Genomic DNA, 144179 nt, shown 5'->3' on the forward strand with positions numbered 1-144179 from the left:
ATTTATTGATGTTTGCAAGAAGGACCAAAAGGGATGGTGGGACTTTGAAGGGGTGCCCCTGAAATACAAGAGGCTCAGCTGATCCTGGCCATTGTTTGACCTTTAAACAATTTTTTTACTCCCCTGAACCAATTACTTTGTTTGCTGTCTATGCATTTTACACAGTGGTACCCCCATGCTGACTGCAAGCTTTTTAATCTAGCAGAGCTTCCATCAGTAGAATGGGGAGGGGTGTGCTTTTTGTTATCCCCCCCCAGTCTCCAACGCCATCTCACGCACTGTTCTGAAGGGTTCCCCCAACCCTATGGAGTATGTTTTGGGGGACTTCAGGTTGGAAGGAGGAATTGCCAAAAATTGCCTCTCACCCCATTCTGCCACTGGAAGCCTTTGCTGGATCAAAGAGCTTTCTATCAGCGTATGGGAGAAATCATTGGATAATATTTTTCATCTTTAGCTACTACTGTATTTGAGGTCTGACATTACCACATGAATGACCTAATTACTTGGGTCATGCATGGCGTATAACACTTGTGCATCCTAGATTTGAATTTGCCTTTGGGCAACAGCATCACGTTGCTGATTTATGTTATATTTGTAATTTAATACAAAAGATCTTTCTCATCAGTAGCCCTGCCCAACAAGGTAGCTGCCATTTGGGGCTTTTGTTTCTTGTTCCATCTGTTTTGTATTTTTATGTTACTGGTTTCAATAAATTCATTGAAATCATTTTGAACTAAATTCTCATACGTTTTCCAGACCATTACCAGCCTCTTCCATTTCTATCATTTGGGGTGGGGTGGGGGGAGGCATTTTTTTTTTAAAAAAAATTATTTTGTAGACCAGAGGGGGAAATTGCATTTTTCACTTCTCCTTTAGCAGTTAAATGACAAGAAGCTGTGATTTGACCTGTCTTTGAAGTTCACTGAACAAATTACTGACTTTCTGCCTAACTTTCTACACATAGTGGTTTGCAAAGGTGAAATGAGAGATAAACTAGTCCAGGCTGGCCAGGCTTTATGGATAGAGCACTGAAGAAATCTTGGAATATCTACTATTGTTAAAGCTTGCACATGACAAAATAACTGCAAAACAAGCACTCAGTGTGACATCACAGGGAGTCTTTTAATTAAGTACAGCAGTGCTGATCACAGAGGTAAGGCATTGTGTTTATTTACAGTGTGGTTTATATATATATATAGTTGACAGCATCCCTTTAAATAAGGATAAAAAGCCCTGTACCGCATGGCAGTGTAGCACCTAAAACTAGTCTGTATTCAAGTGCTATTAAAAAGCCTCAATGGAATGACTTCTAACTTTTTGCATATTAAAGTTAAGTAAAAGAAAACAAGCATGTGAAGGATTGTTCTATCCTACCAGTGCACTGTGTGAACATTTGTACAATAGAAAATTCATGCTTTAAATAGTGACCTTATAAAAAAATTAACATTTTTTTATACAACATGCAGCAATATTAAAACCAGTTGTTCGTTCTTCCCCTACTTGACCTCAGAAGTTTAGTCACCCATATTGAGGTCTGCAGAGACAGCTCTCCTGGTCCAGGCTGTTCTTCAGCCAAGAAGACATACGAGGGCACATGGTCCTTTTTGTACTGTCTTGATTTCCAACAACTCCTTCCAGTAACACAATATTAAATACACTCATTTGGTAAATAGTTTTGTAATTAGCTTTGGTTTGCAATACTTTTACACAGTTTCAGGAAATGGCCAGATCCGTCCAAAGCAGCCACAAACTGTTTCTTACACATGCCCTTCCATACTGTGCGACCTTTCTGAATTGCAGTGCACAGAGGTTTACAGAAGAAATAAAAACACTGATGAATTGGCCAATACTGCAAAGTACCCAGCTAGCCAAGAAGAACAAGCTCCTCCTCTTTGGATGTGGATTCATAGCCGTTCTCTGGAAGACCTTGCATGGGATTTTCACTCTGCTCCCTGCACTACAGGTGAGGCTGGGCAGGAAATCCAGAAAAAAGCAATGGCTAAGGCACGAAGATATTGTGGACTTGAGCATCCTGTGCGGTTAGTTCTGTGTCACAATACTGTAAATGGGAGCTTCTTTTCACAAGCCTTAGGCAATTGAAAGGTTGAATATGATGTCAATGAGATTGCTGCTTGTGTAGCGTAGATCACAGACAGGTGTGTTGAAGGAAAGGATGTCTTGAAAGAGGTGCAGCACCATGTGAAGGAGGCAGTAGAAGTTTATTTTGTAAGGCGATTCTTCACATTGGTATTGTGTGCATCGCAAGGTATCTGTTTGGTTCAGTTGAGTGCTATTGTCTTGCTGTTCTGAGGCGCCATTCTGCTGTAGTAGAATGTGCTTTGTGATGCTGCAGACTTCCATGCTAGGTGTTTATGGCTGAATGCTTCACGCTTTCTGTGGGACATCAGCATGATGTCATCAAATTATTATCCTGTTTTTCCTTCTGTCTCTTCATACCATTTTTAAAAGAGAACAACAGTACGATCCCCATAGCTGTACTAATCTGTGCTTTTTGTGTGGATCTTATGTACATTCTGACATACTGAGCAGGTGAACCTGTTGGTAGTCATCTACTTCAGCACACCATCCCTATTAGTTTTTCCATTTGCACAATTTTGTAAGGAAGGCTTTTTAAAGCATCTTTTTATTTGTGCTAGAACACTTTTGCCTATTTATTAGAATTGAAATAATCACACAACTGTACTTAAATGAAAAACAATTTAACTCAAATTTTAAGAATTGAAATTGCTTTTAAAATTGTTGTTTTCTTACCATTATCTTCATTTTAAAAGTGCTGTCTTTTTTAAGAAGCCATAAAAATAAATCATATAATAGAACTTTTTAAAAGTGGTTTGTTGTAAATTAAAGAATTAATTTGGCTTGTTCAGAATGGTCCCTTTCCCACTTTCATGCCTATGTCATGTCTAGTAGTGCAGATTACACATAAAACAAGTACTATATCCTCAACTCTGAGAGTGGAAAGTTTTTCTGTATGGAAAAGACTTTCTGGAGAGTAATGATTGTGCACAACTAAGAGTTGCCAATTTGGAAGTACCTATATAAGTACCTGCCCTCCCCTTTCAACATATGTCTCACCACCTGCTTAAGCTGTATTAATTTACAGCACCGGTATAGTTAGAGCAAAGTTTCACTCAAGGGCCATAAACGTCATAGCAAACTATTGTTTTAAAGGCTTATTCACCTGCTTAACTAGTATTTTGAAGCATGATGCACCTTTGACAGCAGCTGCCATTTTCAGATTTGGTTGCAACAGGAAGCAGAAGTTATTTTGTTTTTTAAAAATAATAATAAATCCTCACATATAGGGACCGGTTTAGTTAAAATACGCTTTCCATCGCTGTAGATACAGTAGTGTAATTTGTTTTAAACCACCACCTTGCTTTGAGCCAAGTAAGATACATTTTAAGTGCCGTTTGGACTTTTGCTTCTACATTTCTTTTGTCAGTCTCATAACTAGACTCAAGATCTGGCCCCCAGCGCCTCTCACCAAAGTCAACTATCTGCTTCCTATGCCCAACCACTCAGCATTTGGTCTACTGGCAAAAGTAAAACTGAGGGGAATGTAAAGGGTTTTGAACTTGCTAGAATGAAAGATAAGAAGGTATGTGCAAGGAAACAAACAGTAAGCTCACTGGGCATTAAGGAAATTACTAATAATCATTTACAATCATACCTCGGGTCGAATGCGCTTCGGGTTCAGTGCGTTTGAGTTGTGCTCCGTGGCAACCCAGAAGTAACGGAGCGTGTTACTTCCGGGTTTCGCCGCTTGTGAATGTGCAAACGCTCAAAATGATGTCACGCGCATGCACAGAAGCGGCGAAAAGTGACGCATGTGTGCGACATGCCGTCGCTAGTTATTTTTGCTTCTAGATGCAAACGGGGCTCCGGAACAGATCCCGTTCGTATCTAGAGGTACCACTCTGTATAGGTAAATTATAACATTCAGTTGTTACTGTGGACATTCAGCAGTGTAGTGAGGATCTCTTGCTGGAATTGTGGCTGAGGGCTGGGCCCTCACTTTGTGGTATAAAGGGAGAACTACGGTTAAAACGAATGAAGGGTAGATATCTCACAACATAGTGCTTTGCTCATAACCCAGACTTTGTTTTGTATATATAGCTGTGGAGTCATCACCTGGGTGAAGCCTACCCACATGTGAACAAAGGTACCCTACCAGGCAGGCAGCATTTGCATCTTTTTTTAAGGAGGCAACATATTTGAGTGATACATTGCAATATTCTGGTCTGCCCTCAGGAAAGCGATGGTTAGGAACATAATGAGTATCTGGTGCTTGGTATGAAGCCTTTGGGCTGGGAAATGGTTGCTGCGTAGCTGGGCCTGCTGTGGTCCTGCCTTGTACCAGCTAGCCTGACCTTGCCCTAGATGAAAACCTGGCAGCCTCCTTTTTGGGGTCTGCCCTGTGCAGTAACAGGTGTGAGCATTCTAGCAGCAGCTTGATGGTCATGTATGATACTGCATACAGATCTGTTGTGACATGCAGAGAAAACCCAGACTGCATTCTGTACCATCACTGACGGACTTAGATCTGGCAATATCTTAATTTAAAGACAGACAAAGGCCATAGGTTCAGGCTACAAGGGGTAAGTTGCCCAGTTTCTTCCACCGTGGTAGACTTAGTCGTAGATTTGCAACCTTCACTTGTTAAACTTTGTCACTTTTTCAGATCAGCTCTGGGCAACATATTATTCAATATTATCAATTTATTCAAGACTGCCTGTTTATTAAACTGAATAAATTATTTGGTATATGAGGAGGCATGTGAGTCCTTCAAAGTGTTTTTGGAATTTGAAACAGAATTTAAATTGGTAATCCTTTCCATTTTTATAAGTTATGATTACTTTATTGCTTGTTGTAAATTTATTCATGACAATCTGATACACTCACAGATATTTATATATAAGAATATGGTTGGTTTTAATAGTGGGTGTTGAAATGCTATAGATTTATCTATATATCAAATTATAGATGTGTTTATATTTTTAATTTAATTAAGAAATGAGCAAAGTACTTATGAAAGGAGGAATGTACCCTGAAACAGAAAATTGATAGAAGTCACCCCAAACTTCTAGTCAATTAAAAATCCTTCATTTATGTACTTGCTTTTTATATTACTCCATGTTCTTTCCAAGCTGAGTGCCCACCCCATAAACAAGTCAGATTGCTTTACTTCTATTTCAAGTGCCTTTAAAATTGGTAAGACAGGGCAGAGAGAGAGAAGTGTTTAGGGAAAGGATGGCTTGGAGGTTACTGGTCTGACAATGGCTTCTTCGTGACCTGACTTTTTTTTTAAGTTTTAAGTTTTCATGTATATAATCAGGAGGAAAGGCAGTGGCTGCCATGCAGTGTGATGGAAGCTGTAAGTGAACCAATTTTTTTTCCACAGTAGGCAATAAGAGACAATATAGCAGAACCTGATCTGGATGATAGATATGTTAGGGATGAAATGGATGTGCATACCAAACATAATTCTGCTGCAGAGTGAGTCTTTCTTGGAAGAGGTCTGGAAGCTACTAAAGTTAGCTGTGCTTGCTGAGGAGGAGACTCCTGCGCCAGAGATTTGCTTTGTGGTGTGTGGGAGATTATCTGGCAATTTCATTTGTAATAGGGGAGGGGAATGTCCTGGGAAAACTGACTCCAGTTTCTTCTCCCTGGCTGTCACCAGAGCTCTCTGATAAAGTATCTGAGTCTCTTTAATGGAAATCTGTTTGTGTTTAGCTGCATCCCCACACATAAGGCTTATTCTGTTCACCACTGTTGTAAATGCAGGTCCATGGTACTGTTCAAGTTGAGATCACTAACATCTAAGAAATCAATGTTGAAGATGCTGGGCCCAGTGGTGGTGAGGGAACCGAAACCGTTGGCTGAGCTAGGCGGAGTGAGGTCCAGCCATTCCATTGTTTCCCAAGGAGACTCTGTGAAGCTCATGTGCAAACCAGTTCCTTCTCCAGAAGAGGGAGACAGCTGGGTCTCCATGGGCGACAGGGGAGTGGGCAGGATCTCGTGGGGTGTCAGCAGTTCATCGGCAGCTTTGTTGGAAAATCCTTCCATCACCCCTTCAAAGTGTGGTTCTTCACCCACTTTCATTAGGGTGATTTCACTCGACCGCCCCAGAGGGCTGTGGGAATTTAACAAAATTTCCAGATGACTGTCGTTGCTGCTAGGGCAGTGTTCAAAGGACAGCTGACCTGAGGGGCCTTGCTCAAATGAAGCAGATGTCTTCAGTAGCGAGGAAGTGCCGGAGGTCCCCGAAGACACTGTTATCTGAGGCACCTTCTGAAGGCAAGGGCGGTCCTCTTTGGCATTTGCAGGCATTTCTGTTTGCAAACAAAAAAGGCTCATCAAGAGCAGATCTACAACTTTACTATGCCGTGCACCCCAAGCCACCCTACAACTTGAAATGTTATAAAACATCTTGCACATCAGTGATTACTGCCTGTCAAGACGGCAGACTCCTTTGTCTACAGTATGAGATACCCAATGGAGCACATCGTAATTCGCTGCTGCTGTCAGAGAAGTGTGTCCTACTTTTCTTTTGGTTGGATATAGCTTTATGTGATGCTATGCTAGAGTAACTTGGCATACCAGGAATGTACTTTGTGGTTCTGTGAGCCTGTAAGGTGTAACTAGGAATGCCTGGGTGAGAAGAACAGAAAGATCGCAGAAGAGCCAACAGCAGATTGTGGTCAGGGAACACAGTAGGTGCTCCATCCAAGGACCACAGGAAGGAAATCAGTAGAAGAAATTATCACCAAGTACCGTATTTTTCGCTCTATAAGACGCACCAGACCACAAGACGCACCTAGTTTTTGGAGGAGGAAAACAAGAAAAAAAATATTCTGAATCCCAGAAGCCAGAACAGCAAACGGGATCGCTGCGCAGTGAAAGCAGCAATCCCTCTTGCTGTTCTGGCTTCTGGGATAGCTGCGCAGCCTGCATTCGCTCCATAAGACGCACACACATTTCCCCTTACTTTTTAGGAGGGAAAAAGTGAGTCTTATAGAGCAAAAAATACGGTATATGTGTGTTGGCAAGGACTTGTTAAGAGAGAAAAAGATGAGCGGATGAGTATGGGACGTCCTACAGCAACTAGAATCTTAATACTTCACCAAACCATTATTAGGCATTACAAGTATAAAACATCGATATATAAAATTTAAAATATATACAAATAAATAGACATGTAAACTATATAAAAATGGGATTTCTTTCATTGGGATTTCTTCCCACTAAATAGTGCCATTCACCACTCTAAGAGATACTGTTGACCAAAACTCAGCCACCCTTCCAGTTACTTCCAGGTTAATGTCAGACAGATACGATTCCTGTATGCTTATATCAGATTCTGATTGTTAAGACCACACAATCTATTTTAGTGCAAGGGTGGCTAAACTGTGGCCCTCCAGATTTTGGGCTTCATCTCCCATCATCGCTGACTGGGGTTGATGTGAGTTGGGGTCCAGTGACAGTCTGAGGGCCACATCTGGTTGCTTAAAATAAGCCCATCAAGAAAATGCACTTTGGGAGCGGCACTTTCTTTCATGGGCTATGACCATGGCTACATTTAGCAGTAGGCATTGGGCTCAAATTATGGCTTACTATGACTAGGGGGTAAGGACACAGGTGGTGCTGTGGGTTAAACCACAGAGCCTAGGACTTGCCAATCAGAAGGTCTGCAGTTCGAATCCCCTTGACAGGGTGAGCTCCCGTTGCTCGGTCCCTGCTCCTGCCCACCTAGCAGTTCGAAAGCACGTCAAAGTGCAAGTAAATAAATAGGTACCGCTCCAGCTGGAAGGTAAACGGCGTTTCCGTGCGCTGCTCTGGTTCGCCAGAAGCAGCTTAGTCATGCCAGCCACATGACCCGGAAGCTGTACGCCGGCTCCCTCGGCCAATAAAGCGAGACGAGCGCCGCAACCCCAGAGTCGGCCATGACTGGACCGAATGGTCGGGGTCCCTTTACCTTTACTTTATGACTAGGGGAAATTCTCTGAAATTGCCATTTTGGGTACCACCCTTCAGGCAATGAAAAGCATTGGGGCTAGGGGTTAGTGCAGACACAGTGATCACAGTGCACCCTCTTTGGGCAGCCAGAGACTTTGCTTTGACCAGAACTAACAGACTTGCCTTAGGGATATCACCTACCTCCAGTTTCAATAAGCACATCCAACAGTTCATCCATTTGCTGGCTTCGGGTCATCTGCTGCAGCAAGAAAAAAGCAAGGGATGTTAGGAAGTCGGTACTGGAGCAACACACTACTATACTAGAAAAATCAGCTTTGATGGATAGAGAGAGATGCTTTCAAAAGAAAGCTGAAGCCTCAGACATATAAGGATGATAGAATCTCCTTGACAGGCATGTTAAATAAACAATGATTCCTTAGTAACTAGTTGAAACAGGTCTCCTACAATACTTGAGCAGTTTTTTGTGCGTATAGTAGGCTGTTATGTATTACAATTAATACCGTTATAGTTCATAAAAGCCTCAGAGAAGCAAGATCAATAGCCCTCCCAAAGTGGAATGAAAACTCCCTCCTTCACTCAGATGTTCAACCTGTAACTAATGTTACTTAGAATAAAATCCCACCACATTCATTGGTACTTACTTCCTAGTAAGTATGCTTACGTTGGCTCCTGTTAACCCACACAAACTTTGTGTGACCTACCGCAATTACCTCTTTAGGGGCCATCCTGCAGTGCTCTTGTGTGTACTTTTTTGAACCAAGTGTTCAGCTGTAGCTTGCAAACTTAGTTCATTCAGAGATCATTCTGTTTCTTCTAAAAATTCAGATGGCCCTTCCAACAGAAGTCACCTGAATCACTTCAGCTGCTTATTCTGAACAAATAAGAGGTTGAATGAATTTGCATTTGCTTTTAATCCAATTGACTGTATATAACTCTTTCTACAACAATTAATTCAGTTTTCAAGGCTGTCGGTAGTCATCTGCTTTCACTCATAGGTCACACAACACTCTCAAATCTGCAATTGGCTTTGATGTACATAACAATCAAAGCAAGCTATCTGCAGCCAAGCATAGCCTACCAAGCACCAGACTGTTACCTGTTTCACAGCATCAGCGTAGGGTGGTGGCTGCTTTCCATCTGGGAGGGCAGCATTTGACTTGCAAAAGCCAGGAGACAGAATGGAATACTTCTGACTACCTTGTGCTGGCACCTGTGTGGAACCAAAATCAATCACAGGGATCAAGCCAAACTTGGGCCAAGACTGCTATTCAGCAGTTGCCTCCATAAATTTACCTCTTGCACATGGGAACAAATCAACAGTCAATGAGGTGATCTCATTGCAAATCCAGTGGAAGCATGAGAAAAAGTCAAGGCTCCGGAAGCCCATCTCCCTTGCTGTAATAACAGTTTTGCCATTGATAATGACACTTACAAAGTTCTGCAAAGGAATTTTGAAATAATATTGAATTCCCCCACCCACTAGCAGAAAACTGCAGTAAAGGCTGCCTGGTTTAGGGCAGGGGTGAGCCAACTTTTTCAGCAGGGGGCCGGTCCACTGTCCCTCAGACCTTGTGGGGGGCCGGACTATATTTTTTTTGGGGGGGGAATGAATGAATTTCTATGCCCCACAAATAACCCAGAGGTACATTTTAAATAAAAGCACACATTCTACTCATGTAAAAACACACTGTTTCCTGGACCATCCGTGGGCCAGATTTAGAAAGCGATTGGGCCGGATGCAGCCCCCGGGCCTTAGTTTGCCTAACCATGGCTTAGGTGATATACTTTCTTTTGAATGGGCAGGAGAGAGTTACAGGGACACCAAGGGTGGTAATTAAGCTGTATATGTGGAAGAGTGGGTAGTGTCCAGTTTCTTAATGACTTCTGAAAAAGTTGAACCTACTCTGCTTATGTGTATGCCACCATCCTTGAAATGCCGTTCTGCAACTTGAATGCAAACCAACAGATGTATATTTTAATCACTGGAAGATGGGCAATTAAACTCCTCCTTTCCTGTTTGGTATTTCATCAACTGAGAAGCAATAATAGCTACAGTAGGTAAACTGGGCCTGGACACATGGAACACAGCCTGCCAGTTTTGAAACATTGCACTGCCCCCCAGTCTGATTCTGGGCACAGTTCAAAGTGCCTTTGAAGCTCTGAGCAGTTTGGAATCTGGATAGAATGGGAGCTGCTTTAACACCCTCCCCTAACTCTGCACCCAATAATAACAACAACAACAACAACAACAACAACAACAACAAGTAGCTTTCTTACTGGAGCTGTGCGAAGATGGCTGTTGGGCTGTGGAGAGCTGCTGCGTCCTTCTCCCTGAGTGCTGGGGGACACAGAGAGGAGGTAATGGCTGTTTGGTGAGGGTGGAAGACTGATGTGTTGCGGACTCTTTGCTGCCTCTAGTGGAGAATGCTGGGGAGAGCACTGTGGGCTTAGGAATGTGGAGGACAGTATGCCGCTCTGTCCTGACGGTTCCATGCAATGGCTATTTACAAGATGGGGCAGCTGAGGTGTCCCACAGTTTCTCAGTGTGTCCGAGTTGCTAGCCTGGCCTTTCAAGGGAGCTTGCTTAGAGGCAAAGGGACAACTGGACGCTGGGTTTTCTTGCTTGATCGGAAAGCCGAAGAAGTGTGGAGAGGACTGCTTCTCGTCCAAGCCGTGGCTCCTTTTGCGCTTCTGCAGCTGCATCCTCAGCTCTTCCACTTGCCTCTGCTCTTGCTGCAGTTTCCAGGTCAGCTCATTGATGACCTTCTGCTTTTCCACCAGCATCTTGTCTTTCTCTGTGTCAACCCTTTCCACATCGAGCTGGATGCCAGCGCCGTTCATGCTTCCCATCAGGCTTTCTTCACACCCGCCTTGCACAGGGGAAGGGTGCAGGACAAAATGGGGGGAAGACATTGGTCCTTCGTTGAAACTGTCTGGCAAGGAGCCATTCACCGATAGGTCTGAGGAAGCTGGGGAGATGGGGGGAGTAGAGCTGGTGCTGCCAAAGTGGTAAAAGCCATTGGACAGCAGGCTGGCCGAAGACTGCGACTGGTAGCTGGAGAGAGAGTTGGTTGGTGTCACTGGGAAGGTGACGGTGGTTATCTCATTGAAGCTGGGCACAGAACCTCCGCTGCACTCCTGGAAGGGCCGCAGGCGTTCCATCAAGGCCGTTTTCGTACCTGATACAGGGAGGCCCCTTATTCGGAGCTGCTGCCTCAGCTCCGACACCTGGAATGAAAGCCGTTTAGTCAGTGGCAAGGTCGCTTTTCAGTTCAACTTTGTGGCAAAGTAGCAACCTGCTTACAGTGGACCCTGGCCCAAATCTAAACCAGAGATTATTTGCACGGACAAAGAGTTGGGCTGGGTAAAGTTTGGGCTCCAAAATGGCTGCTATTAATTGGACTGGATACGTCAGTTTGTCCCTGTGCTGCTTAGCACAACATTACTTGGACATCTCTAATTATTTCTATTGCCTTAGGTGCTATGCTGTCCAAATTAAAATTATGCAAGTTGTAATAAGCCTGGAGTGGGACTGAACGTCTGCACCCAGGGCTTATTTTTCAGCCGGAATTCAGTTTCAGCACCTCTCAGGTGAGCTCCGTTGCCATTCTAAGAGAACAAGGGAGACATTCATTGTTCTGGCACCTCTTTTTCTAGAAAAATAGCACTGCCTACACCTAATGAATTTGTGGCTGGTTTTAACCTGGGCTGCCCTTCTTACATTTTATAGAGAAAGCAGTGCTTCTTGAGAAACTTGGGGGAAAGAGAAGGCATGCTTTCCAGTCAACCATCATTACTCCTGAGGATACTCTCCTGTCCCTGCTTAGGAGCTGCAGCCCTTTGGGCACAGGCAAGTCCTCCAGGTGAAGACTAGGCGAACATCAGAGCTTGTTGAACTTCCCATTACTTTGCTTCCTGTGGATGGCCTATATTTTCAGCAACAGCTGCCTGAGGTTGTGCCTCTGGCACGTGCCTGTGTGTATATAAGTGTTCGCTTAGGGAACTTGGTTTCAGTTGATTTCTTAATGTATGTTATTTTTAATGCTTGAGGTTTTTTCTTGTTCCAGGGTTGCCTTTGTGTTAATTTTGTTTTAATTTAGTGTGTTAGTAAAATAATGGTTTGCATTCTTAAACAACGAATATTATTGAAATAGAACTGGCTCTGCCATCTGTTTTTAAACAAGCTACGATGTCCGATTTTATTAGTTCTAAGTCAGCTTTGGCAAATAATAATTTGGTCTCTTCTCTACAGTCCACTGACCCTAGTTGGTCTGTTGATCTTATGGTGGTGTTTGACTGCTTCAATTTATGTGATATTTGAATTTTGATTAATTTGGGATATTGACCGAAGTGCATGTGTTAACCATGTGTTTGCTGGAGGAACACACTGCCTCCACATGCAGTTTCATATACCACACAGAAGGTTTTACACTTTTCATCAACTTTTGCATTCAGTACTCACTTTTAAATCATCCAGGTTGGATGGGAGAGGACCTGGCTTGAGAGACGAAATGCAGGATTGCCCTGAAAAGCTTCCCTTCCCAGGGGAAAGAGGGCTGTTGGCAACTGTCGATGGGGAAGAGTTTGAGGTTTTGGCCATTTGCTCATTGGGTTGCCTGTAAAAAATAAAAGTGCAGAACATTTCCCCCCTTTTGTTTTCTTCTTTTTAAATATCAGTATTCTTACTTACTTCACCAAACCTTTATTAGGCATTACAAGTACTGGCCATCATAAAACATCCATATATACAAATAAAAGCCATGTAAAATATATAATTACAAGAATTATCATTGGGATTTCTTCCTGCTAAATAGTGCCAGTCACCGCTCTAAGAGATACTATTGAGAAAATCTCAGCCACCTTTGCAGTTACTTCTGAGTAAGTGTCAGACAGATAGAATCTGATATTTTCATTGTGCCATGATGTTAGACTTCCCAAAAAAGGAGATAGCACGTGTTTACATAGCTGGTTGTACAATGGACAGTAGAAAAGGATATGTTCTACAGTGTCTGGCACGTTCAAATAACATCTGCAATGTCTATCATTTCTGGGGATATTTAAATATCTGCCTTTGACAAGAGCTGAGGGGGAAATGTTCAGCTGGGCTCACAAAGGCCCTGCGTTGGGCTGGAATTATTAATTTTGAGATTTAAGTGACCCTGTTACCTGGTGTATTTAAACCATAGAACTTGGGGGAGCAAATTTTATTTACAACTGATTCGATGAATGTCCCTTAATCTAGTTTGAATATTGCAATAAATATATTGCTCACTTGAAGAGTTCTTAAGAGTTCTTAAGCAAGTCAGAGAGCAGACTCAAAGGTTGGCAGCAAAAATGGCAACGCAGCCAGTATTTTATAGTGCTAGCCTTCATCCAATATTCCATCATGTGTACACCTAGTTCTGCATACATCATCTCATACTTGATTGAACTTAGGAGCCCCAGGATACATCTCAAGAAACTTGAGTGTATCTTATCTAAATCACTATTATATGCTTCTATCCATATTGGGATCCCAAAAAGTAGCTGGGATGACACTTTAGCTTGAAAAATCTGAATAGCAGCTGGTATAATTTGGTCACCTTTCTGAAAATAAAAGCGAGCTATTGCTGAGGAGTTACACTTTGCCTGTTTTATAGCACTTGTGCGATGGGTTGACCAACCTGAGTTGCTCTGCAATAAAATTTACTGCATCACCACTGTTGTCCTGAAGGGTACAATCCTGCTGAAGTTTGGAAGAGTTGACCACACTTAAAAGGGAGAGGCTTTCTCTCTTAAGCACACACTTTAATTTCCTATTTAAATTAACAGAGCTTAAAAGTGACTAATGGGCTGGAATGTGCCCCAAATTGATTGCGGCAAGAAATCAAACCTGGGTAAGGTGGAAAGGTCACTCTAGGAAACCTTTCCGTTACCAACTCACTTCAGCTGCATGGAATGGGGCCCCGGATAGTTGAAGTGCTGCTGGTGCCGGTGCTGCTGCTGCTGGCTGAGGATCTGGAGCTGCAGGAAGAGCTGCTGCTGCTGCAGGAGCCTTGCATAGGCCGAGTCCATGGGCGGAGGGGACTTTTCTGCCTTCTGGTCTGGGGGAATGTACTGGTGGTACTTAAGCTTCTTCACTTTTGGCTTCATCTCCTTGGGCTTTTTGTGGCGATTCTTGCTATCGCTCGATGGTTTTGACTAAATAGGGCACAAATAAAAATTTCAATAAGATTATCTGCAACATGGAGTAACTGAAGTTACTGTAGTTAGAAAGTTTAGCGAGCTCCCGTGCCCAGGGCCTGTCAGCCTGCAAGTCAGTGGAGATAGTATCAAGAGTGTGGGAGGTCATAATAGATGTCCCTTCTCACTAGGGTTGTCGAAGGAATCCACTGAAAACAGAATATCAAGCAAATTTCCTTTAATCTGCCCATTTTATCCCCACTGGCAGAGACACTCGCTGTGGAAACTATTTACCTTAATTATCTACAACGAACTTTAAAAAAACCACACCACATGAACATGTTATGTGTAAATAGATATGTAAATTGCTTTGCTATATATATTATTTACATCATCATGTATTACTGTCCTTGTTTCTAAAGTGTTGTTCGCACCCTAAGGCCACCTATATGCACTAATATGTTGCAATCCCAACAATGTCTACTCAGAAGTAAATCTCACTGACTTCCAAGTACGGTTACAATTTCAGACTTAATCTGTATCCTCTTGTGTATTTTAAAGCCAGTGGAATGCATTGCTCCTTATTCTTTTCACATGGAAAACCACACTTCCTGGGGTTACCTTGACTTACAACTAAACTGTTCCTCCCTGATGCCAGAGTGAAAAAAGCAAGATAGGATGATCATGTAGCGTAGCTGGTTAGAGCATGGTGCTGATAATGCCAAGGTCACTGCATATTCCTGCATTGTAGGGGGTTGGACTAGATGATCCTCAGGGTCCCTTCCAACTGATTCTATGACAAGTTTATATTGAACTGTGAAATCAAGGTAGCGAGAAGTAGAAGACTCTAGTTTTTTTGCTGCAAAATACTAACATGGTCCCCCCCCCGCCCCCGCCCCCAGAAAACACAAGGAATGTAACTCATTTGTAAGTTATCTTTTGATGGCTGAGATATATGTGTCTAATGTGTGCTACATAAAAAAAATATGTTAGAAATTACAAGTATTTCCACATCAGCAGGCAATGAAACAGCACACAAACTTTTGCAAAATAAACCAATTGCATAGGAATGGAAAACATCAGAAGAAAGTGCAAATGAATATTGCAATTGAGACGTGTTTGTACATCCCTTCTTCCCATCTGACCTTCTGTAGTTGAGTACAAGGAACAAAATATACAGGCACCACATCATTTGTAAAGGGCATGTTTATATATTTATTAGCCACACATTCCTTTTAAAACAGTCTGAAGCAGCAATCTGGTCCTTACCCAGATTACACTTCCAAGAATTTTTAAATGATATGTATCTAATAATATACTAATGCATGTTTTACAATCGTCACAGTACTGGTGTATTTTGTACTTGGATACTCTGACCCAAATATAAAATCTCAACATGTAACGCAGCCTTAAGATAGGCCTGCTGCCCCCAACATCATGGGACAGTCCTCAGGTCACCTCCCCGGTGACCATTTTTAAACATTAGGTGTGTTTGGAATTACAACTCCTGTTATCCATAGCTAGCATGACCAGTGCTCAAGGGTGATTGGAGCTGTAGTCTGTAACATGGGCAGGACACCATGTTGCCCATCATTGCTTTACGGCTTTTAAATATTTCTTTCATTTTTAACTTGGGCAGCATCCAGCTACTCCCCTTTCCCCCAGAATGCCTCTGGGTCCACCTCCATAGGAAAGGAGTAAAGAAGGAAAGCTATAGGGCAGTGCTTTGCCTTCCAACTTCTCTCTAAATATCATAAGAAAAGGGACGGAGGGCCCTCTTGTTGCCCTAGAGGGACAAGGGAGTATTTTGTCTGTTTTGAAGGGCAGAGTTTCCCTAGATGTTTTGGGAAGAGATACGTGCATAAGTGGTTTGCCTGTTACTTAGTGGTTTACATGGAATATTAAATATACATTAAAATTATCCATAAAAGTTAAGCAACTTTTTTTAAAAAAATATCAAAATATAAATGGAAATTAGTAGTTTAAAATATACCAGTGTTTGGTTTGGAGTATGCATGGATATTATTTCTGTTGTCTGGGGCAATATTTCTGAGTATTGCCATTTTCCCTCTCTGAAATGGGTATTTTGTAGTGCCCATGACAGCTTCATAGAATTCCACAATTCCTGAGACAGATGAATGAGCCATCTAACACAAGGTCCTGTTGGCGCTATTGTTGGAAACAGCTTGGCTTCAACAGATCATCAAAGTCTCAGCTTGCTCCTTTTGCAGGTACTTTCACCCCAGAATTCTAATGGACCCAGTTTTGTGACACAAGGAGGTACTGTCTGGGTAGTTCCTAGCGACTCCCATCTCCAAGCAAAGCCAACACTGTAACTCACCTCCCCAAACACCTAAAACCAGTCCCCCCCCCCACTCTTACTGCAGATGAGTGCTAGCTGTTGTCTAGCCAATAAGCCATGTTAACAATTTTTCTTCCTACGTAGTGGGAGGTTAGGCTCATACCTTTGCAGATGTGGTAACAGTGCCAGGAGGTGTTTGTTGCCCATTCTGTTGTTTAGGACTTTCTGGCTGGCCATTCCTCAGAGATGTCATATCAGCCGTATCATTTTCAGAGCCAACGGAATGATCCTGGAATCAAAATAAATACATGGAAATTAATAAACATCAATATGCACACTTTCAAGAAGCCTATCCACATGCAGGCAGCTTACAGACTATTACAGAAATGCGGCATGCTAGTCTTGCTCAGGACTAGTTATCTTGACTTTGTTGGAGCCTGAACTAGGACTGGTCTACATGTTCTCACTTTTTTCAACTGGCATCTCACCGTGTTCCGTATTTAGAGCAGCATAACATGGAAGTTTCCTTGCCAGCATCAGATGCTCCTGGAAACTATGTGCACCAGCCTTAACCTAGTGACCACCTGATGTTACTGGACTACAACTCACAATATCCAATGGGGATTGTAGTTCAAAGCAAGCTGGCGTGTATTAGGCTGGGCAATGCTGCTCTATGCAATTAAGAGGATCTACAGTAGATGCTAAAGCAATAGCATGGATTGCCGACAGAAGGCAGTCTTCCATAGGGATAAGGTTCCATATAAAATGGGCTTAACACTGAAGTAGGTAAAAGAAATGGATGACAAGCTGTGAGCGCAGTGAACTACACTCCTGAAATCACTTGATCTTAAAACGGCTAGCTAGCTAAATCCAATCCACCAACTAATAAATGCAAAGTTCTTCTGTAACGGACATTCTATAAATAAATGTTTTGTAAAAAATCAACAAAATCTACCTTGGAGGCCCCCAATTTCTCAGTCTCCATCATAATCAATCAGCATATTTTGTTGGTGACTCGGGACTCCCTGCCATGGCATTTCTACACAGCTGAGACCAATCGCATTTATCAGGCTAGTGTTATTAGGGAAACCAAATGGACGAATCGTTGGGCTCTGTGCCATAAGTGCTTGGAAAATGGAGGTGCCCCATGCCAAGTACACTGTGTAACAAAACTGCCGGAATGGAGGAGGGCACTCCAAGCCAAGAATATGTCGTGTTCAGGTTAACAGTGGCTCAGGATCCTTTGCAGGACACCCCCATGTTTTATGTAACCACCAGAGGCTGACCTTACAGCTGGCTTCCTCCATAGGCTACAGTGCCCTCAGAGAGATCTTGGCATGCATCACATCTTTTTACCCACAACGGGTTCTTATTCCAGCCCCGAGGAGAGGAATATGCTTCCTCTGGCATCAGACATTTTTTCCTAATAGAAGCTCTTGTACTCATTGTCCAGTACTGGATGCTGACGGGGGGTGAAGACAAACGTAAAAAGTTTATAGCAGAGGGACTGATTTGGAAGCACACTCACTGTGCTGAATCCAAGCGCATGTTTTCTGCCCTGGATTGAGCTTGTGGGAGGTGGGTGTGGCTTGGTTCTGCAAATTTAATCCAAAGTCTCATCTGTCCAAAAGTAAGAAATACCGTTTTACCTGAGTTGTCCCTGACATTGTGGGTAACGTTGCTTCTGAAATTTTGATTCCGGCTGCTGATTCTGTGGATCCCTGGGAATCCTCGCTTCTGATCTGCTCTGGGGACAGCCCATCATTGCTACTATCTTCGTCAAAAGCAAAAGCATCTGAGGATTTAGAGAAGTTTGCTTGGGTACCTGCGGCAGGAAGGAAGAAAAAGACTCGGTGATAGATGATTCTGAATGGCAGTAAGTTTTCAACAAATGTACATGTAGCAAAGCAGACAAGTGATCTTAACACATTTAAAGTATTCACAGGTGTACAATTTCTTGTTCCAGGCAGGTAGGTAAAGCTGTGATTTATTTGTGCTCAAAAGCAAGTACTAAAGCAGCAAATTCAGTATGGCTGACAAACATTCAACTAAGAACTATTATAGAAAACCACTAATGAAGCAGTGGTTTGTTAGCATGAAAATGGTATGCTAATAAAATTCTGAATTCAGCAATTGGTGTAAATTACAGAAGAATGCATAGCATTGACCACAAAATTTATGTCATGCCCCATCATAACATGGGTAGAAATAAAACCATGCTAAGTACAAAAGTCATTCCTTCAGGCTGCAGGCACAGGGGGAGATAAGGGCAGCAGAGCCATTCCACTGGCCTTTCTCCGTCATCCTGGGAGCAGTCATCTCACCAGAGTGCATCAGACGGAGAGATGGGAAGCATGACTATTGAGAGGGACTAGCTCCTTGACTCCTCTCCCTGAACAGTTTCCACACCAGCTGGCCTTTGTGAACATTTTGCAAGTTTAAGAACTGCTGCTTCAGCTTGCTTTCCCCCTCCTCACTCCATCCTTTCCTCCTTTTGAGTTCTGCATTTTAGATCAGAAGCCTGAGGGTTCTCATGTTTCTTAATTGCTCTATAAGCTGCTCTGGAATCATTTTCAGCTGCAGAACGGGATTACAAATTCTTTAAATAAATAAATAAATAATTCTCAAACATTGGTTACTGGAACTGTCTGATTTCCCATGAGGTTCGGATTCTCCCGTGGAACACACATTTTCAGGATTGTTATTATTTTATTGGTTTGTTGTTTTTAAATGAGGATCTTTCTTTTCAACTGTTTTTGAAGATGTTCATGATTTTGCTTGAGGCACTATATTATATGTGCCACAGCTTGCACCCGTCAGTCTTCAGACCCTCCCCCCTGCAAGATAGCAGATCTTTAATAAATCCAGAACCTTCAAGGATAGCATCATTAGAAGGCTCTTGTTTTCATCCCAAAAGTTCACAACTCTGCAGAATGCAATCAGTATCCCATTTCAAATTGCATCGTCTCTGTTTTAGTTCAGACTATTTGTTTAAAAATGCAAATTTGTTTTTAAATGCACATTTCAAAGTGGGTGTGGCTAAAGTGTAAAAGTGGGCAAGGTCATTTTATTTTTTAAAAATATAGGGCACATTTTAAGAGTCTTGGAGGTTGGGGTCACAAAAAAAACCTTTTGACATGTGGGAGTGGGGAAATAGGAGCAGTCAATTTTTAAAAAAGACAATTGGGGTGTGTGTGTGTCTTGGAAGCCCACAAAAAAAATATTGGGGGTCAAATGCCACTTGTGCACCATGGTAAGAATATTCTAAGAAACTCATCAAGAATGTGCCCCCAAACAATTCACCAAATCAATAGCTTGCATGGTTTTTTCATCCTACAACCTTCTTTGAGAAATGCTGCAAAGATTTGACCCATTTTGCTTCTCCGCCAATCAATGTGGCTTATGCCAGATGATGCTTCTCTGCCACTCAGCATACTCAGTGGGTTCTGGAAAGTGTTCCTGTGCAATATCCCGCAAACTAGCAGGCAAAAGCGCTTGACCCTTGGCTTTTGCTGATAAGTAAAGTGCTGGGAAAGACAGGCTCTATCACAAAAGCCCCTGCAAGGCTGGAAGACAGAGAGTAGGCAGTGGAAGGAAGGAAGATTCCTGCTACACGCTGTAATCTTTCCAGGGACATGTCTGGCTTTGATCAAGTTTCTTCCTACTCTGCTAGTGAAGAGGGATTTGAAGAGGGCAGGAATGAAGGAACCATTCTAGGGTGCTAGAATCCTGCTAGCTCTTCAACATGGATCTGTACTCTCTTATGGGAATTATTCCAAAGGCATTCCCGTGGAGAAAACATCAAGAACCCTATATCACATTGCAAGGGACCCTCTCCACAGCGAGTCTTTTGTATAGCCTACTGTGCATGGATGTTGCTATAGCACCAGAGGTGCCTTTCCTGGTATTACCTTTGATGGCTTCTTTCACAGCTGAGTCAATAGGAATGATATTCTTCTCCACCAGCTCTAGAGGACCTGGCCTAAGAGCAATTTTCTCATTTAGATTGTCTGCAAGACGGGCTCTTTTCAGCTTCATCTGAGTAGCCTGGACAGACCCTTCTGTGGCTGAATCTGTAAAGCCAAATGGTAAAAATATAAATTATTCCACAAAATAACCAGCCTGTGCCACAGCTCCTTTCCTTTTATCACTTCTAAGAAACACAGGATAAATTCTATGTCAGTTCTTTCCCAGTAATTAGAACCTGAGTGTAGCTGTAACACAAAGCATTTCTCTTGAACCATAAAACAACTGTGGCTTGCCAATCAGAAGGTCGGCAGTTTGAATCCCCGCAATGGGGCAAGCTCCTGTTGCTCTGTCCCAGCTCCTGCCAACCTAGCAGTTTGAAAGCATGCCAGTGCAAGTAGATAAATAGGTACCGCTCCAGTGGGAAGGTAAACAGCGTTTCTGTGCGCTGCTCTGGTTTCGGTGTTCTGTTGCGCCAGAAGCGGCTTAGTCATGCTGGCCACATGACCCAGAAAAAACTGTCTGCAGACGAACGCCGGCTCCCTTGGCCTGTAAAGCGAGATGAGCGCTGCAACCCCACAGTCGCCTGCAACTGGACTTAACTGTCAGGGGTCCTTTACCTTTACCTTTAACCACAACTAGCCACAGAGTGCAATGATGACAGGTGTGCTTGTAGATAAGCTTTTCTCACTGCTGATATGATATGCAGTCAATTTTAACAATGCTCAAGATACACAGAAAGTATTACCTGTACATAGTTCCCTGTAGCCAAACAAAATAATTCCAAGGTTATCACCCAGTGCACCACACCCTTTATGTGCGTCTGCATACCAGCATGGCTGAGCCACAGTTTGCTGGGGAGTGGGTAGCACACAAGCAAACAATCCTTCAAATGCAATGCTGGGCATGGAATCCTATGCAGGAAAGTCATTTCTGCAAGCCCAGTAAAAACTTGGTTTCAAGAGCTAAATGAGAATTGCAAGAAGAAGTATCTAAAAGAGGGAATAACTTGCTTCATGAGATGTGCATTTCCCCCCAGTTGTATAGTGTGTGCCATACATGCTGGAGCAGCAATTGCCCCAACCAGGCTCAAGTAAAACCCACCACAGATTTGTTTATAGAATAACATCATGCAAACATCATCATAAATCAGTTCGATGTTTATTCTTGTCCCCACCCTGAAGGAACCCAAGGTGGCAAACTAACAAAGATTACAAACATTTTAGAAAAGTTTTAAAACCTAAAATAATTCATAAGCATTCCATAAGCAGGAGATTGCTACCAAGAAGGCCTAGATTAGGGCAATAAAAGTTGCTTTTATACCTTTCCTGAAGTGGGATCAAAAGACACTGAGGCTTACTCAGAACATGGCAGAAGTGTCTTCTGCTGTTGGCTTGCCACAACTACAAGAAGTCCAAAACATCTAAGACAGTCTCCCACAACCTGGTGCCCTCTAGAGGATTTGGACTACAATTCCCATCAGCCCCAGACCACATCGTCAATGGTCAGGGATGATGGGAGTTGTCCAAAACCCTTGTGGAAGTCTAGACTATCTATTAACATAGAACAGCTCATTTGCAATACAGTGGTGTATTTCTATACTTCCAAACATGTAAAAAGAAACCTCAAGGTCGTGATCTCCATACCATAAAATCATCAATAAAATACACTGCTAACAACAAAATTACACCAACAAATTAGTAAATCAGAAATATACACTACTAAACTGGATCACCCTTGAGTAAACAAATGTGTTTTAAGTAGGTACCTGGAATAGCAACACTATAGGTGCCTGCCTTACCAGGAGCTCATTCCAAAGGGCATGTGATGTAATACTGAAAGCCCTGGGTTTTTGCAGACATAAGATGAACGTCAGGAGTAAGCAGCACCTTTAAGAGTGTCTCCCCCAGGGATTGAAGTGACTGGGTAGGGATATACAAGATTAGGTGGTCCCAAAGATAATCTGGTTATTAAGGACTTTGTATGCTAATAGCAAGATCTTAAACTTATTCATTCAATCTTACCCTGTAAAATGTGCATATCAACCAGTTCTGAGCGCTCAGGTCTGTTTCGGGTCTTGTGCTTTAAATAATCTTCAGTCTACAGAACATAAGAACAGAGATCATTACCTCACTAGCTTGATTTAAAGTGCATTAGGCAATGCTTCTTTAAAAGGATTCAGTCAGACTTGGTCTAACTGACGTTCATTTTAGTTAACATTAGTAGGACCCATACCAAAAGATTCAAGTTACAGGAAAAGAGATTTCAGCTCAACATCGGGAATAATTTTCTGATGGCAAGAGCTGTTTGACAGTGGAACCGACTAAGCAGAAGCCATCTGCATACTTTAGTTGAGATTGCAGGGGTTGGACTAGATCAGGGGTCTGCAACCTTTAAGACAAAAAGAGCCACTTGGACCCGTTTACGAAGAAAAAAAAACTGGGAGCCGCAAAACTCGTCATTATAAAAATAACTTTTTTGTCACTTTTTATTATTTCTTTGTTTGACCCCTCAGAATTACTCCTCCTCATGGAAATAAATGTTAAATTAACAAGTTACCTTTTTGTGTGTGTGTGTTCTTCACTCCCCTTCAAAACAGTGACCAGCGTACATGCCCCTTACAATGTAGCGGGCGGGCGGGCGGGCGGGAAGGTGACGTCGGGACGGTGTGTGACTAACGCACGCACCGCCCCCATGCGACGTCACAGCCAGTACAGCGCCCGCCACAGTGGGGAGTGTCAGGGCGCACAATGCGCCTCCTCCCCTCGCTAGTATCCGCCCCGGAGCTGCGGCAAAGATGTAAAAGAGCCACATGCGGCTCCGGAGCCGCGGGTTGCTGACCCCTGCTCTATGAGAACAAAGTCCCACCTATGTCACCTGTTCAGGGCCACCAATGAAGGTCTTCACAGGCATTGTGCTGGCCACCCATGCTGTAATGGACCTACTTACCACTGACTTTAATTAAGGAGTAGGAGAAATGACGAGCGGAAGCAATGCAACCGACTAAAATACATGATTTCAACAATAGCAATTTATTGTTGGTAGTCACATTTCAGAGGCATCTTCTCAATTAACAATGTATATTAATAACTAGGGGGAGAGGGGGTAATTCTGTGCAGACCTTGCAGACCTATATAAATCTGCCAATGCCTGAGCAACACAGGCTAAAAACATTATTAACCTAGAGAACAGAATGAGATTCTTCTCTATGAATAGTTATTTCAGGGAGAGTTTGGGCTTCAGTATGGCTTACTTCAAAACAGTGACCAGTGTACATGCCCCCTTTCAATGCAGTGACCAGCGTACATGCCCCTTACAGTGTAGCGGGCGGGCGGGCGGGCGGGAAGGTGACGTCGGGGCGGTGCGTGACTAACACACACACCGCCCCCATGTGACGTCACAGCCAGTACAGTGCCCGCCACAGTGGGGAGTGTCGGGGCGCACAATGCGCCTCCTCCCCTCGCTAGTATCCACCCCGGAGCCGCGGCAAAGGTGTAAAAGAGCCACATGCAGCTCCGGAGCCGCGGGTTGCAGACCCCTGAACTAGATGACCCTCAGGGTCCCTTCCAATTCTATAATTATCCCACAACCTTTTGTCTGGATACTGATTGTCTGTAGGCTAGGACTTGGATCTTTTAAGAGCTCCATTTGTGCAAACCCGAACTTTTGGCAGGTTTCCCAGAATGCAAGTAACTTATAATTGGCACGAAGGAATCATAATACTACACCAACTTTTAATATGCACTATATTCAGCACAATTTCAGTTTAGCTTACGGCACAGATCTTAAACAAGTGTAAAATTCAGCCCTAAGTACCCAGCTGTATCAAAGTAAATTTATTTACTTCACTAGAACTCATCTAACAGCAGCTCTGTTGTGTTTTAGCTAATAGGTATTTAAAATCCACCGCAATTAAATTGGTGTAGTTTCATGTTATGTGTGAACAAAGATTTTCAAGTAGGCTTCACATCAGTCCCTCTCAACCAAACTAGCTGTGAAGTGTTCTGATGTTCCTTCCCCCTGCCAGCCCCCAGGCCCCTCCCCAGCTGAATAAAGGCTTAGAATATATTTTTGGTTCTACTTCTCCCTAAACGAATGTAGTTTAGGGCTTTTGACTCATATAATCCTTTTTTCTTCCAGGCAATCGGCCAGTAGAAGCCTTTGAAGGGAGACTGTGAGATATTAACCTATGCCTGAACATTGAAATATAGGGTACTTCTAAGATACTTCAGACTTCTTGAAGTGTTCTAAGCACATTTATTTTTCACAGGGGGCTATACATCCTTACGTTGGTCTTGAATTTTTGCAGGACACTCATATACAATAATGTAACATAGGCATCTTCTACATGTGTGCAGGTTTTTGATAAATGCCTATACATAAATTTCATCAAGAGTTTTGAAAGTAAGTTAATATATATGTACACAGAATTGTAGAGACTATAAAAGGATTCACTTGTTTGGCTTCCTGACCTAAATTTCCTCTACATATTAACTCCTATACCATAAGCAGAGGAAATAAAGGATAAGGTGCACCACAAGTTCCCATTAAATGGGACAAGTTAACAGATGGCAACTACAACTACTAATACAAATTCTGAGCAAATCAAGTCATAGTTTCTAGGACATTACAAAGTTACCATATACTATTGTCCATCTAGCCCAGCATTGTCTATTGTAACTCGCAGCATATCTCCATATCTCTTTACCAATCTTGCTGCTGGTGTCATTGGACCCGGGTCATCATCCATGCAAAATACCAGCTTTATGAATGAGCTATAGGCCTCTCTATATATGGATTGTATTCTTTATATAAGAGAACTGCTATCAGTCTTGGAAAAGGCTTCTCTAAGCAGACAGTTCCCCAATTTCCCCCTTTGCCAAACTGCAAAATTCAGAGAAACACAAATTTTGAAGGATGGCCTTGTTTAAGTTTGCGTATTATTTCTGAAATTGCAAATTAGGTAGGTTCACCTTTAAATGTAAACGAAATCAAATTTCTGCCCCCCCCCCACTACACCTCTAGTAAGAGCCTTGGCTAGAGACTTGCAGCAGGGAAAGCTTGAGAATATCTTGTACCTTCTCTAAATAAGACCAAACAAAAAAAATTTTTTCCTTCCAGTAGCACCTTAAAGACCAACTAAGTTAGTTTTTGGTATGAGCTTTCGTGTGCATGCACACTTCTTCAGATACCTGAAGAAGGTGCTACTGGAAGGAAAAAATTTTTTTGTTTTGACTATGGCAGACCAACACGGCTACCTATCTGTAAATAAGACCAGATCACCAGCTCTTCCACTAGTGGGGTAGGTGGGGGGGGGGAACTGCCTCTTAATCTTATCTTTCTCATTAGCTTTAATTAACAGCGCCTAAACTCTGCTTGATAACTGGTGCCAGCAAGAGACAAGAGTACAGGTTAAGAACAGCCCAAAAGCACTCTGCAGTGTCACAAGAAGAGAAGGGCAATATGGTGTACTGCAGACATCAGGCACAAGGTTTCCTACTGGGGATATATATATATATATACACACACACACATATTACAAAGCCACTTTCTCATGGGACATGTGCCAATTAAGTTTAGAGCCCTGTAAAGGTGTGCTAAAGGTATAGTAGTATCTGCAGAAATGAATCCAGTGATTTTCCAACATTCCACTCACATTCCTGCACATGGCCACAACCTTCTCAGCAGCTTGTTAACCTGCATGATGCCATTTCCAGCCACCCCCTCTGATGCCTACCCAGGGTTACCTTGGCTCTCTCCAAGCTCTTCTTTTGCTCATGGAAGGGAGAGGGGTTTTTCAGCGCTGCAATCAGAAACAGACAAAAGCACAATGAGCACAGCGAGCAACAAGTACATTTTCAGCATTGTGCCATTGTAACAAAGTTCAACAAAATTAGCCACACAAAGCAGCCAGCCCCTTTATTACATCAAATGAAAATGGATGAGGAATAACCACAGACATTCCCAGGCCAGGCTGTGGCAGTGGAAACGAGGCAGAGAGGAGCAAAGACACAGATGGTAACTAAAGCAGGGGGAGAGCTGAGAGTTGTTTGGAGAAAGCCATCTTTTTTAAGGCATCTTAGAGGGAGGTGAGTGGCCTGGCGGTAAAGTGCAGCCTGTCCAGTATCCAAACACATTGGGTGAGAAGCTCAAGAGACAGAGCCTTGCACGTTAATCCTAGATGCATTTGGGGAGCTTGGTTTCAGTGGAGTTGACTTCCAGCTAAAGGGATCAGTTGGGGAGGAAGGATCTAGTTATGGAGAGGACCACCAGTGAGATTAATGTCCGGAGGAGACCTGCTAATAAAATTGAGAGTCTGAGTCTCATTGTATCACATGGGTGTCAGCAGCACATACAAAATCAGCAAGAAGGAAAAATTGCTCCATTCTGTCACACATTCTTTTCAACAATGAGCTCTCCTTCCTTTATCCATTGGCAAAATCTCCTTCTCGATATAAGAGAGTGAGCAGAATGCTCCAGTAAATTCTGATACTCTCCACCAGTGCCTGCTCTGTGTTCTGAACCACATTCTGGATATTTGTTTGGAGGACATATTTGTTTCTTCAGATTGCAGTTCCATTGAGATAAAAAAAAGAGGGTCGCCTCCTCCACCATATCTTAACGCCCTCCAGTGATAAACATGCTGTTAGGATTGAACCACAACTCTGTATTTGTCCTACAGGAATAAATGGCAGCAAGGAAAAGGTAGGGGCAAAACCTGCTCCTTGAACTCCACTCCCCAACTGGCAGTCCAGCCTTTTCCTATCTGCATAGTCTCATCATGGAGCCTTTCCCCCCTCTCCCTACCATCAGTGTTGGCTAGTTCTCACTGACTAGGAAATTTGTACTTCGTTGTACTCTTATCACCAAGGGGGAGGCTGTCCCAGTGTGTTCACAGGCTTCGTGAAGATGACTTGGCACACAGTTCCCAGCTCATTTGGGTCTCACTCTCTGAACCATTTCTGGGTCTTGCTATTTCTTCTGTGTCATGGGTTAAGGGCATGAGAGGAAAGCATCGCTCTTCCCAAAGCTGCGCAAAAGCTCTTTATCTCATGGCTGAATTGTAGCCTAGTTATTTATACAGTGAAAGTTGTCCAGAATCCAAAAATAAAGATTGCGGACACAATTCTCATCTCCATTTTAATAAGTGTCAAATTATTGTTTGTTTGTTTTCTTTGCACAAAATGTGACTGGGAGCACAGTCAAACTGTGGGATAGGAAAATCAAAGGCCACGAGAATTATATATTGTGTGATTTTTATTTATTTAAAAACCCTCTTTTTTCAATAAAATAAAATAAACAAAACAACCCAAACTGCTTTTAACAAATGGCTTCTCTAGTCCCCACATGCCAGTTGTTACCTCCCGTCACCAAATGGATTTATTGTCAGAGTTATGAGTCATTTTGCATTGACGCAATTGGATGAGCTAATTTATTATTTGCCTCCTGTAGTTAACTAGATCCTAAAGCACGATAGATATTTTGTTTTATTGAAGACTCAAACCCTGCGCAACTAAAAGGCCAAACAAAAAGAAGAAAAAAATCTTAAAGTGAGTGAGTAAATAAAAAAGTGTCACAGAGCACCAAAGGCAAAGTTAGAGGAGACACCTCAGTGGTAAAAGACGGTTGTAAAACAGATTCTGGTAAACTTCATAGGGTGAAAACCATCCTACTTTCAGATATTGCAAGAGCAATCTGAGAAGCTGGTGCACCAGTGCAGAGGCCTGGTTCACAGCTAGTGGGATGGTGGGAAGAGCTTTGAGAGAGCATCCGATAAAAGTAATCTGCAAGGCAGAAAACCAGTGTTGTTCTTCTGCACAGCTCAATTAATGCACATTACAGAACGCTAAAGTTATGTAGGATCCATGACAAAGGATGGACGCAAAACAAAGGGACCTTTGCCAAGAGGATTGATGTGAATTCTGCAGACAAACCAACAGCATATGGTTGTCTGAGAAAAAATCTATGTCAATATGGGGTTGAATGTGTTGGTTCTTCCATGAGGGAAGTCGTGGCAGTAGTGGAAGTTTAGAAGTTAAAGTCTGGAGTGAGAGTACAATGATGAAAGGAGAATTACACACATAGGATTGTATCCAAAGTAGCATTGAGTAATATTTTCTGACAGAACAAGGATTTCCACTTGCACAGCTGGACTTACCTCCTCTCCCCTCTTGTGTGCTTCCTAAATCTGTTTTAGGGGCTCTCCAAACTCTCCAGCAGAGTAGATTTGGGGAGTGAGTTGGACACAAAGGAGGAAAAAGTCCCAATGTGCAAGCGGAAATCCTTGTGCTGATGGACCACGTTAGTTGGATACTGCCCCACAACACAGACCTGTCCTGAGCCTTCAGTTATCACAATTTTTAAGAGCATGTGCATTGAATAATGAGTATTGCAATTAAACATAATTAACTTTCTCATTGTGCCTGCCAGGAAAGGCTACTGCTTTTGGCCATAGGGGTGGGAAGTGTTTTGTTTTCACAGAGAAAAGAAATCAGGAAATTGCTATAATTTTAAAAGACAAATAATAGATTTGAAATCTTATAGTTTATAGCCATTTTGATTTTAAAAGAGTGACATGAAGTTTGAATGCTCTGGTTTGAGAGGAAGGGTCCCAGTGAGAGTGCCACCATGGTGTTAAGAGAGGCTTGTCAGCTGTGTGACTTGCTTGCCGATGATAAATAGTGGCAAATCAATAATGAGTAAAACCTGTGTCTATCACCCAATCATATGAATCTTTGTTCATATGAGTTTGGGTACATTGATTAATTTATTGATTAAACTTGCATACATTTGCATATGAGATAAAAACGGTTCTAAAGAAAAACGTACTTTGTTTTAAAATTATGCCCACAAGTGGCACAGTAGGCCTCATCTTTGAAGAGCTGTCCCCTGTTCTATCACACACAGAAGGACATGACGCTGCTTGACATCTGAAACTTCTTTAAGTACTTATGTTAAAAACTGATAATGTAGATATACCAATTTGGGGGCAGCTTGTCAGCTGATCAAATTAAACCTATTAACCTAACCAATTAACTGACTAAATCCTGAACCCCTACTAACACCACTAACTAACTGACTGCATTTACACACCACAGTAAATGCTTTTGCCATAAACACAGGTAATGGTTTAAACATAAACACACAGGGGCTTCCTGTTTTGATCATTCCCTAGCAGGAAGAACAAAACATAATCCCTAGTGTTACATCTGAATTGGAGATAGCAGTTTGTTTCACTCAAAACAAAGTTTGTTCTTGACTTACCAATCAAACTTAGTTTGAGTGAAACAAATCACAATCCTTGGCTCAGATATTATTAGGGATGTAAGAAAACATCATTTTCTGTTCTGACATCTTTGTTGCATGCAGCACTGTTTATGTTCCACTGCGCTTTGTCTTCCACAAAAAGCCACTTTATCTGTATTTCCATCCACTGTGTCAAATTATGCACCTTATGTAATTTACATGCAAATTATGTTGCCGTATTGTTATTCCCCCCTATTCATTTCAACGCAAAGGAAACACAATGCAAGTAGGGGTGGGGAAAAGTAATAATTTATGTATCATCTGTGGACTGAAAGCAGCAGCAACAACAGGTGGATTTCCATTTTGGACATGGGATGAATAAGTGAACATTGGCAATTTCCACTCCTGTTTCCATTTTTCTTGGAATTCTGCAGCATCCCCAGATGTAATGTTAAGCCAGGGATTGTGCTCATGCTTGTAATAGGGGAGAAGCAAAGCAGGCATGATCTCCACATTCACAACAAACCATTAACTGTGGTTTATATTAATTATGAACTGGGCAATGAGGCTTCTATATAGGCTTATGAGCCTAGTCAATGTGAGAAAAGGCATCAAAGGAGAAGGCAAAACAAAAACCCACCCTTAAATTAGGAGGGCTGGAAGACCTAATACTATGGACATGTGCAGAAAACATGTGATTTATTTGCTATATTTATATATGCTGCTCCTCATTTTTTGTGAGGTTCTCAGTGGTCTCCTATCCAAGTCCACACTCACTTAGTATCAATCAAGTTACATCATGTATTCCCAAGGGATTTGCTGGGCAGTGACTGCAAACGGGAAGGAAAGGTAAAGGTAAAGGTACCCCTGCCCGTACGGGCCAGTCTTGCCAGACTCTAGGGTTGTGCGCTCATCTCACTCTATAGGCTGGGAGCCAGCGCTGTCCGCAGACACTTCCGGGTCATGTGGCCAGTGTGACAAGCTGCATCTGGCGAGCCAGTGCAGCACATGGAACGCCGTTTACCTTCCCGCCAGTAAGCGGTCCCTATTTATCTACTTGCACCCGGGGGTGCTTTCGAACTGCTAGGTTGGCAGGCGCTGGGACCGAACGATGGGAGCGCACCCCGCCGCGGGGATTCCAACCGCCGACCATGCGATCGGCAAGTCCTAGGCGCTGAGGTTTAACCCACAGCGCCACCCGCGTACCCAAACGGGATGTAGTTGGGTGTAATTCTCTAACTACCTACCACTGATGAATATGTGAATGCCCAGGAACAAAAGTAATCAATGGGATCTCTTCCTACAACATAGGAAGCATGATTATATTAAGGGCAATTACCTTGCCCTTTCTAAGTTTTGCATAAACCGATTAGGAAGGCAGTCGAGAAATGGGCAAAGATGTGCACTTTTTGTCAAACTCACCAGACAGGTATGAGATGCATGTATTTATCATGGGTCCTTGGGCGTTTTTTATATCCTTCAAAATGCATCTAGGGAAATGTCATATCTGAAATAGCCCTAAGCACATACTAGTTGAAGCCCATGGTCAAGCACTGTGTCCTAGAAAGAAAGATGTTTGGGACTGTGGAAGAGGGGGAGATGAAATAAGGTGAAAAGTCTGGAGTCATGGTGGTAACCCATTTGCCTCAGACGCCTAAACAAATGCTGCTATTCTTGCCTCCATACCCCTTGCCACTTTCTTTCTCCCTCTCTTTGAGGAGTAAAATGCCTTTTAGGGGGTAAACTAGCAGCCTTTATGGGGTGTCAGAACATCCCCTGACAGTTGGCAAACACCAATGACACCTCATTTTTGCAGAACATGACAGTTAATTCTGATAGTGGGATAGGATTAAACCTGCCAAGAACTTTGGGCAATGTATTAAATAAACAAGTCTATGTGGATCCACTCTGTCACACATAACATGCTGTACCTGCACTACATACACTGAAATGCCTCATGAAAATGCCAAACTGCTGCATGCACCATTCGTATGGAAGCGACAGACATTCCATGCCAACAATGTAGAATGTTTTGCAGGAGGTGGCTTAAGAGGAAAGCAATAGCAGAGGCCAACTACAACATGCGGCACCCAAAGGCTTAGGCAGTCACTGTGTGTGGCTCAGAATCAGTGTGATCCAGCAGAGAGAGAGAGAGGGTGGGTGCTTGGGGTGGGAGACCTGGATTCAGATCCTAGTTTGACCATGGACTCACTGGGTGGCCTTGGGCAAGGTGTTATCTCTCTCAGTCTCAGTTTCCCCATCTGCAAAAAATTGGAATAACAGTGACCTGCCTCATAGGGTTTTGCAAGGTGCCCTACATCCTAAATGAGTTATGAAAATGATACAGTATAGTCTACTTCAGGAATAATCAAGCCCAAACTCCCTTTCCTGTGAGGCTCATTAGAATCCTAGATTTTGGGATGCATGTGTAAGTAATCTTCTAGTCCCGAGTTTAACAGTAATTGCAGTAACAAGCTGAGTATGTGATGGCAAAAATTCCATGCAATCTGTAGTGCTGGACCAGTTGCTCAACTCAATCGCCTGCTTATGATTGTACCAGAAATAAATAATTTTTGCAGCAGTACAGACTTCTCAGGGTGGGCACTATGTAAGAAGGTAACTCTCTGCCACAAATATTTCCTTCCTGCATAAGAGTTGATTCTTGCAGAGGTACATAGCACCAGATCTGTGTGTGCTAAAGTGGTGCACATGTACAAGCCTGCTTTGCCCTTCTTAGAATCAGAAACAGTCCCTAATGATGCAAAGTTGTATTATATTTATTTGGTGGTGGATAGTGTGACCCTCAGCTGAGGCTGCATGGGCCTGCTAGTGCATAAAAGATAAAAGTGAGAAAGCAAAGTACTCACGTGGCATGATTCCCTGGTTGGCGAGCTGCTCTCGGCTTCTTCGCTGCTGCAGCCGCAACTGTAAAACTGGGAGAGAGTGCATCTTTCAGAAAGGGACCTCGAACTTCTGCCACAAATAACTCCAAACTTTTCATTTGCTGAGATACCTTCCGCTCTGCTGCTAAAGAGGGAAGGTTCAGATCTCTATCACATGCCAAAAAAAGGAGTCATCCTTGTTACAACAGCAGTGTAGATCTGACCTATTACTGGAATGCAGCTTTCTTATTATCTTACTAAAACTAAGCCAATTAACCTGGAGTTTGGTCAAATGACCATTTCCCTTTCTCCATCCTCTCCACACACACACACACACACACACACACACACGTTAACAACTTCATAACGCAGCAGACGCAGTTGCTAATGTTACTACATTACCAAAAAGTTGAAAATTTATCAAGCTATTTTAACTGTGCTGCTTATTAAGACTTTCGAGTAAATGCTTCTCTGCTACACATGTTATTTAGGGTTGAAAGAAGAGGAGCCTTTTGCAATAGTTTCCATTCTAGAGTTCACAGGAAACAACTCAGAGTTACAAAAAAAAATGCTGCAGATCTGGAAAACATGGTCCACACGGATATGTGCTGCTCCATTAGCTTAAAGAAGGAAAGGGAGTTAAAGAAAATGAATTATCTATGATCACATTTACATGAAAAGGTAGACAGGATTTGTATTATATGCAATAGATCTGCTTGCTCTGCCAGGCGCAGCCAGAAGGAGATCCACTGGACTGAAATTCTAGCTCATTCAAATTCTTAAAAATATAGTTTGAAATGAAAGAAGCAAACCACCAGACCATCTTGTGTAGGGATGAAATCAATGCTCTTGAGACTTGGCCCGTTTTAATGAAAGTGATGAGTGGATGTGGCTCAAAATGAAAAGCTGTCTAGGAAACTATGGCCTAATGTACATAACAGGTCGGCCTGCAGCTATAAATAATCCAACTTAATCTTGACACCTCTGACATATATGAAGTCCAGCCTGCTCCCCCTGTTACTGCCTCAGTTCCTAGGAGCCAGGCTAGCCGTAGGGGCAGTGAATGCCCTTCCCTCTTTGCATCTCATTGCATGATGGAGAGCCACTTGTGTTTGGCAGATCATTAGCTTGTCCTGGAGAACAAACACTCTCACCTCAGCTTGCCTTGTGCCTCTAGAACTGACTTATATCTATCGGGGTGCAAATAAAAACAACAACCAATGTCTGCAAATTTCACATCAAACCTAACAGTATTCTGAACATTTTATTAAAAAAAATATGATGAGGGAAGATGGAAACTAAAGAAACTTTTGTCTGCTTTGTAGATATATGAGGCATTTAGCAGGTGAGGGTCAATTTATTCATCACAGTCACTATAGGAGGCCAATCCAAATTGCTCCACATATTTTACATTTAAACTTACTATTCTAAAGCTGCAATCTTAGTTATAATTCCTAGAGAATAATTCATTATGGTGGAACTTTGAGTAAACATGCATAGGATTGCACGGCAACAGGATGGTTTTCACCGTGTCGTTACCAAATCTTACATTGGGAGCTTCCGGAGTGGTTGTTTATTTAGCATGCATATGTGTGTACAAAACATATGAGGCAGTTATATGACATTGCCTGCTTGGCATTCATTCACGTGCAGGTAAACCAATACCCCCAGTGACTGTTATGCAACACTTCCCAGTGCAATTTCCCACCACTTTTCTTATCACTTTCTCCTTATCAGACTTTTAGTGGTTATAAAACTAACAGCATAATTTCACTAGAAAGTGTGGAATAATAACCATTTTTTCTGCATATTAACATCCCATCTGGAAATGCCCTTCATATAAAACTGAACTTTTAAGCAGCAACAATCCCCCCCAAAAAAACCCCAAACCCATCTCAACTTAAGCAAAGAGCTACTGCACATTAATGGCTAACATAATTTCCACAATGAGTGATTAAACTGGCCTCCACACAGTGAGCTTAATATATAAACAAACCCTTAATATATAAATCTGCCCTTTTAAATTTTCATTGATATATATATATATAAAGAATGGAATGCTATATATATGTACAAAAATACATATTCTCTCAATAGGATATATAGAGCATTGTGTGTGTGTGTGTGTGTGTGTGTGAGAGAGAGAGAGAGAGAGAGAGAGAGAGAGAGTATTCCATTTTTCTTCCATGTAAAATGTATTTTAAAATAAATCTACAATAGTGTCAGATTTTCATAACCATTCAGATGCATCTGATGCTTCCTTCGTGTTGGCAATGTCCTGCTGCTCATCTTTGCTGGAATTAGGTTCTGTACCAGTGACTTATCAGATAATTTAAAAGACATCATTCAGCCCTTTAACAAATTAGCTAATGGATCAAAGATTTAACCTTTCAGACATGTTAGAGGGTCTCAGCCTTTAAATCAGCAATACCGGGTTGTGAAGAACACGAAGCTTGTCTTTTTCATCAGAACAAGCTCTGAGGAACTGGGTGGGGAAACCCTCCAATTTCCACAAACAATCTCTAAGAAATGAGCACTGGAGACAAATGGCTTCCTTGGGGCACCAGCACCCTCTTGAAAAGCTCTCATGATTTGTTTATGCTTGCACAGACTTAGCACTATAGAGGGATTAAAGCATCTGTTTGCGTGCTGCTTTAATCAGGGCTAGTCAAGGAACTTGCACACTTAAGAGATGTCACTTTGGCCGGAGAACATGGGAGGAAAGAGATAGAGAGGCAGGGGAGGCAGCTCCCAAAAGTCTGGGCTTTTCGGAAAGCGTGGCCTGTTTCATGTGGTCTCAGGAACCAGATGCAAAGCTTTGACGCCACTAAAACTTAACTGCAAATGCATCAAAATACTCCCCGTTCGCTGCAAAGCCCAGTATCCACAGTCTGGAAGGCAGGCTTGGATGAATGGCTGCCACCACATAATCCAATTACATCCTTTAATTTCAGTGGTTAAGAATGTCAGATCTGCACCTTAAACACATTTCCCTGGAAATAATAGGCCCCAGGAATTTCAACGGAATTTGCTTCCCAAGAAGACACACCAGAATATTGGAATCCCAGGTGTTTAAAATGCCTGAAATGCAAAGTTGTAAAGCATGGGTAGGCAAACTAAGGCCCGGGGGCCAGATCTGGCCCAGTCGCCTTCTAAAGCCAGCCTGTGGACGATCCAGGAATCAGTGTGTTTTTACATGAGTAGAATGTGTGCTTTTATCTAAAATGCATCTCTAGGTTATTTGTGGGGCATAGGAATTCATTCATTCCCACCCCCAAAAAGTATAGTCCAGCCCTCCACGAAGTCTGAGGGACAGTGGACCAGTTCCTGACTGAAAAAGTTTGCTGGCCCCTGTTGTAAAGCATTTATTTTTACCAAGGAGTTGCTCCAATGTTAGGGTTGCCATATGTCCTTTTTTCCAGGACGCACCCTCTTTTTCATGGGTAGAGTCGTCATAGCGATCCATAGTTAAAAGTAGAAGTCTGCAAATGTGTCCTCTTTTTTTGCTCTTCAAAATATGGCAACACTACAGCTACTACTGATTTTATTTTTTAAAAATAAAGCTGATATTTAATGCCTATTTTCATGATTAGGATTTTGCTTGCAGTGTTTGTGTTGTAAAGAACAGCAAAAGTCACAAAAAAGAGGAAAAACCAAGAGAGAAAGTGGGGTGGCAAAAGGAGAGAAAGGGGGGTCAATTTTTGGCTCTGACCCTGCCCAGTGCTGACTCCAGCCCCACCCACTGCTGGTATGCAGCCCCTTGGTAAATGTTCCTGAGGCAATGTGGCCCACAATAAAAAGATATAGAAGTTACCCAACTGAAGAAGAATGGACGAAGAGGGATAAATAGCAATCACTGGATGACACTGAACTAATTTCTTTCATCTGCTCTCAACTAGCAGGTGTGCTATCAGCCAACAGAACTAGTAACAGAACTAGTAAGTACTTCGATACAATGAAAATTAACACCAAAAACATTTAAGCACAGGTCCAGAATAAAGCCTTTTCCATATTGTATGTATTTGGTAAAGAGGTAAGTGCAACAATATGATAGACGTTTGATGTTTTTTAAATAAAGTGCATATAGGGATGTTTCGTAGAAACTTACTGCGGATAACACTTCAGCAATAAGATGGAATCCTTGTTTATATCCACAAATGACCCACTGGCAATTACTACTGAATGGACATGTTGTGAAGATGCCCACTGGAAAATACTTTATAGATCTGGCTTCTTTTTCCTGATGGGTTTTTAAAACAAGGCCTGTGCTTATTTCACAAACATAAACTGGCTGTTACAGAAATAGTAGGCAGGACATGCAATCATTGTTTCATTGCTTCTAGTATGAAAAAAATACAGGCTACACTGGCATCACTAAGCTATCAACTCATAAACTCTTCATAGAAGTTAGCCTGACCCTACAGATCTTTTGGCTAAGGCAACTTGCCAGTGTGTTTGGGTAGGAAGTAAAATGTATGGGTCACTCACATTTGAAGTTTGCTCCTAAGCAACAAAGCTGCAGTACAGCTGGTCAAGCCCAGCTGACATTTAATCCACAGCTATTTGGAGTTCGCTAACAAGGCACAAATTAACTCTTTTTGCTCAGTTAATTTCATCCCTCAGAGATCTTGTAGTGCTCCTAGGTCAGAGAAGTGCGACTAATTTGGACACTCCACCTCATAATTAAGGATGAATCTAGATAAGATGCTTGTGTATATTGTTAATCTAATATGAACAAACCCAGGATCTCTAACAGCCATTACAGTAATGTATATATTTGAGGTATGAAGGTTTCTGCTTTGAGGCAAGAGACTGGGTTTGAAAATCATCTACCGCCTTGCAGACCAATAATTCTTTGATATAAGCTTCAGAGGTACATAAAACAAACAGGCCAAAAAAATTTCACCTTGTCCATTCACTCAAAATTATATATTCTTCTATTATTAGATCAGCAGCTGACAGAAAGAATGAATTGTCAATACTTCAAGAGGTTATTTCTTAATTGGTCAGAAGGTGGAGGTAAGTTTGTTCTTGTGGGGTGAGTAATAGAAATCTTTAAGAATCTGTATGTAAATCCTGAACAGTATTACCTTTGCCTTATTTACAGTATGTCTATTTCATTCCTCCCTATAATGTATGCAACACCTCACCACCACCAAAAAATAGCTGCACCTCCTCTTAGACTACAGTTTTGGCAATGTAGGGATGGCTGCTACTTTTCTACATTATCTACAATACCCTTAGCACCTTATAAATCGGTTGTCTTCCTCCTTGAGCACCTGACATAATCATGGACAAGATAAGTGGGGATAAAAAAGAAAATCGGACAAGTCTTAGCCTACCTTGAGGACCTCAATGTACTTTGAGGAGTGGGCAGAATGTACCGGGGGGCGGGGCGGGGGAGGAATCTACAGTAAGAATTCCGGTAAAAAAAATATAATTATTGAAATTCAGAGTGTAAAATAAAACCACCAACTCTGATTTTTAGAACCCCAAAAGTGATAATTGAAAGAACAGCATTTACTCTTAACTTCACATGTTGCTCATTCTTTTCATCAGATGTCTCTAACCTTCAAATACTGTATTTAATTGATTATTCCTCTCCGTAACATTAGCGGGATCTTTACTCCAACTACAATGTCTTATTGCTAAAAGATCCCCTACCAGGTTCGTAATTTTAAAACAAAAACTCTACATTAACCTTAGGCGTTTAAGAAGACACTTGCTTTAACATTTAACCCAAATCTGAATTGCTAGACTATGAAATCAGCACCTCCAGTTCCTACGTCTCTCCCCACTGCCTCTTATAGATACTCGGGCTAAAGGAGACGGAGTACAGATGTACCGGTATCTTTTAACAATTTCCGCATCTGTTGCACTTGAAGATGAGCATGAGAGAGCAACTCTATCATACAGGTAGACACCTGGGATTTTGCAATTTAGGGGTCACTCAAACCAGGCAGAAGCAGTAAATATGGACTCTTGTGCTGCTTTGAGCAGAGCAGCTCTCCCTATGAAACCAAATTGCACCTCGTATTTTTTGAAATTACACGTTCTAGGGCACAAAACACCCTCAGCCAGCCCTGGACTTCTAGTTTGCATTGTGCAAAATGGGTTTCATAGCATAAGACACCAGTAACACCCAGGCTCATTTCATTTCAACATTTCAGTACAGTGGTACCTCGGGTTACATACGCTTCAGGTTACATACGCTTCAGGTTATACACTCCACTAACCCAGAAATAGCACTTCAGGTTAAGAACTTTGCTTCAGGATAAGAACAGAAATCGGGCTCCGGCAGCGTAGCAGCAGGAGGCCCCATTACCTAAAGTGGTGCTTCAGGTTAAGAACAGTTTCGGGTTAAGAATGGACCTGCGGAATGAATTAAGTACTTAACCCGAGGTACCACTGTATCTTGATGCTCTTGAGCCATCAACACTAAGTTATTGATATACCAGTGGCCCAAAGCACACTCACCCTCTTTTCCCATTACTGCTCCACTGGAAGTCAGAGATCTCTGTTATCTACAAACCATCAAGTATCACTTCCAACAAACAATCATTTTTCAGTAGAACTTTTAAGATTCTCCTGCTATTTTATGTTAGACTCTGGAGCCCCATCTCTGAAGTTATCCAGTAAGGCTGAGGCAATGGGCCTGGGAAGTGACATTTCCTTATGCAGCCAATCAGAATGTGGCAACTTACCCAACCTGTCCCCCCTCACTGATGGCCAAGCAAGTGAGAGATGACCTCTAAAGGAGTTTACTGGCTTCCATTTACAGCACTCCAGTAACATATGGATTTGTATTTCTTGGAGAAACAATGCCATGGATAGTGTTTCCTGGGAAGAGTTAAACACTTAGCAAGAGAATTCTTGGGCCAACCCCTCATGCTTTGTCCTATTTGATTTAAGGCAATTCCATTGATATTTGGAAACTGGCAGGAAGGCAGGCAAGAAGAATCATTGTTTCTGTGGAATTTGTCAGGATGACCTCAGGTTTGTGTATTTATCTTTGGTAAAATAGACAAAATAAACATACACACAAATCCTAGTCTCTTAACTCAGAAGGAAGTGGGAGGGGAGAGCATGCCTGCAACATCGCTGAAGATTTTTGACATATTAGATTTATACTTCACTCAGAGCAGTGGCTTGTTTTACCATAAGTTTCACTTGAAGGCGCAAGTTTTCAATGTAAACAAGTCTTATCTTTTTTTTCTCCTTGGCAGAACGCTATGCAAAAGAACAGGCTGGATGACCATCTAGTGGGAATGATTAGTGATAGGGTTGGACTAGTTTACCTTTGAGAACCTTCCAACTCTGTAAAGCACATTTCCTCCCAAAGGTAACTACAGTTAAGAGTGCTGGGAATTTCTGTTAGGCGTAATCAACAGTTCCCAGGATTCTATTTTTTGGGGGGTGGAGGTGCTTTAAATGTATGGTATGTATGCAACCTGTGATTATATGAAAAACTATGGCACTGTGGGTTAAACCACAGAGCCTAGGACTTGCCGATCAGAAGGTCGGCAGTTCAAATCCCTGCGACGGGGTGAGCTCCTGATGCTCGGTCCCTGATCCTGCCAACCTAGCAGTTCAAAAGCACATCAAAGTGCAAGTAGATAAATAGGTACCGCTCCGGCGGGAAGCTAAACGGCGTTTCCGTGCGCTGCTCTGGTTCGCCAGAAGTGGCTTAGTCGTGCTGGCCACATGACCTAGAAGCTGTACGCCAGCTCCCTCGGCCAATAAAGTGAGATGAGCGCTGCAACCCCAGAGTCGGCCACGACTGGACCTAATGGTCAGGGGTCCCTTTACCTTTATACTTCGTTTTATTTACATACTGTTAGAACAACACACTTTTTCAGTCACAGGCATGCAAAACAGCTTGCAACATTCATTAAAACTATACAGCCATCATTTTGAAAGCACAAGAGCAAACCTTGGCTGCAACATCTGGTTAGCAAGGAGAGAGCGTAACCAAGGGCCTGAATTCGGGTAACATGCTAAGCCAAACCCTGGCTTATTTCAGTGTGTTATGGGAGTAAAAAAAAATATTGGGGAGGAGAAAAGTGCAAGTGAGCTCCTCTGCTAGTACCTATGTGTTTCTGTGATCCTAGTAAGCTATAGTTCAGCTCACTGTGATATGTGAACGAGGCTAGATAAAGCCTTATGCTTGGTAGGGGACAACCTTACCCCAGAAGATAGTGGCAACTGAAGCAGCATTTTTCCACTTTAGCCTTATTCCAGGGACAGGTAAATATGGGGGGAAACATTCCCTTAAAAATGCCAGGACCATGTAGGTTTCTAAATGTCACAATCAACACTTTGAATTTGGCCAGGAAACATTTTGGCTAGGTAACATGCAGAGCTCACCTAGAATTAGTGCCATGCCAGCTTTGCGATCAGCCCCAGACTAGGTGAGCTGCTACATTTTAAAGCAACAGAAGTCCTAAGGCAGACTCCTACATAGCGCAATACAGTAGTTTGAGCTGAAAGATTACCAAAGCTTATAAGAAAATGGTTATGTCCTTGGATGAAGATCATGGTAATGTTCGCAGGTCTTCAAACTATAATTCAAAGGAGGTCCTAAGTACGTGCTCTAAATAGGTCACCGGAGGTAGGATTGCAATGTACATGCCTGAATTGATGAAAGAACCACGGCTAATGGCTTATTTCAGTCTGTATACATTCATTGCCGATATTCCCATGTAGGACGTTTATATATCATTTATACTGGTAGTAGAAATAGTCCATGATAGTAAGTCTATGATACTGTATCATACATTTTATGTAACCGTACATACAGAAACCATAATTTTTGTCACCTACAATGGTTAACGCTAGTGACAACTTCCCACCTGTACCTCAAACAAAGGCTGCTCTCCTACGTACACTTTATGGGGAGTAATCCCCATCAAAGGCAGTGGTAAGAAATTCATATACTGACTATATTTGTTATGCAAAGTACTATACACAACAAGCATTCTGCTTATGTAGTGCTACAATTCCATTTTGGAAAAATTGGGATGAAGTACAAATCGACGTGAAGGACCTGTGCTCTATTTCCATGCCGCAGCTAAGGTCTATCCTCTTTAAACATCAAAGTTAGTGTTTGGTCACCATGTGATCATGCATAGTAATATGAAAGAGACACCAGAGCAAAGATGCTCTTATGTTTAAACTCTTTATTTAAATTAACACTGTACTTTTTATCACACTCAATATTGACCCTCAAACACATCTGCCCTGTAGCTTGGGAGTCTATGGGAATATCCTTGGGATTCTAACCATTTCCTGCTGCTGCTGTGGCCCCGTTTTTAGTGCTATACTAATACTCTAAAATGCTAACTGTAAGGATCAATGTGGACAGGTTTCTACTTACAAGAAAATGTTTTTTCATAAAAGTAGCACCAAAATAAGATGGGTAACAGTCACAACAGCACCCTGTATGTCTTCACCCCAAGACAAAGAGGTGGTAATTAAAATGTGGGAAAGCGATTGGAAGAGTGCCCCCACAAAGCGACTCTGTTAGAAACTCTAAAAGAAACAAAATTTATGGGACTCAAAGAGTCATAAAGTTTACTTTTAGCCTAGAATCATTTGAAAAATATGCGATCCTACCATCAGCTCTGTAATCTCTCAACCCCCAACACCCCGTCTTTAAAAATAACACCGAAATGAGTCTTAAAAACAATACTGGCTCACTGTAAAAGAATGCAATGGCCTGGAGAACCATCCCCCTTGCGTCCTCCTCGCTTCAGGAAGGTGGCAGTATTGCTTTGGGATTACTGGGTTAGAGAGCAAGCCCTCTTCTTTCCAGTGAATGGCACTGTACCATTACCATAATACACCAATGGATTCTGAGGAATGACTTATTCTCATGAAATGTGATTACAGTGATAGAAAAACCACAGCAAAGTACTGGACACAAACTGTGTAGAACCCCAGCCAGCCAGAGCCTCCTCATTTGTACATACAACTCTGGAGTTTTCAACTAGCTGCCAATTTTATATTTTCTAAGCAAACACTGCAAATGACCACCCAGCTGCCTCAAATGTCTTCATAAAACCCAAGTGGATTAGCAACAGTACGATAAGTTTCTAATCTTCTGGTTATCTCTGGTGTACTAGAGATCAAAAACCGCCACCCTTCCCCAAGCTGAGTGGGTGACATTCTGGAATGGGTGAAACATACAGGAGAACGTGATTATGCAGTACATTCACTGGATGCACGCGGCAACAACTCGGATGACAAGAAAAGAGTGCTATTTAAAATAATAATTGGTATAGCCAAACCCAATAAGAATAACATATAAATACAAACATGCACACAAGAACACACACTATACAATGCTGAATTTATCTAAAGTTGCTGTGACCCTAACCCTACAATAGGACTGATTTCTATGTGACTGTTTCCTGCCTTTATTCGCCATTACTCACCTTTATTCACGTTGGATGTCCTCAAAGAAGACGCCCCTAATGGGGCTTCAACACACTCTGGAGATCTGGTACATGTTTTTTTGTTGCAAAGCTTTAGAAAATGGCAATCAGTCGTTTGGCTCTAGCTATATTTCTCTGGTGATGTCATTTTAAATACTTTGCATGTTCCATTTGTTTTTTGTACTTCTAAAAAAAAAAATCGATGCCTTTCTGCAAATTCATGTTTGTCCAATTAGTCACAGAACCCTAAGGCTGGCTGCCTGGATGCTGGAGTAAAGCATCAAGGCTAGGATATACAGGACAGCATCTGACTTGTATGGATGGGAGGAGATCTACTGCTTGTCATAACAGCCCTTATGGATTTCTGGTCCAGTTCTCATTCAAATATGTGGAGAACTCAGAATTGTAGAGCGTTTGGGTTTGTTTGTTTTTTAGTAAGCTACGCCACAGACATAAATTGTAAGTAGGGAAAGAGCAGAAAGAGAGGGAGCAGACAGAAAGGAAAACGCATTTCTTCATTTGCAGAGTAGCCTCTGTGAGAGCGAGCCCATGACAGCTTTACGACTCCCTGGTTATTTTACTTGCATGCTGCTTAATAAGAAACAGCCTCCAGCTGAGGCTTGTAGTAGAGAAAAGTTTTAGGAGAAATTCTTGCCGAGTTAGCCCTACCTGATCTGAATTTGCTCCGAATCAGCATAGAATGCTCAGACCCCAGAAGTGTCATGGTGATGCCTTGTGATAATTCCCAGTGCCAGAAAGCCCCTCAACGCTCAAACCATTAACTGGCTCCAAGAAGAGAAGCTGATCACGACCAATGAATCACAATTCATCTAGCCCTCCCTTGGAGTCTAGGTGATTGCAGAAAGCAGCAGAAGTGTAACTCAGAAAGGTTTGGTCCCATCCAGCACTGACCCTCCGCGAAAGCCTACTGTATGCCCTTGCACTGTGTTGGGCTAATTAACTTTTAGCTAGCAGACCCCTCCTTTCTATCCCACCCTCCCCTCCTTTCTCAGAGTTTACTATCAGCAACATCACCGGGTGTCCTGACTGATGTCATAGTCTAGCGGGGAGCAGACTATCCCTAAAGGGTCTTTAGGAAAGACAGAAGTTTGATATCTGATCCGCTATTACTACCAACAGGAACTTGGCCAATCAAGAGCTTCCCTCCCTCTGACTGCAGGGGTTCGGAGCAGCTCTGAAATATCAACAGACTCCTGCTTAACTCTTTCCAGCATACAGAGCCTGTTGCTACCAGGAATTCAAGAGGAAGGGCTCGGCTGCATGGTTCCTGCAGTGGATTTTAATAGCTCACATCCCAAGGATGGGATTTCTTGACCAGTGGAAGTTTTTGGATGGCATAGTGGCTGTGTGTTAGGCTAGTTTTTGCTTTAAAGTGAATCTAGTGATACAGGTATCACCTATTAATAAACCCATTGATATGTCACAAAAACACAAACTAATCATCAAAAACTCACAAAACTCAGACACCCTATGTGGACACAACTTTGCTGCACAACCTTAGCAGTACAAACAACAAGAACAGAGGTCCTTGTAAGCGCATAAAGTATGTAACTGACAAACTTCTCACCATGCATTATATCCCAAGCACTGTCACCTATATTCTGCTGACAAATCTCCATCAAAGTTCCCAAACTCAAATAACTGTCCTTTTAAAAAATACCTTCAAAACAATATTCCACATCACTCAGGGGCTGATTTAAAAACAGCACAATGATCATTTTAGTTAATTATTCTTATTCATGCTTTTCAGTAAAGTCTGTTCAGATATTTGAGCCCTTTTGAGGTATAATTAATGCACATGGTGGGATGTGTATCATCACAATATTTGTAATGTCTAAAAATGGTCCTGATTATATAATGTTGTGCTCGGAGAACTCTCTCTGCATGGTTGGGAACCCTGGAAAAGCAGCCTTGTTGAACACACAGTGAGAGGTCTTTGCATTTGAAGTTTTTAACAACAACAAAGTTAGTGTACACCCTGTCTTTCCACACTCAGGTGCCCAAGGAAACTGTACAGATGAGAATATATTCAGATCTTACACTGGATCCACATGGATTTGGGGTGGGGACTTTCACCAAAGAGTTGCCCCTCTGATTCAATTTCATTTAACACACTGTAAAACATTTGAAAAGGGCTCTGGCTGTGAGCCATCAAGTGTGGAATAATCAAGAGATTTATGAATAAATGACATACACACATGTATTAAGTGACTCTCAAAGGGCGGCAATTTGGCTTAGCAGTTCATGTATCTCTAAGGTTTAAATATGGATTCACAGAACTCAAAAGAGACCACAAAGCCACATATTCCTTCGCAATGAGGCTTTTCTCTGTTCACACGTTATAATTTAAGACTTCCTCCAGTAATGAATTGTCTGACTTGGATTTTCCCCTGGTGATGTCAATAACATTTACCTTAAGTATCAGACTCTTCAGAACAAAAGTTCTTTTCTCAGTAGCTGCTTGATCTTATTAAAATGAGATTGAAGAAAGACAAAGTATCATATGTAAAGAAAAGAAGAAAATAAAAATATAGGATAGTGGATAACACTATAGCAAGTGTCTTTTCGGATAGTCATTATTTTTTATTTAAAACTTACATTCTGCTTTAAAAGGGGGGGGGATCCAAGGTAGTTAAGAAATCAACTTAAAACAAAGCTATTAATACAAGACTGGTTTAAAAGTACAATCAACACAATTACAAAGCCATGTCTGGCCCCCCCAAAAGCCCTCATAAGGAGTAACAGCTTGATCAAGAGGGGAAAACCATACAGTGACTCTTTATTAGTATTAAGGGTTTAAAGATAAACAAACAAACAAACAAACCCAGCATTTTGATTCCAGCTTTCCATGAGTCAACAGACTGATCCCATTTTAAGCTAAAATTGTTGGGTCAAAACATATTTGGTTTATTTCATCAACTATTTCACCAACTATTGGCATAGTAAAAGTATTAATGTATTAGGACATTAACAAAAATACTTTAATGTTTGAGTACAATAAACCTGTCTATGAAAGTAGCTGGACACCAGGCACTAGAATTCAACAAGAAACGCTCTCTTTTATGTTTCATGTACTCAGAAAGACTTTCACCAGGCTTTATAAGGAGTTTGTTGTTGTTTTAACACATTTCTGTTTTAAAAACTTTTTAAGCTGGTTTCTCTGACTCCCCATAATTTATTACCTCACAATATACATCTTGGGCTGAATTCTTGCAGAAGCGCTCAGAAGAAGAAGAAGAAAAAGAGTTTGAATTTGATATCCCGCTTTATCACTACCCGAAGGAGTCCCAAAGCAGCTAACATTCTCCTTTGCCTTCCTCCCCCACAACAAACACTCTGTAAGGTGAGTGAGGCTGAGAAACTTCAGCTCTGTTTCTAACAGATAGTGGGGTTCCATAATGTTTCAGAAGGCAGTGTGTCACAGGCCCTTTATGCAGAAGGACTTCTACATCAACCTTCCACAATGGATTCAAGCACAGTGCCAAGAAGCACACTTGCATCAGTGACACATGCAGTGGCTGGTACAGTAACCGCTTGTCCCAAATGAATTTTGTACAGTGGTACCTCAGGTTACAGACGCTTCAGGTTACTCTGCTAACCCAGAAATAGTACCTCGGGTTAAGAACTTTGCTTCAGGATGAGAACAGAAATTGCACCATGGCGGCGCGGCAGGCCCCATTAGCTAAAGTGGTACCTCAAGTTAAGAACAGTTTCAGGTTAAGAATGGATCTCCAGAATGAATTAACTCTTAAGTTAACTCTTAACTCGAGGTACCACTGTATTCCTTTACGAAGACGCCCACAATTACTACAGGCAGCCAACTGAATAAGCTTGCTTCATTCATTCATGTAAGACTGAGCCAAAATGGCACCACTAATTTCAGTACTCCATCAACAAGTTTCTCATAATTCCTAAGCAACAACGGGTTCAAGGCTACCAATTCCCTGTCTTTGATTTTCAGAGGCAAACATCTGTGCTTATGTAGCCAAAACAGCATTATCCACACACTAGTCATTTGTCAGCAGACTCAGAGAATTCCCAAAATCTGCAGTGGTATGAAATAAAGAAAGAAAGAAAGAAAGAGAGAGAGAGAGAGAGAGAGAGAGAATTGGGCAGTGTTTTGGGAAACCTGGAGCGTGGTGGTGCAAAATAGCTGAATGAGGACTGAGCATGCACAGTGGCCAATAATGCTTACTAACCATTATGGAGGGATGGGAAACCTTGTGTTGTGGAGCACAGCACAGCTGAAATATGTTCCATGCAACAACATTTTGTGAGATCAAACTCAGAGTCCTGCACTTTATGACTGATTGAAAATGATCCTGTCTTAAGGCACCAACAGTGTCCTTCTTATGCTACCTTAAGAAGTGTGGAAGGCAAACTGCAGCTATGTATGCTATTCCTGTGCTGCTTTGCTAAAAGATTTAGGCCTGCACATGTGCAGTGGCCTCAGTATCAGGAGATGGGGCAGTGGCAATACTGGGAGAAGTTTCAAGTCTATGGGTGCTGCCCCTATGATCTGGATCCTCTAATGCTACTAGATCCTGTGTAATAGCTATACGATGCAGCATCACTCTCACTGCTAAGGTAATGTCAGACCTGGCCCTCGGATGAAATGATTTGTATTTATTCCAACTCTTAAGAGTCTAAGAAAATAAGGAATTCCAGAACAAGATCACTCCCTCCACGATGCAGCATCACTCTCACTGCTAAGGTAATGTCAGACCTGGCCCTCGGATGAAATGATTTGTATTTATTCCAACTCTTAAGAGTCTAAGAAAATTAGGAATTCCAGAACAAGATCACTCCCTCCATTGGTAGCCTATGGAATGTTTTGCAATTGACAGCACTACCAGAAAATGCTTTCTCCACTTTCCTAAAGTCACTGCTAAGCTGTCTGATGTTTTCATCATAATATTTACTTCTTAGTAAATAGGCTAAAAATCTTCACTTCTGATTCAGAACTGAAAGATTAGAGAATGAAAAGAGCAAGATGACATGGCTGTTTAAAAAGTCCATGCAAAATGTTTTCTGCCTAGCGTAAATATTTAATTGTAAAAAAGAGAGAAAATATGGCAATCTGTTGTGTTTATTGAGGGAGGGATGCAAAATGTGCACTGAGTGCAGGGTGGGGCTGGCTGGCTTTGCTACTATAGATTCCATCCCTCTTGAAGATCACTGTGTGTTCTCTCTAATCTCCAGGCCAATATAACGCTGGTGGGCTCATCTGAAATGTCCTCATGAGAACTCCCTGGGACACACACTGATGATACAAGAGAAGCTAGCAGGCAGGCAGGAGGATAGTTCAAATGCTGGCCTGAGTGTGCCTCCTTTCTCTAGTGCCCTCTGTGTAGCAGTGGTTATACAACTCTTGCAATAATTACTTCTATGGTGGGCATTGGTGGAGAAGGTCTGGGATTCTGCCTATGGTGCTGGATTTTGGGGCACCAGAATTGACACACTGAAGCATGCTGTCATCCTGACACTACTGCATTTTCCTACCCTGATCTTAAGCATACCTGCACTTCCTGAGCGTCACACAGCAGACAAAGGGGAGGTCTATAAGAACAGCACGAATGTTATGTGTAGATCCATCAGTAGTCTCAGTCAAGAGCATCCACATATTCAGAAGCCACTATATAAATGACAGTCCTAGATTTCTGTAAACTGAGACACACACCTCTTCTGTATAAGTTACTGTCAAGTATGAAAGTGTTAAACTGAGATGAGCAGCAGAGAATTACTGTGGCAAATTTGCTTCCTTATCTCAATCATATTCAGAGCAATCCTGTAAAGGTCAGTTACCATTACCCCCATTTTACAGACAAGAAATACAGCCTGAGACACAATGCCTTGCCTACAAACGTCCAGCAAGTCCACAGCTCAGGTAACATTTAAAATGAAGGATACCCAACATTTTATTGACTAGACAGCAGTGAGTCTAAACACACAACACAAACAATGATCTTCTGTTGCTTAAAAGCATTGTGCAATCAAGTAATGAAGTAATCTGTGAAACAGGCACAGCAACCCAAGAGAATGTAAGCTAACCATTTTCAAGGCAGCAAAATCTCATTAATGACTATGAAACGTATCTGGGGAAAAAAGATGGGTTGATGAATTGATCAAATCTAATTCCCATATGGGGTGGTCATTTTGCTGCTGAAATGCTGAACTGGCAAAAATAGGCATGGGGATACATTCAGTCTATTAAAAAACAAACCACACACAACCTGGTGAATGTTATGACTCAGTTTACAAGCCAGCAAAGTGTGTAGTAGATAGAATGTTTGACTCAGATAAGGGAGACCTGGTTTCAAATCTTCACTGAGGTATGAAGCTTACTAGGCAATCAAGGGCCAGTCACTGTCTCTCAACCTAACCTACCAGACAGGGTTATTGTGAGGATAAAAATGATAACACAGTATGTGTCATGCTGAGCTCCTTGGAGAACCAGCAGGAGTAAAATATCCAGCTTCAGTTTGGTCCACAGTATTATGCATTGTGCAAGAGCAAAGCAACCTCCCAATCAAAATACAGTGGTACCTTGGGTTAAGTACTTAATTCGTTCCGGAGGCCCGTTCTTAACCTGAAACTGTTCTTAACCTGAAGCACCACTTTAGCTAATGGGGCCTCCTGCTGCTGCCACACCGCCGGAGCACGATTTCTGTTCTCATCCTGAAGCAAAGTTCTTAACCTGAGGTGCTATTTCTGGGTTAGCAGAGTCTGTAACCTGAAGCGTATGTAACCCAAGGTACCACTGTAGTTAAACAAAGATGTGCAGCTGCTTCAGAACAGGTGTTATGTGTGTTCTTGCAGTCATTACCTGGCTGCTGCATTCTGTACCGTTGAGGCTTCTAAAGTGTTTTCAACAGCAGTCCTACATAGGATGCACTGCAATAGTTTGATGTGGAGGTTACCAAAACGTGGAGCAAAGAGGCCAAGTCATCTCTATGCAAAAGGGTCCACAGCTGGTTAAACCTCCTCATATGTACTGTACTTTATATGTGGTAGAAGCATGGGAAGGGTGCTGGGGGAGCAATATGCCTAACAGAAAGAGAGAGGTGGTTGCTACAGAGATGGTCAGCCAAAACAAGCCACAGTGAGCAGCTAGATGGTTCTGCATGTGGATACGCAACTGAAAGGCAGGCCCAGAGTAAATGAAACCTAAACGTGGGGCATGTCTACACCATAGACTTAAACTGGTTTATAGTCATTCCTTCCCCCAGGGAACCCTGGGAAGTGTAGCTATGAATCATTATCTTAAGAAAATTCTCAGAACAACTTTAAGAACTAAGCTTTATTTTGGGGGTGGAGGTAGCTACCCTAATAGTGAAACAGGTGTAAAACTTATATATGCTTATGGTGAGCTCACAAGTCCCTCTCATATCCCATGTCTGCCTTCTGGAAGTAATGCTTGAGTGGTATTCAGTGTTTCAGTTTGTGTTTATACCAGACCCAAACACTAAACTGTCTTCTTTTATTAACTTGTAATATAGTTTCAGCCAATTTTGAAGGATAAATGACAGGCATTACCAGAATGACCCAAAGGACGACCCATGCCATTGTATATTAGGGAAATGGACAAAGGTCTTGATATACGTTGGTTGACTAAATGGAAGGAGGCACTATATTTTCTTGGAAAGCCTTCTGGTCTTTATTAAAATGAGACCACGGTCAATCTCACAAAGCTCATGGACCAGGCTCTGGGCCAAGGAAAAGTTCCTTCTGCAAATATTTATTTTATCATATCAATGACAAACTCCTTGGTATAAACATTTTTATTTAATCATAATTTACCAATTATTTTAAATCAATTGTTTGCTTGGTTTCTAAACACTAATCAAGAGGGACCACATTAAAATTTGCTCAGGCAGATAAGATGCATTATCTCACTGCGGCTTTGTGGTCATAATAGTCTGGCATGTTTCCTGAAGAAGGGGGCATAGATTAAGGATCTCACACCCTCTGGGATTCAATGCCCAAATCTAGCCGGCAAATGATTTCTCTCACTGCTAGCCAAAGTGGGAGATACATGTTTTCGTGAGTATTGAGACGGTAATCAACAGGAGCTTTCTGGGGATATATACAGTATCGTGACCTTTTATTGTCCAGTTTTCTTGATACAATTTTGTCCCACATCATAATTTTCTCTTCTTCCCTAGAACAAACACTAAAGCTGACTTTTCCACTACTATGTTTCTGTTTGGACAGAAGAAGCTTTTTCAAGGATATTTAGGTCAAAATGCTGCTCTGATTACCAACCCTTGAGCCCTTAAAACCAAGGCTAACAAACATAATGGCCTCCTGATGTTGGTGAACCACAATTTCTATCAGCCTCAGCCAGCATGGCCATTGGTCAGGGATGGTGGGAGTTGCCATCCAACAACACCATGATGGCTGCCCTTGCCCTAAACAGTTTGTCATAAATATACAGAGTAGAACTGTTACCTAATTGAATAACATTTAATCATAGAATTTTCAGATGATAAATTAAATTCATTCATATTTAATCCATAAATGTGCACGTGGGCAAAAATAACAGTTCTGAGGCAAGAAGCATACTTTCTTTGTTTTATGATGATGCACGCATGTGCTGTGGTGGCTATTTGCTTAAAAGGGGTATTCTGCCTACATGAGACAGACAAAGCCATACTTTTTAAAGAGGATGCTTGCCATCTCAAACTTGTTTTCTTTATCTGTCAGAACCCTGAGTCACCAAGTTAGTCTACCTAGCAGGATTCTCCTGCTGTGTTGAAAAAGCTCCTCTGCTTCACTTCAATGAAAGTGTTTTTTCTTTGTTTTTTGAGTGTTTTGCTTCTCTTATAATAGCTTTATATCTTGGGACATTCAACACTCCTTCCAATCTGTCCACTAGACAGGGTATATTTATTCTTATAGCTGGAGGAATCCTGTGCTTCTGTTACAATGCTGAAATGCATTTGATGACTGTGCAAAATGAAACAAAACCTCTAAGAGAGACCCCCTTCTGTTTTTTCCACATAGGAGCAAAGTACAGTGGGCAGGGGAAAGAGTCCTCAATTTGCCCATCAAAATTCAAACACCACTCAAAATTAATACAGTATCGGAAGGCTCGGTTAAGGCAAATTCTGCATGCAAGAGCAACGGATGATGGAAGCAGAATTATCAGGCAAATTGACACACTGATTGCAAAGCTAATCTGTATGCATCTTTCCCATGCTCCCCATGGACAAATGCTGAAGTCACTAGTTCCCTGGGATATCACGGATCTCCATAAAAGTCAAGTTGAAAACATGGTTTATAACCTTGCAGCTTTGCTTGCTCAAAAAGCATCTCAGCCTCCTGTTCCTCTCAGAATCTTTGCTCCTCACTTCAATGGAGATTGCCCAATAAATTAGGTCTCCGGGGGAATTCTTTTCCCACACCCATATCTGCTTCTCATCTACTGCACAGATTTTTGATGTTTATTGTTTAAAAGATAAGGCTTCCAAGGCTCTCGTTTTCCCAGCAGAGTACATGGTGGCTGCTTGTCCAGCGTCCCTCCCACACTTTCTCTATCCCAATTTACAGAGCAAAGTTGGTGAACCGCTTGCTCTTTCAGCAGTAAAATGGGATCAAGTATCTAGCATTCCCATCAAAATTAGAAAGGTTACCAGCATTGATCTTTGCACCAAACACCCTTCCTACTGCCAAGAGATTCCGGGCACCATTTCTAGCGATAGCAAGAAACTATGGCTACTGTCAACACCAGAAACCTGAGATAACCCAGGGGAAGTCATTCACCACATTCTTGGCCATTCAGGTTTGAAATCAACGGGAGCTTTACTTGGGTTTATCTTTCTGTCCTGACTCTGCATTTAGAGAAGGAAAAATTATTCCAGGCTAAGCTTCTACAGACACTTTCAACTTTGTTCTTTCTTCGTTAGGAGCTCTTACCTCTATGCACACACAATGTAATCATGCGGAGGCAGGTATGAAGGCAAACAGGAAGTCAAAATCCCATACTTCTGCTAAGTTTCAACTGTTGAAAATGCTAATGTTCAATGGCTCAAATGCAACATTCTCCAAAAGATTCAGCTTCCACAGTTGGCAAATTCATTTCAAGATTTAGTTTGAATACTGCTTCTGTTAGCTAGAATGTACTCTGCAGCAAGTATATGTCCCTATATCCCTGTAAGGCAGGGATGACCAATACCATGCTTTCCAGACAACTTCCCTAACCATTGGTCATGCTGCCTTGGACTGATGGGAATTGTAGTCCACAATATCTGGAGGGCACCATGTTGGCTTGGCCCTTTCCAGCACAATTTTCATGTTATGTTGGGTTGTATCTCCAATGGTGTCTCTTGAACTGACAGTGCAAGGTGCTTGATGAAACCTCTTAGAATAAGGGCTTGAGTTAAGTTTTACCATGCCTGAGTTGTCGGTGACTACTCAGTTCTCCACAGCAGATTAGGGAGTGTGCAAGGACTACATGTGGAGCAGAAATTGCCAAAATGCAAGCGTTCCATCAACATGAGAGACAACTGGATACGACCCATTGAATGTGGGGAAGGTTGGGCAGCATGAGCATCCATGTCTTCTTTTTTCCTTACCTCAACACATTCAGCTTAACATGGGCATAGATTCTACATTTGTAACCATGGTATGCATGTATGTAACAAGGTATGTATGTTACAATTTATGTAACAATGGTATGTTTGTATGTATGTATTCCTACCCAGGAAAACAAAGTTCCCAGTTACCCAGATAATCCAATAGGTGTTATATATTTATGACATTTATATCCCACCTTTCCTCCAAAGAGGTGAAGGTGTCATTAATGAGGCTGTTTTGTTTTAAATCTAATTTTTAAAAGGTAAGGCTTCTAATCACGTATTCTTGTATGAGACTTTTATACTCTGTAATATTCCCTGCACATATCGCTTTTCCCTAGTTTTCTTAGGAGTGCATTCCCATGCCTTGAATATGCTCATGGCCTGGATCCAAAGAAGTGTAGGGTGATTGGGATTTGTGTTTGTTCAACTGCAGCTCACCACATTGTGTGGCAAATTGCTTCTGAAACTGAAGGGAGTTTCAAAACCAGCTTGTGGGACAGCAGGAAGGGTCAAAGAAATAGAGGTGAACATACCTAGGCAGCAGGCACATATAACTCCTTGGATCACATGTGCCTAGTTGTACATAGCAAGGAATTTCCACCACCCCCATACAAATTTAATAGAGACCTGTGGGTATAGGGCGGTATATAAATTCAACAAACAAACAAACAAACAAACAAATCCATCCATCCATCTTCCCTCCCCATCACCATCTGGCTGGCCATTGCTAGAAACACACTACTAGAGAAGACAGCCCTTGGACTAATCCAGCAAGGGAGTTAATTGTATTACATAAAGGAACTATTCAATTTGTACTACCTGCTAAGCTCCTTTGCCAACAAGTGAATTCCAAAACTTTGATGACATCATGAAAACTTAGATGACATCACACTTTCAAGCTTTCATACAGCAAACCACTAGCAAGAGGATAATTCTTAACAAGGCCTCTTGGGGGGACTTTCACAGCGAGAGAAGCCGATACAGTAAACAAGAGGGGTGCTTGTGGAACTGAGAAATTTTGTGCAGCTTAAGTGACCATACATTTTACTTATATGATGACTATTCAAAGAATTATCCTTTGGAATCAACCTGTGCTTCAATAATCTGTTGTACCATATCTGAACAGCTAAATAATTTTAGTTAGCTCCAACAGAAAATTTGACAGTGAATACTAATGATTTTCAAAGTTGTAGAATGTGCTGAATAGGTGATTCCTGAAGGCAACTTCTTTGTTTTGTTCCACAACTGAGGAAGTAGATAACAGAAAATAAAATATTAAATAAAAACAAAAACAAAGAACAAAGAGTGAGTTTTGAGAGGGAGGAGAGAGAGAGGACTGGAGAAACTATTGGATGGCTTTCCATGCAGTGCATGTAATTTCATTATCCTAAACTATAGAGATATTTGAAAGCTTCCTGCAAGTCTCTTAAAAAAACTATATCCTATTGTAGACTTTGTTTCTTTAAAAACAACAACCGTGAAGTGTCTCTCCCCCCCCCCCCCGCATGAAGACATACAGAGGTAGAAAAGAGAGGAAATGTTTAGTTTTTGGAAGTGGTCCATTGGGCACAATTCTGTTGGTGAATCATCAAGAACCTGGCTTAGAGCTGAAGCCAGAGTAGAAAGCCAAACAAGACTACAGAAGATTAGGTTCACAGGAGGGGCAGTAGCCAGAGGCTGGCATAGAAAGCAGCACGGAAAATGCTATGCCAGTGCATGTGCACACACACACACACACACACATTGAGAACTATCCCCCACCCCAACGGCAAAGAAGGCTGTGTACATACTACTGTTTATTCTGCATCCAGTGCGTTTCTTTGATCTGAATTGGGGAAAAGAACAACCTAGAAGCATTTTAATGTATACAGAGTCTTAGAGAAACATTGATGTCTACTGCTTTTTCCTTGCCCAGAAGCGTGTCAAGCCATGGAGCATCAAAGCAATTGTTGTACAATGAAGGAAAATAGGGGGGGAGGCAGGGGCAAGCCCTTTTGTTTTTTAAATCAGGGTAAATAGCAGCTTGGGGTAGATTTTTGACAGGACAATAGCATGATGAGAGAAAGGGGTTTCTAAAACCGTCCCCTGTTGCTGTTCCAATCTGGGACAGACTTCCACTCCTTTGCTTTCTGTTGTAAAAGTTTTAAAAAACCCAGATACATTTACACATTAGCCACCAAGTCAAAGTACAGTACTTGTGTGAGATATCAGCATATGTGCACTGGTGGAAGGCATGAATACTTAAATAATGGTTGGTGATAGTGCATATCCTTGTTCATTTGCAGTATTTACATGCCACTTTTCAGGGCATATACATACAAATAAATAAATACTAAACTAACACCAGCAGCAGCAAAACCTGTATATAGTCACAGTACTCTTAATAAAAAGAAGATTAAGATTTAAAAGTTTCAAAGTCTGTTTAAAAACTAATAAAAATGAAGGAGAAAAACACCTAATTAAAATGCAGTCATATGTGAACTCCTTGAGAGGATGTCCCACAGACATGGAGCCACCACCAAAAAGGTCCTGTCACTAGTGCCTGCCAATATGATGAGCACTGATGGTGGACTCTCAAGCAGGACTCTGGAGCTGATCTTAAAGACTAGGCAAGTTCATATGGCTGCAGGCAATCCTTCAAATAGCCTGGTCACTAACTATTTATAGCTTTAGATGTCAATACCAACACTTTAAATTGGACCTGGAGATGAAATCATAGCCATCACAACTGGCATACTATAGAGGTTGTGTATTACAAGTGTTTAGCTCCAACAAGCACCCAAGCAGCTGCATTCTGAACAAGTTGACATTTTCCATGCACACAGAGTACATTATCCAGTCTAGATGTTACCAGGACATGTGCAACCGTGGAAGATCTGCTCTCTTTAAATCAAGGTAGAGTCCCACCATGGAAACTAGGTGAAGACAGTGCTGACCACTGGCTGATGTCAAGAGCAATTAGTACTTTAATGCTGGTTCTCAATATGTTTTATGGTATTTCAACTATTGTTTCCTTTAACTACAGTGGTACCTCGGGTTACATACGCTTCAGGTTACATACGCTTCAGGTTACAGACTCCTCCAACCCAGAAGTAGTGCTTCAGGTTAAGAACTTTGCTTCAGGATGAGAACAGAAATCGTGCTCTGGCGGCGCAGCGGCAGCAGGAGGCCCCATTAGCTAAAGTGGTGCTTCAGGTTAAGAACAGTTTCAGGTTAAGTACAGACCTCCGGAACAAATTAAGTACTTAACCCGAGGTACCACTGTACTTTGTTTTTAAAATGCAAGTTGCCTTGAATCCCAGCTTGGAAGAAAGATGGGATATAAATACATAACATCATAACATAACATAACATAACATAACATAACATAACATAACATAATAATATAATTAATATAAATATAAATGTGATTAGAGACAATTAATCTTTCAGCTACTCACACACACAGTGGCGGTGTCTGCAAATGTCATGAAGGCAGAAGAGTGCCTTATTTTCTCAATCCCTGAAATGGCTAAATTTTTCTGGATCACTAAAAGAGATGATGATCCTATCCATGTTCATTCACAATTAAGTCCTGTTTTATCCGTAAGTGTGTTTAGTATTTCAACCTTAAATACATTTAATTAATTCCCTCTCCACAGGGAACCCTGGAAACTGTAGTTCTGTAAGAACTCTAACAAAGATTTCTCAGCACGCTCCTCAAACTACAATTCCCAGGTGGCCTTGACATTTAAACTGGTCTAATACTACTACATTTTTAGTTCAGATAGGCCCCAGGAGCATACAAAGGAAGTAGAGAAGCAGTGATCATGTGGGGGAGGAATAATCTTTTTCACCCTCTTCCTGTCCGTTTTTTAAAGAGGCAATCAGGGTTGTTGTTGTTGTTTTTGTCTGTTTTTGTTGTACCTCATTAATCTATGTACTTAGGGCAAAATAAACATAATTGGGGATGTACCCCAGGTCAATGTAAGAACCATGGAAAGCTTCTGCCAGTCAGAGTCATCAGCACTGACTGAAAAAAACGCAGCTTCAGATTCCATTGTACACATTTTTTAAATGCAGAGGTTCTTTTTATACAGGAGGAAAATGTCATGTATGAAGCAATCATTAGAAAAACAAGCTATACAAAAGAGTGTCTCTAGTCCAAAAGTCTGAGTTACGGTCTTTGAGTTACGTAACCGAAAAAGTTATTCCTTCACTGCACACCTGAAATTACTCAGTAGCATCACTTAATTACATTTAATTATGAGAATTACATTTTAGCGCCTGTTTTGCAACTAAATGAGAAACAAATGTCAGGTATTAAATGCAAGACAGCCTTACAGAAGTCCAGAGACCAGGCTTGTTACAAGGATGACTTTTTAAAGATCCCTTCTGGAATGTTTTTTTGAACTTTTTGAAATGGCAAAAGAGTTTTTTTAAACACTGCAAGTCTCTCGGGAAACTCAAGTCTAAACTTAGTAAAAGGATTTTAATTTTAAACCATTCCTTAAAATAGCTGACGTAAAATTTGGTGGGAATTCTTTTAAAAGCCTAGATCGGCTGAACTGGAAGTGACATTTGGAAACTTAAAAAAGAAAAGAAAGATACATGACACTTGTTTCATTGTTGGTTTAGCATGAACTCATTAAGGACTGACTGACATCCCCCATCCACCCACTGGTCCAAAACTCATTCCAGGCCCTCACCCACCCCATTCATAGCTTTCCCAAAAAGACAGGATAACAGAAGTGTGTGTCTATTTAAGATGCTTCCGAAAGGCTACTTCCTGTAGTGATAGGAGCAGTTTTGAGAGACAAGGGCCAAACTACACATAACACTGAATTGCCCAAGCCAACCAACCAACCTTCTTCCTTCCTTCCTTCCTTCCTTCCATAATGCAGTTGTGAAGGAGCAGTCCACCTTGAAAGACAACATGGGCAGCAATCCACAGCAGAGCAGGAGGCAAGTTTTTCCTATACTGAGAAAGCCCGCTTACTGTTTCTGTGGAGGTGGCTGTTGTGGCCCATTGCAGCTGCAGGCAAGTCTGGGTGGTGGTGGAGCTGCCTGTTCCTGTGTGGCCAACATACGAGGAAATTCCTCTGGTGGCTACATGGGTTGACAGGCTTGTCTGCAATATTGAATTCAAGTCGATCTACAGCGGGTGAGCTGGAAGGGACACGACTCACATGGTGAACCTGAGTGGAGCCTACCCTGAGTGACTTTAATTGGGTCTACCTCTGTTTAATTTAAATTAACTGCACTTGCAGCCAGATGTGCAGTCTGTTTCAATGATCAGATGGGAGCTAACTGGCCACAGAACTCCCCAAAATGGCATCTTGAAGAAAATGGCCGGTTCGCTACCTGTGCTCTTAAGCGGGCCGGCCCTGCGCTCCACAGTGTGGTCAGTCCAGAACACCACCCACCCAGCCCTTGCTTTTACATTTTCTTGTAAGATTTACATAATCTTGCTTTTACATTTGCAGTCTAACTTTTCCTTTCCAGGTCTGTGGGGATCGCTATGGCTGCTGTTTCCTGAGCCAGGAAGGAATTTCCCCTACGTACCAGGTTTTGCCTTCCCCATAGCAATAGTCACAACTCTGGGGGTTTAGGCCTTCAGCAGAATCCTTTAGTCTTACATCTGATGAAGGGGTGACTCACCCGCTTCTTGCAGCGGTGATAACAGGGCACCCTATTAGTCTTGAAGGAAGTCTCTATCCATAAAGTCATGTGCGTGTGGCGGAGGGCCACAGAGCTTCCCTCAGTGCCTGGGGAGGGGACAATCTGTGTAAACTTGTGTTTTGCGATGGCCCCATTCCCCCCCCCCCATCTGACCCTGTCATGCCTCAAACCCCCAACAGGAGGCTGAGAGGGATACATGCCCAATGCCTATGCCAAGGTTTGCCTACTCCTGAAGTCGATAAAGCTGTGGCCATTTTTAATCCCAAAATGTTGTTGTGTCCCTTCATTTCACCCTTAGTAGCTTGGCTCCCGGGGAAGTGGGTGCTGCGTCTGGGTCTGTCAATAGACAGACTGGTTGTTTTAGGATACACACCCAGTGCCTACACCCAAACCTACTGAAATCTGCAATCAATAAAGTTGTGGCCATTTCAGTCCCAAGATATCGTCCTGTCTTTATTGCATCTCTCATATCCAATCCACAACCGTCTTAAGCTCACTGCACCTGGGGTCACAAAAAGCAGCTTGGGCATGTGTGCCATTCTCAACGGGAAATAATGGGAAACCCTTGGCATTATTTTTTTTAAAAAAGCTTGGAGATCTTCACTAGCATCTCTGCTCTACATGCACACCAAATCCTTCCAAACTTTTGCACATTTCCTAAACCAGCTTTTCCTCTTGGCTGTCTGTGGGAGCACAATATCTCCTTGGGAGATGTAATGATGCATGATAACTACCCTTCAGCTACACGCCAATACTTTGTGGGGTAACCCTTAAGGAGTAATCGTAGCTACATATTCTACTCCTTTTAGCTGGAACGGCACTTACCAGAGCACAATGAAGAGGATGAGGGATTTATAGAAACTGAATGGAGAACAATGCTGTAGAGTCACAGAAGGAAAAGCGTCTTGAACAGAAGAAAAATCAAAGTGTTGCTCCTCAAACATTTAGGGCATTTCAGGAGCATGAAGAAGATTCTGACTAGGACTGGGTCACATTTTGCTAGGTGCTGGAATGGGAGGATTCTACAGCTCAGTTTGTGGCAGAATGTGATGAGAACTAGCTTTAATTTGAAATGGCCTAGTAAGTAATTCAGGGAACAGGACAAAACCACTGGTGAGCAATTAACAGTGCTAATGGTCTGACACCAACTAGCGTAGGCAGGAAAGGTTTATCAACACAGGAACAAGATAGAAAGGGTGTCCTGCAACCAAAAATTGAGCATATGAGAGAAGAATGGGGAACAATGGGACAAGAAGGAGAAGCAGAGGCTATTCTGTGCTGAGGAAACGGAAAGGGGGATATAGGACGGCTTAAGTTGGAATGTGAACCAGCAGGTGAAGAAGAACCTGCCCAGCATTTGAGAGGAAATGATTTTGTAGATTGCAAGGTGGAGGTCTGGCATGGACTCAGGCTTGGGGGAGGGGGAGCTGCTGAGGGGGGGATTTCCCTATTTAGTCCCCAGCTCAATCCCCCACCCCTCGTCCTCATCCCAGTAGCTTGTTTAGTCAATGCTGTTTGTCACTCCATATGATAAAGCCACCTTCCCACACCTCAAATTCCCCTCCCCCCCTTCACCAGAGCTGGGAGATAAGCGAGGGAGGCCTCATTTCATTTGCCATAAAGCTGAAAGGGTTTAAGGAGAGGCCTGTTTAGGAAGCTGCCACTGATAGGTCTGTGACAGGTGTCAGCTTCACATGGAGCTGCCAGCAGATGCTAACATGAAGATTAGCTCCTGCCAAGAGGCACATAGACAGTATGAGTGTGTATGTGTGATGTACATACACACACTGACCAGGAAACATTCTGAGAAACCCCCTGACACTGCTGATCCCATTTATCCTGGCCCTTCCCTTCTTTTATTTACAGTTTCTCCTAATGTCAATTTTTAGATTTTAAGCTTCTTGGGACAGAGATCTGCATCTTAATGTTAACTTTTGCTTTGCTTTGGTTTGGAAAATGCCACTTGTGACATTGCACATTGCGTGGGAAAATGTGCAGGTGAATGAATGCCTCATGTTGTTGATGACATTATTAGGTCCAGGATGTGAGAGAGATCTGGCTGCGACATCTGTCACCCCATTGATTGCCAGGGTTGATTGGGGTGATCTGGCTGGCTAGGAGGGTGTCCCTTTCCTCCCTCACCTCTCCATGTGTGTCCCTCCTGAAGCTGTGCGCTTGGAGGAAGAGGACGACCGTCCCAAATAGAAGGAGTGTACCGTTCTTCGGTCAAGGGTATATGATAGCTGTGCTCCCCTGCTAGAACCTCCAGACATTATTAGGTCCAGTAACAGTGCAGCCAGAATAGACATGGGGATAGAGTTGCTATCTGGGCCTCCCACATGGGTTGCTTCCTGCATCCATATTTCTGTAATGGGGCCTGTTGTTGCTGGTGGGTAGCTGTTTCAGGTTAGAAGGAGCTGTCTACAAACAAGTGCAGGTCTACTACTCAAGACCTGTGAAAGGGGACTTTCACAGGATGGGTTGTAGTTAGTAGATGATACATTTGAATGGTTTCAGCTGGCAGTGAGTGGTGTTCTATCATTTTCTGTTCTAGGCATGCCCTGTAGATTGTTTGTGCTACCAATCCCGCCTTATGGATCTTTTTTCTTTGTTCATTGGGCTGTTGTTGCAGTTTGAAGAACGCCTGATGGAAATGCTTAAGTCGTGACTCTCTATCCAATGAGTCTGAACAGATGCAGCTGTATCACAGGGCTTGGCTGTAGACAATGGTTTTGTGACGTAAGCTGAAATCATGTGAGTATGTGCAGTAGTCAGTCAGTTTCCTATAAAAGGTGGTGCTTATATGTTCATTATGTAGTTGCATAGGGATGTCCAACAAATCAATCTCTTGTGTGAATTGGACGAGTACACAGTAAATGTGCCCCTGGGAAAGTAACCTGAAAAAGTTCAAGAAGGGTGCGTTCAGGGGACAGGGAATTATGATGAATGAAAAAAAAGAAAGAAATCCCACAGCTTCAGGTTTATGTTCCACTCAATTGGCACCAAAAGTCAGCAAAAAGAAGCACAAAACTGATTTGAAAGTGGATGGGCATGTAATGCAGAAACAGAAAGGTTTGAAAGGTTCTGCACTTTCCAAGCAACCACCATGAGCACATGTAGCAAGGAGTATCAAATGCATAAGAACAAGAACAACACTTTACTTTAACATCCCTACCTCAAAGTACTGTGACTCAATAGCCCTGATCAAGTCATCCCTTCTAATTAGAAGCTAGTCCCGTGAGTCACAAACAAGCTCACCCTCCCCTCCAACCCTTTTATTTTCATTATGTTGCAAGTTTGGGGAGAAATGCCTAATTTTCTGCAGATACACTGTTTGCAGTAGTTTGCTTCAGCTTGGACAAGCTCTGAATCTATCAGAAGTGGACCACTTCAGTTCAGGATCCATCCAAATTTGATAAACACTCTTAGTTTCTGGAGCTAATTTTGTAACCTGTAGGAAAATCTTATGTTCAATACTGAAAAACCAAATGCCAAATTAAGGTAAAAGCTCTACATATTCTGTTTCTAAACTGTAGTGTACAAAGCACCAATTTATAAGCTACAAGTTGCAATGGAAACCATTCATTATTAAGAGTTTACAAAATGTGACAAATCAAATAAATTACTCAGTACCTGCCTTCCACAAAGTAGTGATGTTTCAAATAATTTTGGGAGACAATTATTCAGACATACAACAACTATTCTGTTATTGATAATAGCTAATTTTGAAACTTTTGTTTCTGATCCTCTGGATGCCAATCCCACACCCCCCCCCAAAAAAACCCAGGAGTGATGAAAAGCAGAGTCCTCTGTAATGGGAGTCCTGAAAATGCCTTCTATGTTGAGGCAACACAGCTTGCAGTATTTATCCTTTATTGTGCTTTATCTATAGGTAAAGTTACATGAGGGCCTTTTCTCTTTTGCACCATCAAGAGCTCAGAAATTATCATATCAGGATGCAATGTATTAGTCATACCCACAGGAAAGCTACTTTAAAAAAATCAGTGTGCTAGGACTTATCATAAAAAACTTCCAAAGAAAACAAATTTCAATAATTCCAAGTGGAACATTGAGTGGCTTACCAAGGAGCATCATGCAAAGATTTTCGGGGGGGGGGGAGTTTTAAAAATATTAATGCCTACTACACTAGAGCAGTCAGATAATTAAGGGGGGGGCAATGCTTGAGGAACATAAAAAGCAAATGAAGTTGCATTGGTCCATAAGAAACATTCCAAAATCCATTGTCAGGTAATAATTTTATTAGAACCAAACAAAATGCCACAAAATAGTCCCCTTTCAAGTTTGTAAAAATAGGGCATCTAGCTGCCCATAGGATAAGCAACAGGCCTTAAAATGAGCAGCTTTCCCCCCCCCCCGAGTCTTCTTCAACAATGGTACTAGCTGTAGTTCAGCCCATTTAATTGCCCCAAGCTTCTTAGAAAAGAGCCAATGGGCTTTATCTATGAAAGACAGCATCTAGATGCAATTGAGTCAAAAGTCTGAGCTCTCTGCCAATTCACCACACACAGCATCCATGTCAGCAGATTACCCCAGACCTGTCAGAAACCAGACTGCTCTAAAGTGCCCCCACCTCCATGGCTGCTGGGTTTCTAAGGCTAAGTGGGTTTGTACATGACAAGGGAATTGTATCAATACAATCTTCCAAGGTGCAAAATTTCTGACATGTCTAAGTGTGTGATGTGGGTTTTGTTTCAAATCAAATCTCCTGGACTATCAGATAATAAATATGCCTGCTCGCAGGTGAAAGCAGGTACAGAGATCTATTTGCTGGCTCTATGGCTCCTGTAAGGGACGCGGGTGGCGCTGTGGGTTAAACCACAGAGCCTAGGACTTGCCGATCAGAAGGTTGGCAGTTTGAATCCCCGCAACAGGGTGAGCTCCCGTTGCTTGGTCCTAGCTCCTGCCCACCTAGCAGTTTGAAAGCACGTCAAAGTGCAAGTAGATAAATAGGTACCGCTCCGGCGGGAAGGTAAACGGCGTTTCCGTGCACTGCTCTGGTTCACCAGAAGCGGCTTAGTCATGCTGGCCACATGACCCAGAAGTTGTACGCCGGCTCCCTCGGCCAATAAAGCGAGATGAGCACCACAACCCCAGAGTCGGTCACGACTGGACCTAATGGTCAGGGATCCCTTTACCTTTACCTTTATGGCTCCTGCAATAATCACAGGACCACATATATCTGCTAACCATTAAGCCTTTGACTTCTTTGGATCGACAGCAGCAAGAACAGCTAAAACATGATCCCACTGTCTGTTTTTGGAAAACAGTCAAGTTTCCTAGACCAACGTTGCTGCCCATACTGCCTCCTGCGATAAACAACACGGCAATTTTGTCTAAGGTGCTAAATGGCTAGAAGAGACAGTAAAACCAGGATCTGCATTTCAAGTATGCCTACTAAACCCTTCTGCAGGAATTCATAGTCATCCCTGTATCTGCATACTTCAGTTTCTCAATGTGGAAACCCCTCCTCCTCAATGGATGTGAGAATTCTGCATATATGCAAAGTAGGTCCACATTACTTCTCTCTTATTGGAAAAAGGCGAAGCTATGGAATGAATACACTACACCTAGTCCAATCAAATCGGTTTGAAACTCCTTCAGCATTCCAGTGGCCTTTTGCTTGGCACTAGTGCTTGTTGGGTAGAGCAACGTACTTGCAGTGTCAAATGCTGACTTTATTAAACACTCAACAGGATGTTCTATATCCCCATGCAACCAGACTCCTTTTTGTACCGCTGAAGGTTGGCACTCCAGCAGGGCACCCACACTGCACAGCCAATCTAAACTTTCCTGTCCTTTCTGGAGATATTTATAGATGGGAATTTTGACAAGAATGAGTTTCTGTTTTTGAATGAATACTTTTGCTTATTACAATTTCTGTTTTTAGCTTGTGGGGTGTTCAAAAGGTGGATGTAACTGACAAAACTGCAATAAAAAAAACTGCTTTCTAAACCATCGAACGATCAAATATATTGGGGGGGGGCAGGGGGAAGTAACTGAAAAGGAAGACTCAGGCCACAGAAAAACAGCAACGAAGAAAATTAGCCCCTCCACCACATCATTGCCACTTCCCAGATTGTCTGCCAACCCAAGCAGAAAGGATGCATGAGTCTAAGAACATTGGGAACACCACATGATCCTGTATAGTCCTGTTTTGCAATGTAAAATAAAGGAGATTTCCCCCCACCCCATAGGCAAAAACATTATGTTCACAGCAAAAACTAAAGCTAATAACATTTTTATTCCATGTGGTATATGCTGACTGCCATTGTGCTCATTGCTGTTATTTAATGTGAAACACTGTAGACAATACAAAGAATTGCCTTCAACCATTCCATTTCTGGAATGCCATAAGAGTTCCAGGTTCATGGTATTTCTGACACACAGGAAATTATGCTTTTGAAGGGCAGGGCAGCTAGGTCAATGCACTGTATGTCTCTCTCTCTCTCTCTCTCTCTCTCTCTCTCTCTCTCTCTCCCCCTCTGTGATTAAACTGTGTTCTCTTAGTAAAATAGAGATTCCCTTTCATATAGTTTGACTCCCATTTCTTATTAAGATCTTCAGCCTAAATGTTATTGCTGCCCATTGGGTGACAGAGAAAAAGCAGCCCAACCTGGTGATAACAGAATAAATTATGTAAGGAGGCAGCTGCAGTCCAAGATAGGAAAAGAGGTGGCAACATCTAGCTACTTTAAATGAATTCAAATCACCAGGGCTTGATGAGACGCACCCAAGGGTAATAAAGGCACTTGTGGATGTAATATCAAAGCCTTTGTCTATAATCTTTGGTTAGAAGCAAAAAAAGAGAGCTACTTAAAAATATTTTAATTGCCAACACTGCTATTTTGTAGATCAAACTGAGCCAAGCTGAACAAAGTGGCTTCCATATTCAGGTGCCAACTGAAAGAATATGAAGTAGCATCCTGAGTAACTGAGAGAGATAATCAAGGGAGAAATATGGTGTTTAGAGTCAAATGGGTCATATAGGCAGTAAGTACAGGCAGTGGAGCTGGGTGGCTGCATGCAACCCACAGCAAAGCTGTAAATCCTTCATGAATTGTACTTCTGCTTTGCCTGTGCTGTTGACAATGTCAGTGACACTTTCTAATTTTTTTTATCAGAGTTTGTAACTGTCTATATCTGCTCAGAAACCATGCAAAATCATTGGCTCAAGCTTTCAGCTGAGCTAGTCAGAAATCCCCTGTGCACTTCGCACTTTGTCAAAATATTGATATTTTCATTGCTGCATTTCATAATATGCAAACTATCTCCATAGCCTGAATTTTTGTCCAGCCTCTATGAAAGCAGAAAATGTAGGGGTTTTTTTTTATTAACTCCTCTCCCTTCAAAAATTATAACCAAATTTTATTATGAAAATGGGGATGAACCTATAATATTTTGAAAATATTGGAATCTATCATGTTGGGGAGGGAAAATTTTCCAGTTAATTAAATTTATGTCCTATTTCTTTCCAAATAATTTTTAATACGAAGCCAGTTCTATTCATCATTGTACGTTTGTGATGGCTAGAACAGAAATTCACTTTTCTAAACTCAACACAGTTTGAAAATATAGCAAGCCAAAGAGTAGGGTTTGAAAGCCCAATATTGCACCAGCTAGGGGAGAAGTTAAACATCTCAGTTTGTCTTGCCAGTGCCAGAGCCCTGTGGGTATATATGTAATCCTACCTTTTACCTTAGAATTTAAGCTGGTTCCAGAGAAAAATACTAAACCTTATTTAAGTGATGTTCTCCCGAAGAGCATTTTACTGTGGTGAAGAAAAATGCTGCAACCAAATCCATGTGAGACTTTTTCATGAAGTCTCATGGCCAGGTCTTCTTTGTACATTGTATTTATTTATTTCTGTCCTACTGTCATCTCTGGTCAGAAAAGAATACATTATACAGATTGTTAAAACATCACAAAATCTGATCACCAAACACAGAAGGGTAAACACGCAACACAGACAACAATACATTCCATCTTTTAAATAACTATTATCTGACTCAAACCTAAATTCATGTTCTCCTACTTCACACAACATACATTCCTCTATGTAAACAAGTACCAGAGAAAAGTTAGGACTGCTCACACAGGGAGGGAAATCGAACTGCATTGAGACAGTTAGTAAAACCCCAACAGTGTATCTGTGTCGTTATCTTTCAATATATAAACACACAAACACCTCTCTGTCTCTGTCTCTGTCTCTCTGTTAGCTCTATTACTCATTATGTGGAACCGGCTATGATTATGATCCATTGACCACTTTCTCAAAATGTAGTACAATTTGTATTTTAAAATGTTTCAAACATCTCTGCTGGTGCTTAATACAGCTCTAAATTTCTGGCAAAACTTCCTCTAGTACATTTTTCCGCAAGGTATCATTTTAAAACAAACAAACAATAAGAACAATAGGGGCTTGACTGTTTTTTTGTTTTTGTTTTGACCTTTATTGGCATAAGACTTGACTGCTAATACAAATATAGCAAAATTCCAAAGTTTTCCAGTGGAACATTGAGTTCCCAGCACCAAGTGAAACGAAGTGGACAGGAAAAAATTGAGAGTCCAATACTCTGTAGATTGTGGGGAGAGAAAGATCTTCCTTGACCAGCGTATTCTCCAATGAAAGCCATTGATTGATATGTACATTTCCCTAGTTTGTTTGCCCATCACTGACAGCCCTAAGGATTTCAGGGCATAAACAGAGGAAGCCTCTAGCCCTTTAAAAGATGTTTAAGATCTGGCTGTGTGATATTGTTTCAAGAAACTAAGCACACACACACACACACACACACACGATTATTATATGTTATGGTTGCTGCTTCCATTACACCACCCCTCCCCTAAATGTTCAAATATTGGGTTAAAACAGAGCCCATCTCTGGGCTTGGCAATTATACTGAAAACTTGTCATCTAAGAAGTCAAATACAATACTAGTTAGCATTAAATAAATTACAGCTCACCTTGTGTTCTGGCATAAAATAGGGACTGTACTATGCTTCCCAGCAAACAGCTCTGATTGCCTTGCAGAGCAGCCAAGGCAGTAAAATAGAACTGACATGCCAGAGAGTAGAAATGGCTGGTGCTGAGAAAGTCAAAGCACGATATCAATTAAGACCATGGCTCAGATTCTCTGGTGGTGCCAATCAGCATTACTCCAGTGGAACTGGCCGGGCAACACACATTAACACTAGCTGAGGACTTGGCAAGCTCATTCTGTCATTCTTTGGAGCAATACAGGCATGATGCATCAAGCCTAATCACTTTCCTCCAGGTCATTTGCACATCCTAAATGATGGTCACATCCTAAACAATGTGAAATAGGTTGAGGGTAGAACTGCGAAATTTCTCTTGAATTCTACATTTGAAAATACCAGTTCTCACCTTGGAACCTTCAAATTTTGATCATGAACTCTCACACTTTGGGAATGGAAGAAACTGCAGTGAAAGTAGGGTAGGTGAGGACAAGCAATCTCTTCTTGGCTCAAAGGGCCTGATGCAACAAATCAGTGCCCATTTTGCAGAGCTTATTCCCAACACAAACAAGCCATGGCTGTCACATATGAGAACTAGTCTTTTTGTGCTCTGACAGCATAAACTTGTAAACAGCTCATAAAGACCACCATGGTTATCCAGCAATTTTTCATTCCTGCTTCCCACAAAGATTCACCATTCTCTTTGGGTCTCCACAAAACACACCATTCTCTCTCCTCCTCCATAACTAATCTCACTTTACAAAGAATCATGGCAGAGGCAAGAGACTCAAGCAAGCAGCGTTACAACAGACCACTAGTATGCATGGGTAGGGAGAGCAAAGGGACGTTTCCTACTATTTACCAGCACGTGTCCTTTAGATTTCATTCCTAGATATATGTGACTGTGCTTAAGCTGAGGCCATGGTATTGTGGTATCAAAGCAGGGCACTGACATGGTACTGGAAACAATGTAGGGTTATGGTACGGAAGACCAGAACAGATCCAGGAATCGAGATCTTGTCAGCTCCTTCAGCCCCCTGAATGCTGTCTGCAGCACTGACGAATAAGAACGTTACATGGTTTTGGAAGGGCTCCCAACATCTCTGAGTGCTCTGTGTACTATTATGTTATCTTTGATCTAAACCCCTGTTAGGGATTTCATGCTCTCAGCCTTTGTTTTAGATTCAGTACATTTATCGGAGCAATCTTTCTGAGATGTGTCAACAAATTCAACTGGCTGTTCTGAGTTAGTTAGTTAGCTAGTTAGCTATGCAGAAAGAGAAATGGCACTGGATGTTTAGAACTGAGGGCAGGGTTGCATGCACAACAGGCATAAGTCCCCAAGTTCCTGTGATTTATTATTGAGTTGTATGGGGTGAAAAACAACAGCCAAGCAGGGCAAGAACTCCCTCTGCCATACTCTGTTTGCTTTGTTATCTGCACCAGTTTTATTGTCCTGATGCCCACCTTCCTCCACAATGCCTGTAGTTGTTAGAGCAGTGGCCTAAGAGTGGAGAGCTCCAGGTTCGTATCCCCACTCAGCTATGAACCCCCCTGGGTGACCTTAGGCTAGTCTACCATACCTTATAGAATTGCAGTGGAGGATAAAAATGAGAAGGGATGTCCATGTGACCCACTTCAAGCTCCTTGGATGAAAGATGGTTTGGAAATAAAATATTTTCTTAAAAAGACAGAGGTGGTCAACCTGTGGCCCTCCAGATGTTGCTGGACTATAATTCCCATCATCCTTGACCATGGCCCATGCTGGCTGAGGCTTTGTGGAGTTGAAGTCTAGAGGGCCATAGCCTCCTCATCCCTGAAACAGGCAAGCAAGCAAGCAAATGCATCCCAGAGGAGAAAGAAAACTAAGTACAAAAGATATTTAAAAGGAATGGAAAATATCGGAAGATAAAAGAGTCATGCAGGATCATACACAATGACTCTCTGGCACAGCAACTTACTTCTTACCACCTTATAGTATTGGCCATAGTCCAGCCTGTCTGTAGCTCCAATCCATCGTGGTGACCTTACTTAAAAGAGTTAGGAAGGTAGTTAGATTATTGTTTGCTTTACTATTAGCTATAGGATAGCATTTGATACCACTGCCACATCTTTGGGTCAGGCTGCAGTAAAGTATGTTAGCAAGCAAAGATATGTTATTTGTCCAATTTTAAGGATGCTGGGTTCATTGAGGATCACTAATGAATGCACAATACACAACAACGGGTCTTGCTGTTGGCAAAGTATAACCAATGTACAGAGAGATACTTTGAGAAAATTTATTGCCATAATGTGTGGGCGTATAAAGTGTGAGGCTGTTGGTTGAGATGCAATCTCCTTCTTTTCCCCCCACTGAAGCCCCCCACATAGCCCCAAAATCTGCTTCAGAGAGTTGGAAGACCTTTTGGAGTAGATTTGGGGGGGCATGCAGGGGGCTGGATGGGGAGAAGAGAAACTGGAGATCCCATTAAACAAGTGGATTTCCATTATAAAAGCCAGTTGCCAGCACTTGAAGTCACCCATAGTTTGATGGGTATCAGTAAAAGCTGGTCCATTAGTGCAAATGAAGCACTGCCCCACCAACCCCAGTCTATCTTCAGCCAGCCCCTACCTGCTTGCCTGCCTTCTTACTTACTTTCCTCCTCTTCCTCCTCTGTGTTGGCTTTGTAAAACTCAACAGGAAAGAGGATGGAGACAAAACTAGAATTATTTGGTTCTGCCAGTGATTTGGCTCTGGCTCCAACTACTGTTAGCCTCACTGCTTTCTGCCCCAGCAGCCCCAGTGGGCATCAGCCACCACTAGTGGGCATATTTGTGTGTGAACATCACAAACCTACAGTCACTTAGTATGTGTCCTCACAACAGGGGCTTTTCTTAATGCCAATGTGAGAAAGACTTGAAATGATGTGTGTTTGGGAAATTGGTAGTGTCAGCATAGTAGTGAGTGAATGTGCATTGATAAGAACAATGTGTGAGTGTAGCTGGGAGTTTTTTTTAAAAAAAAGTTGTGCATAAGTAAATGGATAAATGTATACCTGCAAGTCGAAGAAAGTGAATGAATGGATTTACAAAAGTTAATGTACTTTGGGGTCAGGGGTCCCTTTACCTTTAACGTACTTTGGAGCTTTGTGCGTGTGTTTGTGTGTTTGTGTGTGTGTGTGTGTGTGTGTTCACGCATACACGAACACACGCATGACAAAATTGGTTGCAAGATCCTATTCATGTGCAAGAATGTGGTCAGAAAGGGGTGGGTGGGTGGGTGTGCGCGCGCGCACGTGCATGCATTTGCCCAGGAGAAGGTTCCAACTGACATGCCATTAAGTCCCACTTCCTTCATAATGAAAGCCAGGCCTAGAGTCCGCCTGCCTCAGTCCGGCGTGCCGCTCAGCCCTGCAGCGTGTGCTGGAAATCGAGTCCAGAAGGTTAATTATTCTCTCAGTTGACCAACATTTTTGAGACAATAGAATGAGGGAAATTAATTGCAGAGCTCAGTCTTTTAAACGCTAATGGAAAGGATATCCCTGCCAAAGCTTGGCTTCAGTCTGAGCAAGAGGAAAATGTGGAGAAAACAGAGGCAGGGTCATTGAAAAGGTTACTATTTAACCCTCTGCTTCCCAGGGTAAAAGATGTTTCTTTGAAATGTTTTAAACTTTAATGCTTTCATCGAACTTGTCCTATTCCATTTTGCAGAACTGCCCAAGTATACTAAGGACAGTGCTGGAAGAATGGGCACAATCAGTTATTTGCAAAGGAGGAGAATGAAAACCTCTAATGCTGACACCCTTTTGCAAAAGCCATTTCCCGTCCAAGCTTCACTCCATATCACCAATTTGATTTGCTTTTCCGTTTCTCAAAAACAAGCATTTATTTATGACACTGATTGACTATTATTAATTTTGCTACCATATGTTTTTGCCATATTAGGTGCTCCATGAACTAAAAATGAGGATTATCGTGAATACACAGGTTGGCAAGCTAGCTGGGCAAATAGGGCACATGCTCTAGATCAGGGATGGAGAGCCTGTGGTCCCCCAGCTGCTACTGGACTACAACACCTATCATCCCTGACCATTGGTTATGCTGGCTGGGGCTGATGGCAGCTGCAGTCCTATCTGGAATACCAGAGATTCTCCCTCCCTGAAGGGATAACTGAGGATGGCATTAAATATTACAATAGGTTAGGTATGGGGAACCTTTGGCCCTCCAAATGTTGATCAACTACATCTCCCATCATCCTTGACCACTGGCCATGCTTGCTGGGGCTTATTGGATTTGTAGTTCAGCAACATCTGGAGGGCCAAAGATTTCCCACACCTTTAGTAAAAGATAGTTTTGTTGGACTCAAAGGAAAACATAATTATCTCAAGTCCTTGGGATAAGACGGGAATGAATTCCCAAATGAACAAATTAAAAACTCTTTAAAAATTCCCACTTTAATCAAAAATATTTATTTAATCAAAAATATGAGAGTATAGATTTTGCATTGCTTGCTGCAGAATCACAACCCAGTCAGAACTCTTGACAGGCAATTTCACGTACAAGGATGCCCTAAGGATGTAGACTATCCCATACAGAAATGCTTTGATACTGGATGTAGAAATCTGAGAGCCATATAGAGCAGTCTGGTTAAGAGGAAAGGAAGAAGCAGCTGCCAAAGGAGTGAAAGGTGAGATGAGATGGGTTGAGAAGGGCTCAGAGTTGTCAGTCTTCCATCTACAGAGCTATAAAGGTGTTGATGTTTTAATTATAAAAATGCCCAGAAAGCTATTGGTATGTGTCTAGAAACTCAGTAGTTTCAGATTTGCATTAATGCACAAATTTCAGGTGTACTGGGACCCACGACCCTGAGATTAAGAGTCTCATGGAGTATATGCTATCAGTGACTACTAGCCATTGGTTGGAGAAAGTAGTGCTTCTGAATACCAGTTGCTGGAAGCCACAGGAGAGGACAGTGCTCTTGTGCTCAGTTCCTGCTTGTTGGTTTCCCACAGACATTGGTTGGCCACTGTGAGAACATGATGCTGGACTAGATGGGCCATTGGCCTGATCCAGAACGCTCTTCTTAATGGTAAATATCACCATTGTGCACTGGATATTTGCACTTCTTTTGAACGTTCTTCCCATTCTTTGGAATTCTAACTTCTTGGAAAAGAATAAGCAACAGTTCACTTTCTGTTTGACTGTTCATGGTGCTTCTTCAAAGGGAGTGACAACTGTTACAAAAAATTCCAGCTCTTCTCTCCTTGGACAAAGATGTGTTTCTGTTTTTCAGAATGTGAATGGAAAGAGGAAAGTAGGGACTTGCTTAAGATCAGTGAGGGTGCTCTGTCGAAAACAATATTTAAACTTAATAGTCACAGCTCCTGTGTTCCAACCACAAGACCGTATTGTCTCCTAAGATTATGGATTGGTGTCACTGGTGAATATGGAAGAAATAACGGCCATGTGAAACGTTCAATTTCCACAATAATTTATTCAAAACATAATAGCTAAACTCCAATCATCTTGCATTCAAATATTAGAACAGTTATTCCAAATATGGTTGTGTTGCAATTGTACAATAAACATGAAAGCAGGAATGTAGTTATTTATGTCCTCAATCGCATGTTTAAGTTTGGCGTATTTAAGCTCTTCCATCCAGCTGTCTGACTTTATCAATTCCCGTAAAACTTGTTACAAGTGGCTGTGCCAGGGGAGGAGAACATCACAGCAGAGACTGCACATGTCCCCTCTCATTACAGCTCAGGTCTTTGCGGCTTAAACCAAACTCTCCATCTTGCCCATTGTACTGCTCCTTGTTCACACACAAAATGCACTTTGCAGTGGAGAAAGAAAAATGCATTCAAGGGAATCCCATCCTGAAACAGCAGCTGAGCAATCACAATCTTACCGAATGCGTCTTAGTATGGTACAAGAAAGTGTGCATTATAGGAAACTGGGGGGGGGGGGATCAAAACTCTTACCAAACCTCATGCCAAAAATAAAAATGTGGCAATTTCTGCTACAGAATCATATAGCATACAGTTTGAAAGACAGCTCAAAAGCTACCAGAATCAAATGTTTAGCATCATGCTGACCGATTTAAGGGTTCCTAGGAATATGCAATATGCAAATATATGTATTTCCCAGATAGAGACAGGTTCCTGTTGTGTCCCCTCCCTGCATTAATGGGGGCTAAGCCTGGAAAAACTGTGAATTATCACTTTCTACACACTGGTTCAACAAACGTGTTCACACCATTCAATTTTTTAAAAAGCGTAACATAAAATGTTATGTTGAAAGCAGTCCATACAGGCACAGGCATGCACATACTCGAATACGTAATAAACGCAAATCACCAGTCATTTGAACATTCTCTATCAGAACCTTACACAATCTTCAGCTGATTCTAAGGCTACTTACATACTGTACATTTAAAGCACATTACTCCACCCACCCAACAATCCTTGGAACTGAATTCTTTTAAAGGTGCTGGGTACTGTAACTCTATGAGGAGTTAAGTACAGTTCCCAAGATTCTTTGCGAGGGAGGATATGCATTAAATGCATAGCCTATATTCAACCTGTACCTAATCTGTCAGTCTGCATTTGTTTCATTTTCTGTGGCTGAAGGAAACTCCACTTTATCTTCTCCATTAGTCTTTTAACTACTTCATGTATATAAAGTGCTGATTCTGTACTCCTCTGTAAGGTCGAAACCAAAGAAGAACTTTGCCTGCCTTCCTGCCTGTTACTTTCAAATCCTCCCCTGCCCCACCTGTGAAACATGGAAGGTTCAAATGTTGTAGAAGAGGAAGCATGAAAACACACAACCTCTCACTTCTTGGTGGTTGTAATCCTGTACACACAATAGCCTGGGACAAACCTAGTCAAACACAGAAGGGTTTACTTCTGAGAAAACATGCATGGGATTGGGATCGCAGTATTAAACGTCTAAATCCTTTCACAGTGGTACCTCAGGTTACAAACGCTTCAGGTTACAGACTCTGCTAACCCAGAAATAGTACCTCGGGTTAAGAACTTTGCTTCAGGATGAGAACAGAAATTGTGCTCTGGCGGCGCAGCAGCAGTGGGAGGCCCCGTTAGCTAAAGTGGTGCTTCAGGTTAAGAACAGTTTCAGGTTAAGAACGGACCTCCGGAACGAATTAAGTTCTTAACCCGAGGTACCACTGTACTTTATATGACCCGTCAAACAACTGTTAACCTTAATCTCACTGAGGGCTTATCCATACTTCCTCTTGTCCTGCTGCGGAACTGCTCCTTAGTGTGGAATTGGAGCAAATGGCAATTTTGGTTTTCTCCAGGTTGATGTTTGCTTTGATTTAGAGCTGAAGAGTGGATTTCCCCTAGGAAAGGAGCAGGGCAAGGGGAAACCCTCTCAGATCTGTGCCTACGAAGTGGAGGTTAAACGGAAAACCGCTTGGACCCACGCTTTCTAGTCACAAAACATGCGAAAGTGTGGAAAAGCCCTGAGTGGTGTTCAACTAAGTTTTACTTAGTCTATACCCATAAAAGGCCTCTCCCCAGCGGCGGAGGCCCCAGCGCTGCCCCGCAGCCAGCCGGGCAAGCTCTGGGCTGCTGGCAAGGCCGCTGTTCATATCTAGAGGAAAGTTCGTAAGTTGAAGCACCTACTGAACGTCGTAACTGGAATCGTATGTAAGTAGAGCCGTATGTAAGTCGAGGTTCCATTGTACATCTTCCCCGCCCACCCTCTAATAAATAAAGTGTAGTGACTCTTTGGATACATGTGTATGTGTGAAGGTGATTTTATCAGTCATCCTCTTCATTCAACATAAACAGTTACAACACCGACAACCAACTGTTTTAGTATTCATTGAACGAAACTTCTGTCCATACACACTTTTTTGTATCCAAAGACAGCAAAGTCTAACCTGCAATACCTTGGAAATGCAAAACCACCGTATCATTCAGTTCTTTGATATTTCAGTATATGCAAGTTTAGATGCAAAGAGTCATTAATTGACACTGACAAGTTAGTAAACAGCCAGTGTTGACATGACCTGGTTAATTTTTTTTTTTTAGGCATAGCATTACACAAGGTTGCTGGCAAAGCACATGGCTCTTGACTTTCATTAGAGAGTCAGATGTGCAACTAATTTGCTACAGTATCTGAAGTATTCAGACTCTTTCTAGTGTTCTGTAGGAGGGGAATGCTGCAAATAATTGTGCTAGATTAATTGCTCAGCTCAGGTTGCATTACCACTGCCAGGCCCTGCAGCTAAAAGGTATTGTTCAGCCCGTTTCTCATTACCCAGATCTTTGAACAATAGTTTGTCAACAGTAGCAGTAGAATCCTTAGCTTCCTGAAGAACCTGGAGCCTATTAAGATCAACACAACAGCTGAGTTGGAGCCAGTACACCTTGGAAAGAATGCTTGGTGCCGTCTTGATTCAAAACACAGGAAAAGGCTACATGCATATTAAGAACAGTCTAATGACTCGGGGAGCCAAGAAGAAGTGTAAATCCAAGTGTGATATTATTACGCAGTCTTGGATCCTGACCAGTGGAGATGGAAAGCTAAAGAATGGGAGACTCCAGGGAGCCCTCATGATCCAGTGTTAAAAATCTTCAGGATTACTTGTTGCTGAGAAGGGGTTGTTCTGTCTGACACATTTAAGAGTAAAAATTTGAGACCACCACTCAAAATTTTCTATGGATAAAGTAAGCCCCTCCTATTTCAATGGATGCAAATAAGCATATAATGTGAGGATCAGAGTCCCTGTCTGAAGAAAAATAAAGGACTGATCCCATGAAGTTCATGTACTTCTCATGCAAAGATTCCCATCTTGATGTCAAATGGTAGGATAAGCTATAGTAGGTAGGATATCTAAAAACACCAAATCTTCAGGAACTGAAATGCAATTTCATTCTCTCTCACACACAAACACCTACCTTTCCTACTTAAATAATGGACCTTTCAAACCCTGATACCACTTCTACTGAAGAGTAAAGTCAAGATAGCATAGAGCTAAGCAGTAGGTCTTATGCAGGCTTAAGTTCAAAATACTGAATTCCAGAGGCAAAACCCAATATTCTTCAACAAATCGAAAAGGTTTACTTAAGGGGAAACTGGGAAAGAACATAAAATCAGTCATATAGGAAAATAAACATACAGTGCATATTGGCTAGCTGAACTCTGTCCTAGCTATGAAGGAATATGCTGAGAAATTGAGTAAAACACTTTTTATTATTAACCTATGTATAGTTAGTTTATTCAGTTCTCAGAACAGATGGGTCATGGTTTGGAGCAGTGATGGGGAGCCTGTGGCCTTCCAGATGTTGCTGGACTATAACTCCCATCATCCCTGGTCATTGGCTTTGCTGGTTGGGTGACATCTGGAAGGTGACAGGTCCCCTCCTTGGTTTGGATGATTATGAACAAACCATATGTTCCTTTCTTCCCTCAAGTGATGGTTGGCAAACCATGGTTAGCACTCATCCTCCAGAACCCCAATTTGAAAAATGAATTCTGAGATTTAGAAATGCCCATGACTCATTTTGGAATCCTTCCAAACCATGATTTGAGGGATCATCTCTATGAATTGAGCCACTGAGCCACAGTAAAGATTCCAGCTATCAATATGAATATACAAGACCCAACAGTCCCTGCTGCCCTAAGGAACAAGGGACACTATGAGGAAACTGTATTGGGAAGTCTGGAAAGGCAGACAGGAAATACAGGTGGCAAAGATACAATTGTGACACACACACCTGGTACACAAGGTACATGGTTACTTAGTTGGGGAAGCATATTTGGGTAACAGATGTGAGTCAGGAAAGAAGACAGATGCCTGGGTGGAATCCTGATCTACCCTATTGGACCTGAACTAACAGTTATCTATCCAACAAAATATAATTAAAAGAAGGAACCACTGTGGATACAAGTCTGTAATTCTTGGGTCTAAAAAAAAAGTTCCTTAGGAAATATCACTGAAAGAAAGTTTCCTTTCTCCGTTGCAACATGCAGCTCCTCCCCCAAAAGCATATTTGGAGATTCAGGGTCCCCTCCTGAACAATGTGGGAATGACTACAGGGTGCTTAGGGTGGGGGCTTGGATCCTATCATAAGGAAGTGTCCTGTCCCCTCCTCCCTTCAGCAAACCTCCATGCTCCATTGTTCAGGAAGGTCTCCTAAAGGCTTTTCAGAAGTCACAGGTGGCTGCAGTTGGGAGGAGGGGATGGGAAACATTTCTTACATGAGCTATCTTAAGTTACCTTAGGATCCAACCCTTGATATTTTGATGCCATTAATTTTTACAACCAGCGGGGCTCAGAGAAAAGAAATGAGAATGACACCATTGCCAGCGGAAGAAATATAATTATGTCTGACTAGCTGTAGGAGTAGAGTCTTCCGCAAAAGTACTTTCATACTTCTGCATACCTAGTACTTTGCTGCTTTTCTTCATTTGTTTAAACTAATTAGCTGAAGTTCATCTAGTTCATGACACGCCTCAAATGAACCACTATTTATCTCTACCCCTTCTGCAGAACATTAGCCTGAAGAGAAATAAACTTGATTATCTCCTACGTTTGTTCATGTTTCCCTCAGCAGTGCATCCTCAAAGATCCACTGTTTTCTTGCAGCTGGCCACTCTGAAGGTTTTATTTTCCTTTGGGAGGTCCCAGTCGTTCAAAGTCTGAGCAGTTGACAGCTGCTTGGAACACACTACAAAAGGACTCATAGCCAGCAGCATTTCTATCTCTTCATCGCTCTAGTCCTAGACTGGATCAAGTCTCTGGCCGCTACTTGTGGCTGCTATTCATGACATAGCTGGTGTTGTTATGACCTTTTTCTGTGTTATTGCTTTATCTGATGCTTGCAGGACATTGTATAATTGAAGACTTGTGTGCAACAATGCATCTGGGTCACTTTCCCTTTTAAGTTGGAATGAGTTTATGGCTGAGGCAAGGTGCTAGAATGGCAGCTCTGCAAGGCCACAGCCCTTCCAAATTAGCCTGAAGTTGGTACACTGACCACATGCCGCTCCCTCAACTAATCTGTGCTCAGATGAAGGGGTGATAAATTGTAAGAGTAGGAAAACCTGGACAAAATAGAGGAGGTCTCCATTCTTCAGGCAGTTTCTTTTTTACTGGGTCTAACATGAATGAGCTCCTGGCTAAAGTTGGCCATGAGAATTCAAAACTTTTGAACTGATGGGCATCCCCTAGAATCGCTGGAAATGAAGGGCAGAATATAAAGTTTACAAGCAAATAAACAAAATGAGCTGCTGTGTCTCTCATTTTTCCAAAACCTGATCTTTGTGCAGGATTTTTTTTCAGTCAAGAATATCTATGCAAAACAAACAAAAGTACATTTCAACACATTTTGATAAGCTCTGCATTTTCTCCAGCCCATGTGGGCAAAGTATAACCAAAATAGGTCTTGTCTGTTCAGGGTTCATGGCACCTCTAACTTAACGGGCATTTGAACTTGACAGTTTCACTAGTGATGTGAGGTGGAAAATTTTCTACTTCTTATGTTAATTAGTAGCAATGAATGAATGCCAGTTGCAAGTACAACATTAGGAAAGTTTGGCGGTTTTGAATTTTGTTGCTTCACATACTAGATACTAATAAAATGAGCAAGAGAAATTAAATCACTCTCCATGACACCAGAAAAATTTCTGATGCAAACTGAAAAAAATTATGATGCAAATCCCCCTATGCAAATTCCCCTAATTTGAACTGGCATTTTTTCCATTTCAAAATTTCCCAGGAAACTCACTGAGAGCTGACAGCTGTTCAACCGTCTTCAACCAACGTTAAGAGCTGATGTCTCTATAGATGCATGCATTGTGAGCACAAGAGACAAACAAAAATATGGGGGGGGGGTTGGAGGAACAACAGCGCAGTAGTACAGAACATGTTTTGCATGCAGAAAGTCCTGTGCTCAGATGCCCAAGGCTCTAAAGAGCTGCTGCCAGTGGGCCAGCACTGACCAACCTTTGGACCTGAGGCAGCTTCCTATCCCAAAACCAGGGAAGGAGAAGGTTCCAGCTTTCTCTTTACCAGATGAAAATGAAGAAAGGGTCAAAGTTGCAACCTAAGCCCAGTCCAGGCATAGAGCTGGGTCCTGTAGCCCTCTTAAGCTGTGCTACCATAGACTGCAGTGTTTGCAGGAGGAGTCTCATACTATTTACAGCAGGCTTGTTCATTGCTTAATAAATCCCAAACACGTGTACAAAGATTGTCATGCAAACTATACCTGGGTGAAATGTCCTCATTTATATAACTTTTAAAGGTTCAAAAGCACAGTCCTCTTTTGCACCTGGCCAACCTAGGAGCCTGGGACGCGGGTGGCGCTGTGGGTAAAAGCCTCAGCGCCTAGGGCTTGCTAATCGAAAGGTTGGCGGTTCGAATCCCCGTGGCGGGGTGCGCTCCCGCTGCTCGGTCCCAGCACCTGCCAACCTAGCAGTTCGAAAGCACCTCCGGGTGCAAGTAGATAAATAGGGACCGCTTACCAGTGGGAAGGTAAATGGCGTTCCGTGTGCTGCGCTGGCTCGCCAGATGCAGCTTGTCACGCTGGCCACGTGACCCGGAAGTGTCTTCGGACAGCGCTGGCCCCCGGCCTATAGAGTGAGATGGGCGCACAACCCTAGAGTCTGTCAAGACTGGCCCGTACGGGCAGGGGTACCTTTACCTTTACCTTTAACCTAGGAGCCAGCCCATCTCTGAAAGCAATCTCACAAACACCCTCTTAATCAGAACCCCCCCCCCCCATGTTATCATCCTCTCTCATTCAGAGCTCACAGGTATTATTGGAGGGTGAAAAGAGGTGGGAACAGAGGGAAACAGGGCCTGCTGTTTCTGTTTAACTCCAGGAATCATTCCAGAGTGGATAATATCCAAAGATTTCAGTTTGCCATGTCAAATATGCAGGTACTTTGCGGTATTAAAAATTGATGCCCTGTTCTTATAAAACTGGCCCTTTCTGATTGCTAGAAGGCAAAGTTGCCCATAAACAACATTTTATTTCTTATTTAATGCAACTTCTTGGGCAAAAGGAGTCAATCAATTTTTCATAAAGTCTGAGGGAAAGATAAATGTCAGGGATCATTTTCTGAGTCACCATCAAACAGAATTGATATGGATATGAGACAGCACAGGGAGGGTTTGACAATTACGGTCTGAATGACCTTTTCATTATTTTGTTTTAAGCCATTAATCTCTCCCCCTCCCCACTTCCACTCGTTATAGGCTATTTTAAGTAGTATTGTGTAGCCTACACATTTCAAATAATTTCTGTCCTGTGAAGTGGCCAAGAGGACTTGGCTCAAGTCAGCGTTTAAAAATGTGTTTCTAAGCTATTGCATTTTGCAAGGGGAAGGGGCATCAGTGAGACCCCTGGCGAAAATCAGGTTAGACTAGCTCTGCATAGACTATGTCTGCAGATTATGAGGGTCACTGGAACTAGAGCAGAACCTCTCATGGCTACTGCCTGTACAAAACTAAAACTACCAACAGGAATGGAAAGTGAAACTAGGTAAAGGTAATGCTCTGGTGCTTAGAATATTGCCACGTTCCCAAATACCCACAACAAAGACTCTCCACAATATAACAAAACCATTAAGACAGAACTTCATTGCTACTAGTCAAGTATCCTTGTCATTGCAAGCAGTCGTCATGTGACCCTGGTAAGCAAGGCTTTGGCAGGTGGGTGGCACCTGCCCATTTTGCCTCAGACAGTGAAATGGGACAGGTTACTCCATGTTTCATAATAAAAATAGCATATAGGAGCAAAACCCTTCTCACCATGCAGATATAAGAAGACACTCACACTGTGTTCCTAGATGTCCACATCCTCTCTCTGGATGTGGAGAGGAGAAAAAGGACAGAAACCTCAAAATACAATGATGTCTACCTGAAGCTACTCTGAAGCACAGCAACTGTGACATCAAAATATTTTCCATCATAATCTTCCTCGTAATCTTTTCCAAGCGAGTCATTTAGAATATTTATACAATTAGGATAGAAGATTTCTGATCCAGTTTGCTCACATTAGGCTTCATCCAGGCAGAATATCAATAAATACAGTGCTACTCCATGTTTCTCCCTGAGAAATCCTATGGAACACCACACAATGCAGTCAGTATTGTGGATGTATTGAACATATGGAGATGATCAATACTTCAGACTATTGTGGCTGCTATAAATCAATGTAAATGTAAATTGTTAGTGGGACTGTGCACTGATAGCTAATATCTGTGAGACATTAGACAAAATATCTGAAATACTACAGTTACACATATTTTAAACATCAATAAAATAAGTCATTTCTCAAATAAAGATGGAGACTTAACCCTATACTCTTTGATGTCCTTAAAATGCAAAGTCACACAAACTCATCCACTCGGAGGAAAATTACTTCACCTTGCAGTCAGTTCAAATGTGAGCAAGAAAAACAGCACTGCCTCAGAACTATATATATAAAAATTCAGTTATGGACACGGGAACACACAAATATAGTTAATGCTTTTTAAAAAATTACTGGGCACAAAATAGTCTGTAACAAATAACAGATTTCCCAAGCTGACCATATATTTATAATGTCTATGCAACCGTTAACCTAAGAACAGCTAAGCTGCACAGGTTGATCTCAGCCTACACATTTAAAAGCCTTACAGAGATAGTGCAGCCCCTGTGATTCATGCACTGGTAACCTCATGATTGCACACTGTAATGCACTCTGTATGGGGCTTCTCTTGGGATTGGTCCAGAAGCGGCAGCTGGCTCAGAATGTTGTGGCCAGGTTACTGAGTGGGGCACCTGGATGTGCGCATATTACACCTATCAGGAGGGAACTACACTTGCTGCTGATCAGCTATCAAGCCATGTTCAAGGTTTTGTTCTTTACGGATAAAGCCCTGAACAACTCAGGACTCTGTTTCCTGAAAGACTGTCTGCTCCTGCACAGAACTGTAAGATCACATAGATCATCTGTGGAAATTCTACCCATGGCACTGCACCCTACTGAATATCATAGGGCAGTGACCCCCAAATGGTTTTTTTCTGCTGTTGCCCCTATACTGTGGAATGCCTTTCCCTCTGCCACATATGAAGAAGCAGCCATCAGTTGCTTGAGACATCTTGTAAAAATGTATCTTTTTGTAAAGCTGACCCATAAGATCTGACTATTTTATGTGACCGAATCCCCTGAATTTATTTAGTTTTAGTTTATTTACTTTTACTCATTTTTATACAGCTGTTCTATTGGTTTTAGGCTGTATTTTTGTTTTATTTATGGTATATTTTTATATATATTGTATACTGTTTAGATATTTTTGAAATACTAAGTGGTTTTTCAATGCTTTAAAATAAACAAATTAAACATTGGAGGGGGGGTGTCCCAAAGACACCCAAAATTGTGAAGCATGTTGCAGGCAAATACCCTCCAAATGCTGTTGGACCCCCAACTTTCATGAGCCCTAGTGTGAGGGATGTTGGAAGCTGGAGTCCAGCAATATCTGGGGGGCACCAGGAAGTCTATTCCTGTGCTATAGCAATCAACAAGTAAGCAAACTCAAACAACGTACTGAAAGATATAATAACGTCTGAGCATTGTGCACAAATGAGCTGCAAGTGTAAGACAAAATAAGAAATTACATGATATTCTGTCACAAAAAGCAAGTGGCAGGGAGAGAACATTTGAAACAGAAGCACTTCCTCTAAGGGGGAAGGGAGGATGGTGAAGTTCCAGATATCTCCCAAAGTTTTGCTTTTTATTGTGGTTTATTGTTAATCTTGGAGTTTTAAGAGTTTTAAATGTATACATGGCAAAATACCTAATAAAATCTGGAGGACTGAAGCCCTGGTGCATAAAGAAAGATTCTAGGTCACTGTGGTCTACAGAAAAGCTGGAAATGAACGAATGGCACTGTGATATGCATGCTCTGCTTCAAAAGTCACATGCAAACACAGTATTCTTAAGATACTGAAGATCCCTGTTTGCAGGGATATAGAATTCAGCAGAAGCCCTGCTAACACAGCAAAACAACTGAAATGGGAAGGAGTCGTGGACAGGACAAGGGCAGTCAAAGAGAAAAGCTTTTCTTCATTAACCTACTTAGCTCCAGACAGGCGCCTGTATCCTGACAAGCTTTATGACAGTTATGTAGAGGGGGAAAGAACTTAATGTGGAGCTGGTCCACAATGCACATTGCACCTGCTACACCTTGAGCTGCTGAGCAAGGCCCAGTAGCTCAGCTTGGGTGACCAGCTGGCATCCTCACACATGTCCTTCTCTTTCAGTATCTACTCTATCTTGGATACTAATCAATAAAGGCTTTGTCTGTGGTCCATATGTTACTTCTTTGTTGCTAGGGATTGATAGATAGGGTTCTCTTTTCCTCACCTGAATATGTTCTAGCTTCAGCTGGCCTCAGGATGCGACTCAGAGGCTGGCAGGGAGTCTGATGGGCTCAGGGCAAGTGGCCTCTCCTACCTGTGCCCCATCACCCTGTACCATGAGGGGCAGGGGGCACTAGTGGGATGGGTCCCCACTCTAGCTGCCTTATATTTCAAAGAGAAAAGATATTCTTGAACCATAACTGATGCACCTTCATAACTAACGCAGCGCAGATGTATTTTACACATGTATTTTACACTTTGGCATCTGTACATGGTTGCAAGCATTTATAGGGAGACAAGGTCTCCTTTAGCCCCAAGTGACTATATATCAGTGCATCAGTGACTGTATGTACAAATATTGAGTTAACAATCTACACTCTCTGCTAGGAGCTCCAAAGCCATTAGGGAAAGTGTAAATAGAGTAGCAGACAGTGATTTAGAATAAACATATTGAACGGACACTTCCATGCTGTTCTTTAAAAGATATCCTCTGTCTACAGTGTCCACCAACCCATTTGAAAATGATCTACTCTCACCGGTCATTTCCTGGCAAGCAACTTGTAAACTGTCCACACCATCACTTTCTGGCATTCACTGGCCAGATCCAGCCTGCAAGAACATCCGTCAGAGGATAAGCTTACAGAGTGGACATGTCCCTAATGCTAGATGTTTGCTATTGGCTCTGCTCCTGGGACTCACTCCAAATCCACACACAGTACAACTTTAAATTATCTACTACAGGATAGTGTAGGCAGAAGAACAAGGCTCCAGTTACCCCAAAGAGCAGTTTCCAAAGCAAAACAATTTTTTAATGTAGCATTAGGATCCCAGCTCATGTTTGATTCATGTTTGGCTTTTATTTATTTTAACTGTAGCAAACAAAACTAAGAGTAACTGCAAAACAAGATGCTCAGCAAAGAAACCCTCTGTCTTGATTCAGAGCACCCTGTCATCACATGCTTGCTCTCAGTCACTCAACACCTGTTTCCAATTTACATGCTCCTATACCAATAGCTCACTATATTAGTTTACACTTGTTTGATTGCCTTCTCGCTTTTAGGCTGTGCATATTATACTAACAGGTTATTCTTAGTAACAGATTAAAGTGCATGTTGACCCTGGAGGCTTTGCTTTCACTTTCTATCTAATTCAATTCCTTTCTCTTGGGACCCTCCTCTGAATTCACCTTCCAGAGAGTTATTGTGCCGTTTATGTGGAAACAATGGGATCCTCAACAACAACAACAACAACAACAACAACATCATCATCATCATCCCTGGAAGGATCAAGCGACTATTTTAAAATACATAAAGTTAATAAAATATGGATAGCTACAGAATTCGACACTTTAATAAAATACGGAAACTTACAAAATTCCGATTGGAACATCACTTTCTGACTCTTTTATCTCTTCAAAATTGGGTATAGCAGAGAGTAGGGTGGTATTTAAACTGCTCAACATCCTATTGCAATGTGAAAAACATAGGGTACCTCCAGACTGTCACAATTTTGTGAAAGGGATTCAAGTGCATATCAGAACTTTAGGTTTGCACAATTAAAATAGATTAAACAGTCCCATCACCTTGAACAACAAATCTATTTAAAAAAACAATCTGGTTTTTTGAGGTTTGGAAAGTGATGGGGAAATGCACTGTGTGGGATAAATGAAAGACCAACCAGAAGATGTATAAACACCACACAAGCAAATCTGAATTAATGTAGAACAAAGACTCATTGCCATATAACTGTCCCCCACACAAATCAAAACAAAAGACCATATATAATCTAAATGTGCAGAAAATTTGTGTAAGCAAATCAGGATGCTCAATGTACAGGATATATATAACCTGTTCACTTTAAAATGGGAACAATCAGCACTTTTATTGCAGAAATTCCTACAGCCATGAGAGTAGCACCCAATAACTACACTCACATTTCTCTCTCAGCAATTTCCAATTTGAGAATTACTCAATTTGGTTCTTGCTGCCCAGATTCAATTGTTACGAAGCACTTCTCAGTTACAATGACCCAGCATTCAGTGGCAATAATAGGGTCCCCATGAGCTGAAATACGTACATGCAAGCACACAAAGGGGGAAAGATGGTTTTAAAAAAGTATCCTTATAAACCACCCTTTGGCGGCACAGACATTTCATAACTAATTGCTTTGTACTGATCACAGATATCAGCCATATCTTCCAAAAGGCTAGTTAAGTCTATATATGGTCAGAAGATTGCAGGGCCAGAATATTTGTTTTGTTCTGCTAGAATCAGATAGCTTTGTGCCCATCTCTTACTCCAGTGGGTTGGAGCTAGATCACTCGGCGGAAGGTTGATCTGCTGGAGAATTAAAAACCTACAAGTCCTCATCGCCGCTTGTGTCAATGATTAAAGCCAAGATAGATGTATGAGGAAGAGCTGCAACAAGGAAGCAACTTCACCCCATCTTTCTAAAATGAGGTGCTCAGTAAGGACGGCGCATTCAATTCCACCTCAGACAGAGATTTGATTCATTATGCTATCTATCATCTATCTATCTATCTATCTATCTATCTATCTATCTATCTATCTATCATCTATCTATCATCTATCTATCTATCTATCTCGAGGCTTTAACTCTACATAGTTCTTTTTTCCCCTTCTTGAGGTGTAAAATGAAAATTTCTTTTTAAAAAGGGTTCATTTATGTATCTGTCTTCTGTGGGGATAAAATTGGCTACATTTTACTGCCTCATTGCACCCAAGAAAGGAAGAAAAGTTAACAGTTAACACATTGTCCAACAGAATGAAACAGTTACACTAAAACAGTAAAATAAGAGCCAGATTGGTGTCTTAGCATTGTTAATATATGAAGTCCCCTGATTGTCAAATGACAGGCTGATTATGAAAGCTTCAGCAGCAATATCCTAAAACTGTGCAAAGACAAAGACTGAAAGGTGTCACTTGGGAGGGCATGCCATAGATGCTGTTCCCAAATATCTTATTTCCTGAACAGAGAGAACTGATCTCAATCTCATTATGCGTCACAGAAGGAAGTGACTCATTATGCTTCACAGAAGGAAGTGTGCTGGGTCCTAGACATTTAGGGCTTTATAGTTCTGCAGTAGTTTAAATCCTACCTGCACACACTCTTTCAAAAGACCAGAAGAACATCAGTTCAGACCACTGTACTGTTAAGTGCACATTATTCACAGCACATTATTATGCTGTCTATCTGCCACCTAGATGGTTGATTTGTGTTGGTAGTAAAACTGTAAGGCAATGCCACTGGAAACCGAGCAACAGGAACCATTTGGCGTCTTTGTGATGTGGAAAGGGCGAAAGGAAATGGATGAGATAATGACTGGAGTATTTGTGATAGGGAGATCACATATGCATATCTTTGATAGGTGATAAGCAATAGGCATTCTAGCATCTTCCCAAGCTTCTAAGCATATTATTCCCAGGGCCATGTGTACTCAGCACATCTGCCAGTTTACTAAGCAAACAGAAAATTGGTACAAGGTTCAGAACTTTTACCTTTATTTTAAAAAGCAAGTTCCCAGCCCTCAAGGTTGCAGAATAAGCTTGAGAATATGGAAGCCATAGGTGTGAATTTTGAAAAGCCAGATGAGATCTGGGCATGCATCTACTAGTCAGGAGATGCACCTTGATGCACTGTTTAGCCTCTTTAAAAAAGGTAAAAGGACCCCTGGCCATTAAGTCCAGTTGCGGATGACTCTGGGTTTGCGGCGCTCATCTCACTTTACTGGCCGAGGGAGCCGGCGTTTGTCCTCAGACAGCTTCCCAGTCATGTGGCCAGCACGACTAAGCTGCTTCTGGCAAACCAGAGCAGCGCACGGAAACGCCACTTATCTTCCTGCCAGAAAGGTATTTATTTATCTACTTGCATTTTGATGTGCTTTCGAACTGCTAGGTTGGCAGGAGCAGGGACCGAGCAATGGGAGCTCATTATTCCAAACCAAAGCTCCAAGTTTCTGTCCCAGTACCACTCCAGCTCCAATTCTCAAACCTTCTTTTCACCTTCTCATTGAGTCCCTGTGAATGTTATCTGAAAACTGATTTTGGAAGCAAAAGAGATCATGCAATACTAAAATGAAACAAAATTCAAAGCAAGCCTAGAACAAAATAGTTCACTAGCATAATTCATTCTATTTGTAGAGTTTGAGTTTTCTTGACACAGAATATGGAAAATTTTGATACACAGTATGCCCTTTACTACTCCTGCCCTTCTGCTTCCTTCATATGTCAGATTTTAGTCTAAGGACTCTTCTACTGATGAAGCATGATATTCAGCAATATTGGGAAATTTTCACAAATGTTAGCAAGAAAACAAATGCTAATTCCTCTCTTAGCAGAAAATAACCATAGAAAGCTGTAAACACCCATATCCTCACCCAAAACCCAGGCTCCATGTTCTAATCTATACAACATAAATCCATTGGGCCCAACTGTACTAATCAGAAGTTATAGCAAAATGCACTAGAGATCCCCCCCCCAATCTCTTTGGAATTGACTATTCTGCATGACTGAGAAGGGTGAGCCCAGAAACCGAACTGCTCTGTAGTCTCATTCTAGTTTAACTGGAGCAAAAGCCTTAACAATGCAAAATAACTTTTATTGAGTTGGACAAGAGACATGCAAGTTAAATGTTATTTTCTAACTTTTTGTACAAAATGCCTTAAATAATAGAATTGCGTGCTTTCTTCCCCCCAAAATATCCTTTTATTGATTTCCATCAGTATTGCATGAAATCACCATATTAGCTTTCCCCCATTAATGGGATCAGACACACAAGTCTTGTTATATTAGTGATTTTCACAGTGTAACTTAGTAAGCTATTTTTAATGCTCTGCCGGAGGCTTGCCAGGCTTGATCATATTTTGACATTCGATAGTAGAGGCACACTCGTTTTGGCCCAGTTTGCTTGATTTGCGATTATTAGGAGCGCAAAGGAATGCGACCCATCTATAAGAGCGAGACTAAGGGAGAAGAGCACTCTGATCAGGAAAAAGCCAAAGGCGCATTTCAAAGTCTGCTGGGACAAAATGGAATAGCAAGGCAAAAGAGAACAGAGTTGCTAAATGTGCTTAGATGCAATGGGATAAACGCCTTGCAGCTACTAAAAAGAGATGAAGTTTTAATCTCCTGGCTTCTTTGCCTGGGCTGCTTTGCCATACTTAGCACAATAAAGGTAAAGGACCCCTGACAGTTAAGTCCAGTCGCAAACGACTCTGGGGTTGCAGCGCTCATCTCGCTTTACTGGCCGAGGGAGCCGATGTTTGTCTGCAGACAGTTTTGACGTGCTTTCGAACTGCTAGGTTGGCAGGAGCTTCTTCTTAATAGTGGTCTTACGGTGCTTCAGAGAAAGTGTGCACGAAGCTGGGCAGGTATGCAGGGATCCGGTTCCCATTTGTTTGCACCTGCCTCAATATTGCATAGTGGTACCTGGTGGGATCAGGCCACTTTTAGATTCTTTACCAAATAAGGAAAACTGAATGTAGACTTGGTGGTCAAAAGCGTATTGGAGCCAGCATGGGAAAGAAGCTTGTGGCAACAATAAGTTCCATAATGCAAAAGGAAGGAAGTGAGGAAGAGCAAGAGAGGCATAGAAACATAGGAAGCTCCTTAACTGTCAAACGATTTTTCCATCCAACTTACTACGGTTTACTTTGACTGGTAGTTGTTCCCTGGTGTCACAGTGACTCTGCCATCACCTACTACTGCTTCTTTGAAGTGGAGATACCACGGACTAAACCTGGAACCTTTTGCACACAACCTTGTGATGCTATGACTTCTCTTTGAATGTGGATAAGGGTCCAACATTTCTCCGATGAAAATAGGGACGTACCGTTCCATAAAAATGAAAATTTTACTATTTATACCCCACACATCTTACTGGGTTGCCCCAGCTTCCAACATATATAAAAATAATAATAAAACATTAAACATTTTAAAAAAACCTTCCCTATACAGGATTGCCTTCAGATGGCTTGGGGGGGGATAACTCCATACCCTCCAACATTTCTCCATTGAAAATAGGGACATCCTCAAGAAAAGTGGGACATCCTGGGATCAAATCAGAAACCGGAATGGCTTCTCTAAATCAGGGACACTTGGAGGGTCTGTAAGGCAGGTATGCCCACAGCATAAGGAAAGCTGCACACCTAGTCCATTTAGTAGCTCAGACCAAAGGACCAGGGTTTGATAAACTTAAATCTTTAGAAGGTCTAGGGGTTGCCAGTTAGTCATCGTGAGGCTGACTTGTTTAATAAATGTTTACTCAGGCAAATCTTTCAAATGAGGTTTATCTTTCTGCAATTCCTCACTCTGGACACAACTCAGTGGGAAAGCATGGATTGACTTTCTGCCTCAGGTCCCCTCAGTCAGATGTGGCTTACCTATGACCCTCCAGATGTTGTTGGACTACAACTCCCATCATCCCTGAGCACTGGGCATGCTGGATGGAGCTGAGTGGGCATTTGAGTCCAACAACATCTGGAGGACCACAGGATATCCACTTTTGCCCTAAATGTTCAAGTCAGCTGGAAGCCTAGATCCTGACACAAACCAATGAAAAATAAAAGGGCAGGTGTAATATTTTGCTGAACTTCACTGAGTGACCACCCCACTGGTTTATATATATACCATACATATCGCCTTTGGTGCTGTGCCAGGCATACAAACCTACAAAGCAACTGAAACAAATGGTGCTTTAATCTCTACCACCATTATATGTGAAACCTACTGTAATTCAGAAACAGCAGTGCAATAATTTTGTTACGTATACTTGTTTTGCCAATTTTATCTCCATATTATTGAGAATTGTTTTATATTGCTTTAAGCACACTGTTTAGATTTTTAAATAAGCAGTTTTATATATTGCTCTAAATAAAAAAACAACAGTTCTTCTCTTAACGTATGACAAGTTGTCAGTACCGTTGTACTTTTGAGGAAACAGTCATAACTCCTCTGTGTCATATAACATATCTGCTTGCAGAGCGATCTTATGCATTTTTGCTCAGAAGTCAGACCATTGTATCCAATGGAGCTTACACCTGTGTGTGTGTGTGTATAGGATTGCAGATTGAAGATGTGTGGAGAATTAAAAGCAGAGCAGAAAACACCAAAGATAGCAGGGATACCCTTCATGGCATATTTTCATGTTATTGGACTATAGAACTTCTACAGTATATGGTTAGGGCTGTGCTTTCTAGCATATTGGGAACAATAATTTAATCCAGATTTCGCAGTAGCAAATATAATATAAAATAAAGTGCATTTCCAAAGATTATACCAAAGCTCTAACACTGGAGGGGAGAGGGGAAGGGTTAAGAGAAGGAGATATCCACGACCAGATCTGAATCCATTTTCAGAATCCATTTTCAATGCCAGAGTTCAGTCCTGACTCCTGACATCTGCAGTGTAATAATTAAACACAGTGTTTCTGAGCATACAAAGTGTGTCTTATTTTCTTCACTGGAGCCACAAGGGCACCCACATGCACACAAGCAGAATGACAGCCCAAGAGTATGATGCTAAAGCACCTCTCATTTTAGAAATTAAGCACTTGTGCTATTTGTATGAAGAGGATGCCATTATTTCTATTCCAAGAGAAGGAGCGACTGACCTAACAGCCACCTCATGCAAACTGGTCTTCAATTGCAAACAGATGAGTGTTGCTCACCAACCCCCAAAAGCCTTAGCAGTAAGACTGCAGTTCACTTGAAAACACCTTCAGGAATTCTGGCAAGAACCCTGCAGTGACAATTATGTTTATGGGATGTGTGCGTCCATCAGGAAGGAATCTGTCATGTTTGCGCTATTATTATGATTCTTCCCGCTTTATTAACATCCTTTTAGTAACCACAAGCCTTTCAGAAAGCTGCTTTGGCGGTTTGCAAGCACAGCAGTGCAACATGTGCAGGGCTCTTAAGTGGTGGGGAAAGAGGCTACATTAGTCATATTCATATAAAGAGTCTTGGAGAAGGGGTAAGAATTGCTCTAACTGTCGCAAATCCTCGGTCACCTTGGGCTTCAGGGCTGTCACTACGCAGCTAACAATAGCCATTCACAGTCCCTGACACAGACCTCTGATCCACAAAGGACTTGTTCTCCTCTAGTGTGTTTAGTCATAGCACAGAAGTCAGCAGCCCAGCCTGGCTTCTGAGACATGGACCCTGTAAGAATAAACTGTTTCTTCTCTCATCCTCCTTTTATTCTCTATCCAAAGAAGGGTTGATTCAGATGACTGACCTGGATTGCTCTAAAGATTTGTCATGTCAGACTGTTGTCCTATAGGAATCACAATGACCTGGGTTCAGATGCAATGCTAAACTATGGTTTAGCATTTCATGCACAACCTTCGGCTTGTTTGCTCCCCTCATCCTCGTGGCTCAACCATGAGGAACAGAGAGAAGCTTTTGTTTCACATTCATTTTCAATTAACCATGGTTTAGTCCTAAGTCTGAACACTAAAATGTAGTTTTTGTGTCTTGACTATGGTTTATTGGAATAAGCTAGCTTCATAAGCCTTGGACAGCCTTCCAAGGGCCACAGCTCAATGGTGGGAAGGGCCAGAGGCAAAAGTAGAAGAGCAATGGATGTAAATTTTACCTTTGTGTTTGTTTCAACACACACTTAGCCCTTGCTATCCTCCATCGATCCAAGCAAGCAACTGCAAACCCTTCAATAACATTGGATTGGATCCAGATTTATAGTGCATATTAAACCACTTAACCATTTATTTTGAGAAGCAAATCCTTTGGGTAGTATTCAACTAAGTTTTACCTCTGAAATTAATGAACATGCCTAGGTTAGCACCATTACTTTATATTGGTCTACTCTGAATAAAATTTAGTTGAATGCCTTGAAGTCAGTGGGGCTTATTCCTTACGGGAAGATTCAGCTGCATGCTAAACGTCCGCTGTTATGTGCAAGACACTGCGTGATTTGACCTAGCATAGGAATACAGGATGCTCCCTTATACTGAGTCAGCCCAATGGTCCATCCAGTTCAGTACTGTCTACACAGACTGGCAGCAGCTCTCCAGGGCTTCAGGCAGGGAATCTTTTCCTAACTTACCTAGAGATGCTAGAGTTTTAAACTGAGACTTTCTGCATGCAAAACAAATGGTCTATGGTCTTTCCCCTAAGCTATGGCCCTTCCTCAGGCTTTTCATAGGTTGATCCTGGTAGATGCTTCGGAGGCAACATCTCTCTTGTGCAGTAACTTGAGCCATCAGATCTCTGACTTAGAATCAAGCTGACCCATGGCAGGACGCAAGATCTTTAACTGATTGTATTGAAAACTAGCCGAGGGATGTATTTTAGGACCATGAAGGGGAATGACTCTGTAGATTTTATTTTATTTTTTAAGAGACTGTGGCCACTAGAGTATTACAAACCATTTTCCTCATGCTTCGTTGATGTTTCTAGGCAATGCTCTCAAGTGGCACTTGTATGCAGATGAAATGCAGTTTGGAGTTCTAGTATGTTATGGAAACATTTTCTTGTGACAAAATATGCAATGAATGACTTGGTTTGAAATCCTGCCAGCCTGTGTGTGCTGCTATCACAACATTAAATGACTTTTACTTAGGGTGAAAGTTCTTGTGATAAATCATGGAAAAACTGACTTGTGCTATCTTTAGTCACCGTGCTGTTTCGCTCTCACAAGTCATTCACAGCTCTAAAAATACAATTTATATCACCACATTCCTGGAATTCTTTCAGTTCTTACATTCTGATTTAAGTGGCATTAAAGTCCCGGCTGCAAAGTTCAAGCCACGGGACAATATCTCATCAGGGGATTAGTTGTCACCTGAGTTCAATACATTGTTTGCAGTATTTATTTGATCTGAGCTCCAAACCTAATGCAGAAAATCTCCCTACACATACACCTACTACCTGGTTATGTGGAACAAAGGCTAAAATGATCTTGGGACAAGATAATCATTTAATAAGCACACTCTGAGCGCAATAAAGATTTAAATTGAAACACATGCATGTCACAGAGGCTGCTTGCCTATGGAGAAAGCCTTAGTGGGGTCCAGGTTTACTCTCAAAACCTACTAAGATTCAGTCCTCGTGCACCTTCTCAGAACTGTAATTTGCTGGTGTTTTGGACTCACACATCTTTGTCATTTTCCAATTGATTAACTTACAAGACTTTTCCAAAATAGTTATTGATTTAAAGACACCAGCATGTCTGGCACTCGCTCTCTGGATTTAATTACAACTTTCCCTGATACTTCATAGTTTAAGCAGAACTGAATGCTTTCTAATTTTCCCTGATAGGGACCATGGGGTACGTTGTGTTCTTTATCCCAACTGGCAGATCAACAAAGCTGAGCAATAAAAAGCTCAATTTGTGTAATAAACTGTGGTACAATCTACTACTTAGGCACAAGGTCCTTGAAAACATGCAACCTTTTCTGCACATTACTTTAAACTCAAACCAGATGGACACTTACAATTTATTGTCTTTCATTCAAGTGGGTCAGGGAATATGTAGTTGGAGGGAGTCTGTTTCACCACATTTGTATCCTCTCTTTTGCCTAAGTAGCTCAAGAGGCAGTTTAGAATCACAACAGCCCTGTGAGGCAGGTCAAGCAAAAAGACAGTGGAAAGACACCATCACACACACACACACACACACACACACACACACACACACTGTACTCCATCCTACCATTAATGGATTGGCATGGAAAAGAGCAGGAACATGGAGCAGAACAACTATGCCACTCTTATAACTTAAGAAAAAAATCATTTCTATACGATTCTACTTAGAAGTGACTCCTATTGAGTCCTATTGAGAAACATAGGATGCTGCTTTATACTATTGGACCACCTAGCTCAGGATTGTCTACACTTCCAGGGTTTCAGGCAAGGGTCTCACCTAGCCTGATGTGGGTATGTCAGAGATTGAACCTGGGACCTTCTGCAATGGGTTCAGTCAGGCTTACTTCCAGGTCAATGTGCCTAGGATTGCAGCCAAAATGACCTACAGCAGACTCCAGATATGAACCTGGATTTTCCACATCCAAGGCCACAAATTCCTAACTTAGCTTCTTTAAAAACTGCCCTGGGAAAACAAAAGGCAAAAACAAGGTAGGATGTGTCCTTGAAATATTTAGGTAAATTCAAAAATCTGCTAGCTCATGCAATCAAAATGGTGCAAAACTGACTAGTACTTCTTAACCTTTCCATTACAAAGACTATTATGTTGCCAGCAGCATGAATACCCTTAACGTATGCCATCCCAGTGAGTGAAGGTTATCACTCCTGCTCACTTTCAAGAATAATTACACTGAATCCTCTGAACTCTAGTGTACGCTTATGCAGTTACACTTACTTTCATCTCAATCTAGCGCATGGTCCATACATAACATGCAATTTTATTTTATTAAATATAATGTATACCCTATCTTCTTGCAAGCACACCACAGTGGTTGCTGCTGCTGCTACTACTACTACTACTACTACTACTACTACTACTATTATTCCGTTCATCCGAAGATCACAGGTGGTTCACAACATAAAAATACAAAATGAGAACACAAAATACATAATAAAACAAACACAAATCAATAACCCCATCCCACAAACATAGAAAAAGGCCATAGAATGTTCAATCAGCCCAAGGTCTGGTTATAGAGGAACATTTTCTGTCACCTAAAAAATGTAATGAAAGTGCCAAGCAAGCCTCCCTAGGGAGAGCATTCCACAAATGAGGAGCCAGCATAGAAAAGGCTTGTTCTTGTGTTACCCCCTCTGAGCCTTTCATGGAGGGGGCACACAAAAAGAGTCCAGGTTGGCTTATGTGGGGAAAGATTCTATGATAATGCATTGCAGTAAACAATTAAAAAAACCTAATCAAAACCATTAAAATGCTAACAGAAACCATCCAATAAAATTAATCAATAAAAAAGGCAGCAAGGTGCTTAGGACCTTTAAAGCAAAAAAACTCTATCATGAAATGAGCCCAGAAGCAAAGTGACAGAAAATGCAGATCACACAGGTACATAATGATTTCCTTGACTGACCTGTCCCAGACAATATTCTGACAACATTACTTGGGACCAACAGATACTTTTCAAGGGCAGCCCCATGAAGACAGAGTCAGGATTTATGAGTCACTTCTTTCCTCACAACTTGCAGTTTTAAAGTTTTTTTATCAGAAAGGTAGGTATCTCACCATACGCCAAAGTAGCACCATACTTTTGCATTTATGTATGCACCTTGCTGCCATATTCAGAGCATCTTATCTCTTTCTCTCTGATCTCTTAGGAAAAGGACTCACCATTCTTGCTCTCAGCAAATGTAGGGCCTTGGGTACATGACTGAAGGGTCAAGTCTCTCACTTCACTGCAAACACAGTCCTTGAGGAACACTTCTGAATTTTCACTGGGTGCATTTTTCTGGCCTGAAAGCTCCTGTTTAATCACACCATTCATCACTAGGCCTGAAGGGACTTTGTCAGATATCTCTTCCTCTACTTTGAAAGTCCCACGCTTTCTAAGAACTGGGACTCCAACAAAAAGCTGTAAGGAGAAAAGTTGATATATGACTTGATACGATACTGGAGGCAGGATAGAACACATGGAAACTGCATTGAGGACACAATAATTGCCACACATTCTGTGTCTCAAAAGTGAGGCTAGATAGTCTTACAGTTTGACTTCAACTGGTTCAAATGGCAACAGAAGAGTCAAGATTTATGTCCCCTCCATTTCCTATCTAGCTGCGGTATTATATTGCCATATATAATTTTACCTGTAATGGATTTGTGTGGATCAGCAACCAACCATTTGTTGCCAGAATTCAAAACTGGGTCTGGCTCCGCGGCAGCCAGGGGAAGGGGCCAATGGCCACAAAAAATGGTGTGGCTCCTAGGAAGACAGGAGAGCTGCCATGTCAGGTCTCAACCTTCACCCATCCAGGTACCAAGTAAGTGACCATTATACCACAAGGCTCTATGCACTGGAGCTCACATAGCTGTCAATGTTTTTCTCACTTTGAAATTTGATGGAGTAATACAAGTAAAGTAATAAAAATCACTGAGGAAGTGACTGTCATAGTAACTATGGCTGGGAGTGGGAGTGAAGAGCAATTTGATTCTGGGTCTACCTAGTCTAAATCCAGTAGTATAACCTTCACTATCCACTGGAGGGGGGGCAACATAGTACTGAACCAGCAGTGGGTCAGAGTTTACTGGAATACGATGATAAAGACAAAATGCTGCCAATGCCCACATTTACTGATTATGCAGAAAATGTATTTGTGTGACCACACTGTCCTGAATGTGCCAACTCTACCTACTACCTGACAGGATAAAAATTGAGGTACACAAGGGTTCAACTGGCTTAAGCATACCACACAGATATCCACATAGTCCATTGTTTACATAAAGGTCTCCATTTTGGTACTTCAGCCTACTTTCATGACCACAGGAGAACCTCATTCATTTGTTCCAAAAGTGCAGGTTTGAAAATATAAGTATCAGTTTAGAATGGTTACAGAAGTTAAAAACAATTTCTTTTCCTTGAGGACTAGAAATGCTTCCTTCCTGATCTGGCCCATTAAATGCAGAAAACTGAGAGCACACCAGCCCTCTTCCAATCTGTCACACCATTGCCACACACAGAAGTTATGGACATTCAAATAAAAGATCACAAAAATGTAGGATTTTAATTTTAAAATTATGAAAATGCATTATCATTGGAAACAATGATCCAATATGCATATGTATTCATCTCTAGCTGCCAACCTCCTCCTCAATTAATGAACAATGAGATGTTCACAAACTTAGATAGGAGATTCTCAGCTGCAAAAATAAGGGTGGCTACACAGCATCTTAAAGCAAATAATAATAATAATAATAATAATAATAATAATAATAATAATAATGTCTCCTAAGTGGTGTAACTTCCCATTAATAGCCCCTTGTGGCTTTGCTGGGCCAGTTGTCCACACAAATTCCCCTCCTGATTTATTAAGATTTTCCCCCCAGCAATTTTGGCATGCAATATGTCCAACAGCATGGCAATCCATCCACAGTTATATCCAAAACATCAAAAATCCTCTTCTTTATGTCATTAAGAAACAACTAGCAATAACTGTTTATTCTTGTGTTTTCAAATATTCATCTTTCTTAGCATTTTGGAACTCTTGATGTGATGCATCTTTCCAGTGGAAAGTTATTGGTGATGACAGGACAATCCGGGAAACTGCATCTGCTCACCAAAAAAAAAAAGTAACTTTGTGCAGCTGAACATTAAATCTTTGATGAATTAGGCCCAGGGCTTTGGTGACGTCTGTGCTGAACCAATATGACAGTTTTATATGGATTATGGTTATTTATGTTTGTGAAAAATAGTGAGCGGGAGCCAGCAAGGCAGTGTCGAAGCTCTGGGACCACCAGCATCGGTGCTCCTCGTGGAGGCTCTTTATATTAGTAGAACAACATTATTCTGAAATTTGGAGCATGTGTAACCGTTTAATTTTCACTAACTGTAGTAGGGTGCTTCACTGAAAGCCTGGGGGTCATGACATGCCGTTAGAGACGCCTGCTTTCACAACACACTCAAGTAGCACTGGCGGGCTGGGCTCACTACCCCTCCTTACAAACCCCCATGTCAGATTTGGCCTCAAAACATTCCACACTGTTCCCTCACTTCAGCTTGAACTTAGCATATTTATAAAGCTTAAGCATACTTGTGAGCCTCAGAACACATCTCCCATCATACACTGCTGCCAACATATAAATTGCAAGACTATACACAGAACAGGACGTGTCCTGTCTCTTCTCTGCCTATAAATATTAAGACCCATAAAGTCTCATTACAATGGTAGCTTTACATGGGCTCTTCCAAGCAAGATGAAATCTGTTGAGTAAAAGTTTCAGACAACTCTGCTACAGTGTTTCTGATTCTGCTTAATACCAAGACGTACAAAGGGGCCATAAATATTTGAAACAGCGAAAGAAAAATGTCTTCTCCACAACTGTCCGGATTCAGTTTTAATATAACAAGGACAACCCCATTGTAATACTGGCATCCTAGACACTAGGCACACCAATACCAAAATGAATGAAATAAATATATATATTTAAGTTGACACCAATAGGTTTTATCACACAGCAAATGTTTGAAATGGTCTCTACCTTCCATCTGTCTGCCCACTGTGTTCAACATCTGAGGACCTGCTTCAAGTTCAGGGCTGAGGCTAGCAAGAACATGAAAGCAGACCGTTTCAGTTGTCTCACCCGGGTGGTGGAAACTCTGCCTGAAGAGGTTGTTTTTATCCCCTTTCTCCCCCCCCCCCATATACATTGCTAAGGCTCCCCTGCCCCAACATTTCCCCTTCCAGCTGTGTTGTTTTTGTTTGCATGTGTTCACTCCTGTTTTCATGACATTCAAAATCTGCCACCTGAGGTCTCTGCCTTAGAGACTGAGAGACTACTCCTTTTAAGATAAAACTGGGACTGCACACACGAGGCACTGAGGACCATCATGACAATTATGGCTAAAGCAGTAAAGAAAGAGTTTTTGAAACCAGTGGCATTTTAAAATAGCCTTTCGAACAAATATACAATTTGAGCATGGAGATGCAGGTAAGCACACTAACTGCAAGCCTTTAAAACTCCTGCCTCCCACAAGTTTTCCATGTCTGACCTGTTTTGTCTCTCTTATTGCCAATAGCCATCAGTCTTACTATTTCTCATGAAACAAATATATTGTAGATATAGTGCCCATTGAGGATATATTTTACAGAATTAAATATAATACTAGTGAACCAGTAATATTTTCTCTTGACACATCCATGACACTAATCATACACAGTATTCAAAGTGTTTCACATACATTGTCTCAGGAACAATAAATACGTAAGATAACAGCTTCCCTAAGCCACCTAATGAGTTCACAGCTGAGTATGTGTGATTTGGACTAACTGGCTGATTCCTCTGTGCACTTAGCCACTGTGCTACATAAGCTCTGTCTAACCCTTTCCCCCTCTTTCTGTTGGCTCTTTTTTCCCTGGCAGGTCCCCTCTCTTGCAGCATAAGATTCTACAGAATTACCCAGGCCCACTACAGTCTTTTCTGCTTGAAGGACTAAGCCTCCGCTTCAGCTTCAAAGGATTTAATTTCCTCATCTTCTTGGCTGAGCCTCTCTGGGATTTGGAGGTGGGCTGTTGTGAAATCACCACCTATATATGTGAGCATGGCTATAAGACGTCTCTGATGCTGCTCACCCAGTCATGCCTTTGGTTCTCTACGCAGCTCGCTTTTTGCTTGATTTGTTACGGGGCCAAGTTCAAGGAGTTACTACTAGTAATTAAAGCCCTTAACAGCTTGGGACTAGTTTACTTGCAGGATTGCCTCAGCCGACTCAGCCACTTATATCTGCAGAACTGGCACTGTTACAGACGCCAAATTATACCCATTTTGCACTTGTAAGAAACCAATATTTGAGTGACAGCACCTACACTTTGACATCAGGCAGGTACCTTCACAGTACTCTTTTCGGGGCCTGCTAAAAACATGTTTGCTTAGACAAGTCTATACATATTTTAGAATGCTGGTGTGTTTTTAGTTTATTGCTGGTTTTAATTTTTTGAATGTTTTATTTGTTTTTACTAATAATCTTACTGTTTTGTAAACCACTTTGAGGTTCTCTATAATCAAGCAGTAAATAAATTTTATGAAGTAAAATAAGAAATAAATAAGCTTTGAGTTTGGGGTTTGTTTGTTTTTTGCTCATCTAGGCATGTGGATGGAGAGAGGTAAGAACGAACCATCTCTGGGATGGATCAGATTGAAGCAGATTTTATTAATGTTGATTCTTGGAATTCCTGCTTTCACTTCTGTGCACTGAAAATTTCTGTGTTTGTCAACTCCTACATTGGAAACTTGCTGAGCAATCTGGAGATGGGTAGGCAGTAAGTCTGATATATATATAATCCATTTTTACTCACAATCCCAAGACATACATTACAGGCTCACTTGTTCTTTGGAAAATATGGACCAGGCAGGGTATTCTGTTAAATAGGTTTGATGGTTGAGCGATGCAATACATTTCCCTTTCCAAATTTAAACTCTAAATATCCATTTCCTCCAGAAACTCAGTGACAGTATTTCCACAGGGACAATTTTATTGAATTGTCCAGATGCTTGTAAAACAACCTGAAATATTTCATATTTTAGGGGGGAGGAAGGGAAACACACTAGACCCCTGGAAGGTTTCAAAAGCTGTTGGACCTGTAGTTCCGCGCATGCATCACCAATCTGGATCTTTTGTGAGACACTTGAAACATAGAATACAAGCTTCCCAATTAAGGGACCTTCTTTCAATGTGGCCTTTACATCATTCTTATTAAATTTTCATTTAAAAAGGTATTTCTAAGGTAATGATTAAAAAAAACACAGGGAAAGAGAAGCAAAAGAAAGTGACAAACTTTTCTGCCATCAGCTCCTTTTGCTGTTGCCTGCAATGGTTTCCTTCCAAAGGAAGTTGTGTCAAGTGCAGAGAATGTGATAAAATAAGAGGGTCTCCCCACCCACCACCTTGGTTCCTTTCCTGATGACCTATCCACCCTTCCATCTTCAGAGGATGAAGCCAAAGATTTAGAGGAAGTATCAGACTGGGAAAGGGATTTCCCCCACAGAACCTGTCCCAGGCATCCCCATGGCCTTGGAAGAGAAGCCCATGTTACTATGACTCTGACCTGAGGAGACTGCACCCATGTTCTCAGACTCCAACCCCAAAGCCACAGCAGAACCACAGTCTCCATGCACTGGAGTCAATGGCTACCAAAGCAGGTTCTAACCCAGGTTTCCTCAACCTTGGCCCTCCAGATGTTTTTGGCCTACAACTCCCATGATCCCTAGCTAGCAGGACCAGTGGTCAGGGATGATGGGAAGCCTGTTCTAACCCTTAGTGGAACAGGCTTCTGCCTCTGCAGGTGGAGCTAGCCAAACATATGAAGCTGTGACTCTATTTAAGACTCCATCAGAGTCGGCTTGTGGTTGAAATAATATTTTAGTCTGCTTGTATCATATTGTACCAGAGGTATTCAGTGTCCTATCTGTTTTGCTTGGACTTGTCTCATTGGAACCTAACCTCAGCTTTCCTGACTTTGCTTTATTGGAATGTGGCTGCTACTTTACTTGAACTTGAACTTACTTGATTTTGCAGTGCTAAAACCCAAGCATACACCTAGCATGCATGCATTTGTTTCTGGGCACTGCCTGAGCAAAGGTAGCTAACCGTTTTCTTTAGCACTGGGGCCACATCCAGGTTTGGCCAATTCTCCAGTGGCAACATTGCCAGTGTCTTCTTTTATTTTGCTTTTTATTTTTTTATTCTGCTTTTGCAAATCAGTAAGGGGGGACTCCAGGCTTTTTGTAGGAACCAATCAAAATCATGAAACACAGTCAAAGTTAAGTCCTATAGTTGATTTCATTGGAATAATATGCATGCGTTTAAATATTTTCCACTGAAATTAGTGGGACTTAGGTGATTTACTTTGGCTGGATCATGCATATGCTTTTTCAAGCCCCTTTATCTTTCCAACTCCTTTCGCTGGATGGAAACAAACACAGTGTAAGTCTAGATGTCTCATTCATCCACTTGTCTCCCATTTTTTCCTGTTTGTCTTAGCAAAGATTCAAGGGGAAGTAAATGCATCCCCTACTATTCTATGGTGAGTGGCTATTGAGTAATCAAGCCTTGCCATAAAACCTTGAAAACCAGCAGAGAAAAACCAGGAGGGAGAGAGAAAGGAAGGAAAAGGGAGCCACATAGATGAAACTTATCGCATTCTTTGCATGTTTATTGTGGTATGTTTGTGTTCCTGGGATTCTGCTTGCAAGAATGTTGCTGATAAAAAAACGTGGGTATTTATGCTTGTTAGCTGTTGTTTACAGTGTAGTAGACAGTAAGGGTACTTCCAGATTCTCTAAGGAGTTGAAAGACAGATGTACTTTCCCCTGCTGACAATGATTCTCAGAAAGTTGACTAGTTGCCACAACTGATATTGGTGGATATGTGCAGAGAAGACAGGGGTGGGAAATCATTTTGGAAGTTGATCTTTTTTTATTGCCTAGAACAGGGGTGTCAAACTCAAATTCATCGGGGGGCCGCATCAGCAGTTTGGTCACCCTCAAAGGGCCGGTTGTATCTGTCACATCACAGGATGGCATGCGCTCAATATAAAAACAAGTGGAGGTTTCCTGAATGCATGTAAAGTGGAGGTTTCCTGTGTAGAACGGCCGGCGCTACACGGGCCACATGACGAGGTCTGGCGGGCCGGATTCGGCCCGCGGGCCTTGTGTTTGACACCCGTGGCCTAGAATAACAAAGTAATGAATTTATCCTTGTGAAAAACATTCCTGGAGTGTAGAATTGGGGTTAGCTGTTTTTCTCCATAGATAATATTAAAGTTTGGAAGGTTCTGTTCACTAAACTCCCCAGTGCTTCCTCCATTAAGCAGCAAGGCTGCTTCATTATCTGGAGGTTATAGTCCATTTTTCCCATCAAGTTGCAGATTCTTTATGTGCCCTAGAGAGGTGGCCTGCCCACCTCTCTCACCACTGCCAAAGAATAAGCAGCATGGGATGATTTCTTGAAAGCAAGGGAGAAGGGACTGTTGAAAAAAGTCCCAGACAGATTAGAAGCAGAGGAGTTGTTATCCTTTCTCCTACCTACAGTAACTCTCCAGGCCTTTCATGACTTACCTGCCTTGCACTTCCAGCTGCCCTGGATGCTCCATAACTAAAATGATCATCAACTATTGCTCTATGGAAGTCTCACAACAGATGGAATGCTGTTACAACAGGTATTGAATTCCACGACAAACAAATACAATCAATGTGAGCCACAGCTTCAAAGGGGTATAATTATGTAAGATAGTTGTTGTCATTTTAGCCCCAGGTAATAAGAAATCAACAATAAGCAAGGTGATATCATACAATGGATGAACATCTATTAGACAAGAAATATTCTAGTCTTGGGCAGCTTCCAGGTTGCAGTCTTATATTGCACGCAAAGCATTCATAGTTGAGTTTGTCACGTTAGCTTCTACACATTCCAAGTTTTTTCCAGTTATTGCTATTTATTGCTATTCCTACACTTGCCATCCACAGTAGCGATTTAACTTTGAAGCCCCTCCCCTCAATCAATAACCACTACCATCCACTGCCTTTTTTCTGTTCTGGGTACATGTATTCATTACTGTACCTTTGCACATGCACCTTTAACAAAAAAAATCCCGAGGAAGCGCACAAAGGCAAATGTTAACAGCATTAGGTATCCTGTTTCATAACAGGCAAAATGTGGGTTGTGCTTTGAGGGTGAGGGACAATCTCTCTTTTCAAAAACACACACACACACACACACACACACACACACACACAGTTCTAGCAAAAGGGTAATATTTATCTGACAAAGGCTTGCACAAGAGTGAGAAAGAGTACTTGTGCAAGACCTCTGTGTGGCATTGTTGTTGTTGTTGTTGTTGTTGTTGTTGTTGTTGTTGTTGTTATCTTTATTATTGACTTTGAAGTAGTCCCCCACATGTACGGACTGACTCTTTTTCAGCCCCACTCACCTCACAGAGTGTTTGTTGTGGGGGAGGAAGGAAAAGGAGAATGTTAGCTGCTTTGAGACTGCTTCGGGTAGTGATAAAGTGGGATATCAAATCCAAACTCCTCTTCTTCTCCTAATCTAATTTTTGAAATGCAAACATGCCTTCAGCACATGGCAATAGGTGAAAAAGGTAAATTTATATTGTTTGCAGAGGCAGATTTAGGGGAGTCAACCGCTTCGGTCACACTGGGCACAGAGCCTCAGAGACATCAGAGGGGATGCCACAACTGTGATGCAGAATGGAAGGTGAGAGTTGGGGGGGTGCCGAATTTTGGTGTTACACAGGGTGCTGCTGAAATTTGAGACCCCAAGGTCCACCACTTTGGAAACAAAGTGGCTCTGTTCGGCTCAGTTGTCTCTCAAGTATATACATATACAGCTCATCATCCCTATAATACAACTCAGTCAGACAAAAATGCAAGGAGCTTAAAAATAAAGGGAACTAAGTAAAGCTAAAGGACACCAAACAGTCTTCCTATTTTTCAAAGCAGATGCAGAAGAGATGTTTCTCCAAGTTTGTACCGGACCAAGAGAATTGTACTTTCGACACCACATGCACAAACAACTATACAAGTGAAGCCTTGCTCACAACACATGTAAAACTATGTTTGCACCAGACCTCAGTCACTTGGAAGGTTATGTGTGTATGAATCCGTCACCTTTTGATACCAGTCCATTCATAACTGTCAATAGCTCTTATAAAAAAGAAAATTAGGATAATTCAGCCTAGAGCTTCCTATCTCTAAGGGTTCTAGGAAGCTTCCTAAGTGTCCAGCCATTCTTTTTGTAATTGCCTCTGCTTCCTGGCTTGTTTTGCTAGGGTTTCTTTTTTCTTTTTCTTTTTTACTACAACAAAATTATTTTTTAGAGAGGGGGAGGAAAGGGAGGAAAAAACATGGCAGAGACTTGAAACGGAAAATTAAATGCAAATAACTCCTACACCAGGCCAGAAGAAGAGGAAGAAACAAAAGCCACAATGACAAACCTGATTAATAAAATAATGTAAAATATTCAGAAAGCACCAGAAAGTCCAGGAATAGAGACTTTACTTAGGTTGAGCGAGGGACAGGTTACCCATATTCTCCTAAGGGACCTACACAGATGTGTGTTTTTTCCTGGGAGCACCTTATGTACCAACCAGGTGAAAAGCATCCACCTCTCGCTGTGTAGTCCTTTTTCCAAAGCATATGAAGACTCCACAACCAGTACAACCAGACTAAATAACAAACCATGGCCCTCTGTGGCCTAAAGTATCACATCACAATATTTTAGCAGCTGGGGCTTCCTTCAAGAAGAAAATCTCATTCTTCTATACTTGAATGTCTGAACTATATTCAGTACACAACCTTAGATGGACAGCACATGCCTGAGCCTGTCATCCTGCCACGCAATTGTGACCAGGACACTGAGTCAGAAGCTACAGTGTCATCAGCTGGCTCTGAGCCAAATTCTGGTGATCAGGGGACCACTGAACCTGAGGCTGGCAGGCAGGAGTCTGCAGAACCAATGCAACAGCATCAGGGCACATAGAAACGAAGTCAGAACCTTCACAGCCACCTTCCCCTGGGCCTGAGGAATCAAGTGTTTCACAAATGCCTCCAACACTAGCACAGTGTTTCAGATGGAAGGCCAACACAGTGCCAGAGGGTTGTCTCTTGTTCTCCAAACTAGGGCAGAGTCTAAGAGTGCTGGAGGCAGAGCCTCAAAAGGCCTCAGTCTAGTCTCAGCCCTTGTTGGAGACTAAGAGCTCTCCATGGTGCTGTGACAACCAACCTGCTTTGTCCTGTAGGCTCAGGGAAGTAGCCTTGCTGCCCAGGACTGGAGATTACACTCTTATTCATGAACTGAATTGGGGGATAAATCAGACACAGTGGTAAAAAAGGCAAGGAAAATTCAACCTAGAAATCAGCATTTGAACCAATCTCAGATGGCCAAATGGGCTATAAAGAAAATGTGGCAGAAACTCCTTCTATTAGAGCACTGCTCATGAGGACCAAAACAATTGAACAGTTGATCTAGCCATCTTGTTTCCATTGTACAAGACTGCAATGCAATCCATTCCTGTATTTCTTGCTCAGGGCAATAAGCATGCTTTATGCAGTGCTCAGCACACCATTGGTGCTAAACATATAAATAAAAACAGATTCATAATGACAGCTGATAAAGATCCATCCCCTAGAGCACATGTACACATGGACATGTTTGCTTTTTTGCATCAATGACTTAGTAAATCATTTCAATACTTTGAAGGTTCAGTGGAAACAGCCTGTTACTGTGCTGTTGATAAACTAGGATACACAACAGACCAGTGCCAAGGCAGCTACTTTCGTGTTTCATACATATATGCAGAGGAACTTTATTTGTTATTGTCACCTCACATGGTCTTTATAGCTCAAATGAACATATACTACCATTTTATTCCCACATCTGCACCTGATGCAATATGAAATTATTCCTGCTACTTGGCAGAACAGTAGAGACAATGCACACAAATGACCAAACTACCCTGGGAAGTACTCTCTAAGTGGCAATGTGTGGTAGAATGATTGCCTCTATCTAACCAGACAACTGGCTCATCAAGGACTGGAAAGAAAGCTGTGGAGAGCAAGGATAACAATACACATGCCCTGATTGCTGAAAATTGGGGAAAGGGGTAGACATCTCATTCCTATCAGAAGGATGGGACTAGAGTTCTACTATATAGTTCCATTTCATCACGTTTTACTTTTATTGCAATGACTGGGCCTCTGTTTAATATAACTATAGCTATCTTTCAATTCTTCTAAGAGGCATGAGTGAAATAAAAGACCAACTGATTAGGTCCTTTCTCTCCTTGATTTTCTTCTTCTCAATTATTGTGTACATGACTGTATTTCCTTTTTTTAACAAAATATAGAGTGAATAGACCCAGAAAACAGTGTCCTTTGGATGCGGTTTGATGGACTTTGTCAGATCTGAGTGTGTCTTCTGAAGTCTCTACATGTCCTGTGCCAGGCCTGCTACAAAATTATAAGGACTTTCAAGTCATCCCACTCAGCCAAAGCACTGATTGAGCTTCATTATCCATCTCATATATTCACGCTAGTCTTGTAGAAGTGACATAGGGCAGATTTCTCAAAAACATTTCTAGAAATGGAGCTATAAAGTATTTTTAAAAAGGAGACAAATCATAGACAGTAAGTGATCTAGATGGGTCTAGAACAGTGGTTCCCAACTGGTAGCCCATGGACCCCAGGGGGTCCACAGCACCATTCACGTGCTGTAATATCATAGAGATATCAACATTTTCAAAAGTAGGGGTTCATGGCTTGGCTTTTGAAAAACAGGGGGTCCACTGTACCTAGCTAACCAGGTCCACCATAACCAGCAATCTCTCCATCAATGGTGCGCTGGCAAGGCAGCTACAGCAATGCCTTGCCTCTCCAAAAGGGTATAGGAGAATGTGATGCTAACATCCAATACCAAAATGAAGGTCTACCAGGCTTGAGTGTTGAGCATGCAGCTTTATGGAAGTGAGTTGTGGGCAACTTACAACTGTCAGGAGTAATACCTCAATGCCTTCCACATGCACTGTGTCAGGAAGATTTTGGATATTACATGGCAGGACAGAATTTCAAACAAAGATGTGCTCCCCCAAGCCCATATTCTCTGGATGTTCACACTCCTGTCTCAGCAACGTCTATACTGGCTTGGTCATGTCCACAGAATGGAAGATGGCAGGATCCTCAAGGACATGCTCTACAAGGAACTGGCTTCAGACATCAGGCCTGTTGGCAGACCAACTCTGCATTACAAAGATGTCTGCAAATGGGACATGAAGGCTGACAACATCAACCCTGTCATGTAGGAATCCCTTGCAGACAACAGCAGTGCCTGGAGACAGGCAGTCAAGTCCTGTATCCATAGCAGTGACCAGAGGAAAAATGACCACTGGGAGGAGTGCAGAGAGAAGAAACGTAATGGTGAATCTGCAACAGCACAACTGGACGCCTTCATCTGCCCCAGCTGCAACAACACACATCTCTCCCACATCAGTCCCTACAGTCACAGCAGGCACTGCAACCATCCAACAGCTTCACCTCACCCCAAAGGTGCACTACTCCATTGTCTCCTGTGACAGACAGGTGCCAACAGTTCTAGAACACTTTCAAGCAACTTCAAAAACTGAAAATTATTTTTTCTTTAAATAAGACATCCTTGGACAATTGTGGCTCTGCAGTCTATATGGAAAATTATTATTCTGCTTAATATTAGAGAAACCCTTCTGAGTTTTCTCAAATGTTTGAATCAGCCAAATTTATTTTGGTAGCATGAGGTGGAGGTGAGGTATATTCCTAACCAAATTTCCTATTGTCTATTTCCACCATAAGGAAGCATGGTTTGTGTCCAGTGGTGGCAACAGGCAAGTGGAAGCACTTCAGCTCACAAAAGGCACAGCACCCAATTTTCACTGATTCCCCCCAACCCCCTGAAGCCCTTGCTCCACGTCCTATGTGGCATGCCACAAACTCAGAAGCAGCTTTTCAAGGTGACTGTGAGAGTTGTAGAAGATAGGGAGAATTAGTGAAAATCAAGTGTCCAGCCTTGAATGAGCAGAAGTGGCTAATCCAACCACTGGATACAACCCCAAATTAGGAGTCCCTCTTTTAAAGTTTCCCCGTTGACTCTCCCCACCCTCCTATAACTGTAAAATCTAGAGTCTTTGTCCTTTATAAAAGCCCATAAAAGTCTTCAATGTCACATACTTCCATGACTCCAGGAGTGGTCTTTATGAAAAAAGTCAAACAAAATCAGAAATCGTATGCTAAAATCATAACCTGGCAATATGCAACACTTTTGACACAAACCATGCATGTTCTTTAGCACTAGCCATAGCCTTCTAAAATGAATAAAATGCAAAATGCCTTTATGTACCCCAACACTGCTTGGCACCATCTGAAGGCCAGGAAGCAAACAGATTTAACTTTGTTCTCTGGGGGAAGAACCTTATGTTTAAATTTGCATTGTGAAAGGTTAGTGCATAGAAGAGCTTAGGGCAGGCTCCAATGCTATGGTCATCCAGCAAGATAGAGGGAGAGATAGAAACCATTCCACAAAACACATACATAACTAAGCCAATGTTCAAGAGAATTTTTAAGCATCTCCTGTTTAATCACCCTTTCCTGCTGCCAATTGACATTCCAACGAACTACTTATAAATATTTAATTTTTTTAAAGAAAAAAAACCTGCCTTTTTTGTGGCAAAGTTTTTAAAAGACCATTAAAATTAACCAAATTATATACACTGGTCTAAACAAAGGCAGCCCAGAGATGCCAAATTTAAAATTATATCAAATGCTTTTTAATGTGACCCAGATAAATACTTTACAATTACAAGATGGAACACTGCTGCCCTGGGGGAAATGGAGAACAATATATTTCAGAGGCCAGATACCCAGGGGATTAAGGATTTACACTCCACTAATCTTACACTAATCCACATACAGCAAGCATGGAATGAAGAACACCGCAAAGTCAAATTACATCCTAAACAACTACTCTGAGCCATGCAGATGGGATGTCCCTCGGGAGATTGAACTGGGTGGCTAAAGATGTTCAGATAAAAGGATGCAGAGGGAATAACAAGGACATGAGGCTGGGGGGGGGGCGGGCATTCTTTAATAATAAGACAGCCCTGGTCCCCTCAAAGCATACATACACAAATGCTGAAACTCGCCATTTCTCTTTGCATAATAACATGGATGAGAATTCTTAACAGCTGAGTTGATTTCCACTCCTGGCCACAATGTTTAATCGAAATCTCTTTAAAGGTACAAGCACTGTTTGTGCTGTACCTCTGAATGGCAGCTAGAGGAATTAAAGACTGGTGGCACTTACTCAGTTGCATACATGGGAGTTAATGGTCATATGTGAGTGGAGGAGCATTAGATAGTAATGTGCATAGTTTCACCTGATGCTTTGGGGAGGGGGGGGCTCCTGCTCATTCTGCTTACTGAGCCCCAGGACTTCCATACCCAAGTTCTGTAATGAGTCAACACTAACTGCGAAGAACATTATTTTCCCCACCCCAATTTCCCTATTGTTCACTATAGGAAAGGCAGGTATTTGCCACTGCCTGTGGTGGGATCAGTTCCTGAGATGTGAAGGCCTTGGGGTGATCCCTATAGTCTCCTCACCCTCAGCTGAACCTGCCAGAAGCAGTCATATACAGGCTGATATCAGCATCAAATTTTGAGGGCATGTTCTGAGGTGATTTTTTTTGGAGGGGGCAGATACCAATAGCAGTAAAGGAACACAGAGAGCTGCCTTATCCAGTGGTAGCTGGTAACATTTTGACTTGGGAGGGCTGCAATTTTTAACCTTGTGTTTTCATCACAATCTGACTTATTTAGGAAAGTGTACCATTGTCTCCTCACTTAAAGAGAAAAGATCCTCTACACATCAATGTACCAGGGAAGAGCTTCCATATAAGAGGGCCCAAGTATGATTTTCAGGCAAAATTGGCTCAGTACCTCTTATTAGATATTAAGCCATATCATACGATGTATGTTTTTGAATTCATGTATTGTTTACATCTACAGATGCATTAGATTCCCAACCCCCTCAAAGTGCTTATCAGTTCACCTTTTTCAAAAATTACATAGAAGAGCTGAATTCTTCCAAACAAGGATGGTTTGGAGAGAAAAAATGCCTAGCTTGTGCTTCACAAAGCTGTAGAATGATGGCTTTCCACAGCTGATGATGGAAGGCTGTCTGACAACCCACATTTTAACAGAATGGTGTCTTTTCAAAGACATGCTAAAGTAATAGCTCTGTTACTTGAATAGTGGACACCCTAAGACCAGGTGTATTCTGTGGTTGAATCCATCTTGGCTGAAAGGATTTGCTCCTTTATTAAAAGGTAGCATCTCTTCAGTCAGGTCTTAACAATCTTTCTGGAAATAAGTGGAGGTGCTCAGGCTGCAACAAATTAGCTGTCCAGGTTTGGATCAAGGGGCACATGCTTTTGAATAACTGGCCCACAGAAGAGCCATGGCTAGCAGCCATTGCTACCATGGTTCAATCTTCTTGGCTCCTAAATGTATCCCTCAGGCAATTTTGAAAGAACTCAAAGAAAGGAGGACAAAGGATCACATTTATTTTAATATGACATAGAGTCAATCAGGCTGTTCTTCAATGACAGACTTAGAAAACGGGGAATAAATTCTAATTTGCAGAAAGAAATTTTTGTGTTAGCCAGTAAGAGGTTTTTAAAAGGTAGATACCACTTATGGGGGGGGGGATAGACAACTAACTCCCAAGAATTTGGCAACTCCCCTCATTGTAAAAATTTAAAAATAGCCCAAACCATCTGTCAGATGGTTTAGATATTATTCACTTTGCTTTCCTGAAGAGGCATAGATATGATGATCTCCCAGGGTCCCATCTGTAACTCCATAAAATGCTTCTAACACAAGATCTGTAGAAGCATTGTTAAGTATTATTACTGTTATCGTTAATATCAGAGCACGATAAGGAGAGAAATGTCAGTTACCTTAGAAACCCACAGAGGAGTAATTTTTCTGATTCATATCAGCTGCAGAAATGATGTTTTAAAATTGCACACAGACCTGCAGCTTCGGCTGCATAAGCAGAAGCAGATGTTAGAAACAAGAAGCCAGGGTGAAGTCTACCCCTGTGGGTACATACAGCTCAACATAAAAGAACAGCTAACTTAAGGGGAATATTTCATTGCTACCTAAACTACCATCCAAGCTCAGAATGTGTATGTTACTGCCACTGCTACATGCACCAGACTCTCATTAACCGCACAAACAGCTGTGCTGCTTTCTCTTTCAAGCTGTCAAATCTGTTGCTTGATTTGCTTTCCAGACCATGTGCCTTTGCAAAAACAGCTTCCATGTATAGCCACTCTTCCCCCACCCACTCACCCCACAGCACACACCATGCCTTGACTTGTATTCACAGTGGCCTTTGGATTGGAGCAACACTTTCGCTCACAGTGGCATATGTCCTGTGAAACCACATATGTTGTGAAATCAACGTTTTTGGCCTGCCATAAAACTGCACCCTTTGCTAGGCGGCACAATCCTCTGTAACATGCTCATCGATGGAGCTTACTCACAAGTAAGTATGCATAAATCTACAAAATTAGAAACCCTTCCTGCCAATTCCAGATGTGGTCATTGTGTGTGGATGTTAACTGGTCAAGAGAGGTGTTTTTATTACTACACATGTTCCAAAGCTAAGTATTAGTATTTAAAATAGGTATTGGGATGAAATCTTGTCTGCTTCTGAGAACCTCAGCCCTGCTGTCTTTATAAGTATAATCCTAGCACCTTGATCCCAGAAAATCCCATCACTTGTAAGCAGGCTATCAAGCAGTGACTTCTGGTACCTAGGGAAAGAAGGCTGTTATTTGCAATTACTGATCTCAGTTTGGATTGATCAGTGAGGGATCCTCACTTGAGAATATGCAAACATCTCTCTGTTCTGCGTGACCCCTAACCTAAGCCATTCCAGCGCACACACCATTTTCATCCACTTAGAACTCTGACTGAGAAACTGTATGCCTCAAACATTTCCACCACTGGTAGCTGCATAAGAAGTCATAAGCATAACTTAAGGTTAGAACCCTCCAGCAGGAATCTGCACAAGGTAAGGTACTCTATTTTCACACTAAATACCTGTAGGGGAAACCTGAAATCCAACTGTATGCACAGTTCAATCCTCTAGTGTCTTCTCCCCATTTGTTCTAGGTAAATACCTCCCACAGGAGTCTGAACCTTTCCCTCCTCATTTTGACTGTTTTGTTTCTACCTCCTCTTCCCCAGTGTCTTCTTCCTTTCCGTTTTTGTTTTGTTGTACTCAGTTTAGTCAAAGATTCTAGGAAGCATACAGCTTCATGGTCCATTTCAGGAAGTCTCTTACTACTTCAGGGGCCAGCAGGACTCAGCTAACCCCCAGCAGAAACTGTCTAAGCAGCTCTGTTGGCTTGGTGCCTAAGATGATCCACAAACATCCCAAGATGCCTCCCTCTCCATCACCACCCCTAACTCTAGGAGAGATAGTATCTGCTCCCCCCCCCCCAGTTTCTAGATTTGTGCTTCTCCAATTCTCAAGCAAGTTAGCCATGCTAGCTAATAGTTAGCAAGAGGGGGTTTTTCAGCCTTTCCTCTCTAACCTAATTTTATTTCCACCATCTCTCTCTGGCATCTACTCCTTTCCTTTCACCATATGTGGCATTAGGATTGTTCTACCTCTGCCACCTCTTAAACTGAACTCCAGGGGCTCAGCTAGATTGGCAAAGAAAAAGTGATTTGTATGTGTTGTATATGCGATATAACACTGTGCCACCAGATGGCCCGTTTTTCCCTGCCGGATTTATCTGTTTAAATTTACGTGTTTAAATGAAATGCTTCTTTGATGTGTCTAGATTAAGCCCAGATTTACCCATCCAGTTTGAATGTTAAATATATAGTCAATCTTTAATTTTTGTAACAATCTGTATGTGGGGTACCAGGAATTATCAAGTTTTATAAATAAATAAATAATCAAATGCTTAATTTGATTCTAAGCTTTGGGTTGTTGATATAAGCGCAATATATGTGTTTTCTATGCCTCAGTGGTAGTGTGACTCAAGATGCAAAAACAGATGCTTTGGTTGGGCACATGAGTATCCATGTACATACACGGAGAAGGATATGGGGTAGCAATTTCAGATTAAGTTTGAAATTAGGCCACAGAGATTCCAGATGGCCTTTACCCTAGACACCAAGACAATTTTTGTTCCTGGAGATGGAGATGGAGATACAGTGAGAAGGAAACCTACACATGTTGCTACTCCGCCAAACAGCTTTTGAAAACACAAGAACCCCAGACTGTACTTCACAACTGATTTTGATCAACAGAAACTGTTTCGACCTCAGCTGTTTGCCTGTTCTCATTATAAGTGGCAGATAGGGACCCCCTCTCCATCCAACTGTTATGTACTGTATCTCAGGTGTCTTCATGATAGGGGCACATGAGACAACAGGTTTGCTGTCATCATGCCATGCTGAGGCAGAGAGCCTGTATCTTTTTGACCATGCCTTGCCCATGAAGCACTACAAAGAGTAAGAGTGAATGGCTCTGGAATAAAAGTGTTTCCCTCACTTCCTACCCAGACTGGTTACTGCTGGTGTGATGACAATGCCAACAGTCTGGCTACCATGAAAGGGGGAGCCTGATAATAAGGTGTTCTAAGGCACTGACCAGAAGGTGCTGACAATTATCCTTCTCTATATATGGTGGGCATAGCTGGATGAGATGAAGGCAAAATGTCAGTTACCTTGAGGCAAAGATTGGTCAGACAGTAGAGGCTGCTGGTCTAGGTACCAGACACAGGCCCAGATTAAAGCAACTGGAGGCCCTGGGCAGCCCAAACAATAGCATCTGATCATGAAAAAAACACATTGCTTTTTCATCTACTCAATGAAAATAGAACATTGCTGATACTTTAGCCATGATAAAAATATTGTTTATAAATTTATAACCTTTAATAAGTTTACAAAAGTATGTAATTAACATTCACACAAATCATTCCTAGGTGAATCATAGCTATGTTATATTACACTATATACAAAGTCAGAACAATTTCTTTTGATCTCTTTGAATGCAAACTTATCAATTATATCATTAAAATCAGTAAGTTGCAGCATATCATTTTCTATGCAGAGAACGATTAGATCAAACAACTGATCTTGGGACATTGTTGACCATAGATCATTCTTTATCCTTTTTAGACTAGAAAATGATATTTCGCCAGTACAGTTTGTAACCATTAAACACAGGAATAATCTGAAAATTGTTTCCACATTTGGAAAAGCTGTCCAAATTTTCCCCTGGAATATTATTTGATACATATCTTGGTGGCTGATTTTTTCTTTTTCAGGTTGAGCTTGTTTGATGTACAGGTAGAAATACAAGAGTTCATCGACTAGACTAAGGTCAACATCCTTTGGATACTCTTACATCAACATCTCAACACCAATGTGAATCTGTTCCTTGGTTGCTTGCAAGCTCACCAAAAATGAAAAATTGCTAGCTACACTCCTATGCTCTGTTGCTCTTCTGTCTAGGTAGGCTTCAAGAGCATCCATGACAGGGATAAATGAATTTACCCCCAAACTTGTCTCTTGGAGAAAGTTCATCTAAGGCTTTGGGTGCTATCCCATCTTGGTTTTTTTGTGCTCTCTGGTAGAGTAAATTTTGCTTGCTGTTCAATTTCATCAAAATTAGCCCAAGTGTTTGATACAAACTTTAATATTGTGAACCGTAAATATTTGCAGTATGTGATCAATTGAACTTGTGAACTTTGGAGTGCCTTGCTAACTTTATGAAATTAGCCTCGCAAATGTGTCCAAAGGGGAAGCATGAAAATGAATTCAAATTCTTACATTTTCTGCAGAAGATTTTCAGCTAGCACTCAACTGGTAATTCATCACTAGGCGAAACATCTAACAATGGCAGTAAGTTGATTAACATGGGAAACATTGGGAATTGAATGGACTCTAGTTCCCACTGTCTGTTACCATTGGCCATGCTGATTGAGGCCAATGGGAATTTGAGTCCAGCAATAGCTGGAGGACCACAGGTTCCTGAGTGCTGAATTAGGCAAATACGTATACAAGACACACAGGGTTCCTTAACTGCAGTTAACCTCACATTTAAATAAAAATTAATGTATGACACAGTTAGGCAGAATTCACAAGAGAGTACTAGGATTTAAATATACGATTTGCACTTTCTTCTGTATGCTTCCACAATGAGCAACTCTGGAAGAAAATGGTGCTACTTAAGTCACTGTCCAGACTCAGAATACCTAAATTCAGAAATCTAGCAGGTGAGAATCACTTAGAATTAATACTGCTTCAGTTTGCAACATGTGTCATGAACTGGACCATGTTCTCTTATTTTTCTATCATGATGCTGAAATATTCAAGACAGGCAATGGAAAGAGGTGGCCATCGTATAGGATCTCCCAGGAAGAGAAGGTTGCTTTGTTTGCAGACCTAGAACTTTCTGGTACATCAACCACCACCACTTCACTTCTGCTACCTATGCCTAGGTAGCTTCAGCTATTGTGGCCAGTTCTTCACTCCTGCTCTTTTTAAACTCTCATGCTTCAAGCTTGTCTTCATTCTTTCCTCTTGCTCTGTTTTCTAAACAAAGCTGTGGAGGGGCAAAGAAAAAGGCTGGTGCTTATTCAGTGGAAACTCCATTGATTACTCTGTGTGGTACCTTTCTGACATCAAGGACACCTTTGGTACAGGGGAAAATCTGGGTTCTATCAGCTCTTATAAGCAAGTGTTTCGAAAGGTTTACAGAAAAGTAAAGTAAACAGAGCTCTGAGTAACAAAAGAGTCCCGTTTATGCATTCTTTGATTCACTGTAAAGGATGGTGTAAACTGACTTTTTAACCAAGCATTAGGCAAGCATTTGGGCCCACGCCATTCCATAATAAACAGTGACATGGCTATATTAAAATATTTACTTAATGCACGGCCGTGACTTATAGTATGAGTGGCTACTCAATAGAATGTCCTGAGTGCTAAGGCGTCAGGTGCCACTGCCTGTATAAATATTCTGTGTGCACTTGTTTATAGGAAAACCCCATCTGGATTTGGCTAGAAACAGCAGACACCCTGGTGACCCCAGTTTTTGCTATTGGAAAATATAACACAAATGTTCGTTCATCCAGAGTAACGGCAGTGGTTAAGTGCCATCTGACAGAATGAAGGGTATTGGCTTTTCTCAATAAGAAGCAAGACCTGAGACGGAAATGTTTTCACAATAACAACTCCTAGGGAATCGCATCCTTCCTTAGAACATACACAGTGGACACCCCCGTATCACACCAAGCCCCATTACTAGAATAGTATATCTGGAGATGCTACAAGGAATGACCGAAAAGTATTGGATGGGAAGACCGTATTTGGAAGTATAATCAGTTCCACGGTATTTTAGTCTATTCTATTTGCCCACCTGCCCGTGGCAAAAAGAAAATTGCATCTTAGTGTCTTCTCACCATGAAGGTAGTCTGTTTGCAGCCTTCCTCAACCATTGTCTACAACAGCAAGACAGGAAGCAAAATGCAAGAGAAAGAATGAGCCACAGATAATGCTAATGGGTCACTTGTACAAAATATGTCACCATGAATGGGAAATGGTATGGACATAACATATACAAAAAGAGGTTTGAAGAGCGTACTTTGATCAATATACAACTGCTGTCTTTCCGATCCTCTGCTACCTCTAGGTAAAGGTAAAGGGACCCCTGACCATTAGGTCCAGTCGTGACCGACCCTGGGGTTGCGGCGCTCATCTCGCTTTATTGGCCGAGGGAGCCGGCGTACAGCTTCCAAGTCATGTGGCCAGCATGACTAAACCGCTTCTGGCGAACAAGAGCAGCGCACGGAAACGCCGTTTACCTTCCTGCCAGAGCGGTACCTATCTATCTACTTGCGCTTTGACATGCTTTCGAACTGCTAGGTTCGCAGGAGCAGGGACCGAGCAACAGGAGCTCACTTCGTTGTGGGGATTCAAATCGCCGACGTTCTGATCGGCAAGTCCTAGGCTCTGCGGTTTAACCCACAGCGCCACCCGCATCCCTCTGCTACCTCTAGGGAAACCTTAAATGAATTTTACATATTTAAAAGACAAAAAAGGTAATTCCAATTACGATTTTTCCCTGCATTTCTTACTGTACATATGAAAACACAGAGGATATAAGCAGCAATACTTGAAATAGCTATATATTTTACTTTTAATATTAACAACATTTTAATCCCACTCTTCCTCAATTGTATCCTCACACCAACCCTAAGTGGTAGGTTATGCTGAGAAAAAGCAACTGGATCCAGGCCACTTGAGATCTCCCTGCTTCAAAGCTGAAAGATAACTTAATGAACTACACCAGGGGTTAGCAAACTTTTCAGCAGGGGGCCAGTCCACCGTCCCTCAAATCATGTGGGGGGCCGAACTATATTTGAAGAAAAAAAATGAATGAATTCCTATGCCCCACAAATAACCCAGAGATGCATTTTAAATAAAAGGACACATTCTACTCATGTAAAAACACGCTTATTCTCTGTATGTTACATTTGTATCCTACCTTTCTACATAGCAACAAAGAACAGCACTCATAACAACTCCAAGTTAGTTGAGAGATGGCAGTTTGACAAAGGTCACCCAATAATCAGGGGTTTTAACTTTGATTTCCTCCATACAAACCCGTAATTCTAGCCATGGCACTAGATTGTAAGGTGCAAGACTGCAAAGCTATATACAATATGTATGTGACATGTTCCAGTTTGCAAATGAAATTTTTCATTGGGTGAAGCTATCATATTACTGAATCAAACCCTATCACATCACAATTTTTGGCAAAGGATTGTGATTTCACATATCAATATTTTTTTCGCCGCTATCCAGTGATATGTGCAGAATTACCTTTGGGAAACTAGATGTCTGACATGCTGTGGATTTCAAAACCACTAAGTCTAGATCCCCATGGATCACTTTCCATAGTACTTGAGAAAGCCACAGTGAGATCACTGGGATGGCAGCTCATCCTAAATGCAAAATTGATGGTTTGCTAAGTATCAGGTGTGAACAAATGGGAAAACAATCCTCATTCTTAGTTATTCTGCTATTCCAGATCTTAGTACACACTTAGTTCACACTCAGTGTTAATGAAAAATAAAATAAAATGTAGGCTTATTTAGTGATCAGTGAACCACAGTTGTCAGGGATGGCTGATTTTCAAACCTAGTCAATACAAAGAGGGCAGTGAAAATAGCTGGTGGAAGATACAGTGGAAGTATGGTCCTCCTTATTGACCAACACTGCTTTCAAGAAAGCTTACAAGGTTCAGGCTACTTTTTGATAATTTCATGCACCACAAGAAAAAAAACATGGCTGTGGGAAGGCTGTAATCCTATGCACACCTCCACTGAGCTGTGTGGTACTTACTTCCAAGTAAACAGACACAGGATTGCACTGCACTTTTCTGCTTCTGAATGCGTAACTTAACTCTCTTTCACTTTCAAAACAAAACAATTACAAATGCTGAGGTTTGCAAAAACTGCTCCATCTGATGTAAGCCCCCCCCCCGACTTGAGTATTCCTTTCACTTTTCTCTCCAGGCCTTTAATTATATAACAAACTCACACAGTATAAATACAATCCCGACTTGCATATCCTGTGGGAGAACTTAGTATTGCAAACCTGACTGAAAAATGCTGGCATGCTGGCCATGCGTTTCAGCCGTGTGTTGCTCTATCTTTATGAGTAGTATAGTTTAGTCTAGGGCCCTTTCTGTTGAATAACATGAGCACAATCAGGACACAAATATGATAGCAGGCTTACCCTTTTCTCTCTCCCTCTCTTTTGCTGGGGCTGTGCATTTATGCACCCACTGAGCTCTTGAGCACTAACAATGCTTCGTCTAAGACTCTGGAAGCTGCACCACATCAGAGATGTGGCTTCCGTCACCCTCAAAAAGTGTGATGTGTTTGCCAACATTGTTACTGAGAAATTATAAAGGTCTTTCCATTACTGTCACCCTTGATGCGTGGAGCAAATGCAAGAAGCTGGCATGAACAGTGGACACTAAACAGGTCTAGTGAGTTATTGGCAGTCAAAGGCCAGGTTGTGGCATTGTGCCACTAGCATTTGGTGGGGATGGGTGCAGGGCACAGGGGTGTGTGTGTGTGTATGTTTGTGTTACAAGACAGTTCTGCACTATCTCAGTGAAAGGAGAGTGTGCAAGGCCATGTTAGCACCACTATAAAAAAATGCTTCTCTCTTCCACTTATGTTCATACATTACACATAAAACACAAGTCCTCCAAAACTTCACTGGGCATCATGCAGGCGATGTTTTCTCTCTCTAAAGCAATAGCCTTTGGACTAAGCTTCAAAGACCCCAGAATATTTGTGCTGCAAATTTATGCTGGTTTAGCCATTTTGGCTTCCACTGAAATATTTGAATTTGCTGCAGTTACTGAGAAGTCTCCTCTCACAGAACCACAATTGCCAGGACTCTCAGAAGAGAAGAACTGCATATGAAAACCCACTTAAATATTTCCTACCCATAGTTGCATGAGCCTCCCCCCTCCTCAAGCCCATACTTCCTATACTTGATTAGTCCCAGATTATAAGCCAAACCTGAACTCACATCCCCCCCCCATTTGAACAATTTATTTGTTTGCCTGTTTTCACAAGTTTAGAAAAAGATTTGCAGTATTTTTCCTCCTGTGTGCTTTCACCTAGCTTCCTTGTGGTCCATGATGCCAGCTGAAGTTGTCAGCACAATATACCCAAACTGACATGAAGGTAGCAGGTTGTTCTGCCACTTTTCCAAATCCTTCAGCTGGACATAAAATCTGGGACTGATATATAGGTCTACCTTGGCTATAACAGAGTGATTATTTTCTGTTTTATACCGGCAGTAACATTATAATCACAGGCAGAACAGGCAACTGCTGCATTTGAAACAAAGCAACTTGTACCTTTGCTTCTCACTGTCTGATAAAATTCATGTTTACAGAACAATTCATAATACAAAGAATTCACATGCAAGATCCATAAGGAGTAATGGCAAACTTGCAACACCATTTAGTATATTGTGAAGATTTTTATTTGAGTATAGGCCCACCAGTGTGCCTGAATATCATTTAATGATATTAGTGTGGGTATTTACAACTGGTGGTTGCATGTTCAAAAACCATCTCAAATGGCATGCCCTACTAAAGAGTCATTCTAATTCCCAAATATTGCCAATGGAATTGTGTAAATTAAATAAATTCATTTTTTATTCTGCCAAGGTTTTGCTATTGTTGTTTTTTTTAATATAAATTGAGTTGCCATTATTATGTAAGCTCAGAACAATCCAGATGACTTTGCTCACTGGACACACTACTAGAAATATAAAATAAATCGTAGTAAACTGAACTGCTGCAAGAGAATGTACTAAACTAACTCCATGCTGCCCTGAAATTAAATCACTCAATTTTTAAACATCCATTAAAGATGAAGCCCAAAGGAGCATTCAGGTATGTCCTAGATCAAGAAAGTGATTCAGCATTTGTTCTTTCTCTTGCATGCATTATCAGAGCTGCTCCTGTGGGTGGCTGTCTGCATCTCATACTTACCTAGTGAGCTGGAGACTTAGTGCAGCAAGCACAGATGATTTGCTACCCATTCGTGTTTAGACGAATCTGACTTGGCAGCTTGCCTGGGTGTGCTTGTGGGAGTGAGGTAATGGTTCATAGGAAGAAGCTCTCTGACTTGGATATCTCAAGCTAATGAGCTCTTTATCACCCCACGGGCCTGATGATGTTGGTAAGAATGAGGCTGTCGGAAGAACAAGCTTGTTACGCTGACATGTATTAAGCCATTGATATTGTGTCTTTCTCCTGGTGAAGGAACAAAGCTTCTAATGGGAAGCTGCTGTTAGGTTTGCTACTTTTACCAATCATCACTAATTTGGATTCAGTAATGTGGGCACATTTATAGATTTATAATCCATAAACTCATTTTATTATGCACAGCAAGACATGAAGAACAAGGGCCAAGATATTAAGGCAGGGGTAGGCAACCTAAGGCCCGTGGGCCGGATGCGGCCCAATTGCCTTCTCAATCCAGGCCACGGACTGTCTGGGAATCAGCGTGTTTTTACATGAGTAGAATGTGTCCTTTTATTTAAAATGCATCTCTGGGTTATTTGTGAGGCATAGAAATTCATTCATTCCCCCCCCCCAAAAAAAATATAGTCCAGTCCACCACATGGTCTGAGGGATGGTGGACCAGCCCACGGCTTAAAAAGGTTGAAAAAGGTATTTAGGTATACCTTTCCCAAGAAACCAGAGGCCTTCCTGTTGGGCATGGTAGACCAGAAAGTGTTAAAGAAGGACAGAACTTTGTTTATGTATGCTAGTACAGCAGCAAGAATACTCATCGCAAAGAACTGGAAGACACAAGATTTACCCACGCTGGAGGAATGGCAGATGCAGTTGATGGACTACATGGAGATAGCTGAACTGACCGGCAGAATCCGAGATTTGGATGTAGAAACAATTGAGGTGGACTGGAAAAAGTTTAAAGACTACTTGCAAAAGTATTACAAACTGTATGAATCTTAAGACGGTGCATGATTTGGAAATGATACGCTTTAGCAATTATGATTAAGTAAATAGTAAACTAAGTGATAAAAGAGAAAAGGAGATAATATGAAATTGAACATGTTACGTTTATTTTAAAGGTATAAAAATTGTGACATAATACATTGAATATAGATACATAACATGTAGAAGTTACAATAAGGTATGACATAAGGTAACAAATTGCTGACATTGTTAATATAAAGAACGCAGAATCGGAAGGGGTGGGGAAGTCCAAGTTGGGATTTTTGTTAAAAAAAAAAAAAATGGTTTCTTGTAAACTCCTTATTTGTTTGTAATGTATAAAATTTGGAAAGAAACGTAATAAAAAATATTATAAAAAAATAAAAATAAAAAGGTTGCTGACCCCCTGTATTAAGGGCTATGGTCTGCAAAGGCTATGGTCTGCAAATTCTTGAATGATTCTGGGTCTCTTACAGAGCTACTCAAGAGTAAATTATATACAGTGGTACCTCGGGTACAGATGCTTCAGGTTACAGACTCCGCTAACCCAGAAATAGTACCTCGGGTTAAGAACTTTGCTTCAGGATGATAACAGAAATTGCACAGCAGCAGCAGCAGCAGCACAGCGGCAGCGGGAGGCCCCATTAGCTAAAGTGGTACCTCAGGTTAAGAATGGACCTCCAAACTGAATTAAGTTCTTAATCTGAGGTACCACTGCACAAAGTTTGTGATGTCTGTGCTTTGAAGCAAGAATTGAGTAATGTGACCTGGTTGGCAGCCAAGTAGGAAGATGAAGACTGAAGAGGGGTCATTCAATTCTGCTTCATACTCCAGTGCACCACCCACTATAAAGTACTTCTGTGCTTTTATTCACTGTGCAAGTTCTTTGTGTGTCTTTTGTAGTTTTGCTGTAATATATATATATATATATATATATATATATATATATATATATATTCCCATACTGCCTTTCTGCAGAGTTTCCAGAGTGGTTTACAAAGAAAAAAAGAATACTAACATGTTTTTGACCTGAACTTTAAGCTATTTAACGCTTTACATATTCCAGTGTTTTAAATAACTATGTAACATTGAGTTGCATACAACAAAGTAAATGCACAAATGGAACAAATTCTGCTAGTGCAACAGAACTTCCCCTTTCTCTCCATGACCACTGTACACCCCAAAAAACCCTTCTCTGGGTTTCCCCCAAACCTCTGGAGCAGATTTGCATGGTATGAGGCATGCAGGTGAGGTGATTGCCCATCCTTGTGGCTATAGACATTTGGGCAGATTTATTCTGCAACTCCAGGATATGTTTTTGGTGCGATAACCAGGCAGTGGTGAGAATCCTGGTGAAAAATTCTTCCCAGTCTGACAGGTTCATCAGGTTGCTTCAGGCTTGCTGGCTAGCATCTCTTTCGTAGCAAGTTTGTTCCAGGCCTCAACAACAGCATAGCAGATGCACTGCTTCGGTTTCAGGAGAACCACTTTCAAGCTCTTGCACCTTGGGCTCGGCCCTTTCCCATGGAGTTGTGGGCACTTGGAAGCACACTGTGACACTGGGAGTATTACAGTCCATTGTCCTCACTACATTTCAGCCATACTCCAGGGCATGGTCTTCCTTCAAGGTCCTTGGGTCTTAAGCTGGAGCAGGCCCTCACCCATCTCATCCTCATGAGGAGGATGTTTTGCAGTATCTCATGTCTCTTAAGGAACAGGATTTAGTTGTCAAGACAATGTCCTTGCACATAGCAGTTATCACTCTATTTTGCAATCTCCTCTGGTTACCTGATCCCTGTAACTCCTTTCACATGTGCAGGCTGCTGGAGGGCTAGCATAGGCACAATCCTCTAACCTTGAGCACTAGGAGGCCAGTCACATACAAACTCTGCCAGTCTTTTCTGGATGCCTTACTCTCTAGCATATTTTGGAGCTCTATGGGTCAGGGAGTACACTGCAAGACTTTCAACATTCCCAGCCACCAGGGAACTCCTGCAAAACAACCTGCAACTGTCTAACTCTTCCCTGAGGCTGCAGGTGCAAGTTTCAAAGACCAACCAGTGGGGTGAAGGGGCTGAACACCTCTCCCCATTCTGGCCCCTGCCCCGTGGATTTTTGGCCAATAGGCCTACTGTAATCAATAAAGTTGTGACCTGTTTAAATCCCAAAATGCTTGTCCTTGTTCATTGTAATCTCAGCTGGGACTCGCCGCCTGTGGCTCCACTATGTCTTGGGCCCACAACTTCAGTACGTGTTTAAAGTATAGCAGGAACAAAACACTAAAAAAATAATTTTTATGTTCTCCATTTCTTTGGTTGTGACAGCTATAAAAAGATAAAGGGCAGCTCTATAAGAACCCAGCCTCAGCTCCTTATCTCTTGTTTGAATACTTAAATGCCATCTTGGTTATTACTCATGCTTTCAACTATTGAAGAATTTTCCTTGCACGCTGACTTCTGCGCTGTGAATCAGATCTGCAATTTAGACATGCAGCATGCGTGCTGAGGATGCCCACAAAAAAGGCAAATATGCTAATCCCTGCCATTTCTATTTTGGCTTTCAACTGCAGTTCCCTTCACTGATACAGCTCTTGTGAAATTGCTCATATTGAATACAGTAGTTTTCTTTGAGACAGAGGTCTCACATGGCTTAGGAAGATGGGAGTTGTAGTCCAACAGCATTTGGAGGGCACCATGTTGGCTACCTCTGGGCTATGCATTTGGGGAGGCTTCAACTGGGTGCTATGGGGCAGTAGTATTTTGCTGTTATAAACTGATTTGTTAATGTTCTTGCTGCTAAATGTTGAATTGTGGTTTTAATAATCTTTAGTTTATTGCAAATTGGTTAAATGGTACAATACTGAGGGCTCAGTGTGGTTTGAAACTGCAGGATAGTACAGTGTGCCCCAAATCTGCTCTGGATGGCAGAAAGAGATGAAGAGAGAAGGAAGGATGGAGAAGTCCTGCTACACACACTATGTTGGATCTTGCCCCAATGTTCACACACACACACACACACACTTGAAAGAAACTTTTTTTAAAAAGACAACCGGGGTGTGCCTTTTGTGGGCTCTAAACACTTCCTGATATTCCAAGTTATTCAGTGCACACAGTGAATCCCTAACCACCATGAAGTCTAGAATATTAGCAGTGACAATTTCCCATGAACCACCTTCAAAACTCCAACCTATGGCCTTAAGGAAGATGATGAACATTAGTGCTTTTACAGTGACTTCTGGGGTTAATCTCTATTGAGATAAGGCAGCAGGTTCAGCATGTGACTGATGCTCTGGCTCAGGGGCAAGGATCCTCTGTTTCTTTGCCAGCAATGTTCAGTTTGAGCAGTCAAAAGGAGTGGAGAAGAGCTCCCTTGCACCTTCACATACCCTCCAATCCCAAGATCAAATCAGAAACTGGGATGGCTTCTCTGAAGCAAGGATGTCCCTGGAAAACAGGGACATTTGGAGGCTCTGCCTTCACGGTTACTGGAGTGAATGCTGACTGGTCTGGAGATCCCTTAATTGTTAAATTGCATCAAGATCTTTCATAGCGAATCACAGTGGAATTAAATCAATAGGGACCCTTAGTCTCTCCTTCACTTATAGAACTATGATTCCAAGCTTCTCAGGGGAAATGGGAACACTATTAAACCAATTTAAGTTGGTGGTCCACTGCCATCTAGGTAAAGTGTGTTGTCTGGGCATGTAAACTCAGTAGGGATGAGATGCACAAAGATTTCAAGTGAACTCTGGAATTTCCTAAGCTAAATAGGAATTCAGCATTCCTAGTCGCAAGGTTCCATTCACTTATTATGTGTGTACCAGAACAGATGTACAGCAGAAAATTTTCTATCTCACAATAAAAATTTAAACCAATAAAACTAAGCTTGAAGCGAAAAAAAAACCTCCTCTACCTCCCCTCTATTTCTATAAAGCTTCTACAGGATCTACATAAAACCTGGGCCCTGCTCAGGCTCATCAGATCCAGCCAAGCTATTCTTATCACAGGAAACCAACTGTCTGCCGCCATGTTCATGTTTGGCTCCAGTACAAACTTCCTCTCTTGAAGAAGCACACCTGTGGAGGTTACTTTCAGACCTAAACAACCTGCTGAGCCATGATCACCGTTTCTCCCTCCCAGTGATGAAAAGGAACTTCTTTATTTTTGCAGCAGGAGCCAAATGCCATAAAGGCACTCTCCATTCATCAATTTTAACACAATAAATTATTGCCATTTAGTTCAAGCATTTTATTTTGGGGTCATCTTTTGACTTAAGCTTAACACTGTAAGAAATTGTACAGGAAATGCAAAGTGTCGTCCTATAACAACCTGTGATGATATATGACAATTGCTACCTCTACGGTTTTGCAAGCCATTCTTCTACCTGCTTCTGCAGAGCAGATCAGGAAGGTTCCCCTTTGCTGCATGTTGGTAGGGGTTCAATAGCACTTAGACATTATAACTAAATCCAAATATTATCCATACAAGTGCCTCCATTTTAACAAGTGTTGCATGGGCTAAGTAACCTCTGGTCAACAGAACAGACGAAGTATGCAGATACTTACACTCATTTTATTTTTTTATTTTTTTTTACACTCATTTTAACCAGGTAAAGCAAAAAACAGGTTCTTACAGCATGGCCAATAGCTGTGAATGACAAAGCTCAGCAACAGCCTCATGAGTTATGTGGAAGGCTGGACTGCATTGAAGGGCTCTGGCAGAGTAGCAAAGTAGCAAGGAATACGTAGTTGTTTGAGCAACACACTATGTTTTCAGTGAATGAGCACAGCGACACTAGGAAAAAACTTATTGCTCCATAAAATGTGGGATTATTTAAAAAGAGAAATATCCTGCCTTGCAATAATGGGCAAATATAAATGAGATTATTATGGATCAGGCAAATCAAAGCAGGACAATATGATGTTTAATAGAGTTGGTTTTTAAAAAAATAATCAAGCCTCCATCCCAATGCCACAGGAAAATCTCCACTGAACAGTTTGAAGAGCACAGCTCCATGGAATTGCTATGCAAACTCACCTCGTGCACTTTTGCATAAACCCACTCTCTGCCCACATCCTTCAGGTAAGCATAATAAAGCACTTCATAAGGACATAAAGCCCTGCTAGAATGGACAAAGGGTTTATCTAGTCCAATATCCCATTTCTCACCTTGACCAATGAGATGACTCTCAAAAGCCCACAAGAAGTGCACTTGTGCAGCAACAAATGACTCCTCTGGTTGCTCTCAACCAGCTGGTATAGTCAATATATAACCACAACGACCAGTATCCATAGCCTTATCATCCATTAAATTATTGAATCCCCTTTTTCGTCACAATGAAACATGAGGTCATATGACAAGGCCATGGCAGAAGGTGGGTTTTGGCCCTAAGTTCCTTGGATCAGACTCCACCGAAACACCTTGTAATAGCAATGACCTTCAGCAAAGTCTGAGGTGGAGAAATTCATGCTGAGGCACATGTTTGGTACCACATCCCATAATCATTCCCCCTGCCCCCCCCCCACAGTATGTCTCAGAATTCTGAAATAAAAGAAACATTTTCCTACAAGTTTTTGAATGGGGTAGCAGGGAATTACAGACTAGGTTCCTAGGTCTTCAGTTTGAAGCATTTCCTGTCTCTGTATAGCACAGAAATGCCACGCACACCCCACATTGCCATATGGCTTTCAGCTACCCCCAGAAGAACAGGAGAAAAAGAATCTGCCTCTTTCCCCACCACTCAATCACAATATGCCTGCTTGACAACTTTGCAGATCTCCTACTTCAAGCAACTTTTGTCTCTCTAACTGCTTTCTTCCTGGCCAGAACTCTTGATGATGCAGAGAACCAACTTTTCATTTTTTCTGAAGAAAAGGCCACCACTCAGGTAATGGGCATGCCCATCTTGATGCATGTATTCATGGAACGGGCTGGACAAATCAGGGTAGGCTGCCATTTTTCTATGCATCTTCTGAACTACTGCTAGTAAAAACACCAGTGCACATTACAGAAACATGCAAGCCATTACACCTGAAATGGAAGTTACAGTGTTAAGATGGCTAAACCTATTGTTGTAACATCTTACCTCCTCCAGGCTTTTGCTAGTGTCTACAAACTTACTCATCCCTTAGATACCTGGATTTTACATTTTAGAAACTATTGCTTTAAAATGGGGAACACTCTTTGCAAAACAAGTTCCCATATCCAGTCTTTCCATGACCTAAAATACACGGACTCTTTCCTATGTGTTCCCCACCTCTCTTTAAACTCTCTCTCTCTCTCCCCATCTTCATCTTTGCTGGTGACATCATGCTTCATGCCCTGAAGAGGAAGCTTTTCTGACAACTTTTCAATGGCAAGGCCCAGACAAGCCTTCATTCTGCTCCTCAAAGACCCCATCCGAACTGTCCACAAGCAGGATGAACTGTTTTCCCTTTAGACTTTTCACCCTGCTGTTGTAAATCCCATTGGCATCCAGCCAAGGCCTATGCTAGACACAGCCATAATAGAGTCATTTTTCTTCTGCCCTTCGCAGAAGGAAACAGCAGAAATGCTCTCCTTTCAAATAGTTTAACAAAGTGCAGATCCCAATTGAAGGTGACTCTGTAACCTCTCCAGCAGAAACCATTGGCTCCACTGCCCTGTGCTCACCCCATAAGGAAGTAGAGGCCAACACAGACAATTTAAAGGGAAGCATGTATAAGGAGCTGCCTTCATAGCAGCAGTAATGTGGAGATGCAGCTGCTCCCCTGGGCTACATCATATGAGAAAATGGGCAGATGAGTGGAATAGTTTTGGAGGAGGGAGGAGCTCTATGAAATTGGTATGGAAAATAACATATTTCTAGGTGATCCTAGGGGCTCACATTCTTCACTCAGTACATTATTCTCTTCCGATTCCTCCACACTCCTCACTGGTTTGCTACCCTTGCTTCGCCTTCCTTTTCCCTGCACCATCCAAATTCAGACTGTAAGTTCCACACAGCAGAGACTTCTTCTGCTACTTGTGCTCTTTCACAAGAAGCTATGAGGACACTATGTAAATCAATGGGACGACCACAAAAGCCTACACCTGTCCCTCTGCTTACACAAACCAGAAAATGAGCCAATCAGAATGGAACCATAACTGGCTTTTAAAGAGATAGGGCCCACAAATAAGTCACAAATGAGTTTGGTGATGGATCTGCTTGCTGAATGTTTAGGAAATGCTGAACTTTCTTATGTGTGTAGTAAAGATCAACAGCAGAAATGATCTGCCCACCTCCCACTCCTCATTCTTTTTTTTTTTTTTTGCCAGGCATATAACAAGCACAATCATGAACAACATGTGCATCACCTTTTGGTGCAAATGGTACCAGTCACCCCCACCCCCAGCAAAAAGTACAGAGCAAAGCCTACTTGGGAGCAAAGGAAGAGGCAGTTCCAGCATTTTCCCTGGTCAGCTGGCACTACTCCATATAGTGAAGCTTGAATCAAAGCAGAAACTCGGCATCATATTTAATGAAATGGCACAGAATTGTTCTCTAATCTTCCTCAAGCAATCCAAGTGCCAGTCCCTATCTCACCACTCCATCATTACTTGTGTTCCTGTTACGTTTTCTCAGTTAATGAACTCCAAATGGCTTCTTGTTCTGGTGCGGAGTTTGCATTGTCATTTGGATCTTGTATTTTCTTTCCACTATGCCAAAGGGTGATGACTCACTTGAATTACACATCACTAATAGCTAACAGAAATGTAATGGCATCCACTCCAAAATGGCAATTATTATATCACGGAGGAAGCATGAGACCTCCTGGAGTTCCAGGAAATAAGCACACAGTCATGTTTCTAGGGCATGCTGGGAAATGTGGAGTCGTCAATAAATGGACATCAATCAATGTAAACTGCCTGTCTCTAGCTACGTCTCCCAGAGATTGAATTTTGGAGCCAACACTTTTATCAGCCATCATGATAACACAGAACACTTACTGATAAAATTTGCAACACATCTTCATATTTACCAGTCTCTATGACAACAAAGGATAATGGGCTGTCTAGAATAAATGGTTATAATAAAGCAAACTGTATGTTAACACTACCACTATGCGCAGGCTGATGTATTTAAGGAACTAGATGTGCCGGTGGAGGTTTATGGGACAAATAGTGTCTCACATTCTTTCCTTCCTTCATTGGCGTTGGCTAATCATTTGTGCTATTCACACATCTTCACAGAAAGCTCACAAGCAGTGAGTACCTTTCCCAGCATCCTAGTAAGGGTCTGTCCCCTCCCTCCTCTCCTCCCTTTTACTCCAAAAATTGTGTATGTGTTCTGTTTTGGAAACAGAGTGTCCGCAAATATTGTATCAACAATTTCCAAAACAGAAATCCACCAACTCATTAGTTCTGTGATAAAAGTAGAAATGGCCTAGTAAAAAGTTTCCCCATTTCTCAAGAACATGACATTTCTCAAGAACATGCTGCTGTGTCTTGCCTTTGCTCATGAAACAGCTCCTAAGGGCTGAAAGACTGGGGGATGAGGACAGTGCGGGTCTGTCTGGCACATTCAACCCTGATTCAGAGAAGGAAGGGGGGGTAACCCACCATGCCAGCTAAACGGACATTCTAGTATAGAACGCTAGCTCACTACATGAGCTCTACTGGATCTGGACAAAAACCCATTGAGTCTTGCATCCTGCTCTCAAAGTGGCCAACTAAGAGAAGCTCTCAAGCAGGACCCAACAGAACTCCTTCTGCTTGAGGTGCCTAGCAACTATTCATCAGAGGCAAATTGGAGGTAGAACATAGCCACTGAAAGCTACAGCTGGTCAGCAGACCACAGAATATTGGACTGCTGGTTTCAAGGCATAAAAGGGTATTGAAGCTGCAGTTTGTTCTTAATAGAAGCATTAAAGCGACATCCTTGGGATGGAGGCTGTGCAGACTAAGCTATACCTGCTAGTAGTTCTGATGCCTGCTTTCTCTGACAAATTAACTATATCAACAAGTTGATAATTGGGCCCTGGTTGGGCATCATATCTGTTGCATTTGCATGCCTCAGTTGCCTAGAAATGACTAGGAGAAGCAAAGCTGAGGGTGGTCTACAGATAAGCTTACCTAACTCTAAGTTAAGCCAACCCTTAGTTATTCAAAATTAAATTTTCCATGCCTTAGGGATATTTGGTTTTAATTTTTTGTTATTTGTTTTTGCCTTTTAGTTTATTTCTTTAATGGTTTGGCCATAACCAAGGAGGGTGATAAAGAAACTTTATAATGCTGGCCCCCATATCCCTTCTACTATTAACTGTGTTATGAACAGAATGTTTTCCAACCACTAAGGCACTTTTTTTTCTGGAAAAGAGAAGTTGAAAGAGTAGCTGGAGTGTGTGTTAGTGGGAAACACAAGAGAGGCCATACTTCAGTGGCAGAACATATGCACAGCTTACAGAGTTACACATGCATGTATTGGAGACCCTAGAATATGAACTTGTCACCCACTTGTCCCTTTATTCAAAGCTCCTTGGGAGACAACTTATTTTCCTTTCTGGGAAATGACAAGCAATCTTGCCTGAAAACTGCCAGCACAGACTTTGAAGACTCCTGAGCTGTATCTGGTGCCTTTACCAGAAGTGGGAGATATTTATTTATTTTTAAATGTCCAGAACATTGATATTTCTAGTGTCCTGACTTTCCACAGCTTAGTATATTGCATCATGAGCAACTGCACCCCCAGGCTATTAAGTTCTTTGCTAAGCACATCTATGTATTCCTGATGGGCCACTCACACTGAGATAATTCCTTCTCACATTATCCACATAACATGCACAGTGAGAGGAGCAGCTAGGAGTCTCCTTTGGTTCCAGATTTTGAATCAGAAAAAGTCCTTTTCAACACTGCCTGCAGCTTAAACCCTCCATTCTTTACCAGACATGGCCTGAAGGCTAGTGACAGTAATTGCTAGAAGCATTTAAATGGCAGTCTCCCAGAAATAGCATGAATCAATTTGACCTCTATAGTCTGGATCCACTTCATGAACCAAGCAAATCAACGAAGACAATTAATGACAGAAATGGTAATCGTGGAAGCAACCAATATCTCCACTAAAAATAACTTCATTTCCATGTGGCATGGAATTTCTCTCTAACTTAACAGGAGCCATGGGTTGTCCAGTGCCAACTGGAAAATATACTATATGCTCCATAGAAGTGGAAAGGTCTCTAATTCTCTAGTACAGCACATGCTTTGCATGCAAAAGATCTTCGATTCAGACACCAACATGTCTAGTTAGAGGTAGCAGGACTCCTTGCTGAGCCCAGCAGTCTTTTGAGAGCAAGCATTGTACTTTTCAGGTATGATGTATACACAGCCAGAATCACAGCAGAGGTTCAAATGCTCACAAAGAATCATATTTTAACTTGACATGGCTCCTACCCTACTCCTGCCTCAAAATACCTCTTGCTCTCCAGTGTTCAGGGTACAAAAATCTCCAAGAGTGCTTGCAGTTGGGAGCTTTAACATAGCAAAATAATGTTTTTCAGCTAGGTATCTCAAACACTGGCAATAGTTGCATGGATTTTCAAACTGAACAGATTTTCCATGGTAAATGTAGATCTAGCTACAATGGGAAAAATACAGGCTGGCATTTTGATGCCAAAGATGCTGTGTGAACACTGCAGGAAAAGAAGAAAAAAGCCGCCTGCATGAGTAGTCCAAGTCCCACAATAAACACTAATCTGAAAGCACCACAAGTTTATAACAACAACTATGTGGAACAAATACTAACCTTTCCAAATGTGTAACCAAAAATAAATCATGCAAACAACAGAAATGTGTATAATCAAGTAGTACAAATTTAATCCCACTCACACTACAGCATTTTAGAATGGCTGATCTGACACTCCTGATGACTTCCTGACAAGTGTGTCTCTTAAAGGAGCAGCACATTCATTAATGCCTTCTGTATATCCATAGGCCGTGTGCAGTAGAACTGCTTTCTAGCTGTTGAGTAACTTGCTCTGTAGTAAACACAAGCCCCCTTTCAAAGCCAGAGTTAATTCCGCTGAACTATACAGCTTTGAACCTGCCATTATCAGCCCCACACCTGCCCTGCCAGGAGGCCTTTATTTAGCACTAACATTCATCACCCCGACTGAGCACATAAATAATGCCATTACCCACTCCAAGCTGTGATAAAATTAGCAGTGTAAACAGAGAAAGTAAATGACCTTAGTGGAAAACCATTGTTGATCCTGACCCAACACTTACAAAGCAGATTAGTCAGAGAAGAGCAGGACAGGATGACAAGGGCTCCTGGGGACTGTGTTTTTAAAAAATTTTTAAAAACCCGAGTCTCCAGAATGTTTATTCTTAGGAAAGATCTAGTTCCCTTTGCAAATTTTACAAGATCCATGGCTCTCAAAAAAGGAGGTGTTAAAGCAGAGTTCTTTCCTGATATCTGCCAGCTTAGACAGAGTGCTTCCTTACTGCCCATCAGTTCTAAACTGCCCCCTTTAATGTGGAAGACAGAGAATGAACAAAGTTTATCCTACCTTGTTTTCTTCTGGGAAATTATTACCTGGAATTCCTCCCTACTCCTAAAAAAAGTGGGGGGTGGGAGAAAGAATAAATGAAATGAGCTGCCCCTGGCTCTGCACTGGAGACCATAATATTTCAGAAAGTTTTAAGTCTCCCCCCCCCCTTGAACCTGGAGGCTTCCTATGAGAATAAACGAAGACCACTGCCCTTACAGAGATTAGCAGAAGTTGCCTGAAACCATTTCCAATTGGCAGCTGCTCCATACGGTGGCAAAATGTGGTCCAACAGCACTTTATATGGAGTGCTCCCATTTATATGGCAAGCATCCATGCTACCGCTACTCGTTTATTGCCGTGTTCAAATTCACCCCGCAAAAGAACTGCACTGAAAGAGAATTTGCACAAGGACTATAAATGGACCAAGATATCCATTGACTCCTATTTGTATTGCAGTGTATGTGACAGGTATCTAATTGTCTCATTATCTGTATTAGCTTAATTAGGTGACAAGCTCCTGAAAAGGAGGTGAGACAGAGAAAGGGAGAATGCTAGGGACTGAGAATTGCTGCTTACATGGAGCTCAAAATATGGGGATAGAGAATACTGGATTTCTTGTGTTAACCCCATGTATCAAGTTAGGATAGGCAAAATTTGATCCATTTTGGTTCCCCTTGCAAAATGCCTCCTTCCCCACACTTATTGAAAGTATAGGTGCAGAGAGGGTTCCTTTGCCTCCCAGTGTACGTGGGAGTTATTACACATGGACACAGTGGAAATTAGGACTCAACCTGAGGTCCAGTTGTTCTTGCAATTTCTCCTCTACATTTGGGATGTTTGCAAAATGAGACCCATGGAGGATTTGTGGTAGGGAAACCCTTAGCCCAGGCTTCCTCAACCGTGGCCCTCCCAATGTTTTGGGCCTACAACTCCCATGATGCCTAGCTAGCAGGACCAGTGGTTAGGGATGATGGGAATTGTAGTCTCAAAACATCTGGAGGGCCGAGGTTGAGGAAGTCTGCCTCAGCCCATTCCTGTTCTGCTCCTATTTGCAGATTCACAATAGGGCTGATTTAAAACTAACAGATTCCTTCTAAATTGTTTGAATTTAAAACGGGCCTGAGTAAGGCAACCACCTGTTAGCTGGCTTCCCCCCCCCCATCCAACCCTGTTTCCCAAGGAAACATACCCCACTTTGATGAAAGGCAGGACTCTGAGAAACTCCAGATTAGGCCCATCCTTGAAGAAACAGCTCCAGCCTCTCTCCCAGCTATCACAACTGGCAATTGTTTTGCAATCACAAATTTAACACAGGGCAAACAGCATCAGCTGTGTCAAGGACTGGGAGCAAGAGTGGAAAAGTGGGTGGAGCTTTCAGACCAGCAAGGTTAAAGCTTCCTTCCCTTTGCATGTTGAAAGCAGTGAGGCAGGAGATGATAGTCTTTCTTTGAGTGTCCCTAGCGTAATTGTGGCTGCCAAGATGGGAAATGAGGCGGCATACCAGATGCTTTCTTACCACAGGTGGAAGCCCTGCTGGAGACACGAAGCAGCCACACTCTACAGGACTTGGCTGTGGCCTCCTACAATACTGTCAAAGAAACACCTGTGCAGTGGTGGACCTTGGGGTCTCAAATTACAATGGTGCCAAAATTTGGCACGCCCCTCCCTCTCACCCTCCATTCTAAATCATAGTTGCCCCCAAGACATTGCGCTCAGTGTGACTGAACTGTTCACGCTCTCCTAAATCCACTCTGGCCAGTATGAGGCAATATTGTCACAAGGCAGGCATCTAGCAGGCACAACCTCTTCCTAGCTTGTTTTTTTTGTTGCTATGGGCGGTGACCATTTTGCAAGAGGGTTCTGTTCCTGGCTCCAAAACGCATCAGCGGGACACACGTATGCCCATTCTGCCCCCTGTCCTGCCCTCTTCCGGGTCCGTGCATCACCAATCCTGCATCAATTGGATGCATACAAAATGGTCACCACCTGTGCTATCTCCTGGAAGTTGTGACCCCTGTAAATGCAAACTGTGTGGATTAAGGATCCTTACTACAGAGGCTAGATTTTGCTCCAGGAATATGCAAATGTCTAATATTGGAGACTGAGATACAGCAGTGGTATTAGTGACTATAGTACATTAATGATTAATTTTAAATGAATTTTGTGGAATATTGTGATTCGTGGGCTAACATTTAATTTCATCCTGATTTTAATTTTAAGCTGTATTTTAATCAATTGTTTGATTGTTTTTTGATGTATCATATATTTGGTGTTAGCTGCCCTGAGTCCAGTCCTGGCCAGGGAGGGCGGGGTAGAAATAAATTATTCTTATTCTTATTCTTATTCTTATTCTTATTCTTTATTAATTTCCATTGGCTCATGGTTGAAATATTTCATTATGGCTCCCCCAATTGCAACCTATAGAGTTTGTGTACTTAAAATACATTATCTGACAGTGTCTTGTTGTGGATAGTAGTGAGATAATTATCTTTCATTTAGAATTTGAGGACGCTCAATATTATTTAACATAAAATGGCCCAGGTAGTTGTAGCTCTTCTCCATATAATGGTACTTGGCACTATAAATCTTCAAGGCTGTTGCCAAAGATGATCTTCCTGATCTATTAAAGAAACTTAATATACTAATTATTGGCACTTTTGCCTTAGTACTTTTGCAATCTAAATGTTTTTTCCTTCTCATTAAATTCTTCTCTGAGCTTTTAAGAGTTTACGGGGCATGCTGATGAATTGTTCTGAGCAGTATTGGTGGGCTTCTGCATGTGCTAAGAAAAGCCACTACCAACTGGGTCTTAATTTGGACCAGGGTGGCCTTCATTCTGAAAGCAATGCTAGGAGTTGGTAACCCCAGACTACGTAAAGTAATAAACTGGAAAATGCATTTGCGTATTTGCAGAATACCTTTCCTTCAGCACTGATTAACTACAATAAGCCAATTTATTGGCTAAGTGATTTCGAGGTAATAGCATTAGTTGATGTTCTAGGCAGGTAAGAAAGCAGATACTTCTCATTTTTAAAAGTCAAATACTACCTTCAACAGTTGTACTGCAGAGAAATTACTCTACAAAAGGCACCTCGCTACATGGTTCCAGCACATGGAAGCAACTTATTGGAAAGAGAGTCCTCCAGTGATTCATCTCACATATCAGCAGACACCAGAGCTGGCCATGGGCACCAGGCCCTCAAAAACAATCACCAGACCAGCTCCAAGGCAGTAGGGCCAGGTGTGGCCATTTTAAAATCCCAATTAAAACAACAACAACAGAACTTTCTTGAATGAAAAGCTGGCAATACTGAACAGGATTTGATTCTCTGTGGAAGGGACAGGTAGAGGGCCTCTGGAACTGCATGGCAATGTTTAAAAGACATCCATGTGCAACAACCAGGTTCATGGTTGCGAATGGATGGTTGGAAGTTGAGAGGAATGTAAAGATGCAGTAGTATTAAACTAAATAGCTAGGCTGGCACAAGAATTATCTCCAATGCAACAGAATTTCCCCTCTCCTCTCCTCCCCCTGTATGCACCCTGCACCATCCCCAAATCTGCTTCAGAAGGTTGGGAGAAAACCCTGAGGAAAGATGGAGAACATTCTGTTGTGGAAGGAGAAAACTGTTGCATAAGGACAGAGCAACCTATAGTCGGGTCAGGATTCTGTGGCAGTACACTGCTTTCCTGGATGCCAAGTCCCTCCCTTCAACATCTTGTTTTAGGTTTTGGCATCATCATATGTGCGTAAATAAGAGTGCTCATTGAGGGGCTTACAAAAGGTCTCTTTCCCAGGGCCCACAAAAACCTGGATCTGGCCTTAGGGAGAAATCACGTATCTACAGCTGTCAATGCCATGTCGCACCGAATTCTCCAAATAGCTTTTAACTTGGCAATAATGTAATGCACTCTTAAAAGTACCAAAGCAATAAAATATTTGCCCTGACCAATGGCCAACATCACAAGGAAAGGGAATTTGAGGAGTTATAACGAGAATGGCAGTTGAGCTCCTGGGAAGAAAGCTGTTGGAGAAGAGGAAGAAGAAGTGAAAGCTGAAAAAGTAACCTTTTGGGAAACTAGGACAATTCAGTGGATCAATGAACAACTTTGGATAGACAGTTGGGACATCATCATCACCATCATCATTATTTATATGCTACCCAACTGACTGGGTTGCCCCAACCATTCTGGGCAGCTCCCAACAAAATACAGTGGTATCTCGGGTTAGGAACTTAATTCGTTCTGGAGGTCTGTTCTTAACCTGAAACTGTTCTTAACCTGAAGCACCACTTTAGCTAATGGGGCCTCCCACTGCCGTTGTGCCGCTGCTGCACAATTTCTGTTCTCATCCTGAAGCAAAGTTCTTAACCCGAGGTAATATTTCTGGGTTAGCGGAGTCTGTAACCTGAAGCATATGTAAGCCGAGGTACCACTGTATTAAAAACACAACAAAACCTCAAACATTAAAAACTTCAGGTGTCTTCAAAAATCCATATAGTTATTTATCTGTTTGTCATTTGATGGGAGGGTATTCCACAGGGTGGGCGCCATTACCGAAAGGCCCTCTGCCTAGTTCCCTGTAACTGTACTTCTCGCAGTAAGGGAACTGTCAGAAGACCCTCGGCACTGTTTTAGTTTCTTTGAATAAATAGTTGATTTCACGGACACCAGTGTTTTTTATTACTGACCTACTCCTGATTCCTGCTCTTGACAGGTACCAGTGCGCACATCAGCTCCTCCTATAGCACTTGCAAAATATCACAACAAAACTCTACAATACATAAGAGACTGTTTGCTCTTCCTGGCTCACCCTTTCCTGCTCCCCTTTAACCATGCCCACATTTCATAGGATGCCAGGATTGGATTTCCATCCTCCCTTTTGTTCTGAACAAAGGAGAGGTGGCAAAGAGCTTTGCTCTTCAAGCGAGCACAATAGTGGCTGATGTGGGTTCCTTTTTTTCAACGATGGAGGATATGTCTGCACCATTCTGTGTTTCTGTCTCTTTTTTTATGTGGCAACCATTTTGAGTTTTGCATGCCCCCATGGCAGCCATTTTCTGTTATGCCACAACCTTGCAGTAGCCATCTTGTGACTGGTTCCCATGGCACTTTCTCAAAATTCCAAATTGCCCGCTGCCCCCCAAACATTGGCAGACCCTTAGTAGGGAGAAATTTTGTAAATAACTGTTCCAGTAAGATCCCAATAACGTCCTTTGTGTAGTATACCCACACTCTGGTTGTGGCACATTATGATCTGGATCATATTGATTGATTGATTGATGTGCGTGGAGTAAGTGTATGTTCAGTCATTCTATCTGTTTCAGCTGCAGGAGTCCACGTTACAAAACTACAATAGCTGCTTCAATGCTCTCTACAGCCTGATTCATTCAACAATTGTCCCAACATCTGCTTTTCCATTTTTCTCCTGGAACTGATTGCAAACACTGTAGATGGTTAAGATCTGTGCCTTAATTACAAGCACATGGAAGGCCGGCTGCGCCTGAGAGGATGGTGGTGAGAGCTGTCTCAGGAAATGCAAGCAAGCTGTGACGCGTGTACATGTCACATTCACTTTCCTGATGTGTTGCTGATTGGGGCTCTCGGTCCAAAACAAACACTACCTAGTATACAGAATTTGGAGCCCGTTTCCTCCGCTTGCAAGTGTCAGGGTCTGGAAGGAGGTTCCATAGCGAAAACAGCAATGCTGTTCTGAATGGTGGCAGCAGCAATGAGAAAAGCAGATTGTTCCTGGTCCCCCAACTTACGGGTTTTTAAGAACACTTGAGAAATTTGTTGTCAGAAGGGGACTCCCGTTTTGAGTGGACCTACCTCTTCCTCCTCCTTGCTACTGTTGGTGCTGTCCATTCACTTGTCTCTCCCTCTGGGCCCAGATAGGACTATCTCTCAGAGAGAGGGAGGGAGAAGGGCAAGGCATATAGGGAGGTACTGCTTCTTACAGCTCCTCATACTGCTTGCTCAGACAGAGAGGACAGGGGAACAGACAGAAGAAACAAAGAAGTGGAGCAGCAGGACCAGGAGGCTCCGAGGAGTGTCTGAGGGTCCTTCCTGGGCTGCAGGCTTTGGCAGATACTCAGTGAAGGCAACTCCTGATGCTGTCCCTGTTTGCTTCCAATTTATTTTATGCTTTGGAACCATACATAGAATCAGAATTGTAGAGTTAGAAGGGGCCACAAGGGTCATCTAGTCCAACCCCCTGCAATGCAGGAGTCTTTCACCCAATGTGAGGCTCAAACCCACGACCCTGGGATTAAGAGTCACAGTTTCTACTGACTGAGCCATGCACCTTGTTAGAAATGATTGATAGACAGGAAATAATATGCAACCCTGTTCTAGCTATACATGAAAAGAGAAACTGTCATGACATTTTCCTCCACATGAAAGAGGCTAGTGACCCAGTACACACACATGTACACACACCCCCATATTGCCCTGTAGCAGGTAGCATAGCTCATTGGCTTGCATCTTTTGAGGATTTGTTTTCTTTCTTTCTGCAAGCATTTTGGTGTGGTGAACCTTGATCCCACTTTTGACATACAGTGGTACCTCTAGTTATGAACTTAATTCGTTCTGGAGGTCCGTTCTTAACCTGAAACTGTTCTTAACTAGAGGCGTGCTTTCGCTAATGGGGCCTCTTGCTGCCGCTGTGCCGCCGGCACACGATTTCCGTTTTCACCCTGGGGCAAAGTTCTCAACTCGAGGTAACTCTTCCAGGTTAGTGGAGTTCGTAACCTGAAGCGTTTGTAACCTGAGGTGTTTGTAACTTGAGGTACCACTGCACTGTAATCTAAATTATTGGGTTAATCATTAGAATAGCTTGTGGCAGGTGTCGGACTTGTAAACCTGCAGATCTCCCCCCCCCATCCAATTCCATGATCTGGCAATCAAACTGTGCTCACACTGGTGAAATGGATGAGGAGAACATATTTAAACTAAGTCACATATGTAGGAGTCAGGATTGCAGTTCTCCCCTCCTCTGGAAACATAAAGTAACATGAGTAAAACTTGGAGATGAGTTTCCTGAGAGGTTTGATACCACTGGTACTGGGGGGCTAGCAGACTTGATGATTCTGGAAAGGTGTGAGTCTCTAGCAAGCCTCCATAAAGACTTGTAAAGGTAAAGGTAAAGGTGCCCCTGCTCGTACGGGCCAGTCTTGACAGACGCTAGGGTTGTGCGCTCATCTCACTCTAGAGGCCGGGAGCCAACGCTGTCCGCAGACACTTCCGGGTCACGTGGCCAGCGTGACGACGCTGCTCCGGCGAACCAGCACCAGAGCAGCACACGGAAACGCCGTTTACCTTTCCGCTATAAAGCGGTACCTATTTATCTACTTGCACTTAAGGGTGCTTTCAAACTGCTAGGTGGGCAGGAGCTGGGACCGAATGACAGGAGCTCACCCCGCCGTGGGGATTCGAACCGCCGACCATGCGATCGGCAAGTCCTAGGCGCTGAGGTTTTACCCACAGCGCCACAATAATTTCAGTGGTTTAGGGTAAGAAGAAAGGGCCAGAATCCACATTGCAGGAGGAAACAGATACGCCACAGCCTCCTCACACAATCCTTTGCTCCCCTTCCCAGAGGGTCTCTATTTTCCATCTCCTACAAAGGCTAACCCTCTTGTTTCCATTATGGCTAGAAGAGAACCTGTCAGACATGATGGCCATCTATGCTCTTGCAAAGTGTCTTGTTGCAGACACCGAACATCACCTCTCAGCACTACCTTGCTTACGCTTGGCTTTGGAGCAGAGTCTGCATCTGAGGAGCCGACATCCTCTGAGAATGTTTCCAAGGGCTCGTTTCTCACTCCAGTCTAAATTACCCTGTAGTTAGACACTGATCTGGCTCAGATAAAATAATTGTAAGATTGCTTTGAAGCTCTTGTTCCCAATGAACGTTTTGATCCTTGTTGGCTGCCTCATGCTTGGCTATTTGGGATAGTGTCTGGAAAAGAAGCAAAACACTTATGCATTCCAAATGCTGGTGGATTTTTAGCTTATTTACGAGGATCTGGAATCGTCCTGGCTGCGGCAGTTCACTGCAATGAGACACTGACTCTAGTTTCTATTACCCAGTGCCTACTTTTGAGACAAAGGATGTGTACAGCAAAGCCCAAGCTGCCATCCTATCTTCACACAGAAAGTCAGTGTGGTGGAGTGGTAAGATTGTTGAATTTGGATGTGGGAATCCCAGGTTGAAATCCTGGCTTAGCTATGGAGTTTACAGGGTGACTTTGGGGGCTGTTCCTGAGTGACAGGGTTGCAGATGATAAAATGGGAGATAAAATGCCTGTACCCCAAGCTCCCTTCTTGGAAACAAGTGGAACATGCAGGTGTGATACATAACATATAAGTCAATACTCAGAAAGCTGTTCTTGACTATTTGCTATCTTTTATTCAATGAGCCCACTGCTAAAGTCTGCCATACCACTTTCAAGAGTAAGGTAGAAGGCAGTAGAGTTCACCCCACACAGCAGAAAAAAACATGTGCTCATTCCCATTTGGGGGTGCCTCTGTCTGCAGCCTCATTTTTTTTTGTTATACATTTTAAGGCATCCTATTACTCAGCAGAAAATTATGACCAATGAACAATAAATATGGGCCAATTGTACTGGATAATTTATGTAGCTTCAAAGACTCAGGAAAACATTTATAAACAGCAAAATTGGAAATATCCACCCCAACCCCAATAATCAATATCAGATTAAGTGACAAATAGAAGTGGGAGGGCTGGATTCTCAGGTTTTGGGGTGTGAGGTGAGGAATGATGGATAATATGATACATAAATGATAAAGGGCCTTTCAGAATCAGTATCCTTATTGGTATCTTAATGTTTTATAGAAAACTAGCAATAAATGTATCAAATCAGATATATTTATTGCTACCTTTCTATAAAATGTTAGGATACCAATCCTCCCCCTCAAAAAAATCAGCCAACTACAATAGTCTTATTTCAGCAGTGAATCCTACAATTTTCCTATTGTGCATTGAGTTTTGTGGGAAATAAAACATTAATATTAAAATTTGTGGTAATTATTTTCTGCATATAGGAGCAGCTTCCACCCATATCTCCATGTAATCTCCATGTAATCCAGGGTGGGCAACCTCAGCCTAGGGGCCACATTCTAATTCTAGGCAACTTTCCAGGGGCCAAATGTCAGTGGTAGCTGGGGCCACTCAGGGAGGGTACAATGCAATGGCCTGGGGAGAAGGT

General features: G+C 42.0%; 1 protein-coding gene and 1 non-coding gene across 6 annotated transcripts; one reads left to right on the top strand and one right to left on the bottom strand.

The window, feature by feature from the left end:
- The first annotated feature begins 4326 nt into the window (after nt 1-4326).
- On the top strand, nt 4327-4506 carry LOC128409696 (small Cajal body-specific RNA 16). Its single transcript, XR_008329307.1, has one exon. It is a non-coding gene; the product is annotated as a small Cajal body-specific RNA 16 (non-coding RNA).
- An 827-nt stretch (nt 4507-5333) lies between these two features.
- Nucleotides 5334-97111, bottom strand: MYOCD (myocardin). 5 transcript variants are annotated; one of them, XM_053376102.1, is made up of 14 exons: nt 96926-97022; nt 32545-32610; nt 31890-31938; nt 26179-26234; nt 22456-22531; nt 20377-20538; nt 18115-18290; nt 16629-16754; nt 13925-14181; nt 12464-12617; nt 10279-11229; nt 9098-9211; nt 8182-8239; nt 5334-6356 (listed from the first exon to the last, which is right to left on the bottom strand). In XM_053376102.1, the coding sequence occupies exons 1-14, from the start codon at nt 96926-96928 to the stop codon at nt 5788-5790; spliced, it is 2817 nt and encodes a 938-aa protein (XP_053232077.1). In that variant the 5' UTR covers nt 96929-97022; the 3' UTR covers nt 5334-5787. The 5 variants fall into 5 exon arrangements, with proteins under 5 accessions (XP_053232077.1, XP_053232075.1, XP_053232076.1 ...); XM_053376100.1 differs by lacking the exon at nt 31890-31938 and having other exon boundaries at nt 96926-97111; XM_053376101.1 differs by lacking the exons at nt 31890-31938; nt 96926-97022 and adding an exon at nt 43665-44134.
- Nucleotides 97112-144179: the final 47068 nt, after the last annotated feature.

The sequence above is a fragment of the Podarcis raffonei genome, chromosome 2, assembly GCF_027172205.1.
Source record: "Podarcis raffonei isolate rPodRaf1 chromosome 2, rPodRaf1.pri, whole genome shotgun sequence".
NCBI lineage: Eukaryota > Metazoa > Chordata > Lepidosauria > Squamata > Lacertidae > Podarcis > Podarcis raffonei.

What these genes read in the sequence shown, in the direction of transcription:
- MYOCD (XM_053376100.1), bottom strand. Translation starts at nt 97,079, where the DNA reads ATGAATGGTGTGATTAAACAGGAGCTTTCAGGCCAGAAAAATGCACCC. An exon ending in CAACCAGGGAATCATGCCAC is followed by an intron (nt 26,235 to 32,544) that starts GTGAGTACTTTG and finishes TTCTGATTGCAG; the next exon opens with CGCTGAAAAACCCCTCTCCC. An exon ending in AGAGCTTGGAGAGAGCCAAG is followed by an intron (nt 22,532 to 26,178) that starts GTAACCCTGGGT and finishes TATGTTCTGTAG; the next exon opens with ACTGAAGATTATTTAAAGCA.